The 144179-nt window shown below is 41.3% G+C and overlaps 8 protein-coding genes across 12 annotated transcripts; 5 read left to right on the top strand and 3 right to left on the bottom strand.

The window, feature by feature from the left end:
* Window positions 1-26409: 26409 nt before the first annotated feature.
* mapk6 (mitogen-activated protein kinase 6) lies at window positions 26410-44678 on the top strand. Of its 3 annotated transcripts, XM_088992336.1 has the most exons (9): window positions 26410-26578; window positions 30848-31202; window positions 34214-35088; window positions 35695-36012; window positions 40526-40670; window positions 40831-40995; window positions 41314-41509; window positions 41640-41757; window positions 42492-44678. In XM_088992336.1, the coding sequence occupies exons 3-9, from the start codon at window positions 34852-34854 to the stop codon at window positions 43524-43526; spliced, it is 2214 nt and encodes a 737-aa protein (XP_088848462.1). In that variant the 5' UTR covers window positions 26410-26578; window positions 30848-31202; window positions 34214-34851; the 3' UTR covers window positions 43527-44678. The 3 variants fall into 3 exon arrangements, with proteins under 3 accessions (XP_088848462.1, XP_088848461.1, XP_088848460.1); XM_088992335.1 differs by lacking the exon at window positions 30848-31202 and having other exon boundaries at window positions 26429-26578; XM_088992334.1 differs by lacking the exons at window positions 26410-26578; window positions 30848-31202 and adding an exon at window positions 32787-33182.
* A 133-nt stretch (window positions 44679-44811) lies between these two features.
* Window positions 44812-60260, top strand: LOC148900538 (ubiquitin carboxyl-terminal hydrolase 50-like). Of its 2 annotated transcripts, XM_088992340.1 has the most exons (8): window positions 44812-45047; window positions 45127-45164; window positions 55922-56107; window positions 56273-56468; window positions 56730-56951; window positions 57079-57221; window positions 58051-58186; window positions 60056-60260. In XM_088992340.1, exons 3-8 carry the CDS (start codon window positions 55950-55952, stop codon window positions 60242-60244), a joined length of 1044 nt encoding a protein of 347 aa, XP_088848466.1. In that variant the 5' UTR covers window positions 44812-45047; window positions 45127-45164; window positions 55922-55949; the 3' UTR covers window positions 60245-60260. The 2 variants fall into 2 exon arrangements, with proteins under 2 accessions (XP_088848466.1, XP_088848465.1); XM_088992339.1 differs by lacking the exons at window positions 44812-45047; window positions 45127-45164 and having other exon boundaries at window positions 54821-56107.
* On the top strand, window positions 53140-54754 carry LOC148900539 (uncharacterized). The gene has a single exon (XM_088992338.1). The coding sequence runs from the start codon at window positions 53418-53420 to the stop codon at window positions 54729-54731; it is 1314 nt and encodes a 437-aa protein (XP_088848464.1). The 5' UTR covers window positions 53140-53417; the 3' UTR covers window positions 54732-54754.
* Window positions 60261-60355: 95 nt separating the features above from the next.
* On the bottom strand, window positions 60356-81724 carry usp8 (ubiquitin specific peptidase 8). The gene is made up of 19 exons (XM_088992333.1): window positions 81593-81724; window positions 79895-80060; window positions 79671-79815; window positions 78552-78634; window positions 78326-78467; window positions 77873-77903; window positions 77568-77736; window positions 77107-77269; window positions 73644-73794; window positions 72870-73147; window positions 72277-72753; window positions 71819-71893; window positions 71405-71691; window positions 69808-70029; window positions 69440-69650; window positions 66060-66296; window positions 64439-64581; window positions 64219-64351; window positions 60356-63250 (listed from the first exon to the last, which is right to left on the bottom strand). Exons 2-19 carry the CDS (start codon window positions 79996-79998, stop codon window positions 63092-63094), a joined length of 3210 nt encoding a protein of 1069 aa, XP_088848459.1. The 5' UTR covers window positions 79999-80060; window positions 81593-81724; the 3' UTR covers window positions 60356-63091.
* A 6813-nt stretch (window positions 81725-88537) lies between these two features.
* On the top strand, window positions 88538-94791 carry hdc (histidine decarboxylase). 2 transcript variants are annotated; one of them, XM_088992330.1, is made up of 12 exons: window positions 88538-88591; window positions 88655-88827; window positions 88916-89029; window positions 90150-90272; window positions 90347-90484; window positions 90557-90700; window positions 90947-91013; window positions 91108-91270; window positions 91385-91475; window positions 91547-91645; window positions 91847-91948; window positions 92218-94791. In XM_088992330.1, exons 1-12 carry the CDS (start codon window positions 88564-88566, stop codon window positions 92971-92973), a joined length of 1998 nt encoding a protein of 665 aa, XP_088848456.1. In that variant the 5' UTR covers window positions 88538-88563; the 3' UTR covers window positions 92974-94791. The 2 variants fall into 2 exon arrangements, with proteins under 2 accessions (XP_088848456.1, XP_088848457.1); XM_088992331.1 differs by lacking the exon at window positions 88916-89029.
* Window positions 94792-94932: 141 nt separating this feature from the next.
* Window positions 94933-102062, bottom strand: LOC148900535 (long-chain fatty acid transport protein 2-like). Its single transcript, XM_088992332.1, has 10 exons — window positions 101562-102062; window positions 99267-99476; window positions 99015-99173; window positions 98106-98230; window positions 97834-98028; window positions 97666-97756; window positions 97394-97592; window positions 96815-96912; window positions 95632-95762; window positions 94933-95285 (listed from the first exon to the last, which is right to left on the bottom strand). Exons 1-10 carry the CDS (start codon window positions 102034-102036, stop codon window positions 95112-95114), a joined length of 1857 nt encoding a protein of 618 aa, XP_088848458.1. The 5' UTR covers window positions 102037-102062; the 3' UTR covers window positions 94933-95111.
* A 5078-nt stretch (window positions 102063-107140) lies between these two features.
* On the bottom strand, window positions 107141-122969 carry LOC148900534 (long-chain fatty acid transport protein 2). Its single transcript, XM_088992329.1, has 10 exons — window positions 122416-122969; window positions 118901-119110; window positions 118606-118764; window positions 116840-116964; window positions 112974-113168; window positions 110410-110500; window positions 110126-110324; window positions 109907-110004; window positions 109390-109520; window positions 107141-108584 (listed from the first exon to the last, which is right to left on the bottom strand). The coding sequence occupies exons 1-10, from the start codon at window positions 122891-122893 to the stop codon at window positions 108408-108410; spliced, it is 1863 nt and encodes a 620-aa protein (XP_088848455.1). The 5' UTR covers window positions 122894-122969; the 3' UTR covers window positions 107141-108407.
* Window positions 122970-129937: 6968 nt separating this feature from the next.
* On the top strand, window positions 129938-143959 carry gatm (glycine amidinotransferase (L-arginine:glycine amidinotransferase)). The gene is made up of 9 exons (XM_088992327.1): window positions 129938-130093; window positions 132133-132351; window positions 132487-132682; window positions 134090-134280; window positions 134349-134486; window positions 137803-137967; window positions 140918-140981; window positions 141298-141414; window positions 141501-143959. Exons 1-9 carry the CDS (start codon window positions 130025-130027, stop codon window positions 141611-141613), a joined length of 1272 nt encoding a protein of 423 aa, XP_088848453.1. The 5' UTR covers window positions 129938-130024; the 3' UTR covers window positions 141614-143959.
* Window positions 143960-144179: the final 220 nt, after the last annotated feature.

The raw sequence follows: 144179 nt of genomic DNA, 5'->3' as shown, positions 1-144179 counted from the left end.
GGAAACTATGGGCGGGACATAGTGCCACACTGTGCGCCGTTGCGTCACTTCCTTCATAATTTAATAATCTAAGCGCACAACTCCGTTACACATGCACATCAACTCCTGGGTGGCCTGCTTCTGCTTGTCCTCTTGAAGGTAAATCAAATCCTCTGTGTTGAGGACATCATTATGGTCAGCAACAAGCTCTTCGATGTCATCTGCATCCACTTTGAGTCCTGTAGGTGCTGGCAGAGATTTTATTACAACAAAAGGCGCGAGTCCGATGATTCCACGGACACGGAATAAAACGCGACAAAAGAAGGCGGGCGGGGCGATCCGTCCAGCACATTCGCGATCCCGGAAAGCACCAAACTTACGCCATCGCTGCTAACAATCACCTCGGCAAAGCAAACTCTTGAACTTGTCCAGTATCGGTGATGAGGGGATTAACACGCACACCACGCACATTCGCGATCCCCGAAAGCACCAAACTTACGCGATCGCGGCTAACAATCACCTCCGGCAAAGCAAACTCTTGAACTTGTCCAGTATCGGTGATGAGGGGATTAACACGCACACCACGCACATTCGCGATCCCCGAAAGCACCAAACTTACGCGATCGCGGCTAACAATCACCTCCGGCAAAGCAAACTGTTGGACTTGCCAGCACAAGCGTCGTAATCATGTCACTGGTGCGGTGACAGCGACTCGTTGAAATGAAATTAAATTGAAGTGTCTTCTTCGGCTGGCGGGGGTCGCGAGCGGCGGCCCCGCCCCAGCTGTCAACTCGCACGCGACAATTTCGGTGTCATTAGTCACGTGAAAGCATTGACTAAATAACGCCTTTGTGTAAAGCTTTTAGGCAAAGGATGGTAGCAATGGTGAATGGTACCGGGCTCTTTATTTGTAGAACGGTCGTAGAAATTTACTCTCAGGGAAGTGACACACAGCGTGAGAGATGTGTCAGGCTGAGATTCACATGACAGCCGCGGTGTGCACATGTGATGCTACAAATGCACACCTCGTTCGTGTTTCTCAATGTTCTCCTTCTTCTCCTCGATGGTGATTATTAGGGGATCATCTTGCATACATTTTCTAATAGTAAAATTATCTGCAAAAAGCTCCTCGGAGGCGATCGACGTGTGAATTCAGAGAGAGGGGGTGTGGAAAGGTGCGCCGGCTGGTGCGCTGTTCGGTCGTGTGCTTCCGCCAAAGATCCGAAGATCACTCCGCAAGATCCGAAGATCACTCCGCCAGCCGTGGTGCTTGTGTATCGCGAAAAGTAGTGCGTATTTCAAGGTTTAATTTTCATAAATTTGACGTTCGTAAACCAAAAAGTTCGTAAGGTAAGGTGTTCGTAAGCTGAGGTCTCACTGTATATATCTTCTTTTCCTTTCGACTTTTCCCTTTGAGGAGTCGCCACAGCGAATCAGTGTCCTCCATCTTCAGAGGTTTGATTTGCATGTTTGTTTTGGCCAAACTTTGATGAGGATCTGAACATATGATGAGGATCTGACTTTGTGTTAGACACATTTGCGCGATTGTCTGACAGTTTTACCCACCGGTAGGAGAATTTATGGGGAATCCACATCGTGTTAAACATGTTAGCAGAGAGGCAAAAATGTGGAATTGTTGAAATCTGCACACAACTCGTGCTAACGGTAATTAGTGCTCATTTTTATTTCATAATAGGTTCTAGTACCACACAGTTTTTTAGTACGTACTTCAGTCATGCCTCACTTGTCATTTGTAATTGTCCTTTTAGTAAGATGGAAGCACACTCCGTTGACAATATAATTGCGGCAAAGATCCAAACAACAACTGCCGGTTATAAATTTCAAGCTTAATCAAATGTAATATGTACAACATGTGCTGTCTCGGTGGCCTTTGTCACTTGCCTCAGCACGGCTCTTCTTCCTGCTGATGCTTATATAAGAGACTAATAAGTAAAAGAGAAACACAATGCTCTACTTCTCAAACCTCAAACATAGATCCACAGAAAGCAACCTGGCCCCAGTGTGAAAACCTTTTCTCTTCCGTATAAGCAGATGGTCATAAAAAAAACACCTTTTTCACAATTGCATCTCGTCTGTTTCCTCAACTGCTGACCCTTACCAAATTGGGTCAGCCTGTTCAGCTCAAAATGTGGAGATTAATCGGTAAACAATTGGTAACCACCGGTAAGGAGCTGTTCTAAGTGCCCTTTACACTACAAAAATAAACAAAAGGTACCGCTGTAGGGGGACGGGAATTAAGGCGCAAAGTGTTCTAAATCAATGAGTAACATGTACGTTGTGGCTAAGCATTGCAGTGGTGTCAAACTCAACGTTCGTGGGCGAGGTCTGGCCCTTGATATATTTTTATGTGGCCTGTATTGTTGTGGCTTTCTTGCCGACTTCTTCCACACAAATTATAATCCCCTCAAATATTTTATGAAATTCCACTAATGAGGAACTCTTTAGTATTTTCCCCCACCTAATACTGTGCTGTAGTGTATACATGTTCATGTGAATGCACTTTATTAATGACGCTACCCAACAACATTCATCGTCTGCACAGTAAAATCACAATGGAGACATGAAACAGAGCTTATGAAAATAAAATAAATAAGAACAATTGTATGATATTAAACAGAAGTGAAATATTAAGAGCACAGTTTTTAGGTAATACACTTTTAAAACAATGACCATTTGACCAATAGTGCATTGTGTTCAGCAGTAGGAATTGTTTAATTTATTCAAAGTATAAGCTGATGTTGAATGAAGTGTTCTATATTGCTCTTCTTCCTGCTGATGTATTGCACAGTGTCACCATTCAAGTGAGCAGGATTACAAAAACATTGCAAAGTGTGGTTCACAGATTGCACATTCATTTATCTCTGAGCCAGTACGTCGGGAAACGGTGGTGTGTTGTGGCGGAGAGAGAGAAAGGTATAAAGTCTGGTGTGGCCTGACAATCATCCCCTCTACCCAACCTGCAGTATTTCAGAGCTGCCTGAGATTGTACATATTGCTCCTGACGTCATTATTTTGTTACTTAACCAGCCTGTCAGCACCAAGCCAAATTATCTCCCACCTCTCTCTCTCTCTCTCTCTCTCTCTCTCTCTCTCTCTCTCTCTCTCTCTCTCTCTCTCTCTCTCTCTCTCTCTCTCTCTCTCTCTCTCTCTCTCTCTCTCTCTCTCTCTCTCTCTGCCATTATTTCATGTCCATTGCCAATGGGGCTGTGTCACGCATACATTGTTATTATTAATCTGCGCATGTGGACAATCGACACAACAGGATCACTCAAGCGCATAGGGAGTCATCTCTGCATTTGATACATGGTAAGCATGCCATGTTTTCACCTAATGTATATGCACCGTTGGTGATTTTGATCCAAACAAGGATCATATGGTCTGGTGAAGGCCTGTGAGAAAGTTTTGATGTAGATGTATCATGTAACAATAGAATATAACAATATTGCCCCTACGTCACTCCCTTGTCAAAAGTCTCTGTGCTGCCGATGTGTATATTCCAATTAGGTTATAACACATTCCGCTGTAGATTTTTTTGTGTCAACACTGTTGGGAACAGTGCATGCCGTTGGCTGACAGTTATGTAACAGCATATACTCAACCCATGGAATGAGCGCTTTCGTTGTCAGTCGTGAGTACGAGCTCATTACGAAGAAATGGCGGAAGAGTGTGTGGTATGAGGGGCTGTGGAGACCTCCTATGTGAAAGCCAGCATGTGTACGATGACGTGTTGGCATGGCTAATTTAGAACGCTTCACTGTTACGGCATGAAAAGCACCACAACAATCCAGTGGGTTGAGTGGACATAGCCAGATTTTTAAGCACAGAGAAAAAGTCACAGACATTAGACATTAGAAATAAAAAATGTTCATTTTCTGTGGACTTCCTATAAACGTTGGAATGCAACCGTTCAATTGTTCAGTCGGACCTGCGTTTCTTGAACAACAAAAAAAGATTTAATGCCCTTCTGTGTGACTCTTTCACTTTCTCTGTATCTGTTGCTGGTGACACGAGGTAACACCCTAAATGTCACCTCAAAATGACGTTTTGAACTACACTGTAAATTAGGATTGAGTACACGTTCAAATCTAATTTCAGAACCTTTCTTTCCTTTTTGACCAACCTATTTTCTGGATTTAACCAAATCCAAAAACCAAAATGTAGTCAGATTACCGGTGAACACCTGACCCCAGATTCAATTTCTCGGTGACAAATGCACATCTCCTCTAGACCGTTCCCCCTCAACTGAGGTCTTTCTATTTCGTTTTGTGTATTCACCCATTCCCTTCTTCTTCCAGTGCACAAATAAATAGACTGGCAGTCTAAGCACGGCTCACACTCATCTGTGCCAAACTGAGGCATCCACTTGTTTGTCTGTCTTTATTCCATGACTTCACATCATTATCACCATGGATACCTCCACAAATAGAGCATTACATGATGACCCTTTAGAGAGAAAGGACAGGAACACAGCACACAAATGCCATACCTGTGGCGAGGGGACAATAGTGTGATGTGGGCCTCTCCCATGCTCTATTTGACCTACCAGCAAACCTGTCTGTAACCATGGGAGAAAAAAAAAGATGGATAACTGCAAATTTAAACCCATTTAATTTTGAGGTCAAGTGAGTGACTGCAGCCATTCATTTTAGAAAATTATCACAGTCCATTTAATTAACTTGCATGTCCTCAAAAAATCTTTGCTGTGTTCAGTGATTAATGGAAGCATAATGAATCTAAATGTGGCAATTGTCAGAATATGGATTGGATTGGATTGGATTTGCCTTTATTAGTCTCGCAGTGGATAAATTTACATTTCACAGCAGCAAAGTTATGAAAGAAATGAAAGTAGAAAAGCAAAATACAGGAGCTGCTGTTAAGGCCATGGAATATGTTGAACTCGGTTTGTTGCATAACAGCAGGCAGCTGACTAGCATGATGCTGACCGATGTGATGGAGTGCAATCCGTGGTAAGGCTTTAATCAGTTTAAGAGATTGATATCTGAGGTTACATACCTTTCTACTTTTCCCTTGCAACATCCAATGAAAACTCAGTGTAAAACGCACAGTAGGTTGTGGTCGTACTTTGGTGCAGATAAGGAGAAGCAGACTGGGGGAGCAGTTGCGCTTAACAATCACTCGTGTTGTATTTTTCTAGAAATAATTTGACTGTTTGTTGTCTAGATGAGGATCGTAGACACAAATAAGAGACTTTGTTCAAAAAGATAGGTATTCACATAAACATGAACAGAGAATACAGAACAAAAATACTATGCAATAAGCGTGACGAGATGCTGTGAGACAAAATGTGAACAATGTTTCGAAATACATGTATTAAGAACTCTGAGACCAAGTCGTGAGCAAGGCTAATCAACTGACAGCAGTTGTCAGTGCGGCATGGCATTTTAAAGGCAGACGGTAATGATAGCAGATTCATGTTACTTCCGGCTGAGACTGAAACACAAAGCAAATATGCATGCTGTCCTTCTGGTTTACTGAACTGCCATACAGTAGTAGAAAAAATGCCATTAATAGGACACTGTCATTACTATGAGAATGTCCTCGTATTTTATCTGGTAAACAGAAGTGGCTTACTAGTGAGAACAAATGTTTTCCAAGTCCATGGCCCAGAACCGACATATCAAGGCTATCAAATAGGTTCATGTACGAGTACATGCTGTGTTCACACTTTTAGAGAACCCTGTTACTTGTGAGGAAAAATTGAACTCATTCACAAAAGGGTGCTATTAATGCTACTGGTGAAACGCTCAGTGTTAGATCGTAAGAGTTTATGTGAAAAGCTCAAGTTTACAATAACCATAACGAGCAATAGTGTCCCGATAGTCGAGTGGTTAGCACTTCACAGTGCAGAGGTTGCGAGTTCAAGACCCGGTCCGGCCTCCCTGTGTCAAGTTTTCATATTTTCTCCGGGTGCTCCGATTTCTTCCCACATTCCAAAAACATACATGGCAGGCTGATCGAACACTCCAAATTGTCCGTAGGTGTGAATGTGTGAGTGACTGTTCCTGTGTGCCTTGTGATTGACTGGCAACCAATTCAGGGCGTCCCCTGCCTAGTGCCCGAAGACGGCTGGGATAGGCTCCAGCACCCCCGCCACCCTAATGAGGATAAAGCCTCTGGAAAATGGATGGATCGATAACAAGCAATACTGTCGTGTGCGGATATCAACCAGCACACAGTTCTGCCACTAATAACAAGTATGAAAGTTACCCTCCACCATTGTTGTTCTACTAGTGCGGCCTTCCTCATGAGAATACAGATCATATTAATAGATGACCCTGTGAACGACATAAAATAAATCTGCAATGGGCTTTCTGCACTGCTTCAGCCCTACTTTCAGTGCCACTTGACTACCGACTTTCTGTCGTCAGCGCCAACCAGTCTGACCGCCTCGAGGTAATGGTGCTAAATTTATTTCTCCAAATAACTCTTTTGCTGTCCTCGTTCTCATGGTATGTGGACTGTTAAGGTACCGAGTGCTGCGCCTGCCAAGAGAGTAAAGCAATGCCGCAGTAGACAAGGCTATAGGAGGTTGGGGTGGGGGCGGGGGTGTCTAAAGTATACACATTGTAGCTGCAGGACAGGGAGAGTGCAGATTTTGCTGTGTCAACTCTTTTGGCAACATTTGCGGTCTTTTCTATTGGAGTGTAGGCAACAAATATTGTGGCGTTTGTGAATGACTGACATGATGCCAAGTGACATTTGGGTGTTCATACCTTCGTCCTTAGTACATGAACAGAACAGATAAAGAGGAGGATGCAGTTCAATATCAAATCTTAACTTTTTCACTTGAATAAAAACTGTATTGCCTAAACTCATCTCAGAGCTTTTAATTGGACCACAGTTATTGGAGTGGGGGGAATTGATTCCGTATGTTTTGTGGCCCCATCGTTCTTCCTATGTATTCACTTGTTCGGAATGAAACAATACCATTAATTATTTTCCAAACCTCCAAATTTTGTCTTGGCAATATGAGCATTGATGTGTCACTTGAACAAAATCTATTTAATCAGGAAGGAAATGTACTTTTTTTTCATTCTTTGAGAAATACACTGCTCAAGTTTTGGGTGCCGTTGCTAAAGCGCTGCATCCCATTTTCTATTTACACTGGATTCAGTGTATTTTTCATAGATGACAAGTTCTCAGAAAATGTGTGACTCGTGACAATAGTGGTGCAATGTTACAGATAAACTACAGTCTGTACCTTGTTTTTTGGGGTCACAGATTGGTACATTTGTTTCTACTATATGTTCTCTGCATCAAGGAATGTCACAATCTGGTTGGCGACCAACGGTTGGCGCTTTCGGCCCCGCCTGCAGCTGCACAGGTGTTGGTCGTTCCGATCAGTGGCAGACTGTCACGTTCTGGTTGATGACCAGCGGGTAGTGCTGTCAGCCCCGCCCTTAGTTGCACAGGTGTTGGTTGTCTTCATCAGTGGCAGTTAAAAGGACTCCCGACACGACCATTTGGTGTCGGGTCATTGTGTACTGTGTAGGTGTTTTCTGCACTCTGTCACGGTTTGCAAGGTGGTGTTGGTGGCGGATCCCAAAAAGCAGGCAGGAGGGAGCAGCAGGTTGTATTTGAAAAATGATATTAAAACAAAGTCAGAAGGAACAAAATCTAAAACATCAAAGTCATTCGAACAGAAAAATACAAAGTATCAAAGAAAACCATGAGTAAAAAATCTGCCAAGATGAAACAAACCTGACCAAGACCTGTGCAGGTGCCGACAGCGGCACCCTTTGGTCGCCAACCAGATCGTGACAAGGAAACTTTTATTCTCTCAATATGGTCTTAATTTACTCTGCAGCAAAATCTGTATTTTGGAATCTCCTGAGTTAATCTTATTCAAAGACCGGTCTTCTGAGTGGTAAACACTCCTTGACTAATTGTATATCAGTAACCAGAATACGCTGGAGACTTTGTTTATAAACAATCTGTTTCACGAATAGTGAAGATGATGAACATTTTTTCTAAAAGAAAAAAAGAAAAATCGCAGTTTACATTCTATTTTCTGCTCAGCAACAATCCTGAAACGGCAATGGAAGGCAGAAGAACATTGAGCTTTTTCATGTTACATAAACGTGCTTGGCTGTGCTTCAGCTAAATTTGGTTTGTTGTTTTATTCCTTTTGATGGTCAAACAAGTTCTATAGCAGATAATGGCTTGATAGATGAAGTCATGGAGTATAATATAACCGTAGATACTAGGGACAATGAAGTGCAGCGCTCAACAGCACAGTATTAATCAGGTCACCTCATGATGATTTTTTTTTCACGATTAAAATACAGTTTATATGTGGTTGTTTTCGCCCTTTTATTGCTCTTGGCAACAACAATGAGACAGTGTGCTCAGAGAGATGAGAAGAGAAAATGCTCATTTGGATTTGTTTGCATTACCTACATAACCACTCGGGGCTTTCGTGCAGCTTCACAGTGTCACTCCACTTTTGTCTACAATGCATAAAGAGGCACAATGTCTACTGACCAGTATATTGAACAAATGTAATGTTCTTTTGTAAACATAGCCTATGATATGGAAATGTGTTTGAGGTTCATTCAATATCCTTCATATCTATCTTTAGGTCCATGTACGATGACATCCTTTTTCATCCTCTCATATACAGTATGCCCATTGAGACACAATGTATGTACATAAATGTTGACAGTGCAGTACAATAATGACACAAATGAGTTTTATTTGTGTAATATCATTCCATCTACTGAGTCTTGGAACACATTATAATTCCAGCTGTCACCAGTTGCAAACTGAGATTCTAAAATCTATATTTACCATATTAACCGACAGTATTTATTTATTTATTTATTTTTTTATTTATTTTTTTATTTATTTTCATCTTAGTGCACTGGTCTTAAACAAGAACCCAAGGATTTCGGAAAATCGGTTTTCAGGGGTTCGACGGACCCTCTGCCATGGAAGTTAACACGCACTTGGCTTAAGATGTCAATGAGTTATCACACTCCCGCTTGGCATCACTGGCTGCTGATGATCACATTACAGTGGTGCCTCGGTTTACAAACACGCTGCCTTACGAATATTTCAGTTTACGAACGTTAAATTTATGACAATTAAACCTTGGCATACGCACTACTTTTCAGGATTTTTTCAGGAAGCAGAGCTGGAGATGTTGAGGTTTTCTTTGGGAGTGACCAGGTTGGATAGGTTCAGGAATGAGTACATTAGAGGGACAAGTCATATTAGAGGCTTTGGGGAGAAAGTCAGAGAGGCCAGACTGAGATGGTTTGGACATGTCCAGAGGAGAGAGAGTGACTATATCGGGAGAAGAATGCTGAGCCTTGAACTGCCAGGCAGGAGACAGAGAGGAAGACCGAAGAGGAGGTTTATGGATGTGGTCAAAGAGGACATGAAGGTAGCTGGTGTGAGAGAAGAAGACGCACAAAACCGGGATAGATGGAGGACATTGATTCGCTGTGGCGACCCCTGAAGGTGAAATCCAAAAGGAAAAGAAGAATCTCATGCATACCATCTGGAGCAGTTCATAATCCATATTTAACCATCGAAGTAAAGAAAATACATCATATTCACCAGAGGTGCCACCTGCTTTTTTTCAGTTTGCCACAGATGTATTTCGATAGTCCAATTTAGTTTGCTCTGACCAACCAACGATAAATTTGAGTACAACTTCATCAATGTTTGAAACATTTGCTAAATTGATGTTTTGTTGAGGGCGGCCCGGTAGTCGAGTGGTTAGCACACCGGCTTCACAGTGCCCGGTCCGGCCTCTCTGTGTGGAGTTTGCATGTTCTCCCCGGACCCGCGTGGGTTTTCTCCGGGTCCTCCGGTTTCCTCCCACACTCCAAAAACATGCATGGCAGGCAGATTGACCACACCAAATTGTCCCTAGGTGTGAGTGTGAGAGTGACTGTTGTATATCTTTGTGTGCCCTGCGATTGGCTGGCAACCAATTCAGGGTGTCCCCAGCCTCGTGCCCGAAGACAGCTGAGATAGGCTCCAGCAACCCCCGCGACCCTAATGAGGAATAAGCGGTACGGAAGATGAGATGAGATGAGATGAGATGAGATGTTTTGTTGATATTGAGTTCCAGTGGAGCCCTTTTTGTACAAAGAACAAATCCTGTTTCAAAAAACTTGCTGTGTAAGTTGTGCTATGTTTTGAAGCGGTGCGACGGCCACAAACTGGCACTGGACTGCAGTCGGCGACAGAAAAATGTCTTGCTGGCTTGTAAATTTACAACGCAGTTCCAATGTTTATTGGCATGTTGTATTTTAAGGATCATTATTTTACACCAAAACAAATGTGACTGAATACGGAATTAGTAAGTGAGTTCAAACTGGGACGATAGAGTCACACGCGTTCTCGAAAAAAAAAACATCTCTTCAAATCTAAAATACATAAAAACGGAAACAGGTCATGCCCAAGTGTTTCAAACAGCATTATGTCTCCTCGCGTCATATTAAACACTCTCATTGCTATTTTACATTCGTATCTCTATAGGTAATCAAGTAACAGTGGAATTCCTTGTACTTCCTGTCACAAGGTTGGGGGTGGATGAACTGTGCTGAAAAATATGGATGACGTTATTGACCATCCAACTTCAACTCAACTTGTGTCACGTTATCGTCGGCTTCCAAGAAAAATCATATCAACCCTGGAACTCGACGTGACTGCTCAGTTTCCTGACGCAACCTTGATAAGAGGGATTTTCCAGCCACCCGAGAAATTGGCCAGGAGTCAACTCTTGATTGTGCTTTGGAAAGCATCAATCATTAACATGTTTTACTATAATACGGCGCAACAGGAAAGGAAGTGAAAAAGCGCCCGACTGAGACAATGAACCCAGGTTTGTATTGCAAGAACATGTAATCCTCCACCAAGGAATGCTCCGTCCCTTGAACTGGGTACATGTTCATTGCTCCATCCCATCCTGGAGGCTCATTTGTATGTGATTTAGGACCAAGCCTTGTTTGTTTTTCCAGCTGTACACCCTATGTGGGCTGATAGGCCACAGCATGCTCTTTCGGTAGTGGGTCAACCTAGTTCGCCTGTGTCAGCATCATCTGTCCATTTGCAGTCCTGAGAAAGATATTGCATAATCACCAAAAGGCTCTCATTTAAAAAAAAATATATTACTCAATACTACTTTATATTCCTTTTATCTGAAATGAGTCATGCCAGAATTGGAGGTTGATTTGTACATTTGTGTGATGGTTTTTGTTCTCAAGAAAATCATGTTCAAAAAGAAAACAACTGAATCGTTTGAGTTATCCTGGTCAGCCATTAACATGACAGATATTTTTTGTCATGTCATATAAGTGGCAAAACTACTTTCTACATTGCAGTTTATCAGTGTGCATGGTTATGTTGTGTCTTTGTGTTGTCATATTATTTGTTAATTTGTTTTTTGTTGTTGTTTTGACTTCAAGATGGCGCCACGAGTGGCTGCCATGACACCAGCTCCTGTATTTTGTTTTTCTACTTCTTCTTTTCCTTCCCTCTTCATTTCATCACTTTGCTGCTGTGAAATGTAAATTTCTCCAGTGTGAGACTAATAAAGGCTAATCTAATCTAATCTAATGCAGACGCACAGTTGCAAGCGTGCCCATATTTGGAAGTGCCGTCGAACTGCCCACCCCAAAAAAAAATCAACATTGAGAGAGAATGATTTATGGCCACGGTTAGCACGTTTAATTGTATGTCATTTGCACCCACAGTTTGCTCCATCATCGCGTCATATTTACAAAGGGCCTTGTGCTAAAGAGATAATAATGTATACATGACGCCCGCCTGGTTGCACAGATGAAAATGTAATGCAGGATTTGTGCCAAGAACACTGTTGCGTAACAATGGCACTTAGCAAGAGAAGGATGACATTTTCAGAACGTAAACAAAGTCCTGACTGTGGAGGTGCGAACGAACCGTCATAAAGAGTACAATTCATCACCAAAATTCACATGCCGATATTAACTCATACGTAAATTTGTGGACATGTGTAAATGACTTTTGGTGACAAAAGGTTGTAGTTTTTTTTTACATGAACCGACATTGCGCTTTCCATGAAGAGTGTCCCAGTTTGAACTCGTTCCTCAACACTCCGGGCAAGAAATAAAATGGCTTTCCTTTCTAAATATTTGCTCATGAGCACGGCAAGCATGACAATGCCTTCATTGTGCTTCCGTCATTGTTACCATGATCAGGCTTACACTTGCATTCTAAATATGTTATGTGCTTCACTCAAACTACTTGGAGCTATTAACAATGGTGTTAGTCCAGGAGATGTTTATCAATGTGGCTCATTTGCATAGAGGTTTTTTTAACCCCATTTAGATATGTAAAAATAACATTGGACAACTTGGAAGACACGGTCAGCTTGCCTGCGCAGTTCGTGAAGCATTTAGCCTTCTCCACATGCTTTGTAAATGAGATGCTCTCTGTTTGATACATTTTACCGATGAGAGCCACACAAAAGCAATTCCATAATTTTGTGAGTTCGGCCCAGAGACTTCACTGATTTAGATGAGAAGTTACAAGACGTCAAAGAGATCCGTCATTATTCTTGAAAAATGAAGCCAGGGTGCATGCCCAAGTATTTTTTGCATCGATTTTTTTTAAATTTCACAGTGGGCAGTGGAAAATGTCTTCCAATATCGTAATGAACCAAATGAAGGCAAATGACAACATTTTCTGTCTTTTCATCTGGTAAACATTTCTGGTAATGGATGAGACAGCGTATTACACAGAGATTCTAATTGTTGCTCATCCATGCACAGACCTGTTCTATTTATGAATGACTGCATACAAATACTATAATCAAGGACGGTGTGATTTCATGGCCTTATTCTCTTTATTCTTCATTCAGACATTATGCAAAGTAAGACTTGATTGTACAGTTCCCATTTATTTTTGTATAATCACAGCTCTCTGTGTATAAGCTCTACATACGTAATTGGCTCTATTACCTAACTAAGAAATCCGGGTGACAGAAAATCAATGTTGTGACATATCCAGATCCACTTAGTGTGTATCAGCACACAACCAACAAATCAATGTTGTTATTGTTGAGTTTGTTTTCATTATTTTTTTCTTTAATTGCATAACTTGCCTTAGTTAGACACATCTAAAGAGTTTGATGTTTCTCTTTATTTGTAAGTAGGTTCGATGTCAGATCTTCCAGGCAGATGATGCGCAGAGCTTGATCGTGGCGTAGAGTCGAGCAAGTCGTGCTGTGAAACTCCGTGCGATGCTGAGCAGGTCTCTGCGAGCGGTGCGTCTGACTGGGTCTGAGTCCGAGATGAGTCTGAATCTCCCTGTCCCACGACAGCTGCTTTTATACCATTGTCAAGCCTGTGATATGCGTCAGGGTGAGACGCACATCAAGGAGATCAAGGAATTGAAAGACATTAAAGCTTAAAGCTGCGGTGCGCACCGGTGACGCCACACATCCACGCGTCTCGTCTTCATTAATACGGCAGCATCGTGGAGATGAAGACAGTCACTGTTGTGACACCCGTCACATATATATATATATATATATATATATATATATATATATATATATATATATATATATATATATATATATATATACAGTAAAGTCTCGTTATATCGATATTCAAGGGAGTCCGAAAAAATATCGATATAACCGGGACTATCGATATATCCGACCCTGTTTGCATGTAATTTTCTCCGTGCGTGCATAGAAATAGTATCAATATAACCGGGACTATCGATATATCCGATATCGATATAACGATACTTTACTGTATATATATATATATATATATATATATATATATATATATATATATATATATATATATATATATATATATATATATATATATATATATATATATATATATATATATATATATATATATATATATATATATATTGTGTGCCCTGCGAATTGGCTGGCAACCAATTCAGGGCGTCCCCCGCCTCGTGCCCGAAGACAGCTGAGATAGGCTCCAGCAACCCCCGCGACCCTAATGAGGAATAAGCGGTATGGAAAATGAGATGATGATATATATATATATATATATATATATATACAGTAAAGTCTCGTTATATCGATATTCAAGGGGGTCCAAAAAATATCGATATAACCGGGACTATCGATATATCCGACCCTGTTTGCATGTAATTTTCTCCGTGCGTGCATAGAAATAGTATCAATATAACCGGGACCATCGATATATCCGATATCGATATAACGAGACTTTACTGTATATATATACAGTAAAGTCTCGTTATATCGATATTCTCGGGAGTCCGAAAAAATATCGATATAACCGGACTATCGATGTATCCGACCCTGCGCGCATGTAATTTTCTCCTTGCGTTCATAGAAATAGTATCGTAATAAGCGGTACTATCGATATAACCGATATCGATATAACGAGACTTTACTGTATATATATCTGCTATCATAGCAGAGTCCGGCACCGCCATGTCTGGACAGTAGGGATATATAAATAGGGCCTAAACTACCAGTAAGACTTTAGTTTGCTGACAAAGTTTCTTGGATAAGAAGCGAAACGTCCGACAACTTCAAAGAAGTACAGATGACGGCCTTTTCATCGATTAAGTCGAGTGTGAGGACTTTTGCCATGTCTGAAAAAAACAGCAATATTTTGCCAGCGATGTCAATTTAAAGATAACAAAAATAAGAAGAGCCTTTGAAACCATTTCATCCAATCATTAAAATGCAATGATTCGCAGCACGTGGCTACTATTTGGCAGAGTGATCCCCCCCTCACTAGTCAAACAGGCACCCCAGGAATACTGCCATTCTGGGGACCAGCTGAAAAATGTGCGCTGATCGACTCATCGTGACTGAGTCAGAAAGAGCCAAAGGGAATGGTGCAACGAGCAGCCTGATTTAGGCTCATTAACTGCCTGCTGTCACAGAGGATCAACGGGCTCTCGCTGTCAGTGTGAGGGCTAGCTCGGGACATCAGTCACCAATTCCACTCGCATACATGACTAAAACACCCTCCGTCATGCTATGAAAACATTCTCATATTTAACGTTAATTTCAGTATACTATTTAAGCGCATTTCATCTTTGTGTGTGACAATATTTCACTCGTGAACATGAGGACATTTATGAGTGTGTATAAGAGTGTTTTTGTAGTGTGTGTGAGACATAATCCTGAATGTTTTGTTTTGATGTCTGTCAAATTTGCTTCTTTCGTGATGGAATCTGAGGATGGAGGTCAAAAGACTGTGGGGTTCACTTCAGCAGGAGGTTCCTAGCGAGTGAAGGGAGAAAGTTGATGTTTAACGCCTGTGGGCCAGAGGAGGCCTATCAATGTTATGCGCAAACAGTGTGACTTGATGTGGCGTAAGAGGTTTGATGCTAACCTAAGTGCAGAGAGCAGATAAAGATTGGTGATGGGAAACGTGTTTAGAGTGACAGTGGAAAATTTCTCAAGCAATTCAAAAGTCAACAGCTTCACAAATGTGAAGTCATCTTGAAAACCGGTTTTTTCCAAATTCACACAATGTCACAGTTTTGACAGTAATATGTCCAAGTTCATAGATATTTCTCCATTTCTTGACTGATGACTGCCGAGTTAGCAAAAGTAATATTCACAGAATGCCTTTCTCTGAATATTTTTATTAACAAAAACGGTCGGGAACTATTTATGACATTCACCAAATTCCTCGATGTTCCGAATAAAATTCCCATGTGACTGAATATTTTACAAATGGTATTTGCCTCTACCTTCTTGACAATTTCAAACCATCTTGGAGTGGACTGGAGGGCAGTGAGTCACAGGGCACATTTACAGACAAACCGCTATGCATATGACAGCTAACCTGCCTGCACCGAGGTAAATTGCTAATGTAGCGAATGCTAATGTAGCGAATTGCCAATTCTAACGAATAAAGGTTTTATGATTCTGATTCTGATATTCACCTCTGGGCCTAGAAGGCCACTGTTCTGCCTTTTTCCGGATCTCCCGGCTGCAACGCAGCCGATTCAGTTGATCAGTTTATAAGCCAACTCTGAAGCACTATTAGACCGCTCCTGATTATTTGAATGAGGTGTGTTGCTCCTCCTGGGAGAGCTGGAAAATAGGCAGGACAGAGGGTCTTGCGGACCTATAGTCTGGTCATCCCTGCTCTAAACTATCTAATTCTCAATTCAAAACCTACCAAGTTCACCGTTTATGTTCTATATTTTAATATTTCAATTTTAGCCCAGTATTAGCTACATTCTCCATCTCTACAGTTCAGACAGTACACCTATCACACACTCCATTAACTATAGAGTAAATTGATGATCTAATGTGATCTAATATACTGTAGTGTTAAAGGACTAGCTTGTTTTAGAGGTTTTCCCAGTCATAGAACACAAGAACTGCAGGTCCTCCTCTTTGGAATGACCTCCCATTGAAGATTCGGCAAGCTCCCTCGCTGCCCATCTTTAAAACTCACTTATACTCTTTAGTATTTGACTCAACATGACTCAGACTTGGTCTTAGTTTTACTCTGGTGCTTTCTACCATGTTTGTGACTGATCAATTGATTTATTGTTGTGCATATGATAGTTGCTCCATGGACTGTACACCACTTCTTGTGCTGCATTGGCTGTTTGAAAGTGCTCTATGAATATAGTTGAGTGAAGTTGAGTTGTAGCCTGTAGCAAAGCTATAACCATAGTTGTGAAACATATCTCATTTTTTGTAGTATGGCATTTTGAGTTTCCATTCATTTGTGCATATGTACCTAATGTTGAGACCAGTAAGGTTTGGAATATTAGGTGGTGACTGTGCCTCGATGTTAAGTCTCATGCATCACACAAAATACACCTGATGTATCAACTGCATACAAATGACACCTTACGAAATACGCTCAGACAGCGGAATGGCGATAATGATTACGCAAGATGTCCATGATCTTATTTTAATCCCAAATATTATGAGTAACACGGTCTTGCGGGGTGTAAACCAAAAAGAAAGGGAGATTACAAAAGGTGCTGTGTTGAGATGACCACACAATTAACCGGCATGGACTATGTCATTTATGACGGGCATATTTTATTTAATTGATACTATGAATTCATTGTTATACTACAGATGGTCTGTTCTTATCATAGCTATCAGTGTTCTCTGATCTTTTTTTAGGTCACTGATTTATTATTCTTGAACTAGTTGTAATGAGAAAAGATTCCACTGAGAAGTGCCCATTTGGATGCTGATATTTTGGTGGGATAAACACTCGTCATAGGAATGGTGGTGTATTCATTACAGTCTGTTTGAAATGATAGAAGCTGTTGATTCTTTCTTGGCACCTTTTACCACAGTGGATATGGATTGACTGTATTAAGGTTACCATTGCTTACTGTACTATGCATGGACAGCTACGTGGACAGAATGCCAACAACAATAATAGTGTGCTTCTCAGTGCTTGGTTTAGAAAGGACTGGATTAGAGTCTTCATCACCTTCATCTCTCATGCCGGTAGACACAAACTTTTCTCACTTTGACACACACATAAACAGTTTAAATGACATCAGGCTTCAGGAAGTTTGTCTGGAGGGACTTCACCAAAAACTTTGCAAACAATTTTGTGACAGGTTGAAACATGCCAAGAAATAAATAAAACGAAGAGATGAATGTACAGTTTAATAGGCACAAAGTAATCTGCACACACTTATCTTTGTAGCTGTTTCCGCGCAAAAGCATTATAGCGCACCTGTGAAAATCTTTGTATAAGTGTAACGGAGTTGTACACTTAGGTTATTAAATTATGAAGGAAGTGACGCAACGGCGCACAGTGTGGCACTATGTCCCGCCCATAGTTTCCAGAACAATCTCGAGGAGATTCAGGGTGAGTCGCAATTTTCTGTTGGTCTTGATTAACGCGCATTTTCATGACAATATCTTATTTTGTTTCCCCTTTTGTACTGTCTAGTGTTATCTAATTAGTTCCCTTATTCATTTCGAGTCCAGATTACTTTTTGTGTCATTATTTACTTCACGTTTTGTCGAGTGGAACTTAGGAGCATATGCGCTTTTCTATTGCGCAGTTAATCACAAGACGAAACCCATGCGACTTCACCCATCCCTTCTGCCATACTGTGTTGCAGGTAATAATTGTTTCATTTCGTTTTTATTGAACAATATTTAGTTTCTTGTGTCGTGTTTCATTTGCCCGTGAGTGTCCGTGGCGCGTTGAACTGTGCGCCAGCCGTTACAAGCGCACCGCGTGTTCTGCCGAGTCTCCGCCCATGATGCGTTCAGGGACATCTTGTAAATAACAGTGAACTTGTGTTGTATTCTCTTTTCCTGTAAATAACCACTATACGATCACACGTTGTTAATTCTGTTTTGTTATCTACAATGTTTTGCATTTGAGAACAATCTCGAGGAGATTCAGGTTAATCACAAGACGAAACCCATGCGACTTCACCCATCCCTTCTGCCATACTGTGTTGCAGAAATAAAAGAAATAAAAAGACACATCCACGCGTCTCGTCTTCATTAATACGGCAGCATCGTGGAGATGAAGACAGTCACTGTTGTGACACCCGTCACATTGGTGCCGTGACCCGGATCACAAGTGACTCTCCACTTCGGACCGGGACCGCGATGCTGCACAATGAAGACGCTGTGCAGTCCCATCACTCGGTGGACGGTGTGTCGACCCCCGTTTTGAAAATACATGTAGTGTGTTAATTGTCTGACCTGCTGTTTTGCAATTAGTGTGTTTTTTTTCATGTACGTGTTTTTGTGTCTTAAGTCTAAGAATGAGCTCCTTACATGTAACAAGTAGCACACCTTTGAATGAGTGTAGAGGTAGAGGCTTCCCAACCGTGTAACAGTTGTGTAGTGCAATCCAGAGTGGTGTAGGTTGTACAGAGGGGAATGGGCAGGTTCAAGCTGAGGCCACTTATGTTAGTGGGGACAGAGTTCCTTCCCAGACCCAGTGCAGTGCATCTACGACGAGCGCACAGACAACTGATACACCAGCAACAGATCCCTTTCTCCAGTCTGTCACAGTTATGTAGTGCTATGCAGGGTGATGTAGTTTGTACAGAGGAGAATGGGCAGGTGCGAGCTGAGGCCACTTATGTTAGTGGGGACAGAGTTCCTTCCCAGACCCTGTACAGTGCATCTCCGACGAGCGCACAGACCCTGTCTGTTTTGTTATCTACAATGTTTTGCATTTGAGAACAATCTCGAGGAGATTCAGGTTAATCACAAGACGAAACCCATGCGACTTCACCCATCCCTTCTGCCATACTGTGTTGCAGAAATAAAAGAAATAAAAAGACACATCCACGCGTCTCGTCTTCATTAATACGGCAGCATCGTGGAGATGAAGACAGTCACTGTTGTGACACCCGTCACATAAGTAACACCCAATGCCATTTAAAGAAAAAAATAATATTTTTCAAACCCAGAAAATTCTTCAGAGAATGCCAATGAACATTAAGTCAACTTGTGTTTCATGGTGTAATGGAGAAATAGCAGATACTGTATATATAAACAGTAAAAAATAAAAAATGAAAAATCCACCAAGATGCGAATTTGTGGGTGCCAAACGGTGACCATGAGTGGGTGGACTATATCAATTGGTGAAAAAAAAATGTGAACATGCAAGTTAAATATTTCACTTGGGCCTGAGGCTTTGCCCGCCTTCTTGTCTCAAGCATGTCATGAGAACTCCCCCATTACGGCAAAGCATGATTCATCAACATTTACTGGAAGACTGGATTATTGCAGCAAAGATCAGTGGTTAGTGTGGTATACCAACACAAACTTTTGAAAGTGGTTCTCAAAAGAGGAAATGTTGAGACGTTGTAGATGACGTAGCGGTGTGCTGACGCAGGATGTTGGAACAGGAGAGGAGTGGGATGAAACACCCACTTAATCCGGAGGAATCTTCCAATTCGGTGTGAAGAGCAAAATAGATTCCGACATTACAGAGAGGAGATGTGATCCAGCTTGGGTCACCATGCAAGTATAATGAGGACATTAAAAGATCAGCTCCTATGCAAAACCATAACAGGAATGTTGTTTGCTGCTTGCTCTGAAGAGTCACTCACGGTCAGTGGTTGAAAGTAGCTGAATACAAATACTTTGTGATTGTACTTCAATGGATTTTTTCCCGGTATCTGTATTTCAGTATTTACCAGGTTCTCAATATTACTGGCGTATCAAATTCATTTGTATTCTTATTTTTACTGAAATACATGATCCACCTTTTTCCACTACTGCATTACTCAGAGAACAAAAAAGTCTGAACCTCAACCTAAGTATATTAGGGAAGTAATTTGTCCATTTCTGCTCACTAAAGTGCATTTCTAAACTGCACCTTTTTACTTTTACTTCATGAAAGAAGTATTTTTGTGTATGTGTCTACTTTTATGGACGTCCAGAATCTAACTGCTATTACCATCTCTGCTCAATGTAATTTGTGCACTTTGGTACTGAAATACATTTCAGAGTCTGCTTTTTTTACTCTTATGTAAAGGAGTCAAATCAGTACATCTCCTTTTACCAGAGTCTTTTTTTAACACAGGTATCTGTGTAAGTACTTGTGCCACCTCTTCTCTGTGGATACAACATGTGCTATGAGTGAGCTTCTTTCACAACATTGTGAAATACCGGAGTTGTGTGGTTGGTATCTTCCATGACCAAAAAGTGTGTGCCGTGATATCAAGGGGAAAAGTTATGCTCTGCCCGCTTGGTCCATTCCGCACCTTGGCTCCTCGTCCACCCAGATGGGATATTACATAAGAGTGGATGGTAAAACACCATCGATCAGAGCTCATTGCGCCTCATTCTGACAGACACTTTTGTTACACAATGTTCTGTCATTGCTCCTGATTGCGTTTATCAGCATTAGGTCAATAATGATAATTAAAACCAGTTCATGGTAGCGGCTTTTTATGGCTTCCCATATGACCCATAAACCTGCTCGGTGTCAATCAAACTTGCGGCCCATTGGCCAAAACCGGACCATTTGTGGAAAATCTGGCCTGCGGAAAAAATGAAAGTAAAATAAAATAAATTAGTTACTACTTGAACAACCCGGCATTTGCATGTTGAATGTATTGATTTTGTATTTTGTCAAGAGAGAGGGTAATCAATTCCTTTTCTATACATGTAAAACAGTTGTAATTTTAGTTTGATTCACTGGAAAGTAAATTTTGGTTTGGAGAATTATATACATGTAGTAAATGGAGTTAAAATTACCATATTTTCCGCCCATAAGGCGCACCTAAAAGCCTTCATTTTTTTTCAAAAGCTGACCATGAGCATGATCTGCTTCTATATGCTTCTACATCAACGAAGAATGGTGCACCGATGTCACGATGCTCGACGCACACTGCAGCCCTGGTTTGGAATCGCTGTCTCTCAACTGCAAGCCATTCTACTCGCCACGTGAGTTCGCTTCCTTTATTCTCGTTGCCGTGTACATCGCGCCACAAGCTAATGCTAACGCGTGTATACAAACGCTAGCGGACCATGTAAACCATCTCGAACTAAAATATCCAGAATCACCCCTGATCATTTTGGGCGATTTTAATCAAACACGTTTGAACCGTGAACTTCCCAAATATAAGCAGCATATTGACTGCTTCACCAGAGGAGAAAACATTCTAGATCATTGTTACACAGCACTCAAAGGCGCATACCGGTCTGTTGCGCATGCAGCATTGGGTCTTTCTGACCACTATTTAATCCACTTAATTCCCACATACAAACAGAAACTCAAATGTGTAAAACCGGTAGTCAAGACAGTTAAAACATGGACAGATGAAGCAAAGTTATCGCTACAAGAATGCTTAGACTGCACTGATTGGAGCGTCTTTGAAACTTCAACGGGCACATTGGATGAATACACAGACACTGTAACATCATACATCAGTTTCTGTGAGGACATGTGTGTACCAACAAAGTCCTTCCGCTCATTCAACAACAACAAGCCATGGTTCACTCCCAAACTCAGGCAGCTTAGGAAAGAGAAAGAATCCGCATTTAAAAGCGGCGATCGAGCAGTTTACAAACTCGCCCGAAACAGGCTGACGAAGGAAATTAACATCGCAAAGAAAAGTTATGCGGAGAGGCTTAACAAACAGTTCTCCGCTAACGACTCTGCATCGGTGTGGAATGGCCTGAAAGCAATAACAAATTATCGTTTACCTTCCCCCCAAGCAGTGTACAACAATGGTATGGCTGATGAGTTAAATACATACTTTTGCCGATTTGAAAAGGACACCACCATTTCCCCGGTCTGCCCACCATTACCAGAAACTACCGTATCTCCGCCCTCTGCCCTACAGATCCACGAACTGGACGTTAGACGGCTCTTCAAGCAGCAAAAGATCAAGAAAGCTGCAGGACCTGACAGAGTGTCCCCCTCCTGCCTGAGAGTCTGCGCTGACCAGCTGGCTCCGGTCTTCACACAAATCTTCAACAGATCCCTGGAGCAGTGTGAAGTCCCATCCTGCTTCAAACAGTCTACTATCGTCCCAGTTCCAAAGAAACCAGCACCCTCGGGATTGAACGACTATAGACCTGTCGCTCTGACGTCTGTGGTCATGAAGTCCTTTGAACGCCTCGTGCTGAACCACCTAAAGAACATCACCGGACCTCTGCTAGATCTTCTTCAGTTTGCCTACCGGGCAAACAGGTCTGTGGAGGATGCAGTCAACATCGGACTGCACCACATCCTCGACCACCTTGGCAACACAGGAACCTACGCAAGGATCCTGTTTGTGGACTACAGCTCTGCGTTCAATACCATCATCCCAGAACTCCTCATCCCCAAACTTCTCCAGCTTGGTGTGTCCCGCACGATCTGCCAGTGGACCCTCAGCTTCCTGACAGGACGGACACAACAGGTCAGACTGGGAAATATATCATCCACAACACGAACCACGAGCACTGGAGCCCCGCAGGGATGCGTCCTCTCTCCATTGCTCTTCTCTCTCTACACGAACGACTGCACCTCAACGCACCCAGCTGTCAAATTCATAAAGTTCGCAGACGACACCACGGTCATCGGTCTCATCAAAGACGGCGACGAGTCTGCGTACCGACAACAAGTGGAGCAGCTGGAGCTCTGGTGCAGCCGTCACAACCTGGAGCTGAACACGCTCAAGACAGTTGAGATGATGGTGGACTTCAGGAAACATCCATCACCACAGCTCCCCCTCACACTATCCAACTGCCTGGTGTCAACCGTTGAGACCTTCAAGTTCCTGGGAATCACAGTCTCCCAGGACATGAAGTGGGAGGTAAACACCAACTCTATCCTGAAAAAGGCCCAACAGAGAATGTACTTCCTGAGGCTGCTAAAGAAGCATGGCCTGCCACAGGAGGTGCTGCAACATTTCTACACGGCTGTCATCGAATCCATCCTGTGTTCTTCCATCACCGTTTGGTTCGGGGCCACCACAAAAATGGACAAAATCCGACTTCAACGGACAGTTAGGACGGCGGAAAAAATCATTGGCACCGCCCTACCCACTCTCGAGGACTTGCACACTGCAAGAATCCAAACTAGGGCGCGGAAAATCCTACTGGACCCTCCGCACCCTGCCCACCACCTTTTCCAGCTACTTCCCTCATCAGAATCCTACATACTTGGCAATAAAGATGATTCTGATTCTGATTCTGATTCTGATTCTGATGATCAGAATCAGAATCAGAATCATCTTTATTGCCAAGTATGTAGAACACACAAGGAATTAGTTTCCGGTAGAACACGCTGCATGAGTATCGTCGTCAAAAAAACTGCTAAGTGGCACTATAAAGTTCCATTTTGGCTACTGTTGAAGAGTTCAAAGAGTTAATGGCTTGGGGGAAGAAGCTGTTTAAATGTCTGCTGGATTTGGTGCGCATGGATCGGTAGCGCCTGCCTGAGGGAAGTAGCTGGAAAAGGTGGTGGGCAGGGTGCCGAGGGTCCAGTCGGATTTTCCGCGCCCTTACCAGGAACAATACTAGGGAGCGTGTGACCGAGGCTGCCATCCGCGGCGCCATGATAACCCAGTGCGCCTAATATATGGAAAACATTTTAAAATATGTCATTCATTAAAGGTCTGCCTTATAGTCCAGAAAATATGATATTTCTAGGTCTTTATGAGTTCATATTTTGTTTCCATTCCGACCACCTGCAATTTAAATTTTTGTCCCCCTGCATACAGGCACTGTGATCACAATACAGAGATGTAGCCTATATAGTGGCGCAAATTTCATTTTTTTACCAAAAGTACAATTTATTAAATATCAAATTTATTGCTTTAAATTGAAATGTTAACATATACGTTATTTTTATTTCATGATAGCTGGACCTATAACAGTGCAAATACTATCAGTCAGTACTTTTGCTGCTATTATTCTGGTCGTTCGGCCCACTTCATATCATATTATACTGCATGGTACTCCTGAACAACACAGTCTGAAAACCCTGCCATGTCTTAGATGCAGCAACAAGCTAACTTAGGAAAGAGTCATTCATCCATCCATTGTTTGAACTGCTGATCCTCACGAGGGTTCGGGTGTGCTCGAGCCGATCCGAGCCATGTTTGGGCGCTAAGCAGAGGACACCCTAATTGTTTTCCAGAGAATAGCAGGGGACATGTAGACAAACAACCATTCACGCTCACAGTCACAAATACGAACAAGTCAGTGTTCCCTTATCCTGCTATGCATATTTTTAGAATATGGGAGGAAACCACAGTGCCCGGAGAAAACTCAAAGTCACAAGGAGAACATGCAAATTGCACACATGGAGCCCCAGAATCGAACACAGTACCTCTGCACAATGAGGCATACATGTTAAGCAGTCAACCGCCATGCCACCTGGAAACAACCAAAATAAAGGAAATTATGCATGCCGATTGAGATATTTTGAAAACAGCCAACTGGTGCCGTGGTGCCTGCACACAAACCGGGGGCTGAAGACAACGCTGCTGCCAAATGCAATGGGGAAGAATGAGAGGACAGATAATGTCGTGATTTCAAGAAAGGGGTGACCTGTACTGGTCAGAGGATAGGGAAACCACATGCATCGTTCTTCACACGCCTCTGCTCTGACTGTCTTCAAGTAGGAGTTACACAATAGAAATGTAAGAAATGTCACACCAAAACTGACACAAGCATCAAGAAAATTAATATCAAAGGGTGTGGCGCACAAACCTATGACGAATTGACTCAATTTACAAACAATTAATTAAAGGCAAAAGATTACATTCTATCATTACAGTATGATGGGAAACAATATAGAATGTATTTATTTTACATTATGTTTATTCTTGGAGTGTTGTAGAAGTGCATTGTATCATTTTGTGAACTGTTTTTATTCTTTTGAACCACTTGTGACAAAAATGTAACAGCATTTTCTGAAGAAGGCAAGCGTGAACGCTGAAAATTAGATTAGATTAAATTAGATTAGCCTTTATTCATGAAATTTACATTTCACAGCAGCAAAATGATGAAACGAAGAGGGAAAGAAAGAAAAAGTAGAAAAACAAAGTACAGGAGCTGCTGTCAAGGCAGCCACTCTCCCGGCGCCATCTTGAAGTCAAAAGAAAATAAACAAATTAACAAATAAATAAAAGAGCTGATTCTCCTTATCCAACGGCTTTTTCCCATTGTCGCTCCCTTCTAAATATGAACTATGACAGATCCAATAAGTTTAACATGTTTTTTGTGTATGTTTGTGTGTCTTCATTATAAAAATTTGACTTATCACTGACATATTTTGAATAATGGTAACGGTGACCGAAAGTTGTGTCTCTCAACATCCCCGCAACCTGTCACTAAAACCTTAGAGTAAAAAGTGACTGAGTATCATCAAGCTAGTTGAAGGCGTAATTCTATTCTATTTTTTATATTTTTTACTATGTATACAATACATAGTGATTTTTATAGCGCTTTAACAACAGCCGAAACTGTAACAAAATGCTTAACATGGAGGGCTAACATATACAGGAAATAAAGCAGTCACAAATACAGGAGGAAGCACCAGGGAATAAAACCAAGATCAAGTTGGAATCATGTTGAGTCAAACACCAAAGAGTACGAACGAGTTTCAACATTTAAGTCAACATTGAAAGACAAAATCAAAATAAAAGGACCATTTTCAAAAATGCCCGTGCCTAAATAATGTTTAATTCTATTAATGTTTTTGTCTATGTGCCATCGGATTGTTGACATGTACGATATGTGCCTTTCTCAATAAAGGCTGTGAAACACTGGTATAGTGGAAGTGCAGCATTCAACACAAATGGTAGTAGGTCTGACACAATGACAGGCCTGGCCATACACAGAGCAGTCTCCTCCCCTCTCTGGCCTGGCCTATATTAAGTCTCCATTGAGCTCCACCTCACAAATAGAAACACATGGAACAAGATAACACATCGCCAATAGTCTGATAGTACCTTCATCCATTTACTGGATGTATACTGAACTGTAATTTCTCTACCTGTCTAACTGCCTGCTTGCATAGTTGGATGCATTAATTTAGGTGGACCCTTCAGTGAAAGACCATGTTATTCTGCCGGTCACACCAGAAGAGCCTCAACCTCGGTAAGTGGACATATCTTGCGTGAATAAATGTGATGTAACATCCGTTGTTGCGAGTACTGAGTGTCACTATAAAACATGAGTACCAGGTGGTCCTTGAGTGTAAATATTTGTGTTTGAAAGACTGTCGACGAATGATGATGCGTTGGTCAACAGTGTCACATAAAAGGTCAATTTGCATCTCTGTCAAAGTAGAATATTGACTCTTTTGACACCTGTGTGAGTGTCAGTGCCCCTGCAAGAAGACACAATGCCGCAAAATAGAACTCACTAAAAATTAAAATACTACAAGTAAACTACGTAAACATTAAAACAAAATCTAAAATGTAATAGATTACATAATAAAAGTTGAACATTAGATAATTACTAGATGTAGAAAATATAGGATTTGTTTTACTTGAATGATTTATTTAAAGTATCAAACAGCTAAAAGTAAAATAAAAGTTTTACCCCCCCAAAAAAAATTAAGCAAGCTGTTTGAAAGATATTGAATGCAAATGTGTAACGTTTTAAAAAATGGACTGCACTGGACTAACACATCAGCTCCATCATATTTTTTTCAAAGCAAAAAGTTACAGCCACAGTCACATTGTGCACGATTTCAACTTTCAATTTAGTAGTTGCTTTGCAAACCATGACCACACTCTAAGGAACAAAGCTCTACAGCACTCCAGTGCCAAGACATATGTCCTATAAATCTGACTTTTAATTTAGAGTGTTGCTTTAATCCCCTGCATTCAATATGTAACAAATGCCAGCTATTTCACAGCTCTTACCGTTTTTCACTTAGTTATATTTCTCTGATCAGAATTCACATTTGTAAAAGATGAAGTGCATTTGCAAATGTCCCCATTGTGGGACTATGAAATGCTTTCTGATTCTGATTGTGACTATTAAAATAGGCCGTCCAAATTGGAAAACATAATTTTCTTTCTCAAAGTCCAAATTACAACTCCCAAAAGGTCATTGAACACCTCAGTGCCATCAGAATGACGGACGAGTCTTCGTGTAATTGTGTTTGGTTAAAAAAGTCGACTTCGGTTGTCGTAATATAAATGTAACACTTTACTCGGGAAAAATGGTCGGATGTAAATTGCTTCTGAGGTTTGGGTGACAAATTTAGTACTCTAAATTGAATGTTATACATTTTGTGTCTGTGGAAGATTGCTAGACACTGGGCAAGATCCACTTTCTTTTATATTTTACACTTTATTTGTTGACAAACCATCTGCTTATGACACAAAAAGGAAAAAATACACTGCAAAGCACAAAGAAAAGAATAATGAAATAATATAGAAATGTGACCTCAAGATAATATCCCCAGGTAAAATTGTACATACGACACTATATGAAGTACATTTTAGTCTCCTTTGCTTCCTATGGGCCTCAAATTCTCATCCACATTACCACAATTAGCTCCACTTGCTATAAGCTATTACAGAAAACAGGTTAATCATTGACTGATTCCCTTGAAAGAGGCTTGTTCCTCCTTTTTGCATTTAAAGACTTTTATGCATTGACTAATGCCAAAATGTTCGGGGCGGACAACTCTACAGAAATTTAACAGAATAAATACTGATCAAAGGGCACAAGCAACCGGTAATGTAACAAACAACAGTAAGCATCTTGCATTGGCGGTAACAAAGCAGTTAAAAGAAATAAAAAAAACATGTTAATGTGCATAAGTGAGACAATGATGTGAAGAACAAAGAATAATAGAAGTTTCATTATCATCTGAGAAATGTTCCAAAGCAATGGAGAACTTTAGAAAGAGAGATAGCTGATGATGAACTGTGAAGGAAATTGGTGAGAAGTTTTTGTTTTGGTTTGAGAGTGTGTTGACAATCAGGGGGTGGCAGGGTCTCTCTGGTTTGAACGTAAGATAAAGAAAAATATAGTTGCCGGGAAAAAAAAATCAAAAAGCATGGCTGTGTGAATCCATTTTATGTTTTGGTGGAAGGTGACACCAACATACAACATCAGTTGGATATCCATCCATCCATCCATTGTATCATACAGCTCATGCTGTTCACGGTTGTGCACAGCTAGACCCTATCCCACAGGTGCCAAAGTCAAGGCCCGGGGGCCAAATCTGACCCGCCACATTATTTTATTCGGCCCGCAGAAGCAAATCAAACTTGTGAAATTCCATGATGCTTGGTAAAGTTCATACCAACATTTCAAATTGTTTCATGTAAACCACAACAACAGTCATTATTATTAACAGATTTGAAAATGAGTTATTCATTAATTAATATGTTGTGCATTCCATATGTAATATGGATGTAATATGATAGTATGTGGAGGGGATGAAACAATCTAATGGCTTCCCCAAATTCAAAACGGCCCTTGAGAGGAAACCGTAAGTACAATCTGGCCCATGGCAAAAAAAAATGACACCCCTGCCCTATCCTATCCATAAGCGACATTTGACCCTGGACTGGTGGTCAAGCAATTACAGGTCACAGATAAAAACTAATGCCGTTCCAACTCACGTTCACATTTACACTAAATGTGAAATGACATTTTCAGCAACTTGAAAATTGGTTTGATAGATGGAGGTGGACATGTAGGTGGATAAAGAGTAAGCGACGTTTATTCTAGACAGAGTCCGGTGCAGCTCTGTCACGTTTCGGTTTGCGACCAACGGGTGGCACTGTCGGGCCCTGCCTGCAGCTGCACAAGTGTTGGTCATTTTAATCAGTGACAATTAAAATGACTCCCGGCATGACCATTCAGTGTCGGGTCATTGTTTCTTTCACCCTGTCAGGTTTATTTCGTCTTGTCAAGCTTTACTCATGGTTTTGTTTGCTACTTTGGACCTTGTTTGCTACTGACTTTGTTGTTTGAGATTTTGTTCCTGCTGACTTGATTTCATACAATTTGTCAAATACACCCTGATTCTCCCTCCTGCCTGATTTTTTTGGAGTCCACCAATACCACCACACCACCTTGCAAATCATGATAAGCTCTATCATTGTGATCTGCATTAAATTTCTTTCTTACATGTCACTTGAACGTAGGATGCCTGCATGCATGAATCTGTTACATAACCATGCAACCAAGTGAAAATAAGGCATGGTGATGTTAAAATGCCCTCTTAAAGTATGCTGTCACCATGACCTCGAAAAACCAAATTTTATATGCTGGATATGCCATTAACCCTTTCAGGGACAGTGGTTATTACAGTCAAAAGTTTACATATTATCAGGTTACAGGGGGCATGACAGGGTTAATTATGGAACACTGTATTTACATTCATTATGATCTGATATTCATCTCAAGGTCCAACCAATTTAGTGTGTTGTTTTTTTTCTCACTAACATCCCTCAGCGTACATGTTGACTGACGGTGTCATATTAGTAACCTTTTCTGACTGATAGTACCACTTGTGACCTACTAATACGACCTTTACATTGAAGATATATAAAATAAATCGTCCAACAGCTTTTTTGGAAAACTGTTTATGCGATTATTCAATATCTAGTATATTACTACAGCCGCTCGTCCCGCTCTCCATTATTAATTCGATGACTGCACAGACTTGTCGTACAAATGAGAACAAGGAGTGTATTATTCCATGTTGGTTAGGCTGAATGGCAAAGATATTGAAAAAAAATCAAATAGATTTCCCTAGAAGACAATTCAGCACATTAGGATGTGCTGTATCTATATATTTTTTTGTTTTGTTTTGTTGTTGGTGTTTTTTTTTTTTTTTTTGCACATATAATATATATAACAAATATATGTCCTACCGGGCAATTCAGCTGCAACACACTAGTACAATGACTGTTTCTTACTAATAATCTGTTCTCAACTGCTGCCTTTAACTAAATGACGTTTCTGAACACTAGTAGAACAATTTTCATTTATTAGTAGGACAACTGTGTGTTACCAGTGAGGCACAACTTTTGTACATTTTGGTGCAACTCGTCCAGGCCAGGAGTGTCACCAGTGGACTACTTTGATATTAGTTTATTAGCTTAAATTGCTTACCAGTAAACCAAATGTGAGCAAAACAATCCTACATGGATGAGTTTCAGGTAGTGTTACCATAGTTGTTCGTATAGAGCACCAACCTGTCTTACATTGTGAGGGAAAAGAGAGCACTCGTACATCGACATCCAGGACAATATCAAACATGGAATATGTGTTCAAATGGCTTTCCATCAAGAGTCAAAACTATAAGCTGCAACTGCTTTCAACAAATGTCCATGCAGTATTAAACATGGCTCTAAAATGGACCTATAATATTTGCCGCATCCCGTGCAGAATCCAGTGGGCATGATCAAGCTGAGCCCATCCCAGCCAGCGTGAAGCTGAGGCATCTGCATTGTGGAGCACATGCTCGCTCACATGGTGTGCCTTGCGGATGCTGCTGATCCTGCAGTTGTGATGCGTGCTCCGTTCCATCCCGCCCAGCTCATGTCCGTTCATCCATTCACAGCTTTCACACAGTGGCCAGTGCAGTGTCAATGAAATGAGAGATGATTAAAGCAAACCCAAGGCTGGCTTTCGTCATATTTGTTTTTGGTGGACCTAACCTTTGGATTGGATGGTGATTGAAGAGAAAGAGCCTGTGCATCGTGCATGCTGCCAGATGGATTTTGTAAATCCGCCAACTGCAGTGAGTGTTTATGCGTGTGTGTGTGTGCGTGTGTGTGTGTGTGTGTGTGTGTGTGTGTGTGTGTGTGTGTGTGTGTGTGTGTGTGTGTGTGTGTGTGTGTGTGTGTGTGTGTGTGTGTGTGTGTGTGTGTGTGTGTGTGTGTGTGTGTGTGTGTGTGTGTGTGTGTGTGTGTGCGCGCGCGTGTGTGTGTGTGTGTGTGTGTGTGTGTGTGTGTGTGTGTGTGTGTGTGCCCATGTTTGTGTGTGTGACATGCATGGGGATTTTCCTCATTGACACACCGCTAATACAATATTACTTCATTTTAATTTGACAACATTAAAAGACAGCGGGAAGCTAACAAACATATTTTTGTGACCTCAATCAATTGGAACAGCAGACAGGGCACATTGCATCATTATTTTGCAAGAATTCACTTGCTTCAAAACACATCCAACATGAGCCAATCATCGTTGCTAGTAGCAGAGTAGCACTGCTGACAGTCTCACCCAAGAAGGAGGCAGTAAAGATTGTTATCATGAACATCTGAATAATACATTTATCACTATGTATTTTAGCAGGTACAATGGTAAACTATATTAACTAATGATTGATCTTTGATCTTATTAATTACACTAAAAGTGTTGCATTGTTTATGTTTTTATTTAGGTAATGGGTGTTAAGGACTTCATTGAAGGCTTTGTGCTGAGATGAAAACATTTTCAGTTAATTTTGTGAAGGGTCCCATGAATGAGTTTGCCTTGGGTCCCCAAATCACGAAATACCCTGCTCTTGACACTGCTTACATTATTGTCCAGTTAAATATTTTTCCCATTCACGACTGTATTTGTCGTGTTTATCGTTTTGAAATAAGTAGGAATTTTGTGTTGCCAAATGACTCTTTGTAGTTTTTCAGAAACTCTTGCAATGTAAGGTACTGCCACTCCTCTCCTTTTTGTATCTTCAGAATCTGAAGATACAACCTAACTACCAGTAAGACTTTAGTTTTCTGACGAAGTTTCTTGGATACGAAGCAAAACGTCCGACACCTTCAAGGAAGTACAGATGACTGCTGATGAAACCTTTTAATCAATGGACCACTCCTGTACGACTGAGTGCTTACACAGACGTCTGAAATAACCACAAAATATTTTTAATATAAGAATTTGTTGTAAAAACAAGAATTCCCATTGGATTTTGAAAACGTACGATGTCACGTGGCCGTAAAACCCCCATCTGTGGTGTTGCATTCATAGTCACTCAAAAATGAGAATGTCCTCTACTATACGCACACGCGGACGCGAGCGTGAGCGGACGTGAGTGCGTGAGCCCATGAGAGAGACACTGTGTGTGTGTGTGTGTGTGTGTGTGTGTGTGTGTGTGTGTGTGTGTGTGTGTGTGTGTGTGTGTGTGTGTGTGTGTGTGTGTGTGTGTGTGTGTGTGTGTGTGTGTGTGTGTGTGTGTGCGTGCGTGTTTGTTGCGCGCGTGTGCTTGCGCGCGTAAGTCTACGCGTGTGTATTGGAGGTGAAAGATACGGCGTTATCGTGCTTCAGTTACATTCATCAAAGAGACATTAAAATGTTAAATGCTATAAATACAAACATGCGCGTGTGCACATGTTGGAATTTGTATGAATATTATTACAAAAATTAACATGACAACCTCAGCGATTATGCAATGAGACGTTTTATTCAAAGATGTGATTTGATCATTTCATGTTACATTTGTAAAATTGTTTTGTTTCCATTTTTTAACATTCACGTCCGTTTAGAGCCGTTTGAAAAATATTGCTCTGGTTCATGCTCGACGGCGAATCGGAGAGTTATCATACATCCTACAGTTAGTGAAGATATCAGTGTGACGTCACAGCGCCGTTTGTCGTCTGTGCGGTGCGAAATGGCGTTTGCATTCGGTCGGCCCAGCTCCGGCATAGGAGCTCACAAAAACCCGCATCGGGTCTGATTAATTTCACCCATCTCGATTCCAATGCGACGAATACGAACTGTGAGTATTCCATAAACATTCAGAATGTTGCTGTTATCTTCGATGGGTCGTCTTGAGAGTCTCAACTAACGTCGGCTTTGTGCTAGTGGGAAGGCTTGTACCACGTAGTCAGTTGCCTCGCCAACAACGGCCCCTTTGTCTATCTATGTATGCTATGGGCTTTTCCGTTAAAATGACACTCGGCCAATCGTCTTTAAACAACACTCGGCATTTCATAATATCCAGAATGTCTTTTAGGTCGGCGTGGGAGTCTTTAATCTACACAATTCGACGTTAATTTCCACACAGTCTGCGATCAAATGAGTTAATACCTTTCATTTTTTTCGACACTTGGTCTTTTTACTCTACCAATATAAACTTAGCGTGTCAAATCATGCAATATGTTTTTTGTAGATCAACGAGTTTATGATTATTATTTCACGAGAGATTGTCTAGCGTAAAGCGAACAGTTCAAATGAAACCCCGATAGGCGACTACTGTAAGCCCAAGCGGGCGGGTGCGGTTAGCTGCTAGTAACGAAGGACGAACACAAAACCATAAAATGTATTTTCTGAAATACACGCTGTTAAACCCCGCTCATTTCTTTTAAATGTGTGGGAAATTGTTGATAGTATTAACAATGTGGTAGTAAGTAGTTAATGGGTACTTCCAATTAATCGTACTATTTTGTATGAGTATAATTATTACGTTACTGTATTTAAGTATATATTTCGAATGTCAGGATATGAGCATGTATGTCCCTGAATGTGACTTTTACCCACATTTGAATACATGCCCGTGTTTTCCAGAGGTTTTTCTGCAACGTTTTTTGTAGTTGACTCGAGAAATTAAATTCAAATCCTGGGTCGGCCGGCTTCCGTCTCGCTCTTATATACAACTGTAGCACTCTACACCTTCCTCGCATTGCCCAGACTTTTAAGTATAGAGTACTCTTACCCCCATTGTCCCTGTCATGTTTTTAACATTGAGCATTTGCTTTTATATTATAATTTGTGGTTTACATTTGTCTTTTCTGTTTTCTCATTTTTCAGGTTATAGCCAAGTAAAATGGAGGATAGTTTCGATTGTGACTGTGGCGAACTTGAGCCACCTGATCACTGAGGCTCACAATTAACACACCAATCTACAGGCCAGGCTCTCTAAAATTTATTCTGATCAAGTCACGCCATAGGAAATTTATTCAGAAAGGATAAAAAAAAAAAAACACAAAAATATCTCAAGGAACAAAATTCGCACATTTGCCATGAAGCTGCTCAGGACCAGTTATACACTGAATGTATACCACTGTGAGGATACAATAACTATGTGCTTTTAGAGCCGAACAGTGCATTTTTAATTGGCTTCAACATTCATTCCATTTATTTCTTTACGCGGAAAAGCTGCTCTGTTAAATAGAGCCACCCACCAGGAGTGGTGTTAGTTTTATTTAAATTGTCCTTACTCAAGATGAAAAACCTAAATTATACCTTAGTCTGAGAGTGACGGCTGTACGGGGTGGAGGTGGGGGAGAGTGCGCTGTGAGGTAGTTGACTGCATTTGTGGGGCACCTTTAGCTCAGCATTTGAAGCAGTTTTTGGAGTGTTGGAGTGGGGTCTTCTGTTGGTGTTGAAGTTAGCAAAGCTACCAACGGTGGCAACATTAGCAGAGGACGACGTAAGAAGTAGCCATCATGGCCGAGAAGTTTGAGTCACTGATGAACATCCACGGCTTCGACTTGGGCTCTCGTTATATGGATTTGAAGCCTCTCGGCTACGGAGGGAACGGCCTGGTTTTCTCAGCGGTTGACACCGACTGTGACAAGCGTGTGGCGGTGAAGAAGATTATCCTGACTGATCCCCAGAGTGTCAAGCATGCCCTGCGAGAAATTAAGATTATAAGACGCCTGGACCACGACAACATAGTCAAGGTATTGTGTGTATTTGTGCTCTCAAAGTTTTGAGACCTACCTGTTGCTATATGTGTGTGTTTTTCATGAGTTCTGAGTAAGATTCAAGTACACTGCCACTGGAAAGGACATACATGTAAAGATGCTAACACTGAACTAACAGCAGTCACTAGAACACAATCCTGAAAGGTAAAGATGGACATGAGTGTGAGATCAACTCAATGTAAAAGGGGAGCTAGCATCATGGAATACTTAATAATGTATGGGCGCCATCCAAGAATTTGTGACAGATACTCTTTACTGGAAGTCAGCTGGAAACTGACTCAGTGGAAAGTAAACGCAACATTACAATGACTATCATACATATTTCTTTGTACAGCGCTATGACAACAGCCACAATTTCATCAAAGAGCTTTCCAGAACATTTAATATAAAATCTAAATATTACAGACTAAAAGTAGAGAGCTGCAATAATGATTGAATAGTGTAACAGTAGCAACTTTTCCTAGCATACAGCTATTAGTCAATGTTGGATATGGAGCAAATTAATCTTCTGTCTTGCAGAGATGACTATTTGCAGAGATGATGTCGTTGATGACACACTTCCTCTTTCGCCTCCTTTCCTAGGTTTTCGAAACGTTGGGCCCCAGTGGTCGCAGGCTAACAGAAGATGTGGTGTCCCTGACCGAGGTAAACTCGGTCTACATAGTGCAGGAGTACATAGAGACAGACCTCTGTCGACTGCTGGAGCGCGGTCTTCTGTCTGAGGGCCACGCCAGACTCTTCATGTACCAGCTCCTCAGGGGGCTCAAGTACATCCATTCTGCTAATGTTCTTCATCGTGACCTCAAGCCCGCCAACCTGTTTGTCAACACGGAGGACCTGGTGCTGAAGATCGGGGACTTCGGTCTGGCCCGCATCATGGACCCTCACTACTCTCACAAGGTAAGGAACAAGTATGGAGTCAGTGGAACTAAAAGACAAAGTACTTCCCATTGCCATGCAGTCTTTATCACACAGTAATGTGGTCATCCCAGGGGTGACGCAGTTTGATAACAGGAAGTCAACAAGACGGGGTGCGGTTCCGTGAATTAACGCTTCTGTTTCCCTTCTCAGGAGAAGTGAAGCTTTTAAAAACACGTGCAAGAAAAAAAAAACAACATGGTCGCTTCTGTCTCTGGAAATGTATCATTTCCCTATAGCAGGGATATGCACAAATAACTGAATTCTTGTCCAAAAAGTCAAAGTCAGCTTTATTGTCAAATATGCTAATATGCATGACATACAGCACAGATGAAATTACTGTCCTCTCGGACCCAGCATGCAAGGCACTTATAATTACTTTAACAAACCTAAACATCATTCATCATCATTGTCAGTTGAATATGTTATGTTTTGTCTTTGTTTTTCAAAAGGTTAAGTGATGTCTTAGGCTTTTGAGTTTTTGGAAACTGATACAAAGTTCAAGTTTGAGGAAAAAAATAACCACTGCACACTCAAACAGCAGAAAACGGAGACCATTCAAAGACTAATACTGCGTCTTGTGCTTGTCACTTTCATAGAAACCAGTGTGGCTCATGCATAGCACGTGTATGCACAATCACAGAATTACATGTTCAATGCATGATGTTCAATTAAAATTAATCCAGTATTTACCAAATACACTTGGAAAAGCTTGTCAATTAAATTTGTATTTACCGGTAACTCTTATTTCAGAACCATTCATTTTCTGTTTTCAAAAAAGTGTCCAATTTTATTCAACTCATGCTTAACACATTTTAATGTACATATTTAAGCATGGGATGGAGTGGTGGTTGACTGTGCTGCACGCCTGTCTCGCCATGTAGATGTTATGGGTTTGAATCTGGCCCTGGCCCTGCTTTGTGGAGTTTGCATGTTCTGCCCAGGCGTGGGTCGGTTTTCTCTTGGTACTCCGGTTTCCTCCCACATTCCAAAAACATGCATGGCAGGTTAATAGAACACTCTCAATTGTCCCTAGGTATGATTATGTGCCCTGTGATTGGGAGGCAACCGGTTGAGGGTGTACCCCGCCTAGCACCTGAATGCAGCTGGGAGAGACTGCTGTTCACCCGTGTCGCTTGTGAGGATAAACGGATTAAAAAATAGATGAGTAGATTTTAGTGTGATTTTTATTTTGCTGTATGTGAACAATCTCCAGAATAGCTAGACATTTGTGCATCCACTGCAGCGGTGCTTTTGAAGAAGGAAAAAAAATCAATAACAGTGCATTTTTAAGAACAGTTAAGTTGTGCTGAATGTTTTATTACATAGTTTTTGTAGTTTACAATAGTTTCTACTTTTTCGGAATAACCCCTCTGCCTTGTTTTGTAATAACCACTTGGTGCTACTCCGCTAGTGATCAAGATTTGAGTTCAGCTGTCACGGCATGTCACAAAATATCTTTACTGTGGTTGCGGTTGACAAAGGGGAATCAAACGTGGTTGGTGATTATGTTTACATACCTAAGCTACAATAAAATGGATGTCCAGTTGATTCTTACCAGTTCCTTTCCTTATGTGGATGTCTCTCTTCTGAGATGCAGGTTACGTTCCTGTATTAAAACTGGAGCAGCACGTTTTTTCTTGTCTGCAGATGTATATCTGGTTGCTATATGAAAGGGAATGGAAAGCCAATTCTCCATGAAAGGCTTTTTTATTGGCCTTGCCTGGATTGTCACCTTTTTAAAGAGAAGTGAGGGTGGGGAGCGTTCTATTTGAAAACCATATGGTGGTATGATGTTGAAATGTAGGTTGAAGAGGTTCCTTGCTCTCACCGTTGAATGCAGTGAGAAAATCGCACGTGACACAGTTTAATCATTGGTGTGTCTGAAGAGCCCACGTGACTCTCGTCTCTTTTGGCTGGAGCGCTTTCATTCATCGCACAATGAGAAAGAATTCTGACTGCCAACAGCTTTTTTTTTTTTAATATATATCCGTCTGACTCACACAAAGGTGTTTGTTATAACTACTCATTGTTTTCATGCCTACTACCACTTCTGTGAGAAATGTTCATCTCTGACTAATGTCTTCTCACGAGCTGTGGGGACAGACCATATTTGTCTTTCCGCTGTAGTAAGAGCTACGACAGCTTACGTTGGCTGGAAAGAAATGTTTCTCCCACAATTGTTGTGATACCCCACCTGCATTTTATTTATGTATTTGCAATGTTCCACATGGGCTATTGGCCTCGATGGACACTTTTCCTGATGCCAAGCATGTGCGCCGCAAAGAAATTGAAAAGCTGCCTGGCCGAGGTCAGTCGTTTCGTGCTGGGCTTTTGTCTGTTGACTTTTTGCCAACGTCACAAATGCTCTTGTCTGTGTTGTCAGACTGACTTGTTAACTGGCTGCTCTCTTTTCCAAACACAATCTGTGTTTGGTCTGTCTCTTCAGTGATAACAATAATGGTCTACTGCTAAATTCGTATATCGCAGCTAACCACTCACATTGCTTAACATGGCACCGTTAGCCATTTAATAGTACGTGTCATGTTTCAGACTGAACGAGGCTTGCTTGAAAATGAACCCATCAGCCCTGCTCAATGTCGTCCTGCGGGGGCAGAGTGTGTGCTAGTGTCAGCTGGCAAATTGAACTTGATCACTTGGCAAATTTGCTTTCACAGCCATGTACCCTTTTTCTTTTCGGAGTGAAGCGAAACATGATTTCACAAAATGTATCAACATAAAGGGTCATTATAACATTGCCACCCTTGGCTCTCCACTGCCGTGAAAAATAATTCAAAACTTTTACCGGCATTTTGGGTGACTAGATCTGACAAAGTAATAATCTCTGATTCCCTTTAGAATGACTTTGAATTAATCCTGCTTGAGTTTGCTGGGAAGTGTTCGAGCCCTCCCCTTGCCCTGGGATAGGAAGCTAGCTAGCTGTGTGCATGTGTGTAAACCTTCTGTTCAGCCCTCTTGGTGACTCGACATCAAGAATGACTCAAATTCATGTGCAGCTGGTCTGACCTGAACTGCTCAGATCCTCCTCCAAATCGAATTGCTTTGGTCTTTAGTTTCGCCCAAAACTGAACTAAGCCGCATATTCCACTCAATTGGATTCTTGATTTAGTATTTGCTTATCATTTCTATCTTTCGTGTTCAGACGTTTAACTTGTGCTTTGTGACAAAAGTTTTAAGTATGTTTAAAATATTTGGCGGAGCTGGGGAGATTTTAGCATGCAAGATTTATAGTGTAAGCGTCTTATGAAGAGCCCGAAGGTTTGGGATTCAAGGGATCATAGGAATTGCCCCAAGAATCCAGTTCAATCTACAACCCAAAAGCACACACACTTGACCCACTTTGCACATTGAATTGCCTTTACAGTCTCAGTCCATGTCGGGTGGTACTATGAGCCTTAATTCAAAATCATTTGACCCAATTAGCTATTTATAGAAAGTCCGTTTTATTCCTGACTTAACCGACATGGCAAGGCATGATAGCTTGGGTGGTTTAAAAAAGTAATTGCAAATATAGGCCAAATATTTCTTCTTGATTGGCGGGCAACCAGTTGCAAATGTACCCTGCCTGTTGTCCAATGACAATGGGAGTAGGCTCCAGCATGCCTGATACTCGCATGCGGATACGTGGTTCAGATAATGGGTGAATGATTTTTTTCCCCCCATAAAAAACTATATACGGTATATACAGTAAAGTCTCGTTATATCGATATTCAAGGGAGTCCGAAAAAATATCGATATAACCGGGACTATCGATATATCCGACCCTGTTTGCATGTAATTTTCTCAGTGCGTGCATAGAAATAGTATCGATATAACCGGGACTATCGATATACCCGATATCGATATAACGAGACTTTACTGTATTTACATATTTTTTTCATTTGACAGAAGATGCATGTGTGTTAATACAAGCATGCTAAAACAAAACCCATAATTGTTGCTTGCATCCTAGTTTCAGGTCAACTGGTTTGTCAATTGGTTGCCAGCTTTAGAAGAATTGGAGAGGTGTCATTGAGGTAGGGCGGAGGGGGACCTCATGATAGTGTGGCAATGAGCATTTGGCACTAAATTCGAGTAGAAACGGCAGCCTCGTTCAGTGGTGAACTGACCATTTTGGCCTCGCCACAAACTACCGAGGCATGAGGCCAGCGAGAGTGTCGTTTTCCCCTCATGAGTAAACTTCCTTTTGTGTTCACTGTCCTCGATGTAGATTGCTGCGAGTGTGGTGGTCAGAGATGATCCTGTTCTGAGAGTGCTGACAGGACCCCAGTGTGTCTTTTCTCCAGCCTTTCAACTGTCTCTTCTCTGTGCTCTCTTTGTCCTGGTGGCGTGCGTGCCTTTTGCAATGAACTGCACACGAGAGGGACGTTGCACGTGCTGCAGGCCGATCTTTTGTCGTTTTGAAACTCTGGATTTCTTGACTCTTTGTGCCACTTCATCAACAGTACTCACGTGTCCATTCTCTTTACTGCAGGGTCACCTCTCTGAAGGTTTAGTCACCAAGTGGTACAGGTCTCCCCATCTGCTCCTCTCGCCAAACAACTACACCAAAGCCATCGACATGTGGGCCGCCGGGTGCATCTTTGCTGAGATGCTCACCGGGAAAACTCTCTTTGCAGGTAAATGTTGACGGAGTTTGTCATGTTGCATTTGCTGAGCAACTGTCACTTGTTTAAAGAGCTCTGGGCTGCACAGAAAGCAAACACCTCTTGGGCCGTGCTTGGAACAAATGCAGCCATGTGTTGAATATTCCATCATAACATCCGCCTGATCGCTCAGGGGCCCACGAACTGGAGCAGATGCAGCTGATCCTGGAGTCCATCCCAGTACTGCGAGAGGAAGATCGCCAGGAGCTCCACAGCGTCATACCCGTCTTCATCCGCAGTGACATGTCCAAACCTCAGAAGCCACTGACAAAGCTGCTACCTGACATCAGCCCTCCAGGTAGTAACCTACTGAAAATGACTCACCTGGGAAATGTGCCAATCATTTTGTAATGGTTTGAACCCCATCACGTGCTCTCAAATGACTCTTTCATAGAATTGTATATCTGACCAAGCCATGTAATAGTCGAACCAAAAAAAGCCTGGAAGCTTAATTGAAACAATGTGGCACACCATAGACTGGAAAATTGAAATGAGCGTGTCGATATTGCTGGAATGATGAGCCTTCGATGAACTGCTTCTTTTGCACATACGGAGCAGCAATACGGCAACATAGAGTTTGCATCATTCATCTTTCTGCCATTGTCTCCATGTGCAGCCCTGGATTTCCTCGAAAAGATCTTGACCTTTAACCCCATGGATCGTTTAACTGCGGAAGAAGCCCTGGCGCACCCCTACATGGCTGACTACTCCTTCCCCCTGGACGAGCCCATCTCGCTGCACCCTTTCCACATTGAAGATGAAGTCGACGATATCCTGCTCATGGACCAGAGTCACAGCCACACATGGGACAGGTACAGGCCGCGTTGTAGATGACCACGTCTCTCTCCAACTAGCTGTGTACCAGTTGGCTGGAACGTTGGAAGTACCTGGCCTGTGAGATGGTGCTGGTTCTTACGACTGCCCTGGCCTTGTTTTTTTCAGGTATCACGAGAGCCAGATGTCAGAAGCCGACTGGCACTTGCACAGCATTCATGACCCAGAAGAAGTCCAAGTGGACCCGAGGGCCCTCTCTGATGTCACGGATGAGGAAGTGGTCCAGGTGCGGGAGCTTTAATATTAACTCATTCACTCCCAGACAATGTGCAAAAAGGTGTCCGCTCCTGTGCCAGGGTTTCTGTCATTTTCACTCAAATTGCAGGACTCACAGAATATTGAGTTTTAGGACTACACAAACATTCAATAGAGCGTTGGAAACCTTAGACTATCTTTTTTCATCAGAAAAAAAACAGTTAATTCATAAGTAATATGGGTATGGAGTTATCTGGGCTTGAAATGGGGGCAGCTGTACAAAATACAATACTTGCATATTGATTTATATAGCGCTTTAAGAACAGCTGAAACTGTAACAAATCGCTAACCTAGACAAAAGGCCAATACCTGTAGAAGGTAAAAACATTTTCAGAGGTCTGACCAGCGCTATATCGGCACCCCCAAAAGAAAAACCAATACCTGAACAAATTCGGGAATGGTGCTCCACATCATGCTTTTCAATTCCCAAATTAATCCGGGAATGGCAGTGAATGATTTAACAGACGATCAAACATTCTCATCTTGTTGCTATCATGACCGTTCAAAAGCCAGCGTGGCAATTCAGTGCAGTTGCACTTTGACTTTCTCAAGCCTCAATTCACGAGGTTTGCAAGTCGCTGCCAAAATGTGTTATGGTTGACCTTTGTCATTTGAATTTAAAAAGCTTGTGTGGCAGCGGGGGGTGATTTGCAAAAGTGCAAGCTTTACTTTGCTTCGCTCACTTGTGCCCGTTGCATGTTGCAGGTAGATCCTAGGAAGTACGCCGACAGAGATCGAGAGAAACACCTGGATGAGCCTTCCTTTGACTACTCCACTCCATTCTCTTCAGACCGGTCGTGGCCAGACGATCATCACGAGAACAAATATTGCGACCAACAGTGTGGCAACACGTGCAACTACAAGGCAGTGTCCCCCTCCTACCTGGACAACCTCATCTGGCGGGACAGCGAAGTCAACCACTACTACGAGCCCAAACTCATCATCGACCTCTCCAACTGGAAGGAGCAACAGAGCAAGGAGAAGGCTGACCGCAAGGCCAAGAGCAAGTGTGAGAAGAATGGGCTAGTGAAGGCCCAGATCGCCATGCGGGAGGCGGAAAAGACCCAGAGCGTCGCCGAGAAGGACCGCGAGCAGGAGAAACACCAGGCGCAGCCGCCCGGCCAGCAAGGCTTCGACTTTGACTCCTTTATCGCCAGTACCATCAAACTGAGCCTGCAGCCAGACGCCTCTCAGGAGGTGGGCCTCCTCAACGAGCTCAACACTTCAGTCTCCCAGCTGGAGGCCCCTCGCTCCGGATCCATGTCCAAGTCCATTAGTCAGGAGAAGGAGGAAAAGTGCCTGGTCAACCTGGCCCAGTTGGGCAGCGGCTTAGCGGTGGTCGGTAGCGACGGCCCCTGGCCCGCCCACCCGTGGGAGGGCTTCGGCTCGGGAGAACGGGTGGCTGAAAACGGCTGCCTGATTGACGAGGCGTGCTGGGACGCTCACTTCCAGAAGGAGAGCACCTACACCAGTTACCTGGACCACCTGTTCGGCCGGACGGAGGAGTGCGTGGCCGGGTTTGGCCCGGCCCCCGAGACGGAGACCCCAGAGGCCGGGCGGGCGGGCGAGGCCTTCCTCACCCGGAGCGCCGAGATCGTGCTCAACGTGCAGCTGGACTCGCTGGGCCCGGACGAGCTGCCTCTGAAATCCATCCAGGCGTCGCTCACCCCCTGCGCCATCAAATGCTCCCCTCAGATCGCCCACAAAACCTACAGCAGCATCTTCAAACATCTTAACTAGAGGAAGCAACGCATGCGTCCTCTTTTTGACGGCCGGTTCACTTTGTCCTGTTTTGGTTCTTCTACTTGAATCATTTCATACCTTTTTTTTAAATGTTGTTTTAAAAGTCAATTTTAAGAGTGGAAAATGGGTGATTTCTTGCGTTCAAGGAGTCTCTGTCACTCTGAGCCTTGACGCCCAGGCCTTCATGGGTTTATGTCTACGCCCTCATTGCTGAAACTGCGCTTGCGTACTGTAGACGAACGGAAAATAGGCTGTGGGACAGCGGTCGGTCAGGGGTTTGGTGTTCTTTTTTTGTTGTTGTTTTTTTTTTTTTTTTTTTTTTTTTGGGGGGGGGGGGGATGCCATGATGGATTTTTGTTTCATTTTGACGATGACATAAACGAAAGCTTCCTTTACAGCCCTTTCATACTGTAAATGTGACACATGATGCCAGCAGCAACCATTATCGTAGGCGTTAATGAAATGTGTTATCTACCTCAAGGTAACAGCCGCGAGAGACACTCGAAGCCGCACTAGTGCTTTACACACCACGACCATCCTCATACCAAGAAATGAAACGGTGGCATTCTGTCTCAACTTAGCGTTTAACATAGTGAGGTGTTTTTCAGTGATCATTATTTATTTCCTAGCAGATGTGCGATATTTATTTTATCGAAAATTTGTGTCATTTCAATGTGATTATTGAAGGTGAGGCGTTAGGCAGACCTTTTTCATTTCAGCACTATTTGGGCGTCCCAAGTGTTCCTTTTTCTTTTTATGGTAGGATGCAAAATTCATCTGTGTTGAGGCTTTCCATTTTTCCATCAATATTGTCCAAATGGATACTTTTTTATTTATAGGTGCATTTTGTTCCTAGTGGAAGAAAGTTATGGTTTCAAGCAGCACCTCAAAGTCTTAAGTTTGTTTTTTTCTTTTTTATCTAAATGTGGTTTATTCAACATTGCGTGCATGGAGGCAAAAGAATGGTACATTTAAAGTTAAATGGTGGCATATCGTATGTCAGTTTTAATTGTCTTTTTTCTATCCTTTTTTTTCAGGCAAGCATGCTGAATTAGGTTAAGGTGTAGCATGTAGAACACATGGACTTTTTTGTAATCATTGGTTCTCTTGTTCTACAAAAATATCAAAATAAACTTAAAGGCAAAAGTTCGGCTAGCCTCTTCATTGCTCTCTGTTGTTTTTTATTTTTTTTTAAGGCAGAAAGTTCTGCGGGATCAACACACTTGATTGAAACTAATCTGCAGGGATTACATAAGCAACATAATAGTTTTTCAATTTGGGCTTGCAACATGAAGCCTCTTGAGTGCCGCATGTTTTGTCACTCGACCAAGTGTAGAAACATGATATGCACACGCGCACTATAAATTGCCTGCGATGTTGCAATTGAGATGACGTAGATTAAAATGTGGGAACACCTGCTTGCTGACCCAGGACCAAGTTTGAAGTTTTAGCATTTTTAGTCATGAAAAGTTTGTTTCTTCATTCTCTTAATGAGTCTTGTCCTTTATTTCTTGGAGGGTGAATATCAGATTTGCTGCTTTGATGTTGTTTACCGTCATCTCATTTCTCTTCTTTTCGTTTCGGCTTTTCTCTTCAGGGGTCGCCACAGCGAATCAGTGTCCTCCATTGTCAGAGGTTTGATGCATGTTTATTTTGGCCATACTTTCCTGATACAACCCTCTATTTATCCGTGCTTGGGACCGGCACAATAAGACCCCTTTTGGCTACTGAACAAGCAACTCCATGAATTTGATGAAGATGCTCGATAAAAAGGCAATAACAGCAAGGATAATATCATACCTGTCAACCTTGGCTAATCGCTGCCCTTATAAATGACTACAATTCCCATATAAAAGTTGTAGTACGGCGTACATTATTTGATATGCTAAAAAAAACACTAACACAAGCGGAAATGCAGTTTACCGCGCATGCGCACATTATGCTTTCATAATCGCAGCGATAAAAAATATATACATACGATTATTACTTTTGCTCCCCTTAATGATTGAACATGAGACTTGCTCTTGGCTACATTCTCCACGTGTCCGGCAGTTTTAAATTGGTTCTTCCATGCTTACTCCTACGTTATAACTAGTTGATTCCTCGATTGCAACACAAATGCCGGACTTCAAATACGGAAACGGAAATACAAAATCAAACGAAAAAATGTGACGCGCATATCATGCTTCATCGACAAAGACTCGATAACCGCATAAATGTTTTTTTATCGTATAAAAGTTGTTATACGGCGCACACAATTCAAAATGATGAAAAAAACGTATATAAGACGGGGAAAACGTATAAGTTGACAGGTATTTAATAGTCATCCGCAACATAAAGTACAACTGCTCACCATTTGCTGACAATGCTTTGCTCTTACCACGAAACGGGCAAAAGTACTTTTAAAAAATACGGACTTTTCTTCTTTCACTCCATAATAACAATCATTAAAAAAAGCTTTATCAACAAACCACAACAGTGTTGAGGTATGCAACACTGTTCACAGGCTAAGTAACACAAGTAAATGTTACTGTTAAATGTGGCTAATAAGATTGAAGGTCAGCCAGGGTTTCATCTTTCAATCCTCTGTGACCCTGCTCATGAAACTGCTTCGTTTGTCATGCCCAACATGAAACCTAGAATTGTGCATTCTAACCCTTTATACCCAAAGGCACGACTGCTTTGAACCAGAAATATTCCACAAGTGAAGTGCGACCATATTCAAGTGTGGCTTCCAGTTTCAGCATTCCAAATACCCCTTTGACCCCCTTTGACTTAATAAGGAAATCAGCTGGGGGAGGGGGGGGGGGGGTTATAGCTTTTAAAAGCTGACGTTTTGACATATTTTTTGCAGGAAATATAAAGTTGAAACTTCTTTCATCAGCCACTTGAAAACATTTTGCATCACAAGGCCAACCAGTTAAAAATGTGGGTTAATACAGTCCACATTTATGCGATGTAATATTTTATACAACGATCTGATCCACAGGAAAAACAAATTCAGTCCAAAGTTTGACATTCCTTCTGAGCTTTCGGTTAATCAGCTTCAGCTGGGCTTTTGTCCTGACTTTAGTGTTGCTACTGACTATCAAGAGAAATGAGGGCAGTTCAGTGGTTTTTTTCAGCTGTCTTAGTAACAACACAGTCTTCTGTGAATCAAAACAGCAGGAATCCCCTCGTAAAAAGAAAGGTGCCCCGAATAGGAGCGCAGCGCAAAACTGGCCATCTACTTTTATCCATTCTTAAATTAAAAACACAAAAACATCTGTAATTTTGCCTCTTAACGAACGACAAAAAGGTCAGCCACTTTTGGCATTCAGCCACCTCACAAAAGGCCAGAATGTTGACACAAACGTGTAAAATCAACAACCAGCCAAGGTAGGACTGTTCATAAAAATGGAACATTAAGCTGTTAAGAGGCTACACGTTGCAGCCCAAATTGAAAGTCTGTGCTTCGCAGTCATGTTTTTCCTCACCGACCAAATTAAGTAAATGGGGTTCTGCCAGCTTGACAGCCACTTAGCATAGCCACCATTTTGTTGTTTTGCAACACCCTACACGAAGATTTATTGGATGGGACAATTCCACTTGCCCTTGTGAAATACATGAAATGTAGCACCAGAGCTAGCCAAACTTTGTCTTCCACGCTTTGGCCTCAAACAGCAAAACGGGAGGACTTCACCTTTGTACAGTAAAGTCTCGTTATATCGATATTCAAGGGAGTCCGAAAAAATATCGATATAACCGGGACTATCGATATATCCGATCCTGCGCCGAACTGCATTAAACAAAAGCCGCCAAAAGGGGGCAGCCAAGCGCCATATAAGAAACGGAGCTGGCCATTAGCTCCCCTTTTTTTGGTCGGAGATGTTCCCCCAATGTTGCCTCAAAATGGCACATATAATTCTTTAATGATTGTAAACATGTATGCTTTAATCTTCAGAACTACAGTGTATTTGAAACATATTCATAACTGGATGTGTAACAAGAAAGCATATTATCCGAATCTGAAGCCATTGTTTGGATTCACAAGCAATGCAAGACGTCTTGGCGTGAAGTCATTTTTATTTGCATTTGAATAAAAAGTGACATCGGCTGTCCTTTAATACACAGTATGGAATGTTAATAATTTTCAAAATCATCGCGCTTCAGCAGACAAAACAAGAAACATTGTTGCAAAAAACGATTGCATTCATATACAGTACAGTGGGCATGTACATAACACAACAGGGAAACTGCAACGCTTACATCTTACTGTATTATGTATACAATTTAAAAAAGTCATCAATCTTCTTCTGCTTCCCATTTTTACCTTTTAACACAAACACTTCAATCTCGTCTGCTACACACAAGCTAGCGTCTGAAAATGAAAATGGCTCTGCTACACGGGTGCTGGGCACGTAACCAAGTCACCTGACCAAGTCGACCAATGGCGCGACTGATGGCGTGACACGTAACCAAGACACGTGACCAAGTTGACCAATGGCGCGACCGATGGCGTGTCACGTGACAAAGTCACACGGCCAAGTCGACCAATAGCGCGACCGATGGCGGCTCATGTGACCAAGTCGACCAATGGCGCGACGGATATATCGATGTAAACAACAAAAATGGCCGGCGGGGGATGAAAAGGAGCACCGTAATAACCGGATTATCGTAACAACCGGGTATCGTACTAAACGGTACTAATTATACATGAAAAGACTAGAAATGTGCAAGGGAAATGAAAATAGTATCGTAATAAGCGGTACTATCGATATAACCGATATTGATATAACGAGACTTTACTGTATTTTGGAAACACACCCATATATATGTAAACAAACATAAATTAAAAAAAATAGACATCAAGAAACTAATGCAACACGTAAGGGATGAACACACTCAAAGCAGTTGACATATTTAAAGAAAAAAAAAGGAGTGATCTCAACGTACTAGTGATTTGCGTCATGCTAAAATAATGTTTAAAGGACAACCGACACCATTTTATTTGTTTCCTAACTGACATCATAAAAAGGTTTTATAGCATCTAAAATACCCAAATCACGCAGGCTGATATTTTTAGTCAAATGCAAAACACCAATAAAAATGTGTCTCAAAACTTCTTCAAAATGACCTCAGGATGGCGAGTTTCAGAAGGTCCCGCCCCCTTGTTCGTGACGTCACGCCAAGACGTCTTGCCTTGCTCGAGAATCAAAACAATGGCTTCAGATTTGGAGAAGATGCTTTCATCCAGTTATGAATATGACTCCAATAGTTCTGAAGAGGAAAGCATACATGTTTGCAATCGATTAAAGAAGTCCTTCCAGATCATTTTGACTCGTCAGGACTCCAATGTAGAGTCCCGGAAAATGCACAAGATTGCGCCCAAGCTCTATTGGAAATGGGCTGATTTGTTAGTTTTGGTGCAACACACAACGATTCACCATCGCGTTATGTGTTTTCCTTATAATTTCGTCATCAACAGGGATCAACACAAAGTTTTCAGACCAAACAAAGTACCCAAAATGCATTGTGTGTCGCTTTTTTGGTTAGGGGCTTTCCAAACGTGACATCAAGTCAGGCATCATCATCAAATCGGAAACAAGACTTCCTGAATATTCAGCACGAGTCTTAAAACGCAAGTATCCGTGGCATCTGTGTTCTGATTTCTAATGCAGAATTGTGAGATGAAAACCAAATGCACCATAGTTATTATGCCGTGGAATCTCGGGTGGCCAACTTGAAATCTGATTGGTTAAAGCAACAGTTTCATTGTGTCGTGGAATCTTTGTAAAATACGCTCAGAAGTGATTTTACAAATTATGGACACAACTTGTCCGGAGGCGTCGGTTGTCCTTTAAGTTTCTCTTGTGGTAGGGACAGTGTGCGGACATTAAATACTGCACAGTTTTCCCTCACTAGGACCAGGTAGTTGTCCTACTCGCACGTCAAAGCTATCCAGCTCTTGGTGCAAAAATGTTATACAATACGAGTATGGCCCAAATTGGTAGACAAGTGCACTGTAGTCAAGTCCCTCGTGAGACCAATGTGAGTACTGGTAGAACGATGTTCATCTCCAGCGATGCATGTGGCAAATAAAAAACGTGCAGCCTGGATTTCGGACTTCCTCACATAAACATTTAATACCCTTTTGCCTTGACCCAAATTGTGCTGGCTGGCAAGATGGCTCCACGCACTCTTGAACCTTTTTGCAGCCTTGTCACGTTTGAAATGGAATCCAGCAACACCCGCCTTGCAGGTCACCTGCACAAGTATCAGCTGACAATTGTTTCATGCACACGCTAACACTTAAATGAATGTAACTCTCTTATCTGCAAGGCCAATTAAACAATGTTCCAACGCTGGACTGGTTGCTCAAGTATGGAAGTACACAATATATATTTTTGCAGTGTCAATTTAAATTTCTAACACAAATATTAATGTTTTCATCCTCAAATATTGGCCACTGAAATTTTTAACAATGAAAGTATTTAACTTGAAAAAAGGTCAGTGTAAAAATGTCATTGTCTTAAATTCAAACTTGGATGGCACAAGATATAACATTGCCTCCAAAATGTAAAATTTATGAAATATTTTTGTGTCATTTGAATTGAGGATTTGTACTCAATTTTATTGAATAGTAAAAAAAATATTCCATTAGAAAAGGATGATGAAAATGTTTAGTCTGAGAAAATGTGATGGTTAAAAAAAAAAAAATAATAAAAAAACATGTCTGATTCAAACTTATTTGACACTAAATAACTATGGTGCATTTGGTTTTCATCTCACAATTCTGCATTAGAAATCAGAACACAGATGCCACGGATACTTGCGCACCATGCATACTTCCATAAGCACAAATTGCAGGCAAAGGCTGTATGAAGGAGGAGACGACAAAACGTCACCCTGAAATTACGGCCACGCGTAGCTATTGGTCAAGAGCGTGTGTCCATATTGAGAGGATGGCAGCAGTCTTGGACACTAAAGTTAGAACACAAAGTGCTTTTATAAATAGACATCGGTTCCTACATTTAAAGACTTCACCCAGCGCTAAGGTCACAAAGTGACCTTAAAAAAAAGTTCTGACTGCTGCATCAATCTGCTTCAAAGTCAAACAAAAGCACCAAGGGGTTAATCGGTCAGGGCAGAGAGTTGCCAAGTTGTCAAAACAGGTTTTGTACATAATCGATAGTTAAAAGTTTTTTTCCCCTTCATTATACTATTATAGTATTTTAGAGTCTGTACTTTTTAACTTTCACTTCAGAAAAAGAGTTGAATCAATGACCAGATGTCTGACTCCAATTCAAGACTTCCATCTGTCTTTTCAGCAGTGATGGGCCGTTCATGTCACTCCTAGGCCTTCAGTACTGCTATGTCTGAATCAATCAGCTGTGAGCGTGGTCTGATAGTACTATACGGCTATGAGAGTGTGCCGTTGGCCAGGAACTAACTTCTGACTTGAAGAAACTCAAGAAAAACTGTCATTAAACTGTGAATTATTACTATGAATGTGGGGATTCATGGTAACCTCATAAAATTGCAATATTATATTTTATATTTTGCTATCTTAGGAGCTCTCTCACCTTAATGATGTCCATCTTTTCTTTTAAAGTCAGTCTTGAAAATGGCTTTAACCGTATATCTACAACCACATCCATTTCTTCTTCTCCTTCATCCATTGTGGGTTGACAAAGCCGCTATTAAATCAGCACAACAATATATTGGCTTATGCAGCTTGCGACAGATACAGTGAGCTAGCTCTGTCCAGTATACTCTTCATTAGCGGCTAGTGATACTATATATTGGCTAGTGACTATCGCCATTTATGGAAATAGGCAATCATAGTTTTCAAAAACTCTGACGTTTTTCGTGCCTGCAAGCAGGCCTCGGGTGGCCAACTTGAAATCTGATTGGTTAAAGCAACAGTTTCATTGACGCTTATTTTATGCTGCAGGGCCTGCAGAACTGATTGTGACCGGGTACAGGTAGATTTCTGACCCTGGTCATACATAAGGGCTGACATGTGATTGGTTAAATGGTTCAATATGAAAATATACACCGGGAAGCAGCACAACGGGGGGAAAGCAATGAAAGGAAGTGGAAAGTCAATTTGGAATTATTTCATAAGAATTCATCGACAAAATATAATTCACATCAGTCTGTGATTCATATATTTTTAAGCCAGCAGAGAAGGCCTTGCAGGCCCTGATGACCCACCGCTGCTTTTAAGACACAATAGTAAACCGTACTTTTATCCAAGTACAGAGTGCGTGTAGTACTTTTGCCACCAGTGTTGACAGTTTACCCAGGACAGGAAAGTAAAAGATCCTTGCAATTATTAATCTCTTTTGTACAACATTGACAGGAGGCAATACAGAGCAAACCATGTTTCATATAAACAGTCATAGGGAAACTATAACAATCAAATCTGGTGGTTGGCTCAATGCTTTTGTGATGATAACAGTGTTGTCAACATCTGACCCAGCCACCATCCGTTTCTGAATCAGCACTCACGATGTTTGTGAACTTGAAGTGAAATATGATGTCCTTTTCCTTAGAAAATTGTGCTTTGACAGTATTTTGGATATGTGTGTAGATATGAGGTAGCGAGCAAGAGCAAATGCTTGTGTCTGTAGTGTTTCCAACTTTGCAATGTTTTCACCCTATAATTGTGACTTTTACAGACCCCTCTCGAACAACTACACCAATTCAAACCAAACTCTACTTGGACATCACATACGCTATCAAAAAACACAATGAATTGTCTGTCTTTTGTGGAGAGATGCGTTCCCCTATACAGAACCATAGTAAAAGCCCTTAAAGCACTGGTGTCAAACTCAAGGCCCGGGTCCAGATCCGGCCCACCACACAATTCAATGTGGCCTACAAAAGCTGATCAACCTCCATGATTCCTACTAAAATGTCAACCAACGTTTTAATTGAAATCCAGGACTCACAGAATAAAGAGTTTTAGGACTACATAAACACCCAATACAGCGTTAGCAACCTTAGACTCTCTTCTTTCATCAGAAAAGAATAGTTAATTCCTAAATTATATGGGTATGAAATTATATGAGTTTGAAATGAGGGCAACTGTCCAAAATACAATGCAATACATACATATTGGTTTATATAGCACTTGGCTGAAGCTGGAACAAAGCGCTAAGATGGACAAAAGGGGAAATGCCGCCCCTTTGTGGAAAAGAAAAAACATTGCCAGAGGCCTTGGCCAGTCCTTTATCGGCACCCAAGGATGATCAAACAAATCCTGAATACATTCGGAAATGGCGCTCAACGTCATATTTTCAATTCCCGAATAAATTTGTGAATGGCAGTGAATGAGTTAACTTTATTTGGAATGAAATCAGAAGTATACAACCAAATGTGTGACTTCCGACTGCCATACACATCAACTGGTTGAGATGTTGAATGATGCGGACTGCAAATATCACATTGATCAGGGGGACAAGTGGGAATCGTCATCTCACTGTAGGGTATGAAAGTTAAAAGGAGCGTGACTTTGAAATGTCTTTCTAACAGTGAACGCAAACCCAGGAGGCAGCCGCAAAAGGACAAATGGCATCATGGGAGCGACCCCGCGTACAGATTGTTATGTTCACAGGTTGCCGGGACACGAGAGTCCTTGGAGATCTCCTGGCCCAGCACATTCTCCACTGCCTCGGTAGGCATGTATTACCCGTGAGCACACGCAAAGAGATATTTGTACAGTAGACACTTTGGCAGACATATTTACGGGGGAGAAGGAAAACGCCGCCCCCCCTTCTGGGCATTACCTTGGACGGTACAAGTGGCCAAACAAGCTCCTCTCACACCTGCACGGCTTTGATCCTGAAAAAACACATCGCATCACTTTCACGAGACGCTTTTTCTGAAGAGGCTGAGACAATGAAGGCGAAAGCTTTATCAGTGAAGGAGTGCGACTGGGTGTCAGAGGATTGCCATCTAGTGGGGGATGCGCCCGCCGGAGCCTCACCCAGAGAAACTCTCTGCTTGCCTAACATCTTCAGGTCCAAGAAAGTCAAGCCATTTAGTAGGACTCAGCCAACAGGGCCGGCTTATCAGGCGTACTACACGGCCAGAGAGCTCCTTCTAGAGGTGCTGGATCGAGGAGCCATGCAAGAGCTAATCAGGAGAGGGTCCGCGCTGAGGTGCGGACCTCCTCGACCTTCACATCCTCAAAAAAGGGAGCGAGGCCATCTTTTTTCTGAGGAAGATTATACCGAGATGCTAAGTTGCTTCTCCACGGTTCTGCAGGACGGTCTCTCTGTTGGGGAGAGTAAGTTCAGCCTTGCCGTAGAAGGATGGAAAGGGGTCCTGAAGAGGAATTGCTTCCAGAGCTGCCTCTTGCATCTGAGCCGACTGCAGGACCAAGACAAGCTTGAAGCTTTGTCCGCCTTCTGCGGCCACGTGACCAAGCGCTATCAAGGATTATACACGCCCGGCGAGAACCTGGCTGTGAAGAAATACAAATTATGGTACCAGCAGACACCCTGCTCACTTCACCTGGCCCTCCTCTACGATATCAGCTCCGGCTTCATTTGCAACCTGTACTTGTACGTCCCGGAGGAGCTTCGGAGACACAGAAGGAAGCCGGTGATGGTCCAGGTGGTCGAGCAGCTTATCAGACCTCTCTGTAGCCACCGCCACATGGTGTGGTTGGACATCTGCGTCAGGATAGAGGGCAAGCTCCTCGACATCTTTTCCGATTCAGGTGTCCAGATACGGACGGAGCCTCCTGCACCCGTGGAAACCGCGTCAAAGTTTTACTCGCTATCCCTCCACGCAGCTCATCTCAAAGGCTGGACCGGACCGGCTCTTCTTTTTCCGACGTCTGATACAAGACGGTTCCGGGCGGATGTGCTGCTCCCCGGTCTTTGGGTTGCACTGCACATCATCTACATCAACACGTTTGTACTTCACACCCTGCAGAGCTCAGGAAGGCAAGTCCAGCTGACCCAGTTCACCAGAACGTTGGCTTCTCAGCTGGGTTTGGACAACAGTGCCGCAGTGCCGGTCCTACCGCAGCTAAACAGCACATCTTATCAAGAAATGCAATGTCTCACAAATGTCCTGAAGCAAAGGTTGGTCCGCACGACGCAGTGTTTCTTTTTTTTTTCTCCCCTAAATGGGATCGATACATTTTTCCTTGATCTCTTGTGGGTTTCAGATCAGGGCATGTCGTTAGCTGGTGGCTTGTGAAACCCTTTGAGACTCTTTTGTGATTAATGTGTACATACATAAATTTGCGTTGATGAAAGCATGCTGTTATAAGACGTGGCTTTTGGCATTGTCTTGCTGACATAAGCAAGGGACGTCTCTTTTAGAGACGTCCAGGTGTACCTTCTGTTCCTTATGTTTCGATGTGTACCAGGGGTGTCCAACCATTTTGCAAAGGGGGCCAGATCTGGTGTGTGAAAAATCAACATTGGTGGATGTTCTGAACATATAACAGCAATTAATTGAAATACAATTCAGCGAGACATTCTGTGTTTCACATTTGCTTTTAATTTCAGCTGACTTAAGCCTTTTGGTTCATTTGAAACATCCATCCATCCATTATCCCCGTACCGCTTCTTCCTCATTAGGGTACTGGAGCTTATCCCAGCCATCTTCAGGCAGAGGGTGGAGGACACCCTGAATTGGTTGCCAGCCAATTGCAGGGCACACAAAGACAAACAACAGTCACTGTCACACTCACACCTAGAGACAATTTGGAGTGTTCAATCGGCCTGCCAAGCATGTTTTTGGAATGTGGAAGGAAACCGGAGGGCATATCAAAATTGAAAATGGACATTGAATATTCACTTAACCTCACTTTTTTAACACAGACTTTTTTTGTAACTGTTGAACAGAACTAAGTGTTCTTTTGTTGATTGTCGCCATTTTAGAAAATGTTTGACACATTCAAAAGATTGCCATTTTAGAAAATTGGCGGTCTCATTCAGTCAATTACTCATATACTAATTTGCTGTTCTTAATTGGGCCTCTACATGGTACACGTAGGTAACTAGGTAACACAGTGATACCGCCCAATGTGTTAATTCTACATGCGGGCCAGACCATATTGATTTTAAGACGGAGGCAGCGGGCCGGATGAAAATAGACCACGGCCGTATTTGGCCCCCGGGCGGCACTTTGCAAATGTCTGATCTGTGATCATTTTTAGCCTCTTTTCGTCTACGGCGGTGTTTCTGTGAGCAAATTTGGTGGGACTGTTTCAAATTCCCCGGCCGACATCACATCAGAAAAATGAGGGAGGCTGTTTTAAAAATTCTCCATAATGTTCAAATGTATGGTGACACAGACATCGCAACTTTTTTTCCCCAACATCTCAATTGTTTTTCTCCGGAATCTGTGTTTCTAAAATCTTTTTCCGTCCGCTCTCGCAGAAAAAACACAAGCAGCAGCAGCCATGTGATGGAAAAGCGACTCCACGGGTGGGACCGACCCGGTGTGTGTGGTCTGGACAACTCTGGAAACTTCTGCTACTTAAACGCTGTGTTGCAGTGTGTTTGTTCCACGGTTCCCCTGGTGGAATATCTCCTTCATCAGGACACGCGCAAAGAGTTAGCACGGTGAGAAAACCGCATCTGTAAACAGTGAATGTTTTTATATGCTGCACTTTTCAGTATTCTCCCTTTCAGTCGGGTGTGCTTTTTGAAAGAGAAGGTTTCCTTGCATGCCAAACAGCAAACAGGCATTGCCTAAACTGTACTGTACACGACGTTCTGTTCTTTCAGCGCAAAGTGTCAGGTGGCCCAAGTGTTTGTTCGCCTCCTGGAGCAGATGTGGCTGGGCAGGAGTTCCAGCTGTGCACCGGTGGAGGCCAGGTCTTTGTTATGTTCCATCCTGCCCCAGTTCAACAACCATTCTCAGCAGGATGCGCAGGAACTACTTCTCCACCTCTTCAACGCACTCCATGATGACTTAAAGAAGGTATGATGGAGAACCGTCCTTGTTTTTCCACCATATTTAAACAGGTTCATGTGGGAATCTATTCAAGAGTAAAACAGTATAGTGCACAAAACGAACAGAGATCGTCAAGGGCCTTGATACTGGCCTAAGCTGAACCCGTAAGAAATACAAAATTCAAAATCGACTCACGCACTGTCAAGGCGCAAAACCATTCGGGTGTACTGTACCATATGCTAATAAAGTCCAATTAATTATATTACAATGGTGGTTTGTTTTTCAAAGGTTGGCAGGCGCAAGACGCATTCCTCCAAGCATCAGACCCAATACCAGGATGGAAAGTGCGCCACCGGACTGGGAGAGTCAACAATTGTTTCCAGGTTGTTTGAAGGCTTGCTCAGTTATGTGACGGTCTGCGTACAGTGTGACTACCAGAGCCACAACACACAGACCTTCACTGTGCTCTCCTTACCCATTCCAACACATATCAGCAAGTGCTCCATTCAGGTACACTTTTCCTGGATTTAGGTCACAACTGGAGGTGCAGTGCAGAAAAGATAAACTGCAACATGGGTAGTGATATCCGGACATTTCTTTTGACTTTTTATGTCTTCAAAATGTTCATCTTGCGCAGGATTGCTTGTCTCTGTTCTTTGAGCAAACTCTGCTTACGGGGGCAGAGAAGATGCTGTGTTCAGCCTGTGAACTGAGGAAAGAAATGGCTCTCATCACTTGTCTGGACGGACCCCCCGAAGTTCTCGTGCTGCACCTTAAACGGTCAGTAGCATAGTGGCTAACAATCAATGGAATTAGTGCCAACAAATCACCGATTAGGTCTCGCTGCAGTTATATTGGAAATGCAGAACACAAAAGCTTGCTTCAATTCATGGATGCAGGTGGCACCAGAGACAAGTCCCATGATGACTACAATCCAACCCCCTCTATTTTCAGCTATGGCTCTCAAGTAAATAGAACCATGCGCTTACATTTTTTTCCTTGCCCTTCAAGTCTCAATATTTATTTAAAAAAATAGTTTTTAGATTCAAGGAGACTCTAGTTTGTTTTATGGTAATGTTCCTGGTGCGACTTTCAATAATGGCCCAATTTGCAGTATTGGACCAAAATCAACATATTACAATGAAAGGGAACCAAACATTCTTACACACACACACGTACACGCGCGCGCACACACGCGCACACACACACACACACACACACACACACACACACACACACACACACACACACACACACACACACACACACACGCACACACGCACACACACACACATACACACACACTTAAAATCTGCGCCTCCGCGCTGGGTCCGCTAAGATTTTGTGTCGAATATACTTAACAGCAGTGGCAGTGCATGTTACTCCGAGGCCTTCAGTGGTGCTACATCTGAATCAGCTGGGAGTGTTGTGTGATATTAATACACATCCACTAGACAATGCCAGTTGGCCAGGAAATAACTTGTGACTTGAAGAAACGTAAGAAATAATGCCATTAAACTGTTCCAATTTTTACTATGAATGTGTGGATTCATGGCCCACCACTGTGTAACAGTATTACAGCTTTTGTCAACTGAATGTTTTTATGCAGGTTTGGTTGTAAAGGCAAAAACCAGGTGAAATTGAGGACTAATGTTACCTTCACCACCAAGCTTGATCTCAGCTTGTTTCTGTCCAGCTCAGCACGGAAGACTTCCTGCACATCTTATCGTCTCTATGCAGTCGTGGTGGGTATAATTTATTTCATTGGCTCAGTTGATTCTTTGGTGTAGGATTTGCAAATGTATTCTCCAGCTAGCTGTTTGAGTAACAACTAAAATGGGACTGTCGACTACCCATTTCGAGGTATTGCTGAGTAGAGGGAGCAATAGTGTAAAGTTTGAAAAAGATCAGGAATTCTTAGCTTTGTGTCTAGTCTTGTATTGCATCATTCATTAAAACTGTGTGTCTGCAATCTCAATGGTTCATTTTAATGGACTTTGCACCTGAGTTGCTATTGGGTGATACGCCAGATGTTTGTAGCCATATTTTGACATAGATTGCTTATGACCTGGATTCTTATCCTGACTCCAAGATCACTGTTCCTTAAAGGACAACCGACACCATTTTTTTTGTTTCCTAACTGACATCAGAAAAACGTTGTATAGCATCTAAAATACCCAAAACACACAGGCTGATATTTTTAGTCAAATGCAAAACACCAATAAAAATGACTTAAAAAGTGTCCCAAAACTACTTCAAAATGACCTCGGAAATGGCGAGTTTCAGGAGATCCTGCCCCCTTGCTCGTGATGTCACACCAAGACGCCTTGCGTTGCTCTAGAATCACAACAATGGCTTCAGATTCGGAGAAGATGCTTTCTTGTTGCTCATCCAGTTATGAATATGATTCAAATAGTTCTGAAGAGGAAAGCATAAATGTTTGCAATCGATTAAAGAAGTCGTTCCATATCATTTTTAGGCGTCTATTCTCCAATGTAGCTCGCAGAAAATGCACAAGATGGCGCACAGGCTCCGTTGGAAATGGGCTGATTTGTCTGTTGGGAATTTGTGTCAACTAGTATCAAATACTAGTCTTGGTGCTACACACAACGATTTACCATCGCGTTATTTATGTGCTTTCCTTCTAATTTCACCATCAACACGGATCAACATGATGTTTTCAGACCAAACAAAGTACCCAAAATGCATTGTGTGTTGCTTTCTCGGTCAGGGGCGTTCCCTCCGTGACGTGACGTCAGGAATCGTCACCAAGTCAAAAACGAGACTTCCTGAATATTCAGCGCGTCTTAAAACGTAAAATATTGGTATATGCCATTGAATCTTTGTAAAATACGCTCAGTAGAAGTCATTTGAAGTGATTTTACAAATTATGGACGCAACTTGTCCGAAGGCGTCGGTTGTCCTTTAAAGGAACTGTGTGTGAGAAATGTTTTTGATTTCAGTGTTTTTTCCCCAAGAAAACTCCCACAATTAATTTCATCAATATAAAATAAACATTCCATCATATCAATGTAAAGATGTGTATGTAATTTTGAGTTAATTAATCGTGGGAGTAAGTATATTTCAAAGAACATGCCTCACCAACAGGAAGCTGCCATGTTATGCCGCCACCTTTCTACTTCGGGTGCCTGAGGGAGGCAAACTTGACAACATTATGCAATGCATTTACTCCATTGCTGGCGGGAATACTGAAAGTCATTTGGGATGACATTTTTTGGGGGAACTGCTGGTAGACTTGCAAAGTATGGTTTGTCTGAGACATCAGAATCTTCTCTTTTTGCATTCTATTACCACTAGATAGCAGTAAAGTTAACCACCGATGAATAATTCAAATGGATTATCACTTGTATTTTTGGCAAACAAATTGTGCCCGATTTGTACATTTTCTCTGACGGACATTGATGGCTGTGTGAGTTATTTTGAAGTGGTAGATTTACAGAGTTGTATGTTGCACAGAATATGGTAATTCTCATCGTAGGTCAATATCATGTAAAATATTTCCCCCAAAGAATTGATTTTGTAAAATACTGTTCCATCTACAAACAGCAATGTCAAGAAGCAGTCATCTAAATGATTTTTTTTTCAATCTTTAGAATCATATAGGTCACCTGAACATGGGTCACTATACTGCTCTGTGCCACAACACCCTGACACAGACATGGCACTGCTTCGATGACTCTGTGGTCAGGGAGCTACACGACGGTGACGTGCAATCTCCAGACGCCTACGTCCTGCTTTACAGTCGCAAGCCATTCCGAAAACCAAAGATTGTTGGCGTGTAACTCTAAAATGAAATAAAAGACTACTGTTTTGTTTCAATTTTCCCGGATCCCTCAAGCATTACATCTCTACAGGCAAGCACACATCCAAAAATTCAAAGCCATTTTAAGAAATAGTCTTGAGTTGTGTGTAGGTTATTACATTGGTTATACTCAAACATTTAAATCAATGAGACATACAGTCAAGTCTGACACATCCAAGAAAATACAAGTTTAAATCTCATGCTAGGTGACATGACTGTCAGCCTTCACATCTCCGCTCCCTGTTCCATTTTATTCTACTTTATGGCTTGTGTTTGTCACCAAATTTAGAAAGCTAGTGTTCACCAAAGGAATAATGCAAATTCTCATCTTTGGAGTCAAATCAGGTCTGGACGATAGGTATGAATGAAAAAGGTGCATGTTAAATTTCACTCTACAAATTTGACCTTTAAAAAAAATAAAAGAGGAAAAGAAATGCATACAAAATCAGACACTCATCCCAGTACTGCATAATATAAATGGATGTTGTAATGCAGACATTAATATTTAATGACAAATAGCTTTCATACTAATGTTAGCAGGTTGGAAAAGGCCGCATCAATCAGAAGAGATCTCTGAATGTGTACCAATTTAAAGCATTCAACGTTGAATAGTCATGGGTAAGCTATAAGGATGGATAAGCATTCTTTTGATTGCATACAGTGTAAGTGCATTAACAAGCAACCATCAGTTCTCATCCACTGATGTCAGTCTTTCCATCATATTAAAGAGGATCGCCAGCTATCCTGGGAGGCCACGAGTGTATATTTGTATGATTCACAGTTGAGAAATGATCGCAACCTATCTTGTACTGACTGCCACATTGAGTAAACCCATTAGTTTATTGCTGGCAAAGAATGTTAAAAGTTCTGAAGCTACAGGTGTGTCAGAAAAATTCAAAAACTGGTGTCACACAATATTGGAGAATTTTGAGTGTAAACTACATTTTCCCCCACTCATCCACATTTTCACAATGGATCCCTCTATCAGAGTATTGAGCTTGGAGAGGAGGAGGTGGGAGACTCAAAATAAAAAAAAGAAAGAAAAATAAAAATCACATTAAACCAGTTTAAGAAATTCGGGAGGTTACCCGAGTTTGGTTGTTTTCTTGGCAAGGAATTGTCAGATGCTTCAGGCATTGTGGGCAGTCCACAGTTATCACACCCTCGCTATCATTTAAAAGGTCTCTGATGAACCTTAAATACAATTCTGATGCTCTAGGCGGGCTTTGCTGACAAATTTCTTGGTTTCTAGCAGAAGTCACCTTTTTGTGCTTACAAGGACCAGGAATGTTGATAATTCCCATCACCTCATCAAGCAACACATTTAGCAGAAATGTTATTTGAATCATCTTGGAATCATACAAACACTCAAGTTAGGAAAAGGCGTTGGTACACTATTGCGGAAAGTGCAATCGACCAGAAGATAAAGAACTGGCTGTCACACAGAAAAACTTTGCCCCTGAACGAGTTAAAGTTCTAATTGACAATATTTTACTTGTCATTTTAACATATTGACCAAATATTGGATTGATGTTGATTTGATTCTTATTCAATGTGTTATATTAATTTTCAATGTTGAGAAAATACTTTTAATTGTTAAAATAAGCTTGTTCTCCCTGGGCCCGCGTGGGTGTTCTCCGGGTCCTCCGGTTTCCGCCCACATTCCAGGAACATGCATGGCAGGCTGATTGAATACTCTGAATCCCCCCTAGGTGTGAGTGTGAGAGTGAGAGTGACTGTTTGTTTGTCTCGGTGTGTCTTGCTGGCAATCAATTCAGGGTGTCCCCCGCCTGGTGCCCGAAAATGGCTGGGATAGGCTCCAGCACCCCCCGTGACCCTAATGACGATTAAACGGTCTGGAAAATGGATGGATGAAGCTTTTTTTTCTTCAAATTTTCAGCTTTGAATCAGGAAAATGGATGGATGAAGCTTTTTTTTCTTCAAATTTTCAGCTAGTGGTGTGCAGCGGGGTTTTTTTTCACTGAAAGAAATGTGCCTGGGCTTGAAAAAGATTGAAAAACACAGCCCTCCTGTAATGGTGAGACAAGATCTGAAATGTTCAAATTCAATTCAATCATTTTTTTCTTTCCACTACAAAAACTGTCAGGTGTATGTAGACTTTAAATTTATAGTTTGGTTTTGAATCTTGCGTGTCACCAGTCCTGGATCTTTCCTAACAGACCTCTAATTTCCTCTTCCGGTAACCTAAAATGACATTCGGCATCAGTATAATTATAAAGGGTTCACATACTTCTTCTTGTAACTCTATGATAAGGAAGTTGGGGAAGAAAAAAATGCATGGCAGGTCCCCTTTGGCGGTCATGTGAAACATCAGAAAGTCACACCTACTGCAATGCAACGACCTCCTAATGCAACGACCGTGGTGCAATATCCAACAAAAATTGGTCACGCAACATAACTTGAACGTGTTGTAGAATATTTACATTTGGACAAGTGCAACATATGCTTTGTTAAATACGTACAAGCGGTGTAAGTGCCAAACTGATGTTTATACACTCGATTAATGAGTAAGGAGTATCAAAGCAGCTGCCTGCCCTACGACGAAAAAAAAACGCTTGGGTGGTCGCAAGCTGGCATCTCTCATGTCTCTTGAATAGATGATCAGAAATATGGGCAGCCGGCATGTTTTCACAGCTATCTGGGCTTCAAGGGGCTGAAGCATTGCACGGCGTGCCTGTGCTGCACAGTTCTTGAAAGGCATCCTTCAGCGATGAGCTCTAGGGTGGACACATGCTCTCCCCCATCAGGTGGCCACAACTGCCTAGACAACAACCTTCTTCAGTGTTCTTCAGGTCCAGCAGCTCCATCACAGGGTGGAGTAAAACAAAATGTAGGCGGCAGAGGATTTGACAGAGGTGGTGGAGATATCAGAAACCTCATGATCGTCAAACTTGTACCAACGCTGTTTGAAGGCATTCTTACAATAGGCAGTGTAATGGCCGCCGTCCAAACCTCCATAGTGGTTCTAGAAAACAAAAGTAAAGACGCGCGCACACACACACACTTGGATGAGTACAAGCCAGACATTGGGTTTCAACACGATTAATTAACTCAAGATTCTCATATTATTTACTCTGTGGTGAAGCTCCAGAATCTTGGAAAAGCATTGTCCACTTTTCCAGACCAGAAAAAAAAATCTGCCCTGCAAATTTCTTCTTTTGTTTCTTAAGATTTTGTAGCCCACTAATCTTTGTCTGACCAATTCTATTCAAGTGATTTCTTGATTCAACAAATGCGGGGCGATGGTGCAGCCTGTGATATTGAACTCAGCTTTCCCAAAGATGCCGTTTTTAATTTTGTGATTTAACACAGGGAGTCAATTACTTTTTGACATAGGGACAGGAGGTTTGGAATTTTTTGGCGGGGACTTCATAAATTAGATTGGCATGTAGATGCTGCATTTCTTCTCCTTTGAGTAGTCCATGTGATATTATCATCACACAAATAAATTGTTTAAAAATCAGGCATTGTGATTTGTGAATTTTTCTTTTTAGTTGATCTCTCTCGCGGTGGACATGCACCTACGATGAAAATTTCAGACCCCTCCATGACTTCTAAGTGGGAGAAATAGCAAAATAGCAGGGTGTTCAAATACTTGTTTTCTTCACTGTATGTTTTTTTTCAATAAAGTTTCTTACAGTAGAACAGTGGCACTGTTTTTCATATTATAAAACATTTTTGAAAGGTTTTGCTGGTGCTTTTTGTGCGGTTGGGCAATTGAATTGTACTTAAATTTGAAGTGTAATACATTCGGGATGGTTTGTTTTCAATCACTTATTGTGGAACCATTTCTTGATTCCCCCATCGTGGTACTGGGAGAGGTATTTTGGGCATAGTACAAAAATAATCATGCATTGGTATAATCAATTGAACAATTGTATTGATTGATTGTTTGCTTGACATGTTGGAGCTATTAATCCGAGCTCTACTCACAGATACTCCAAAAAGGTTGTATCTCTTCAGGTTCTGCTTGGGTCCAATGACATACTGGGTCAGGTCCAGAGCGTCTAAAGGGAAATCAACAGATGTCTGCAACTTCTGTTTCCATCTACCCTCATAGGAGAAGCTGCAGCAATGAGGAGGAATGCAAAGAAAAACTAAGTCAATGTGGTCTAATCAATGTGGTCAAACCGACAGACGTGTCATGACAGACCGCTTCAGGTGCACCAAGAGAATTGGAGGGACCTTCCAGATCTCCAGTTTCTTGGTGGAATCTCTGTGAGCTTTGCAGTGTCTGCAGAACACCTTGTTGTTATCCGTCAGCCTCTCCTCCTTGGAGAACAGCCTCAGACAATCCTGGGATGCAGAGCAGATTTTTCACGTTTGAGTATGTCAAGCTACACAGGAAGGCTTTAACCTGACATGTGAAAAGCGCATTGGCGCCAAGTTACTTGGAGGTGGCAGAATGTTTCCATTATGATCCGATCTGTTTCAATCACTAAAGTTGAGTGCATGGTCAATCGTTTGACAACAATTAAATGTATTCATTTTAAACCAGTGATTATTTGATAACTGGAGACTCTCCGGGCCATACACATATTTGGCACCCAACAGATAATTCCTAATGCATCACTGAGAATATATATGCGTGCATTCTCCGCTACCAAAATGCAGCATAGGTTGATGCAAGTGAGCAGAATGGAAAGTCCTCCATCATAGAGCAGACAAGCCTAGTTAAGTAAGATCAATGTGGCAAAGTACACATATGGACTTGAATAATTATTTAATTTAGACAAGAATGCTTTTAACCTGACATGTGTTCCGCCTTCGCTCTAGGTACCCAAAAAGAGGGTTACCTATATGTATTTTATATTCGATTAAAAAAACATATATATTTTTTTTAATTATTATTATTATTTTTTTTTTTAAACGAATGCCTTCTCTGTTGCAGGACGTGAAAGGTGAACCTATGGATGATCGCTTGCAGCTATAGTTGCCCCAAAAATGTATTGGAAAAATCAGCAGAAGATATTCTCCCTGGAAACCTATTTTGCGACAAAATCATACCAGAGTGTACAGATTCAGTTTAGAAAGGGTTTCCATTGTTGCAACTTTCCATCAAAATCAACGATTGTTAGTTGGGTTAAGAAGTTCAGAGAGCATGGGACTCTAGTGGACCTATGTTCTAAAGCCACAGGGCGAACTTATTAAGGCAGGAAAAAGAGTGCAAGGACAGAAGAAAACATTGCGGTAGTGAGGGACTCAGTAGGACGCAGCCCTTGAAAAATCAGTGCGTAGATTAGCCAAGAACTCGGAATGACAAGGGAGTCACTGCGGCGTGTTCTTACGTGTGATCTGCACCTATACCCATACAAGATCCAAATAAAGCAAAAACTAACTAACAAACAATTGAAGAACTGAAAACTGCAATCACAGCAAAAATAAGAGCCATCCCGAAAGAGGAGTGTGTAAAAGTGATTGACAACTTTGTCAGACAAGTACAGGTTTGCTTGCAACGAAATGGTGGACATTTGGAACACATCTTGGGGAAGCCATAAATTGACTAAAACATTTACAGAAAGAGCTGAAACTCTGGGCAATGGTCTTTCATAAATTGAATAATGTGTGGTTGTAATTTGAAACAAATAGCTTTTTAATCTAAGCCACAATTCGTCTTTTCATGGATACACATCTTTTTGGGTCACCCTGTACCTGAACCAGCATTAAAACACGCACTCGTTCTGTGCGACGGGATCGAATGTTTACCAGCATGCAATGAGAACAATGAGAGCACATTGGCTGCACCACCGCGGCTTGCCATACATGTTACTGACCTGTAGTGAGCACTTGCTGGTGGATGCCAGAGGTAGCGACAAGTACATGAAGGTCTCAAATGTTCGAGACTTACGGTGGCATGTCTGACACTGGACAGTGGACTTGAACTGGCCCTGGAAAAGTGCCACAATGATGGACTCATTCAGCAGCTTGTGTTTGCCCCAAGCCTGGTCTGCCGCCATCTGATCATCCAGGTGGTCGTTTTCTTCTTCTTTGTAACGTTTTCTGTTATCCGCCTGACAACATAGACGAAAACACAACTGATGTTAAGCCAAGCATTATCCATACGCTGCTCTAACTGAAATTTATATATGCAAAGATCAAAAGCGAAATAGGGATCAATGATAAAACTAACATCGTTGAGGGGCACGCTTGTATTTTACTTCTGTCTATTTAAAGTCAGAGATTCATTCCCATGCAGTCATAACAAATAAGGGAAAACATTAAACGTGGTTCAAAAAGCAATTTACTCCAAGCAGTAGTTTAGTTCTTGTTGATATAAAGTACAGTAGTACACTTTTTTTCCACAGTAAAGGGTCATAAAAAACATAGTTATCTATTGATATCTTACTGTCCCACTTGACAGCAGCCTTACAGGATTGGGTCAGCTGACTGGCTGGACAGAAACAACATGTTTTAAGTGCTTCAGTGGGATGCATAAATGGCTAGAATTGAAGCAGATTTATGTGGGACAGTAGATGTGAGACAATCTCTTTTCGTCAATGGATGCTACAGCTTCGTGTTTGCTTTTAACATCTAGCTTGTAGTAGACGTGCACATTCCACCACGACGTCCCTGATCCACTGCTGAAAAGGATGTTTTGATATCCTCCTCTTTCATCTAGAACTGCTTCATGTCACAAAGCGGGTACAGCAAGTGCCGTCATATTATTTGTTATTTAGTTGTTTTTTTTTGTTTTTTGAATTCAAGATGGCGCCGCGAGAGTGGCTGCCTTTCCAGCAGCTCCTGTATTTTGTTTTTTACTTCTTTCTTTCCTTTACTCTTCCTTTCATAACTTTGCTACCGTGTAACTTCCGGGTATAGTGAACGTTGGCGCGAATGGCTGCCGCTGCTCACCCGCACAAACATAAAAAACAGTTATTATCCTCTGATTCATCGATGGTATTGTTTCATTGCAAATTAGAATCGCGAATCCTCTGTAAAGTGTCCTTGAGAGTTTTGAAAGGCGCTTAAAAATTAAGATGTATTATTATTATAAAAGAAAAATAACATGCATTTGAAAAAGAGGACATGCTAAACTTTGTTTGCTTACAATCATGTCGGCATGATACTGACTTTTAATGCATGTATTGCCTCCGTTCTGCTATGCTGTTGTGCTAACTAAGGCGCAACGTTTTCAATCCTGCCTACTTAAGCTGATGAGTAAAACAAAAGTCTAATCCGGATACACCAATCAGAGATAAAGACAACTGTACCACTTAGTCACACTTTCTGGAGCGGAACTGGCCACCGTGAATGGCAGACATGTCTGAACATCATACAGAAGGATTTGATGAGATGGACAACATATCATGAGGAATGCACATCAACTATTATGTAATTCATCTATCCGACGCAGTCTTTTCAAAGAGACAAGAGGTGTAAAATTTGGTCACGGAAGACTTCATTTCACTTTATGTGAGATATATTTATTTCAATCATTCAGCAGTTATTTCATGTTCATGTGTTGTTAATGGTTAAACCGCACATGTTAAAGTGAATTATAAAATTGAAAAAAAATGAATATGCAAAACCTCTGTCTCATTTTGATTGAACACTTCTCTAGTATGCTAATGTATTTTATTTTTGGTTATGACCAGTGACGTGCAGTCAGGGGAGGCAGGTGAGGCACATGAAAATATCAAATGACAAAATAAATTAAACAGTTATATTTATTTCGGGATTTGTACTTCAACGTTCTTTTCCATTTAACTTCACCATTTTTAGATTTTTTTTCCAAAATCGCTGAATTTTCACATTTACCGTTCAAATACTAAGTAGAGACGAGCGGTGACGCACCAGCCGGCTGAGCCTCACCATGGATTGCGCAATCACTACGCTAACTGCTGGCTTGCTCTGCAGTGAGACCACATTGCTGCCCCTCTGCATATCGCTATTAAAGTGTTCAAAAGCTTTTAGTATATGAACTAAATTTCTATACTGTACTACAGTGTTTATTTTATTTTAATCAAAACTGTGCATAAGTGAGGCACACAGTTCTCCTGCCTCATGACAGGGGGCGCTGGTGATTAGAGATCCTTCTTGCGACTCCTCGGCTGCAGAATAATAGAATTAGTGACAGCAAGCTACAGTAAAAAGTTAGCAAGTTATGTGCAACTATCCAGTCATTTTTTCGTGTTGCTTGGCCTTATTTTTAGAATGGTCGATTACATATCTAAATTGAAAGAATTTTCTGAACTGGACTTTCAATCGAAGCAGGAGATAATAAAGGAAGACCAACACCGGACTGTATAGCTCACAAACGGTGAGGGATGAATGTAAATCTCCTCGACAGCTTCTCAGCGTTTTCGCCAAGAAGGATCTCATTGAAACTATTCTTGAAGCGACAAAGTTGCTTCAGCTCGTGCTCACTGTTCCAGCTACTACAGCATCAGTGGAGCAGTCATTCTCAGCACAAAAGACTGAAAACATACAGTCGGAACAGGACTGATCAAGGATGACTTTCTTCACTAGCAGTGATCTCCGTTGAGACAGAGAGACTTGGAGTTCATTTATAAGTAAAGGTAACACGATAATAACATTTTTTAAATTCTTTTTTCTATGCTACAGTTTGTATACATTATATAAAGAATGCTGCCATTACATTTTAAACAAAACACGTTAACTGTTGCCAATCAAATGGTCAATAAGCTCCTCTGTGGAGCTTATTCACCGTATGTATGTTATTGTTCATATGTTTGTAAATCTGACTGTGATGACGTCAGTGCCTCACCAGCCATGAACCTCACCGCACGTCACTGGTTATGACAGTGATACATGGAGAGCCAAGTATTATGTTAAGTAGCACTTGATATAAAGTTGAATAACCACAATATGTACAGTACATCTGTTGCCCCCACATTTATATACGCATGAAACCGACAAAGCAGATCAGCTGATGCAAGCAATGAAGTCTTGGTCCGACATGCACAGACTTTTTGATGAGCATCAGACTAGACAGATGCTGCGAGAGCGCACACCCACTCACACACAAACACACACAGACAATTTACTTACTCTCTAATTTGCCATCAAAACGAAAACCAGTGAAAAAAAAGAAAGATACATGTATTGTTTTCATAAATGTCAATGAGCATGACAGTATTTTTGCTGAACGGTGTGATCCCTGTGCTTCATCTGTATCACGTGTGCACATTACCTTATTGAGGTCCTCATGAAGGCCGTCCATGAGAAAGAGCAGCAACTCTTGGGAGTCCTGCTGGTCATAGCCAGCAAATTGATCATTGATCTTTCCTATGGTGATCTTGAAGTCTCGTGGACTGATACACCTGTACAGGCCGCCCCACAGCGCCTTCATGATCACACCAAATTCCTCCGCCACTTCTCCTTTATGACCGAGAATGTTGCTCCTGCCCAGAGCACAAGAAGAGGCATTCAGTTTGTCAATCCATAGACCAAAGATGGAGAATGTATTTTTCTCTCTCTCTGGATCTCAAACTCTTCGTTTTAACAAATATATTTCGATGAAGGTCTAAAATGCTGAACAGTAAAAACTGCACCTCATACCGGTTGATATCTTCCAGGTAGTAATTATTGTTGAAGTACTCTGCCATGGCAGGTGTGTTGCACAGACACTGCAGGATAGAATTCATGTAGCACGTGTTGCCAAGGTTACGGAGGCCAGTCAAACTCGCACCCTGGCCTCCAAACGTTGGATTCAAATTGCGGAGTTTGGCTGCTGAAGGTCGTGCAAGCTCCACTTTAGGATACACTTTAACACTGGGAGGTCTGATGAAAGAACAAAAAGGAGGGGGTGGGGAGGTTATCATAAATTCTGAAATTAGAACATTTTATAAAGCATCACAAAAAGTCATGTCATTTTCTTCATTTTGTTTTTAGCTTTCTCTCTGACAGACATGAGTCCATATGCATTTGATAGCTCTCTGTGGTGTTTTCAATCCAGCAAGATGCGAGCACATTGCATGGGGGTATGTGGAAAGAGCCAATAATTTAATTGCCAAGATGACGGGTAAACATTGGGTCATTTCGTAGAGGTGTCAATAAAATGTATGGTATGTATGTGAGCGATACAAATTGTTTCCCTGGGTAGTGTTTCGTCCAAACTTTAAATGGCTAATTCAAGGGGACTCACATAGTGAGTTCCAGCTTTTTATAGTAAATGTTACTGAAACAACAAAGGCCTGTTTGTTATTTAGTTATTTGGTATGTTTCAATTCATTTCAATTTACTTTTATTTGTAAGTATTTTTGTTTAACTTTAGTTGCAAAGAAGTTAATTGCTGACAGTTAAATGTTACAATTGAGAATAAATAAAATCATTTGTGTTTCATTCTACTTTAATTTGAGAAGCGAAATAGCTATCATACTGTTCCAACAATCTACATTATAATGATCAGTTCTGAATAAAATATTAAGGCAACATTAAGGCTTGTTAACACCACCGCTGATGAACACAAACATGTCTAATGCAGGCTTTTGTGGAAAGTTACCTGAAATTCACAAATGCTCAAATCAGATGATGTTCATGAGTGTAGTGAATATGTCCTTCGATCAATTTTTTGCTATAGAGCATCATCATCTTCCCCTTGAATAGGCTTTGTGGACAAGGATGTGCTTTGGAATTTCATTGGTTTGTAGTTAGTGAAGCGCATATCCCGTTTCTAAAAACTTGCCGCGGGTATTTTAAAACATACCACAGATTGGAATGGTGTGATGGCCATAATTCAGACAGTCTTTGAATTGCAGTTGAGAACAGAAAAACCTGTTGTCAAGCAGCAATTTAGCAACACTACTCTAATGTCATAACACAGAGAGTTAGCCTTTAGGGACACCTTTCATTTGAAGCTGAATACCATTTCTGATCCATAATCCCATAATTTTCTTGAATCGTTTATTCAAATAATTTTCAACCCCCCAAAACCCTCCACCCCCAAAAATATAGCTGTATTCAACTGAGTAATGGGTGTTAAATAGCTTTCCACAAGTTATCACTGGGTAAGGTGGATCAACAGTTTTCAGAGCAAAAATCAGACACTCTCCTTTGTGTTTTTTTTTCCATGTAAAATACCAACCAAACATGCATGTAGCCAAATGCCTGGGATTATGTTTTGTTCTGGAGTACCCGTAAACATTGGGTGCCTTACTTAGTTTCTCTGTTGAAGGTGGGTATTGTAGCAGCCACTGAGGCAGAGCTCTTCTTCTGGGCCTCCTCTGTTAGGTCCTGGCTGATGTCTGGAGATGAGTAGGAGCGTTTTAATTTGGACTGTTCCCACTCCTGCTCTTTCTTAACGTTGGAAGGCGGCACTGCTGGTTGGGGCCGTTTCTGCTCCACTGCTGGTGGCTTCGGAACCGTCACCTCAGGCGGGTACAAGTGGACACGGTTGGTTGGGGAATGGTAGTATCGGAAGGTTCCAGTCACTGTGTCAAGGAACTAAGAGAAGGGTGACATTATAAAGGGTAAACCTTTGGACATGAAACAGGTATTGATAAATTTGATACATGTATACATATTTCAAGTTTTGGTCTGTAATAGTGTCATATATTCAAATATGAGATACCTTCATCCAACCAACTGGCAGACCAGGCACACTCCTTCCCATTTCCTCGCTTCGAGCTCTTGTCAGTGGCTCTCTCTGTGAAACATAAACAACAAACATAAAATGACTAAACTTTAAATAGGTGAGAGTAATTCTTGTGGAACATGGTGGATATTTGGGAAAGCGAATAGCCAGCATTAATTCAAAGTTTTATAAATGTAAGATGTGTTCTTTTTTTATGTTAGTCAAGTAATGTGTGTGACTAAGGTTAAAGAGATGACTTGTGAATACAGAAAATGCAAACATTTAATGAAATGTAATCAATTGATTATGGGGGTGGGCGACACAATGTAGTTATCTCTAAATTTAAATTCTACAAAACAACTCTCAACATACCAATTTCAAGGCAACAATTTCATAATCCATTTTCACTTCGAACAACACCAATGGCCTGAGGGGTACTGGTGTCGACGACCTACCTTTACCTCTGTGATGATAAGATTTGGAACGGGCGAGTCAAGAGACATACTCTTTGAAGGTGCTTCAGGGATCTGATCTCTTCCCTTACAGCCACGGTTCTCTTTGTCTTCCTCTACCTCTGCCTTCTGTCTCTCCAGTTTTTTTTTGTCTTGATATCCTTTGTCCTCTTCATCCTTCTTTTTCTTATCAGTCTGATCATTTACTTGCCTCTCTTTAAGCTCCTTCCTCTGCCTGTCCTCTTCTAGCAAACGCTCTTGAATGCGTTTCTCCTTTTCTTGTTTGGCTTTCTCCATGGACGCCACTGCCTCCGAGTGTATCTGACTTTGTTCTTCTTCGGACAAAGTAGTGGTGAAGGCTGGTTTGGCTGAGCGGTCAGGGACATATTGAGTGTTCTTGCTAGATTCTTGTTCTGGTCCATTTAGGCTTCCTTTAGGTTCGTCTGAGAGGCGGGAGGGTGGCTTCTTGGTGCGGTCAAACTGCGACAGGACAGTACAAAGGGAAAAATGATAGAATGAGTGTAGAAGGTAAGACAAGCAAGTTCTGTTGCACTTTCTCAATACTTCAAGCTGATGAGCCTAAAGTTGAGCGATACCTGTGGGAGGGCCTTGGATGAGGAAGAATGGTGGTTGGATGTGTCACTCGCTGGTCCTTTCTTACTCACTTGCAGCTTTGAGAAAAGAGCATCAACAGTGTCTGTCATTCTCTTTGTGCTTACAGGTGGTGTGGTTGGCCGGAGCTCAGTTGGAGTAACTCCATTCGTGACTGGGAGTGGGGGAGCAGAGGGTTCTATCGACTCGGGTCGAATCTCGGACTCTGGCTGAGGTGGTGCTGAAGGTTTTATTTCCTTGAGGGACGGGTAACTTAAGTTTACTGTTGAAAAATAAAAAATAATACAGTGTACACCTTTGAATCAAATTCCATGAACACACATTTACGACAAAATTTTAAACTTGACTCAGCCATTTTATTAGGTACAACCAAAACATATTCAACATTATTAGCTCAGTAAATGCATCATTTTTTAAATAGTTATAACAATCAATCTTAACAGAATGTTATGGTCAATAAGTATACATTCTCTATGTAATTTTCAAGTGTAGAATTAAAATACGAATTTCCATTCATAAGTAATATTTTCAATGGCATTCTGGAGTAGAAAAAATGTAGTATTTTTTTAGAAAAGATCAAGTTGTGCAAAAATAACTAAAGTGGTGAACAGTTTGACATGTGCAATAATCTTTAGAGAAGGTCAAATTTAATTCACCTGTATTGGTCATTTTAGGGTGATCCAGAAATTTCAAACAAAAGCCCCTCACCCCCAAAAAGCCCCTTTTGCACATAGTGTAATGTAAGTGATGATACTCACACTGAGACACAGAGGCCTTCCCACTGTAGATGTTCTGCCGAGGGGAGCGAACTTTAGCATTGGTTGTGTACATTGGGTAAAATAGCAACCAGCTCTCATAGCCCCCCTCCAGGACCAGTGGCTCACTTTGCAAGATGGTCATAGTGTCCCACTGTGGAGAATCCAAATTATGCATGGGTAAATTAGTATATACAGTGCCTTACAAAAGTATTCGGCCCCCCTTGAATCTTGAAACCTTTCACCACATTTCAGGCTTCAAACATAAAGATATGAAATGTAATTTTTTTCAAGAATCAACAAGTGGGACACAATCGTGAAGTGGAACAACATTTATTGGATAATTGAAACTTTTTTAACAAATAAAAAACTGAAAAGTGGGGCGTGCAATATAATTCGGCCTCTTTACTTTCTGTGCAACAAACTCATTCCAGAAGTTCAGTGAGGCTCTTTCAATGATCCAATGTTGTCCTAACTGACTGATGATGATAAATAGAACACACCTGTGTGTAACCAAGTCTCCATATAAATGTACCCGCTCTGTGACAGTCTCAGGGTGCTGTATGAAGTGCAGAGAGCATCATGAAAACCAAGGAACACACCAGGCAGGTCCTAGATACTGTTGTGGAGAAGTTTAAAGCCGGATTTGGATACTAAAAGATCTCAAGGAGCACTGTGTAAGCCATCATATTAAAATGGAAGGAGATTCAGACCACAGCAAATGCTTCCAAACTTTCTTCTCAAACAAGGAGAAAACTGATCAGAGATGCAGCCAAGAGGCCCTTGATCACTCTAGATCAGGGGTGCTCACACTTTTTCAGCATACGAGCTACTTATAAAAACTACCAAGTCAAAATGATCTACCCACGACAAAAATGCAAAACTATTATTTTCAAATGTTTTAAGGATTCTTTGTATGTACAATGTATGTTGATGAACCTTGCATAACTGAATAAGCCAATATTGCACAACACACATAATAACTACACATACATACCATAATAAATAACTATTAAATTTTTTTTGTAATTACCTGAGTTTACTTTGATGACTTGCACTGAATTGAATCAGCCAGGGATGCATAGTCCGTGCAGTAGCTGCTGACAGCCAGCCTCAAGCACATTTCCAAATGTTCATCATTCATGGTGGAACGGTATTTGGACTTAATGATCTTCATGTAGGAAAAGGCTGACTCACATAAATAAGTGGAGCCGAATAATGCAGTCAAGGAGGTAGCACATTTCCTCATGTTGGGGTACTTTTCCTGTGTAAGTTACAGAACTGTCCATGAGCCCTGGACTTCAGCAGTGAGAAACCTCACAATCTCCTATGTCTTTCCACATTTGCTGGGTTAAATCCTCAGCCATGGCTTCACAGCGCCGTGTAACTGTATGTCTTGACAGCTGCAGAGCTTTGATTGAAGATAATATCTCTGCCTTATTTTTAAAATCTCTGAACAAGGAGTCAGCTGCTTCAATGAATGCTTCTTTTACCATCTCTCCGTCTTGGAAGGACTTATTGTTTTTTAACGATGGCGTGACTCACCCGGAACGATGCTTCGGTGGCACTTTTGAAGTGTGTTGAGTGAAAAATGACTGCTGTCCGGACAGCTGGGATTTTAGTTCGTCCACCGTTCTCTTTCTCAGCTGCCTTTTCGGCGGGAAGTCAATGTCGTATTTTCCATGAATAGTCCGAAAATGCCGCTCCACATTTTCCCATTCCGTATGAAAGTAATATGTTTTGCCCCCTTACTTGATCCAGGTTTCTCACTCATTTTGATCACCATATGTTTTAGCAAAGGTTTAAAATCTGAGGTAATTTGCTGACTAGCTTGTACATTTTGCTGCGTTTAGCGCCGTTGTTTACGCATGCACGGCGACCTAAAGGTCAAAATTCAGTTGTGTGTCAAGTGACGGGACGTTTGATAGGCTGACAAATGTTTTTTTTTAATGTCACGCTGCGATCGACCAGTACTACCTCCGCAATCGACCGGTAGATCGCGATCGACGTAATGAGCACCCCTGCTCTAGATGAACTGCAGAGATCTACAGCTGAGGTGGGAGAGTCTGTCCACAGGACAACAATCAGTTGTACACTGCACAAATCCGGCCTTTATGGAAGAGTGGCAAGAAGAAAGCCATTTCTCAAAAATATCCTTAAAAAGTCTCATTAAAAGTTTGCCAAAAGTCATCTGGGAGACACACCAGACATGTGGAAGAAAGTGCACTGGTCAGATGAAAACAAAATTGAACTGTCAAAATTCAGTTGTGTGTCAAGTGACGGGACGTTTGATAGGCTGACAAATGTTTTTTTTTAATGTCACGCTGCGATCGACCAGTACTACCTCCGCGATCGACCGGTAGATCGCGATCGACGTAATGAGCACCCCTGCTCTAGATGAACTGCAGAGATCTACAGCTGAGGTGGGAGAGTCTGTCCACAGGACAACAATCAGTTGTACACTGCACAAATCCGGCCTTTATGGAAGAGTGGCAAGAAGAAAGCCATTTCTCAAAAATATCCTTAAAAAGTCTCATTAAAAGTTTGCCAAAAGTCATCTGGGAGACACACCAGACATTTTTGGCCACAATGCGATATGTTTAGCGTAAAAGCAACACAGCTCATCACCCTGAACACACCATCCCCACTGTCAAACATGGTGGTGGCAGGATCATGGTATGGGCCTGCTTTTCTTCAGCAGGGATGGGGAAGATGGTTAAAATTGACGGAAAGATGGATGGAGCCAAATACAGGAGCATTCTGGAAGAAAACCTGTTGGTATCTGCACAAGACCTAAGACTGGGACGGAGATTTATCTCCCAACAGGACAATGATCCAAAACATAAAGCCAAATCTACAATGGAATGGTTCAAAAATAAACGTATCCAGGCGTTAGAATGGCCAAGTCAAAGTCCAGACCTGAATCCAATTGAGAATCTGTGGAAAGAGCTGAAGACTGCTGTTCACAAACACTCTCCATCCAACCTCACAGAGCTCGAGCTGTTTTGCAAGGAAGAATGAGCAAGAAGGTCAGTCTCTCGATGTGCAAAACTGATAGAAAAACACCCCAAGCGACTTGCAGCTGTAATTGGAGCAAAAGGTGGCGCTACAAAGTATAAACGCAATAGCGCCGAATAATATTGCACGCCCCACTTTCCAGTTTTTTTTTTGTTAAAAAAAGTTTGAATTGTCCAATAAATGTTGTTCCATTTCACGATTGTGTCCCACTTGCTGCTTCTTGACAAAAAAATTAAGATTGTATATATTTATGTTTGAAGCCTGAAATGTTGTGGTGAAAGGTTGCAAGAGTCAAGGGGGCCGAATACTTTTGCAAGGCACTGTACAAGTACAAATCATCAGTTCAATATCTATTTTTTAAGTTTTTTTTCTTAAAATGATTTACGTTAACCAGAATCCCTGGTCACATTGTATATTACTTTACATTCAAAGTCTTGAACATAATTACCTTGTAGAGAGCATCTTTGAGGCTCTGCAACGTCATGCCCACGGTAAGATCAGTCACAGAGTTAAACCAGTCCAAAAGGACTAAATAGTCCACGGATCCCCTTCTTTTCCACTGCTCTTTTGACTCCTCAGGGAGATTTTCTTCAATTTGATTCACAGTGATTCTAAAATAAAGTTAAAACAGAAGAACACAAGAAAAATCGCTGTTGAAAACATAAGGCAGATTTTGAAGTGGAAAAAAAATGTCATGTCACATTGTTTCTGTTGGATATAGGAAACCCAACTGCAGAAGGGGCAGGGACCAACTCCTGCTATGAATAGTCAAATTCTAAAAATAATTGATGCCGCCCTTAAAAGATGAAATCAATTCAAAAGTTTTCTTGACAATATTAGATTCTATGTGGCGTCACTAGTTTAGACATGGCTTCCACTACAATTAGGTGTATTCCCCTAGTATCATACCCTGGACGGATGGCGTCTTCGGGTACGCTGATGCAGGTCTGAGATGGGATCTGAATGTGAGACTCAACAAAATCTCTCTGGCTTCGAGCATCCATGACAATTGTGGTAATCATTTGGTCCTTCATCATGTGGAAAAGTTTCTCAGCTGTAATTCCACCCACCACCGCAGCTGCAATCAGGTATTATCAAGTTATTTAAGTGACGCAGCATCAAGAATGCAGACAACCCAGAATTTCTCCATGCCATAGGATAGACCATGCCTACTGTATCTCAAATTTCATGAAGCATTTTTATCCCCAGCTTACTTTTTGAAGATGTATTCGTCTCTCCTTTTACCTGACAAAGTCAAAAATAAATACATGTTAGGTGTCTACTGCATTTTGAGTGAGACTGCTCATTCACTATTAGATGCAACCTTAAAACTCAAAATGAATTTGATAACAATGGTATATTGGATGAAATTGGATTTAGTAAAGCATCCAACCAATCATTCACAATTTAGAGAGCAGATTAAAATCAAAATTAGTAGTGACCATACCACTGAGCCACATAGTACTCAGTGATGTTGGGCTTTTTTACCCACTACTAACTACACAAACACAGTATTGTAGACAAGACTGGCATTGTGTTCGCACTTACAATGTACACTTGAAATCAGATGTCAACTGTTCTTACTGACATTATTCCAGACAAGAAGAGTTCTATCTACAAATCAAATTTAAACTTCTGTCTCATAAAACTGTCGAGAAGCGTTGTACCTTATGGCTGTCATTGGTTGCCGTTGAGGATTTGAGAGAGCTTTGACTGTCATCTTTTTCTGTCTCCATTTCCTGAGCCCTTTTCTTCTCTTCTTGTCTGTCCTTCTCTTCCAGATTTTTCCTTACTTCAACTTCCTCATACCTTTCAAGATGTTCAGTTTAAATAAGGTACTGGTTTCACTTTTTTTTATATATTACAACTTAACATTCCAACAAACTTTCTGACCTGAGTTTGAGGCTTTCAGCAAGCGTCTCAGCTTCATCAATGGCTTTCTTAACATTGTTTGGCCCGAACATAGTCAGGTACTCCTGCAGACATTGGAGTAAAGAACAACTCATAATAAATGTGTTTTACATTTCTTTCTCCAATTAATAGTTATTATACACTGCGACCAAAAAAAATCCGGATATTTGGCTCTTAGGTAAAATTATGGAAAATGGAAAAAAAATCATGCTTTAGTGATATCATACTATGAATGTAGGACATTTAAGCAGATGGGGTCACTGATGATTTTCTCATCTCAAACAATTCATCGAAACAAAAGCTTTTGTGTACACACAAAAAATAAAAATCAATGTCTGTAACTCATCATGTGCTTCAAATACAGCTTGACAACAATGTCTCATGGTGTTCACAAGTCAACCTATTATCTGCTGCGGCATGGTATCCTATCCCCAATACTGGCTGATGGATAGTGTGCTCCTTGTCATGTCTAACATTGTGGGCAGCCATCATTTCTGGTCAATGTGAATTGACTTTCATCGGAGAACGGCACTAATTTCCCTCGTAAATGCGCCCTGGCCGATCCAAGACCTGTTCCTGGTGATATCGTCAGGTACGCCTGCAGAAGCTCTGGCATGCACACCATGCTAACGTGAATAGTTTCAATTGGTCTGACATGACACTTGGATACCTCTCATATCGCTTAAACATGGTTGGAGTTGAGTGACATGCATCATTTGGTTTCTCTGAATATTGTAAACAACATTGCGGTCCTCAGCATGCGATGTGGCCAATGGACATCCACTCCTACAACTTTCTGTGACTCCTCCAGTCTCACGCTATCCCTGTAGGAACCTGCTGGTAACACTCTGTTACACTATGATCTCAGTTGCCACTTGAATCTGGAAACATCCTGTTTGACGCATCACAAGGTACTGTTGATTTATTGAATGAATGCAAGATGACACCTACATTAGGTTAACCTGTAAATGTTAGAATGCATTTTAGGAGTGACCTGAAATTTCACCGGAAAGCCAAATATCCCTAATCTTTTGTGTGTTTATTCATCACATTTCTTAAAAACAGAATAGCAGGGTGGAGGGGGCTGGGGGTCCACCATACCGACTGCTGCTTGAAGTCTGGTCTTGCCTTGACAATTTTATACACTGTTAGATACTTCATGTACAGCACATAGGCTCTCTCCTCATCTCTGTCCAGACGACACTCCTCTGCCGCCTGGAAGATTTTGCAGGCACTCTGGACAAAGCTGCATCAAAGTAAAATTGTGTTTTAATATTGTCAATTTGTTAAGCGATACCAGATGCACACAAGTCATTAACACATACTTTTTTGTGCTTATTTTGTCGGGCTTGACTTCAGTTTTTTTATTGAGGTCACCGAGAGATGTGCACAAGTAGAGGTCCTTGGCACCGGTGGACACCACAGGCATCTTGGCGGCTGAGTTCACTCAGACCTCACGGTTAATCAGTGCACTTCACACTCCAACCATACCTGAGGAAAACAAAACAGCTCATAAATATTCAATATATCACTAGTGGGGGAAGCACAGGCTGGTTTTAACTGTACTTAAATAGATTTTTTAAGGTCTTTGTACTTGCAATTAGATTTTTGACTATTTCTTGCTTTTGCAGTCCATATGACTGATCAAGTTTTGTTTATGTAGACTGTGAAATGAGAGGGACTAAAAAATTCTGGATTTCCTGAATGCCAATGTGAAGGTAGCATGACTCTTCTCTCCCTCCTTTGGGAATATGACCATCGGTTGACACACCAGTGGAGACTACCAACAGTCCACTGGTGGAACAACATGTGGTCAAGACAGATTGTGACATTCTGGTCTGTCAGAGGAGATACAACAAAGGTTTTTACAATGGGCTTTTTTATTTTAAAGGAATCCCTCTTTATTATTGTTTTTTTATCATTGTATTATGTATAATACACTGGATTCAGTCATGTTATTGTTGTGGGAGTACTGTACTCTAAAAAGCTCAAAATCAGTCAGTCGTTAATTGCATTTATTTTAAACATTAGCCGGGTCAATTCTATATATTTTTTTTAGTTTTCTGTCATGTAATCAATATTGGTTGTGTTTGCTGCGCTAGAAATTGAACTCTGTTAAAACACTCACGCACTGGACAAGAACATGGCAACCTCCAATTTGGTGGTGTGTGACATGAAGAGAAACGTATGGACAAGACCTTTCATATTTTCAATAAATAATAAACACAAAGTATATATCCATGATAGTGGTTTTGACATTCACACCAACGAGGATAAGGTCGAAGTACTGGAAGTTATCACATGTAGGTGCACACTGTACTGTATTACTATTAGGCTACCGACATGTTACTAATGAGAAAAAAAAACTATAGGAGTTCGCCTCTGGAGAAATCTAGTCAATATCTAACGTTTTAGTGGTACATGTAGTACTAATAGCGAACACCTTTGCCTCAGTAGTAACATGTAATTGTCCAACATGGATACAAAAGGTGTCCAACTATCTCATAGTCGGGGAAGTTGTTGTGGGGGAAGAAACTTGGTCCTCGAGTGCACTGAATTGTCCTCTTATCGTACGAGTACATGGACATTGGGTTGTAATATTTAATAGATGCCATATGAAACGTATTTTAACTATGTTTCGTTGTGGTCGGACTTGACGCAACAAATAAATGGGGGGTAACACAGGGTCGACTCTGTATCCTTATGTGAACGAAGCAAAAACGAAATTCGCGTTAAAGCCGTTGTTTCATAGTTACGCGAAAAAGAACAGGTTTGCGGCGTGAAACGACGACCGGGTTTTACTTTCAACCCTTCAAAGTTAGCCAACCAGCTAGCTATAGCTACGTTGTTTATCCAGCTAAACTGTCAGCTCGCGCAGTTAGAAGATAGCAGCTAATGTCAGCTACTTAAGACTCGACACCACATAAGTAACCGCACAGAAGCATGATTCGCGAGAACGTCTAATTCCGAGGAAACCACGTATAATCACAGTGACTATTCATTGTTTTAAGGAAACACTGTACCTCTTTTGGTGCTTTCTCTCGCAAGGTCTACTTTTTTGACAGCTGATTCCTGAGTCCTTGTTTGTCTTCTTCGTCAGTGACGATTGGTGGGCGGGGCCACTTTTCAAGCTTTACTGCCACCTAAAGGAGATATTGTTCCCTCCGCACACGTTTTGAAATATACGGAGCCCCTAAGGGGACATCGAAGAAAAAAAAAAACTTTGCGAGATCTCGCAAAACTTTGCGTTCCCTCGCAAAACTTTGCGTTCCCTCGCAATACTTTGCGTTCCCTCGCAATACTTTTGCAAGATCTCGCATTCTTTGCGAGATCTCGCAAAGAATGCGAGATCTCGCAATCTTTTTTTAAAAAAATACGCGTACATGTACTTCCGGTTCATCGTCAGTGTAACCGAAAACAACAAACACGGAGCCTTTTCACCCTTTCGTTCCTTTAATCCAGTTTTACTTTAAAATTGGCTTGAAATACAAAGATATAAAATCCGTTCTTGAGATTAAACACGGCTTACTAATAAGTGAAAGACATTTGAAGCGAGTGGTGAACAAAAGTGGACTATTTCGCCGAAAAACGTTCGATGACTTGGGCGTCTTGGTTGACTTTATTCACAACCAGTTGCAGAATTCCGGACAACTACACGGTTACAGGTGGATGTACAGTAAGTGCAGAGAACATGGGCTTCTTGTCAGGAAAGAGGATGTTCGTCTGGTCCTGAAAGAGTTGGATCCGAGAGGAGTGTCTTTAAGGCAAGCAAGACGTCTGAGACGACGAAACTACTTCTCGAAAGGGCCGAATTTTATTTGGCATATGGATTCATATGACAAACTGAAACCGTTTGGAATTTGCATCAATGGGGCTATTGATGGCTTTTCAAGGAAAATAATGTGGCTCAATGCCTACACAACAAGTAGTGACCCGAAGTTAATTGGAGGTTACTACATTGAAGTTGTGCACCGTTTGGGAGGTTGTCCTCGAATCGTTCGAGCTGATTTGGGGACTGAAAATGGTCATGTTAAAGGCTTCCAGCGTTTCCTGGTGCCCATACCGCCAGGCAGCACCCTTGACAGTTACTTGGATGGAGCCAGCACCGCCAATCAAAGAATTGAATATTGGTGGGGGTTTCTTCGCAGCCAATGCATGGAATTCTGGTTATCACTCTTCAAAGACCTCAGAGACAATGGCTTCTTTGATGGTGGATTTCTGGACAAAAGCATCCTGCAATTTTGTTGCATGGGACTTATTCAGGTGAGTTCATATATTCTGTAGCTCCATTTATGAAATATGTATTTTTGTATTTGAGAGGGTGTTGATGGGACACAAAAGAAGGTAAATAATCGGATAGTGGAAAGAAGATAGTGGTCTGTGTGTGTGGGGACATAGTGTGAAGGTGAAATGATCAAGGAAAAGATGAAGGAAAAGTGGGGATGGGCAGAGTAGTAAACATGAGTGACGAGTTTAAGGTTGAAAGGAGGGAGCAGGGAGAGAAAAGCAGTCTAATTCTATAATTTCTTGCTCATAAGAGCTGCTATGACTGTGCAACTCTTCCTAAATCTGTCTGTATATCACACCAAATCCAGCAGGCATTTAAACAACTTCTTCCCTCAAGCAATTAACTCTCTAAAAAGTAACCCCAATAGAACTGTATAGTGCCTCCATTTTTTGATGAGACTAGTGCAGCTACAGGAGACAATTTCCTTGTGTGTACTACATACTTGGCAAAAAAAGATGATTCTGATTCTGATATTATTGTCAACAGGATGAGTTGGATGATACTGCCCGTGTTTGGAACAGCCATCTCATCAGGCCCTCAAAGAACATAAATGTCCCCAGTGGTCGGCCCAACGTGATGTATTCTTTACCTGAACTTTATGGCACAAGGGACTTCCTCTCCACAGTTGACAATGAACAAGTTCAACTATGCAAAAGCCAGTGTGTCTTCCGTTTAACTATGCCTTGTGATCCGGATGTATTTGTATTGTGTGCTTCCTTAATGGCCCAGTCTGGTCTGATGCCACCAAAAGAGCCGTATCAGGCTGTGAACTTGTACTTGCACCTCAGAGAGGCCCTTACTGCAATTCTAAATTAGAAGCATGATGTTTTCAGGGGTCAGAGACATTAACCTTTGGTGAAAGCATTTTTGTTTCCGTATACCAGTCATACTGGAATTATATTACATTAAAATTTAAACATGAATTACTCAAAGCAATAACCATATATTTTTTTGGTGTGTGTTTGGGTGAAACCATTTTATGGCTCCTCAACTGGTTCGAAGTAACATTTAATGAAGGCTGAATCCGACGACCATTGCCATTTCTTCAACCCTTTGTTCATCATTTCTTTTATCACTTCACTTTAAATGGATTATTGGGATACATTTGAGGACGAATAATATATAGCAATCACAATTTAAATAATTTTTTGTCTGCTGTTTTTGTTACTGGATAAGGAAAGCATATTTGATCAATATGAAATGTTCATTTGTCAAATCATTCTGGGTGTCAATAAATATGCTGTCTTGGTTGCTGATTTTAACCACAAATCCTTAACCAATGTGGATCTGAATAGTATTCCTGCACCCCAGTACACAATCACTTGGCTGTAAATGATAACATAATTGTCACTCTTCAATTTCGTCAGCAGGTGGTGTCTTGTGTTTAAAAAAAACATGAATTATTTGGAACAAATTTTATTAACATTGACAAATTGGTATGAACAGCAATCACAAACATATAAATGGAATACAATATCAAGTACAAAAAGAATTGCTTTTGTTTGAACAGTGCAAATATTTGCAACATTACATGACATATCAACTTCAAACCTTTAGGTCAAACTGAAAGTGGCACCATATCCGAAACCATTAGGAGAATAAGTGATATGGAAAATGGAATGAATGAATAATAACCATGAAATCAATTGTAGACACAAATGGAAAATACAACTGTAGACTGCCCTACGCAAGGTTGACCATGACAGATGTTTTACATCTCAAAGTACAAATAATGAAATGCTCCTAAACTGATGTGTGTGTAGACATAAGAGAGTCAATCAATCAATTGCGCACTTTCTCCCACCATGTTGGTGACAGATGAATGAGCTTCACTGCATTCATCCAAATGAGATGTTGGAGTATTTTCTTTTGTGCCAATGTAAAATCTTAACAGTTTCAATTTGTTTTTTTCATAGAGTCTGCCAATTGTTTCATCTAAAGCAATGTGGTTTCTTTTGAAATCACAGACCTCAAAAGTAAAGTCTTCAACAGGTCCTTTGGTTTAGCTTCCATCTGGGAAAAATAGCCCTTTTCCCAGCTCCAAAATTTGAGCGACAGTTGCTGTTTTTTTCCAGGATGGCATACCTTGTTCCTCCACCTTTGCTTGTCCTCACTTGATGGTAATCGTTGCCATAAATCTTCCTTTGAGTCTTTTCTGCAGAAACATTGTTATGTCTTGCCATCCCATCAACATGGTTTTGGAGTACTCCCGAAGTCTCAGCCAGTACACCTTTTTTCCTTGATCTTATTTTGCCTCTTAATTTTTGGAGGAGCAGTTCATTATCACCACTGGACATTTTCTGATGACAAAAGCAAAGGACAGCTATTCGATCACCATAAGAAGTGATATATTTGCCCATTTGCTCTTCGGTCATCATAGCAATTACTGCCATGTCAACCTGCAAAGATAAATTGTGAGAATAAATACTTGACATGTTTATTTAATTATCAATAACTTTTAATACATTTAACATATTCACATGAGTGATGGGACACTACAGTCATCATTATTTGTATTCAGTATTACACGAGAATAGTACATTAGGTAGCGGCAGCCCAATTACTAACTGTAATATCGATTTTAAATTGTGTTAATAACCTCATTATTAAAATAGAATTAACAGTACAGGTAGAGTAGATAGAAATGTTAGCTTCACTTTCACTTTATTGACCTACTACCAATACTACTTCGAAAAAAAATGTCCATGTTTCTCTTGTTTTGCTTATTACATCAGACTTTGTAGCTGTATGCCCACCTTGTCGCTTTTCATACGTGCAATGTCCACGTGAGGGACGTTTCTTGACTGCAAGAAGTGTTCCAAGTCTTCCTCCATGATGCGCCGAGTTGTTGCCTTCTCTCAATAAGCAGCGCGCGCGACCGTCTACCTGAGCCAAGCTGACCCGGAAGTACAGGAACGCACATTTTTTTAAAAAAGATTGCGAGATCTCGCAATCTTTGCGAGAGAATGCAAAGTATTGCGAGGGAACGCAAAGTTTTGCGAGGGAACGCAAAGTTATTTTTTTTTCTTCGATGTCCCCTTAGGGGCTCCGTAGAAATACGTATTTCAACAGACTTGAACTTCTTTTCCTTTCGCCTTTCCCTTCACGGGTCGCCTCAGCGAATCAGTATCCGCCTCCTTCAGAGGTTTGATTCGCGTGTTTGTTTTGCTTTTACGTCGGATGCCCTTCCTGACACAACCATCTGTATTTATCCGGGCATGGGATCGGGACAATGAGACACTGGCTTGTGTCACCTTGTGGCTGCAGAACAGCTATAAACTTAAACAGACTTGAATATACTGTATGAAAATGCAATTCTGTCAATATTTCTGTCGTCACACTTGTGCCGTTGAGAAATTGCAGTCTATTGAGGTAACGAATATGGTTCAAATTGTGTTCTCAATTTACGATTTTTTTTTCAGCTGAGTGCCTCAAAATCAGCACATTTTTGCTGCAATGGGAAAAAAGACAAAAAGACTTGAAACCTTAAGTGTCTTGGGTCTCATTTTGAAAATATATATTTTTTTGTATCTCTAGATCTATTTGGAAATATTTTTCCTGCAGCAAATTGGGAATTTCGGGTGGCCTGGAAGTAGAGTGATTAGCACACCGATTTCACAGTGCAGAGGTCATGAGTTCAAATCCCGCTCCGGCCTCCATGTGTGAAATTTGCATGTTCTCCCGCATGGGTTTCCTCCGGTTTCCTCCCACATTCCAAAAACAAGCACGGCAGGCTGATTGTCTCTGTGTGCCCTGATATTTATTGGCTGGCAACCAATTCAGGGTGTCCCCCACCTCATGCCCAAAGATGGCTGGGATAGGCTCCAGTTTCCCCTGCGACCTTCGTGAGGATTAAGCGGTCCGGAAGATGAATGAAATAAGGAAAACAAAAATTGAGAAGAATCGTTGTCACTTTTGTTGTCTAGAATGCACCTCTTGTGATTCAATTTTCTGGCTCAAAATAAGATCAGATGACCTTGATTCGTCTCACTCAGTTATGAAAGGAAGAGATATATGGATATAAGGAAAAGAAGACCATATTTTGTTGACACATTATGAAAGCAGTTTCTCCCTGTCCTTGCACTTTAATAATAATAATAATAATAATAATAATAATAATAATCCCTGTTATTTACATTAAAACATTCAAAATCCAAGAATACCCGGGGCTCTTGCTTAGCAGTACAAAGATAACCAACCCGTGATTTACCACAATGACATTACAGGGATACCTCATTAGGATACATTTCATTCAAATTCTCTTGACTTCAGCGTCTAACAGTCTTTCTGATGTTTTCTTTGTATGACAGCCAGTCGAATAAAAACAGAAATTTGAGTTTTTTCATAATGTAAAAAAAAATCCGCTTTTAGAAAGCATTTTCACTTTGAAGTCACAAGGGGGCACATGGAGTCCAGATTGGACAATTGCGTAAATGAGAGCTTTCATCAGGCTTTCAGACATGAGGGCTCAAGTGGAGGACAATGGTTGCATTGTACTCAGTTCCAACATATTGTAGGCCGAAAACTTAATATAATTTGTGTCACTCACAAGAGACATTCACAGAAATCCAACCATCGAGGAGATTAAAAATCGGCAACATATGTATCGATAAGATTTACTGTAATATACTCCAGCCATCCGTTTTCTGGTTCGCCTATCCTCACAGTGGGGTATGCTGGGGCCTATCCCACCTATTTTTTCGGCAATGGCAGGTTACACCCTGATTTGACTGCCAGCCAATCGCCGGACACACATAGACAAACAACCAATTGTCACTCACACTCACACCTTGGGACATTTTCAAGTGTACCATTAAACCCCTGTGCATGTTTTTGGAATGTGGGAGGAAAGTGGAGTATCCAGAAAAACCCACGCAGGCATGAGGAGAACATGCAAACGTCACACAGAAAGGGAGATGGCATGGAACCATGCACCTATTATGGCCATGTGTCTTATTTCTGTGTATTGAATGCAATTCAGTCTCAAGTGTGAAGTTTTTGTACATTTTCGAGTGGCTCCAGTGGTTTTAATCCTCTTCCATGTACCAATCGTTATAATTTGTGTTGTTGAATTTGGCTTGAAGACTATTGACTGATATTTGCTTGAATGGCAAGATGCTGTGTAGCACCAGGATTCAACTGCATGCCTATTTGTGCTCTATTGCTGAAAACCCTGATGCATCATTGGATATTCATGATATCCAGTTTAAGACACATGGACGAGTACACTCTTTGTCCTCATCAAGTTAATCAATTATTAGAATGACTAGGGACAGTAACATATTTTTGCATATTTAAATTTTGAGGCTTAATATGTTTTTTTAATGTACAGTATTGCAGATTTTTACCAATCACTGTTTGGTGTGCAATACGACTCTAGGCTATCACTATTAGTTATTTTCACCTGCTCCACACAATCCATTGTGTTTTGTTCAATACTATACTTAACAACAAAATGTAGACCAAGACAGCAATACCGCTTGATAAAGATAGACTACTGAAGAGAGGTTTCAATTCACATTCGGAACAAAATCATTGACTGACATCATGAAAGAACATTTGTTCTGTGTGAAATGCGTCATTGGTTTGGGGCGTGCTCCTGCCAATACTGGCTATATAGATGGGAGGTGATCTCAACGACTCCACACAAGCAGCTTCATTGCAGCATCATAACAAATCACTCAAGAGCCACCGGCACAAATAAATATGCAGGCTGAGGAATACAACCGCCGAGGTAATGCCAAGTCACACATTGTCAATACTGTTTATCCAATTGCTAAATCTTTTCCCGAACTAGGTAAAGAGTTGGTGGACTACATCACAAAATATTTGGACTCCATCCGGGAGAGAAGGGTGATTCCAGATGTAAAGCCAGGCTACATGAGGGAACTTCTGCCAGACACGGCACCCACAGAGCCCGAAGATTGGGAGAAAATCTTTGGTGACATTGAGAAAGTTATCATGCCTGGAGTAAGTTTTAATGCCCTTATAATGTCATATAATTCAGTTGCAATTCATAAATGTTGTCAAGCCAGGATTGTTTTGACACGTTGGGCAGGTGGTTCACTGGCAGAGTCCTCACATGCACGCCTACTACCCGAGTCTGACATCATGGCCCTCAATGCTGGGGGACATGCTGGCTGATGCCATCAACTGCGTTGGCTTCACATGGGTGAGGCAAGGAAAAGAAAAAGGGGGGCGGGGGGATCATTCTAGAATTAGAGGTCTATTTAGAGTGCCAATGCTATAAGAAAAACTGAAAAACAGTCCACCTATCTGCCATCCATCCATCCATCTATTTTCTATTCAATTTATTCTCACGTGTTGCGGGCATGCTGGAGACTTTCACCACTGTCTACAGGCAGTACACGGGGACATGCGACACATAGAAAAACCACCATTCACACTCACATCCACACCTTGGGAGAATTTGGAGTGCCGAATAAATGTATGCTTTTGATAAACTGACCAGATATAGAAAATAAATAAAGACAATGAATAATGACATGAAAAGGGAAAATAAAACAAGATGTGACCATCAATATCAAATTGAAAAAGAGGCTACATTTTTTCCTGTTCCTGTAAAATGTATTTCTCAGCTCACTAATGCATCAACCCTTTGTGCTGATAAGGCGACATGAACTCACTCGGAAAACGAGCCGCGGTTTAAGATTCTCAACGTCCTTTCACACTACAGGCACAGGCATGACATTAAAATGGACGAATGGGCGTGAATTAGGTGTAATTGGGGTCAGAGCAATTAGCTTGAAGATGTAATTGCAATACAATACAATACAATACAATACAATACAATACAATACATATTGATTTATATTGCACCTTAACAACAGCTGGGAGCCTTTTACTGAGCGAGTTGCTTGTTCTGTAGCCACAAAGGGACATAAGTCTTCTTGTGCCCGTCCCAAGCCCGGATAAATACAGAGGGTTGCGTCAGGAAGGGCATCCGACGTAAAAGGTTGGCCAAAACAAACATGCGGATCAAACCTCTAAAGATGGAGGACACTGATTTGCTGTGGCGACCCCTTGAAGGGAAAAGCCGAAAGGAGAAGAAGTAGAACAACAGCTGTAGCTGTAACAAAGCGCGTAACATGGACAACTATCAATAGTCACAAAGCTGAGTTTTTTTTAAATCTTGCTTCCTTGGTTCCGTATCACGGTTGCGTGCATGTGTAAAAACTCAACTTCAGAGCATAAATACAGAGGATGGGACAGAAATTGTCTGGTTAAAGAGCATGAAATCAGTGGTGTTGCTTTTTATTTATTTTGCATAGGCCTCAAGTCCCGCATGCACAGAGCTGGAAATGAATGTGATGGACTGGCTTTGTAAAGCTTTGGGGCTTCCCCAATTCTTCCTCCATTATCACAGTGAAAGCCGGGGAGGAGGTATCATCCAGGTCGGTACACCTCCACATCCTTTCAAATTGTGAGGTGTCCCCAAGTGACAGGTTGTTGTTTGGACTCTGACTAGAGCACTGTCAGCGAAAGCACACTGGTGGCTCTTTTGGCAGCCAGGAAAGACAAAATTCTCCAACTGCGGTCTGAACTGGACCATGACATGGATGACTCTGTCTTGAATTCAACGCTGGTGGCTTATGCTTCAGATCAGGTCAGTACTTAGATGGTAAACTCACTGATTTCCATACAAATCTGAGAGAGTGATGTTTTCTTGTGTTCATAGGCACACTCCTCCGTGGAGAAAGCGGGTCAGATCTCTCTGGTAAAGATCCGTTTCCTTCCCACAGATGAGCATCTGTCTCTGAGAGGGGAGATGTTGAGACAGGCGATAAAAGAGGACAGGAGCAGGGGACTGGTCCCTTTTCTGGTAATGAAGGATGGCTTTGGTCGTACAATAGTTTGATCACATTGAATACAGACACATGTATCAGATTGTAGATTTTGAGTTGCTCTGCTCTTCATCTGCTAAGGCTTTCAAGATTAAAATGTGCATTCATGTCGTCAATGCTGTAGGATTGTAGCACATGACATTTGCTACTTCATTATGATTCATGTATTTGACTTGCACCGTCAGCATACATTTATGTTCAAATTGAGTCTGTATTTTTCTCAGCTCTGCGCCACTTTGGGAACCACAGGGGTGTGTGCCTTTGACACTCTCTCGGAATTGGGACCAGTGTGTACGTCAACCTCGGGAATTCTTTGATCAGGATTTTTGTCTCATCAAACACTACATGTATTTCATATGTTTGTTTGATGTGAAACATTTTTCAGGTGCAGAAGAGGGACTATGGCTCCATGTGGATGCTGCATATGCTGGGTCAGCCTACTTCTGTCCAGAGCTACGCTGGTCCCTTGAAGGCATTGAATTTGCACATTCGTTTGTCTTCAACCCATCAAAATGGATGATGGTCCATTTTGACTGCACAGCTTTTTGGTGACTATATTTCATTGGAACTGCATTTATTAATTGTTTAAGGATTCTTATGAGACAAAATCGCCTGGAAAGTGTGTGCCCTAATACGAAGTTTATTGCATGTTTGGATTCAAGGGTCAAGGACAAACTCAAACTCCAACAGACATTCAGTGTCGACCCCGTTTACCTCAGACACGAAAACTCACAAGCCGCCACAGACTTCATGGTATGACTATTTCATGGCCATATCCTTTAATGTCTCAGGGTGCTTAATTTGGTCTGTTTTTATTTGCACAGCACTGGCAGATTCCACTCAGTCGTCGTTTCCGCTCTCTCAAACTGTGGTTCGTCTTGCGTTCATTTGGACTGAAAAATCTCCAGGGACATATCAGACACGTATGCTGAAGTTAATGTTTTCCACATGATTTAGGAGCAATAACATGGGCGAGCTAAAAGTTTTTTTTTCTTAGTGAACTCTCACACACAAGTGCTTTTTTCAATGAAAAGTCCGACAGACACACCAGTCTTGATCAAGCATTTCATTGTATATCCACTTGTTTGGAATGACAACTGTCATACTTTTTCTTTTCTTATTAGGGTATTGAGATGGCAAAGCTCTTGGAGTCTCTGATAAGAAGTAACCCGAACTTTGAAGTTCCTGCAAAGAGAGACCTCGGACTGGTTGTTTTCTGTCTCAAGGTTAGTTGTTCCAGTGTGGGATTGAAGCAGTAATCTATCAACCAAACTGGTTAAATTAAGACCTTTCTAGGGAGCAACATGTTCTAGAAATGATAATGATTGTTTAGCTGTACTAATTTCCAAGGCGCACCTTGTTCAAAGGTAGGTCAATGTGTTCTTTTTATCACCAACAGGTGAAGGACAGCGTGATTATGGTCCAAAACCTTGAACAAAACGAATCTATTTTTTTCAATTATTTGTAACCCTGCTGTTTTGTATTTGTCTTGTAGAAAGGTAATGCTTCAACCCAGGAGCTGCTGAGGAGGCTTACACAGTCCGGTGCCATGTACCTCATTCCTGCAGACATTCACACCAAACGCATCATTCGATTCACGGTGACGTCACAGCACACCACAAGCGATGACATCCGCAGAGACTGGAGCATGATCTCCAAAATTGCTTCCAATCTTCTCACTGACACAAGGACTCGTGATAGTTTCAAGAAGTTAGGAGACAATGGGAAAGGAGAGGAAGGCAACAGGGTTGGCAGGCCACAGGAGACTGAAGAGACTGCCCCAAGGATGGACAAGGCCCAAGTGGAGCTTTGGATCGACAAGGCTTGGATTCAGTCTAGGAGACCCATGCGCTCTTTGAGCTGCAACAGTGAGCCTTTGCCGTACAGCTATCTTGGTCCTAGAACTGGCTACGCCTTTGAAATAAAGCTGAGCCCTCAAGATGAAGTCGTCTCGCCAACATTAGCAACAAGTGGAGGCGGCCCCACACCGAAAATGGCGGAGTTGCCTTCTAAGATTGTCGGAAAACAAATCATGAAAAAGCTGACAAAGGTCAACAGTGTTCCAAGTTTTTGCAATCAGTGGGCACAGGGTGGTCACCACCAGCTAACCTGTTCTCTGAAAGTGTCTCAGGCTCCCAAACATTTGATCTCCACCTGTAGGAGAATTAACTGTATGCCGTCATCACCCATTACCCACACAGCTGTCTCTCCGACGTCCATGGAAACGACTCTGGCTTCAAAACTCCTGTAAATGTGTTTGAGTGAGTTAGAGAACAAATTCGTAAAGTGGGGTGCGTAGGCTCCCTCAGTTGGTGTGAGAACGGATACTTATTTAAATGTTCAAATTGTGTGTCACATAATACAGTGGCTTCAATTTTTTTTATTCTATTTTTTGGTGGTCAAATCAGTTGTATTTAACTTAATAAAGTTTGCATTCAACATTTTATGTGTAATACATCTTAGTTGATCATAATTAAAACAACTATGAATTTCCTACATTTAAGTACAATACTTGGGTTTACTAACCCCTTGGCTTATGAACCTTTCAGTTTACGAACGTTACATTTATGAAAATTTTACTTTTTCTTTTTTCGTACATGGAGCTGCCTCAATGACTGATTTGTTGTTCTTCTAACAACAAAATGGCAGCCGACTGTGTTTGTCCTCTATTCCCCTCCCCCAGTCTTCGGTTAAAGCCACGTCATTGGACAAGAACGCAGCAGTGAGGGCGATTGGTTTAAACATTAAAGAGACGGAGAGACGACAGTGAGAGAGTTTCAACTTTGATAGTTCAAAGGCAGAGTGTAGACTGCAAGGTTAAAATACCCCATCAATTAGGCTCCACAAACAACTCGCACAAGCTATCTGTACACTTGATGCAAAAAGCTATTGTAGGGGGTTAGAAACGACCTCTGTTATTGTATGTTAGTCGATTAGACTACCAAGTCAGGAGAGGGCGCTACGCGCCTGTGAATGGAACAGAGGAAGGCGATGTAGGCTCAGCTCACGCATGCGCAGTTGTCATAAATGCCGTTGTGTGAAGCTGATTAACACGGTTGTCTCGTGTCGTCTTTCCTCGTCGTTCACAGGTATTCAAAATAATAAGTGTTCGACATTCTCAAGATGTTAAAGTAATTGGGGACTTATTGGGCGATGCTAGATATGAAACCTTGTTTGTGGCTTTGATGAATATTTTGTGGCTTTGATGAATTTGGATTTTTGGATGTCAATTGTAGTTCCCAGTACAACACACACGAGCGGGCAGACATGCATAAGCATGTGCGAATGTGGAGGATATATACAATGTATAGATGTTGAATGTATAGATCTACACATGAATGTATTCTGATATTGAAATTGCTGAATTGATGTTTTGATGAGTTGTCATAAATGCCGTTGTGTGAAGCTGATTAACACGGTTGTCTCGTGTCGTCTTTCCTCGTCGTTCACAGTGCTATCTGCCTGTGACGCGTTTGAACCGACTCATCCCCTAGGCCTGAGGCCGGTTACACTATCAACCCAGATAAACAGATCACAATTGATGAAGAACTAGATATAATTATCACAGAGAAAGCACCTACAAGGGATCATTCCTCAAGATGGTGAAAGAAGAAGGTTGCGTTCCTCATAAAGTGTTTAATGCTGATGCCGGCCACTCCACTCCATCAAGCCATCAACGACCATCACAAAGGTAAATAAAATGACTTTATTATACAGTACAGCTTATTTCCTTAATTATAATACCATAGCACATTTATTATACATAAAATAAGGTCTATTTTGTGTAGTTTTAGTAGGCTTAGAAAATTAGAAAGTAGAAAATTATGTTTTATGAGGACCTGGGAACGGATTATTGTCATTTTAATGGATTCCAATGGGAAATTAATTTTTGGGATCCACACTTCACCTTACACACTCTGTCTGGGAACCAATTAAGTTCGTAAGCCAAGGTATCACTGTACAGTGTTAAATTTCTGTAAAATAAAATAAACTACCTCTTGTAAATTTGTCACAACTCAAGAGTGTTGATAAAAAATGGATGTGACTTCATAAGCTAGGTTTCTCAGTGTCTCATAGCATGTCATTTTTGAAGGAAAATCTCCCTGGGCCAAGATGGTGGCACTTAAATAGCAACGTAGTGTAAAAAGCTGAGGGTGCGCAAGTGAGGGAATATCATACTGGGTATCCATTTAGTTTGAGAGTTTTATTAAAAAAAACATTTGAAAAGCCGAAAGGAAAAGAAGAAGATTTGATTTTAAAATGTTCATAAAGAAAAAAACTACCATAAATTATTGCTCTTGAATGTTCTGCAGCATCAAAGATTCCTAATCACTATGTAGCTTATCGTAAAAATTTCACAGCTGTTTGAGTAGTGGAGATCAAAATGATTCACACTTTGATTTTTCCTTCTGCAATGGAGTTGAACATCTCCTGTGTCATGGGGACGTATCCTTGGTTGTCCTCCAGAAAAAGCAAACGATCCTGGATGACGTTGGGGTCGAAGCCCTCCTCAGCCAACTTTACTTTCATCTGTTTAAACGTTCCAGTTACCTGCAGTGCATCCTGCAGAGAAATACACGAAAATAAATTGTGATACTGTGGTTGCAAACAATTTTTGAGTATTATTTTTTTATGTCTTTGAAAATACAAATTAGCAAAGTACAAAGTATGTCTCTGATCCATTGGTGAAAGGACACCTTGATTCTGCTTGAAACAACCATCACATAATTGCCAACTTATCAAAAAAGGTATTGCATACAAGGGGAAATATGTACTTAAGTAAATGTCAGAATGCATATGTTTTAAAACTGATTCAGAAGATGAATCCATACTACTTTTACGACTGTTTTTACTTATGTAGAACGTACGTAATTCTGCCACCTCTGTATGTAATTGTATTGTCTTTTACCTGAATGCGAATAAAGCGCGGTCTTGCATAGCTCGGAAGGTAGTTTTTGACATGCTGATACACGGCTTTCCCATCAAAGTCCATATGTTCTTTCAGGGTCAGAGCAGCCATTCCAATTCTTCCCTCGTGTCCTAATAGTCAAGATATAAGCTCATATTCATACCATACATGTGTTTCTATTTGAATTTGAGGTTATCTATGTCTTAGTCATGATTCCCAGTATGGCATGGTTCATGGCTACTGTCATAAATGATTGATAAAAGGCAAGAGTTAAAGGACAACCGACGTCACTTTTTTGTTTTTTAACTGACATCAGAATAACGTTTTATAGCATCTAAAATACCCAAAACACGCAGTATGATATTTTTAGTCAAATGCAAAACACCAATAAAAATGACTTAAAGTGTCCAAAATCTGCAAAAAATTGAGCTGCGAATTGGGTATTTTCAGAAAGTCCCGCCTCCAGTTCATGACGTCACGTCAAGACGTCTTGCATTGCTAGTGAATCAAAACAATGGCTTCAGATTCGGAGAATATGCCTTCTTGTTACACATCCAGTTATGAATATGATTCAAATATTTCTGAAGAGGAAAGCATACATGTTTGCAATCGATTAAAGAATTTATTTGTGCCATTTTGAGGCAACATTGGGGGACAATCTCTCACCCAAAAAAGAGGCACAAAATGGCGACCTCCTGTGGCCACCTCCATTTCCACAGGCTGATACATTCCGTATATGGCGCTTGGACGCCCTCTTCTGGCCTTCTGGCGGCTTTTGGGTGCAACACGAGGTCCCCAGACCAAACAAATACAGCAAAATACATTGACGTGATGGAAGGACCGCTACAATGCCTCTTTTTTACGGTTTAGTGACGTCACGTACGGACTCGTCACCAACTCAAAAACAAGACTTCCTGAATATTCAGCGCGAGTCTTAAACCGTAAAATATAGCTATATGCGGTGGAATCTTTGTAAAATACGCTCAGTAGAAGTCATTTGAAGCCATTTTACAAATTATGGATACAACTTGTCCAGAGACGTAGGTTGTCCTTTAAGGTTAAAAAGGCCATGCAGCAAAATAGAGACGCTTTGAGAATACAATATTAGCATAAAAATGAATAAAACAAACGGATATGTTTTTGCGAGTGGCCTCTCTACAAGATAATAATGATGTAATATTACCTGCCACCTTCACACCATAGACATTAACCTCTTCGATGCAGTCCACCATGAGTAAATGATCCGCTACCTCTGTGGTTGCCACATTTTCTCCTTTCCATCTGTGATTAATTATAAAACAGGCACTGAACAACACTGTCGGGAGCACAGGTAGTAAGTAACTGTTGATTTTGCTTGAGGGATTGCCCTTCAAGAGCAAAATGTACCAAGCCAATTCAAGGTGAATCTAATGAGAACAAAGATACAAATGCTGCCTTGTGATGCAAGAGCTCCAACATACTAGCTTTTCCAGATGCTTTCCAGATTTTTGCTATGACTTGCTAATTCAGGAAAAAAGAGGGAAGTTGTTTGTTGGCACACTCAGTTTGTTTACTGTCAAACTAGATATAAAACAAAAACAACAACATGCTCTGACTTCAAAACCCAATAAACAACTTTGAAAAGGCACTCATGGAGTAAGTATTATAGATTGATTTTACGATTGACATGGTTAAAAGTATAAAAAACATTTTATCCAAAGCAAAACAAAGCCACAGTATGGGTTATTTACTTCGGATTTTTTAATTGATTTCATTCACCAACCTGAAAGTGTCTCCGATGCGGTCTTGAAAGAAGACAAACCCCTTCTGGTCTATTCTGAGAAGATCGCCGCTGTTGAAGTAGACGTCTCCTTTCACAAACACATCCTTCAGCCTCTTCTTCTCAGTCTGTTGCTTGTTCTTAGCGTAGCCTGAGAAAGGGGTTCTCGCGCCAATCTTTGACACCAACAGACCAGTCTCTCCTTTGGTTAAAAGTGAAATGTTTTTTTTAATATGAAACTGTGCAAAGGACTTTCTAGTTTCAGAATTATGGACCTCTGGGCACTTCAATGCAAAATCCTCTGGAATTTCTGACCGGTTCCTCTTTCTCTGTGTCATATCGTATGAGTGCATAGGGGCACCCCATCTGGAAAAAAACAGCTCAACAAACTAAGCATGTTTTAAATCATATTTCAGACTCAATACAAGTGATTTGCATCTTACTTTATGGAGGAAATGCTCTTTGCCAATAGCTCCAATTTTCCCAATATAGTTGACAAAGCCAACATTTCCTTCGGTGGCTCCGTAGCACTCGCAGATGCAAACATTCCCAAACCGTTGCAGAAAATCGGCCCATACGTCCGCTCGCATGCCGTTTCCTATAGCTCGTCTGACTTTATGATCTCTGTCATTGTCTCTCTGGAGGGGGAGAGAACAACAGAGGCCTGTTAAGACAAGGAACATTCTCAACAATAACAACTACTTAGGAGTGTTACCTTTGGTGTGTTGCAGAGGTAGCGCATAATCTCGCCTATGTACTGAATAACCGTAATGTTGTACTTTCTGCAGTCGTTCCAGAAGTTTGATGCAGAGAATTTACGTTTTAATACAACAGTGATGCCTGGAGATGAAGAAGTGCATGTTGTATTAACATAGTGACAAATCAAGTATAGATGTAGACTATGGACTTTGAAATACAAACAGAAGCTAACTGCTTGTTGTTTGAGGTGATAGACCTGTTGGGTTAGCCGAGAATAAACTCAGTGTCAATGTCAAAATGTAGCGGCTGTTTTGTCACAACAATATGCATTTGATGTATAATGGAAGCTCAGAGTTTTAACATCTGGAAGGCTGTTTAATTTGGGACTTGACAAAAAGCCAGAGGAAAAATATACCCAAATCGTTGGAAGTCACACTCTCTTCATGCATGGCAAAGAAGACAGCGGCGTTTTGCACAAAGATTTCGATAATTGCCCATTAAAAGTTTTGAAATGTATTTCAAATAACCTAAATTGATGAACGGTCTCTTAAAAAGAAATTTACTGTAAAGATAGTAAAATATTTTATTTTAGCAGAATCTTGATAAAAAATAACCACGTGTTACGAAAGTACAATCATAAGGTAAGTGGCAAATATAAATAATCATCGCTTTGAGCCGACAATCCTTCTCAGAGAACTTTACTGGTAAGCGTCTTCCCCGAGTAACCATAGTTATCAATGACTATTAACATGATCAAAATGCTGTTCATAACATTGCCTGGAGAGTGACAGAATATTTTATGTTCATGATATCAAATTCAGAACAGATGATTTGAAACTCAATTGTTCCCTATGTGAAAAAAGTGAAAAATAAATGTTCATCTTGTTACACCTTGAGATCAAACCTTTGCGGGTCGACTGGTTACCTCTTTCTATGGCTCCACACAAACCCATAAGAAAGCCAGAACTGTGGTAGAGAGGCAGGTTGATGTAGATGATATCATCTGAGCGTACGCCAGCAACTGACTGAAGCAAACTTGCCATCCATAACCTCTCGTGATTAATGATCGCTGCCTTTGGAAGCCCTACGTTACGAGAAAGCAAATTAAGGAACATTTTCTACAAACTGCACAGTCACAGAGTTTAGTTGAGAAGCTTGGACAGAATAAGCAGTTGACCTGTGGTTCCTGAGGTGTAAATAAAGAGGGCAGTGCTCTTGATATTAATGTCAGCCCTCAACTGTGGTGACAGAGGTTCGTCCGAGGCCTGGCGAATCTTCTCCGAGAGACATTCGATGCCCTCAGATTCATCACCCTCGCTGAGGATGAACACACGGACCCCCAGCTGCTTCAGGCTCGGAAGCACCTCTTCGACGGGCTCTCGCAGTTCTGAGATGATACAAGTAAGTACGAGGCCAATGTGACAAGACAAGTACTGTATATGTGACCTTTGAATCTTGGCACTGGATTGAACTTGCATCCTTATATGAATTTTGGCCCAACAATAGGTATCTATTGGATTAAAATGATACACAACTTCTTGAACTTCAATAAAAAGAAGACAGAAGTGATACTGTTTGGTCCCATTCGCCCATGTGAATCTCATCCTGAAGACTTGGGACACCTTGCTCCTTATCTGAAGTCAACAGTCTCAAATTTGGGTCTTAAACTGGACAGTGACTTTAAACTTGACCGACAAATTGGTGCTGTTGTGAAATCTAGCTTCTTTCATCTTAGGCAGCTGGCTAAGATAAAACATCTCCTTCCTCATGAGCACCTTGAGCAGTAATTAATGTCTAAACATGCGGATCAAACCTGTAAAGATGGAGAACACTGATTTGCTGTGGCGACCCCTTCAAGGGAAAAGCCGAAAGGAAAAGAAGATGACATCTTGGCTCGATTACTGTAATGCACTTTACTTTGGAGTCAGCCAATCCTCCATGAAGTATCTCCGGTTAGTCCAGAATGCTGCTGCTCGCGTCTTGACTGGTACTCGTAAGAGGGATTGCATAACTCAGACTTGGGCATCGCTTCACTGGATCCCTATCCATTTTAGAATTCTTTTCAAGATCTTGTTGTATTCAAATCTTGAAATGGCCTCGCTCCTCCTTACCTCTTCGAGCTCATCCACCCCTACACACCTTCCCAACACTTCAGGTCTGCTGACCAGACATTATCAGATGTGCCAAAAACTAAACGGAGGCTCAGAGGGAATCAAGCCTTTTCCGTTGCTAGTCCCACTCTCTGGAATGACCTGCCACTGAACATTCGGCAAGCACCCTCGCTGCCCATCTTTAAAACCTGCCTCAAAACTCACTTGTACTCTTTGGCATTTCACTCAGCATGATTCAGACTTGATCTTGGTTTCACTGCCTGGTGCTTTCTTCTATCTTTGTGACTTCTTTATTGCCGGTATATAATAGCTGCCCATGTTAAGCGCTTTGTAACAGCTTCAGCTGCAGTTAAAGCGCTACATAAATCAATATGTATTGTATTGTATTGTATTGTATTGTATTGTATAAAAAAGAAGCCCCTCGCCACTATAACTTGAATGTGAATGTGATGTCTGTTCCCCTACATACATTTTCAACAATTTATGCACGTAATTTTGTCCAGGTTCTGCTACTCGTATGATCAGACAAAATACACATTTATACATTTTCTACTTTTATTCTACAACTATTGACACATAGTAACAGATATAAATAAACGTTATTATTAGTAAGTAGTATTACACATAGTAGCAAGGTAATGCAGCTTGCATGCACTCTTGAGCAAAAACTGTTAACACCATCTTAAGTAATGTCATTAATAATTAAAATAAACAAATAAAAACTCATTCACTGCCAGACAATGTGCAAAAATGTGTCCAATCCAGTGCCAGGGTTTTTGTCATTTTCACTCAAATTGCAGGGCCCACAGAATATTAAATTTCGAGACTACATACACATTCACTTCTGCATAAGAAACCTTAGACTATCTTATTTCATCAGAAAAAAAAGAGTTTTCCTAAGTTTTATGGGTCTGGAGTTATCTGAGCTTGAAATGGGAGCGGCTGTACAAAATACAATACAATACTGTACATACATATTTATTTATATAGTGCTTTAACAACAGCTGAAGCTGGAACAAAGTGCTAACATGGACAAAAGCCAAATGCTGCCCCCCGTGGATGGGAAAAAAAAACATTGCCAGAGGTCTGACCTGCGCTTTATCGGCACCGCCTGCAAGAAAAACCAAAACCCGAACAAATTCGGGAATGGCGCTCACGTTACATTTTCCCATTCCCGAATAAATTCGGGAATGGCAGCTAATGAGTTAAAATAGAAATACTTTGATTCTTATAAAGAATTCTTTTAACATAAAAATTCATCTATATATAGATCTGTTTATTTAATTCTGTATATTTATACCTGTATAAATGTGTGTGTTTGTGTGTGCCCATTTGTTTCATATCCCATTATTCCTGCTTACCTGCAGCTGCGATCAGAACCTTGGCGTCACAACATGAGAAGCAGTGCAACAGAGATTTGGAGCGAATGTTGTAGTTAAGCAGAGCACAGGTACATCCCAGCTTGGCGAGGCCGAGCCACAGCCACACGAAGAGCGGCTCGTTGCCCACAAACAGGGCCACTGTGTCACGTGGCTTGAGTGTATTCGAGAGGGCTGCGGCCACGCGGTTGCTCTCCTGGTCAGCTTCTCTGTACGTGTAACTGCTCTCCTCGAACACGAGGAACTTCTTGTTCGGCTGTTTGGATACCTTGTCCAGGAAACAATCGAGGATGCTGTAAAAGGGGTTCTTCGTGGAAATTCTGACCAGCTGTCTGGCGATTTGAATGGCAGTGATTGCATACCGCAGATCGTACAAAAAGTACGGATTTCGCCAGTAAACGAGCAACGGGAGGATGGCTAAGCCTGCCAAAGCGGTGTACGAAATATAAGCAAGCATGGTGACCAAATGGAAGGTGCTTATTTGAGCAGCAATAGATGAGCTGTTTTATCATATAAAACGGCACTGTTTACGCCCATTGAACTTTCACACGACTCCCCGCTCCACCCCACCCCCCACCTCTTTCCTGACTGACCTGAGTTAAAGGACAACCGACGCCTCCGGACAAGTTGTGTCCATAATTTGTAAAATCCCTTAAAATGGCTTCTACTGACCGTATTTTACAAAGATTCCACCGCATATAGCTATATTTGTCACGTTTTGCAAGGTGGTGATGGCGGGTGCGGATCCCGAAAAGCAGGCAGGAGGGAGCAGGAGGTTGTGTTTGACAAATTGTATTAAAATACAGTCAGCAGGAACACAATGTAAAACATCAAAATCAACTGAACAGAAAAAATACAAAGTATCAAAAGAAAACCAAGTGTAAAAGTCCGCCAAGGTTAAACAAACACATGCACAGCATACAATGCATACAATTGCATACAATTGCATACAACAAACTATGACCCGACACCGGATGGTCAATGCATGGAGTCCTTTTAAGTGTCACTAATTGTAACGACCAGCGCTACCGGTGGTCGCCAATCCGAACGGGGCAGTCCACCAAGGCTACCTTACGTGACGTCACATTTGGAACGCCCCCTGACCGAGAAAGAGGGACACACAATGCATTTTGCAATACTGGCAAAATTAGAAGGAATTAGAAAATCATGGCAAAATTAGAAGGAAAACACGTGATGGTGAATCGTTAGGTGTTGCACCGAGACTACTTCAGTGGGGCCTCGGTTTACGAATGCCTTGCCTTACGAATTTTTCGGTTTACGAACGTTAAATTTATAGAAATTAAACGGGGGCGGCCCGGTAGTCGAGTGGTTAGCACACCGGCTTCACAGTGCAAAGGTCGCCGGTTCGCGTCCCGGTCCGGCCTCCCTGTGTGGAGTTTGCATGTTCTCCCCGGACCCGCGTGGGTTTTCTCCGGGTCCTTCGGTTTCCTCCCACACTCCAAAAACATGCATGGCAGGCAGATTGACCACTCCAAATTGTCCCTAGGTGTGAGTGTGAGAGTGACTGTTGTATGTCTTTGTGTGCCCTGCGATTGGCTGGCAACCAATTCAGGGTGTCCCCCGCCTCGTGCCCGAAGACAGCTGAGATAGGCTTCAGCAACCCCCGCGACCCTAATGAGGAATAAGCGGTACGGAAAATGAGATGAGATGAGATGAGATAAACCTTGGCATGCGCACTACTTTTCGGGTTACACATGGAGCGCCGCCACACCACGGCTGGCGGAGTAATCTTCGGTGGGAGAACAGCAAAGCACACAATTGAACATCACCCCAGCCGGCCTACCTTTCCACACCCCCTTTCTCTGAGTTCACATGTGGATCGTCTTCACAGATTTTTTACAGATACTTTTGCTGTTATGGGACCGAAAAAGACCCCACCACAGGCTCGTGTTCAGCCGAAGAAGACACAAAACAAAATTATAGTCGAGGAGAATAAGGAGATGATTGAAAAACACGAACAAGGTGTGCATTTGTCTGATTTAACAGCCCAGTACAGAGATGCTAAGTCCACCATTGCTACCATCCTTCGCAACAAAGAAGCCATGAAGGGTGCTAGTGTTGCTGAAGGTGTTTCCGTGCTGTCAAAGCAATGGTCTCGGGCAATAGAAGAATGCAGACAGCGTGAATAAAGCAATTATATGCGATAAAGCACGGCAAATTCACTCTGATATCGCCATGCAGCAACCTGGAAGTTCGGCGCTTATTGATGATTTTATAGCCAGCAACGGATGGTTCGAGAACTTTAAGCGCCGTACTGGGATTCACTGCATTACAACGGATGGTTCGAGGACTTTAAGCACCGTACTGGGATTCACTGCGTTACTTGTCATGGTGAAGCAGCCAGTTCTGACAGTAAAGCGAACTGGTGAAAGAAGAAGGGTACGTTCCTCAGCAAGTATTTAATGCAGATGAGACCGGCCTTTTTTAGGAAAAAGAAGCCCAACCGGACTTTCATAACACAGGAAGAGAAGTCTGAAACCCATTCCATCAAGCCATCAACGACCATCACAAAGGTAAATAAAACGACTTTATTTTTCAGTGCAGTGTATTTCTTTCATTACAATACAATAGCACATTTATTATACATAGAATAAGGTATGTTGTGTGTAGTTTTAAGGTTTATTTAGTTGAAAATTATACTTTATGGAGACCTGAGAACGGATTATTTTTGGGATACACACTTTTCACCTTACACACTCTGTCTGGGAACCAATTAAGTGTGTAAGCCAAGGTCCCACTGTATTTGATATTCGCTGACACAAATTCCAAGCAGACAAATCAGCCCATTTCCAACAGAGCTTTGTCGCAATCTTTTGCATTTTCTGGGACACTACATGCTGTCCTTGACGGCTCGAATTGATATGGGAGGACTCCTTTAATCGATTGCAAACATTTGTTTTCCTCTTCAGAACTATGTATTTGAATCATATTCATAACTGGATGAGTAACAAAAAAGCATCTTCTCCGAATCTTGCTTGATTCTCAAGCAAGGCAAGACGTTGTGGCGTGACATCACAATCAAGGGGGCGGGACCTTTAGAAAATGGCCATTTTAGTAAAAATATACCACACACAAAAAGTAACGGATATTGGGCTTTGGGTTGAAATTTTTATCTGAACCAAATGCAATATTTTGTAATTTAACTGATTTTTTTTGCGCTGTCCAACAAGGAGCTGGGGGAAATTTTTCATTATTTAGTTTTTATTTCCAAATTTCACTTCTGTGACTTTTCTACTTTCTGTCCCAACCGACTGATGACACTATATTGATCGGTTGTTTGGCATCAACTTTGTCTCATGATGTCAAAGTGTGAACGGCAAGGCAACATGGACTTGAAATAGCAATTCCAATTCAACCAAGAAATGCTTTTCTACATTAATAGATCAAACACTACACTGTCGTTTACTGACTGTTTATATACATTTGAAGGCAATGTTATATGACATTTCAAACCATGTTCATTGACACACATATATTAGATGTAGGACTTTAGGGATAAGTATAATATCAGTTCAGAAAGGCACAGGAGTAGTCACGATAATACAGTAAAGTCTCGTTATATCGATATCGGTTATATCGATAGTACCGCTTATTACGATACTATTTTCATTTCCCTTGCACATTTCTAGTCTTTTTATGTATAATTAGTACCGTTTAGTACGATACCGGTTATTACGATAATCCGGTTATTACGGTGCTCCTTTTCATCCCCCGCCGGCCATTTTTGTTGTTTATATCGATATATCCGTCGCGCCATTGGTCAACTTGGTCACGTGTCTTGTTACGTGAGCCGCCATCGGTCGCGCCATTGGTCGACTTGGTCACATGAGCCGCCATCGGTCGCGCTATTGGTCGACTTGGCCGTGTGACTTTGTCACGTGACACGCCATCGGTCGCGCCATTGGTCAACTTGGTCACGTGTCTTGGTTACGTGTCACGCCATCAGTCGCGCCATTGGTCGACTTGGTCAGGTGACTTGGTTACGTGCCCAGCACCCGTGTAGCAGAGCCATTTTCATTTTCAGACGCTAGCTCGTGTGTAGCAGACGAGATTGAAGTGTTTGTGTTAAAAGGTAAAAATGGGAAGCAGAAGAAGATTGATGACTTTTTTAAATTGTATACATAATACAGTAAGATGTAAGCGTTGCAGTTTCCCTGTTGTGTTATGTACATGCCCACTGTACTGTATATGAATGCAATCGTTTTTTGCAACAATGTTTCTTGTTTTGTCTGCTGAAGCGCGATGATTTTGAAAATTATTAACATTCCATACTGTGTATTAAAGGACAGCCGATGTCACTTTTTATTCAAATGCAAATAAAAATGACTTCACGCCAAGACAAGACGCATTGCTTGTGAATCCAAACAATGGCTTCAGATTCGGATAATATGCTTTCTTGTTACACATCCAGTTATGAATATGTTTCAAATACACTGTAGTTCTGAAGATTAAAGCATACATGTTTACAATCATTAAAGAATTATATGTGCCATTTTGAGGCAACATTGGGGGAACATATCTCACCCAAAAAAAAGGGAGCTAATGGCCAGCTCCGTTTCTTATATGGCGCTTGGCTGCCCTCTTTTGGCGGCTTTTGTTTAATGCAGTTCGACGCAGGATCGGATATATCGATAGTCCCGGTTATATCGATATTTTTCGGACTCCTTTGAATATCGATATAACGAGACTTTACTGTAATACAATTAGCCATCATGTAAAATAAGTAAGTAAAAATCAAACACGACGTAATTTTGTAATCCAAAACCACTTCATTCCAATTACTAAGTATTAACCAATGTTGTCATTTATTTAGGATTCGTTAGTAGATTAAGAAAACTTTAAACCACAATGAAGCAATCTTGCACTCCAGGGAATGATGTATTCAGGTACCATCTTAAAACCGATTCAATTACTGGTTCAGTCATTGTTATCCTAGGCACATGCAGATATTTACAAGTGTCTTATTTTCATTTGGCACAAAAGATCAGTCTGTTTTCATGGACGACAGAATTCAAAGAATAATTACTGGTAACCGGCTGAATGAAGAGGATTCTGGAAAATTTATTCCAAAAAGTAGCTCTAAAACTTTATTTGAAGAGTAAAATATTTGTCGATAAATCTGAGAATCATTCAGTTGCCGATTAATCAACAAGTTTGTACAACTCACGTGCATTTGCTCGCTTAAAGCCAAGAATACTTTTTAGATCATGTGTAGTGATTCTGTTTCAATCTTTTTAAAATCTGTATTCCAAGCATTTGTCTCTTGTTTTAATGTGTTGAGAATGAGACCGTAAAATAAAGGGGTGGACTATAAACAATTAGAAATGTCCTCCCGACCCTTAATTTGTATCCTTTGTTTTTTAACTTGTGGAGTGATCAATGAACATTTATGGATTTATTCAAAGTTCTTCTTGATAGCAAAGTCCAAGCAATTATTCTGAACGAACGCTAGCTCGAAGAAGGCTAGTTAATGCCGTTTACTGTCTATTGGTCAAAATGTAGAAAAACTTCAACGTTTCAAAAGTGCACACTGAATCAGGTCAAGAAAAGTACATGCAGTGTATTTAATTGGTTACTTGGTTCCATTTTCATACACAATAAAAATACACACTCAGTAATGAATGAATTTTTCAGAATATAAATATACTGTGTAAACACACATTCAAAATTGCTGGTAGCCCTCTGACAATGAAATAACATAAAACTCAAAAATCAGACATTACTTTTGAATTACACTGGAAAACAATTATAGTCAAATCAAATTAATAAAAAAAAACATGGATAAAAATGGTACAAGTGTCTCAATATATTGTTGCACAAACTTGAGACAATTACTGTCATTGACTGTCATTGCATGTTTTGGCTCAGTTGCAGTTTTTGAAGGATTTGTATCAACAAAATTCAAATTATAGATGACCACCTCTGAACAGTCCAATGGCTTGCTCAAAGCAGTTTAGTCTTGCTTTTTAATATTTGTATTAGGTCATTGTCCTATAAGAAGTCCGATGTCCTGCCTTGCCAAGCTTTCAGAAACTAGCCGGCACATGTTTGGGAAGCCAGTGCCAGTTGTAGCAAGGTTTTTTTTCTGGCCTTGCTTCATTTTTGCATCTTGCCAGAAAGCTCCATTGTAGACTCATCTGTCCAAAAGGACATCCTCCCTGAAGCTTTTTGACTCGTCCATAACAATACGGTAACCTGCCAAACTGACTTTTTACTTTTGTCGATTTCAGGTTAATATCCACTCACAGGTGTCTTTTTCTTTCACTAACAAAGGGACACCAACGATTATTTTAGATTGTTTTCTTTTCTCTGCAACTGTTTAGTCAAAAGTACAGAGGTGCCTTGACATACGCCTTAGTTTCGGCCTTATTTCGTTCCTGACCAGGCTCATAATTCGAAACATTCTGATTAAGTCGGCTCACTTGTATCTCAAGGCACCACTTGACAGTCATGTCTTGCAGACATCCTAATTCATCTGATTACACTTCACTGATCCATGTTGTTAGGTACAGACACAGTCAACACAATTTTCAGATTTATCAAAACTGAATCTGGGCATCATTTTTCAAGTAAACCTTTGACTATTCATGAGGAATTGCTGGTACATATATGTTATGCACAAATTATAGTGTGATCATTTTACTTGCCAGAGTGGGTCACTTCTTATTCCCATCTTATGCTCTGAATAAGTGGGACTCTATATGGTCCTTGATCGTTAAAAGGCAAGCAGGGATCCCTGAGCTGAATGTTCAATATAAGGACCTCTGCGGCCACACTGCAAAGCCAGCGGTGCGAGTCAGAATTGGTCTAGAGTTTAGTATTTCCTGATATGATGGAGCTGTGCACCTGAGCTGTCAGAGGTACGTAACTCTTCTCCTTGTCATCGAGGATGTACAAAGGGTCCTGGATTCGTCCTGGATCAAAATTCTCCTCAACTAACTTCACTTTCATTTGCTTGAACGTCCCCGTCAACTCCACCGCATCCTACAAGGAGTTCAAAACGAAATTGCAATAAATAAAAACGGTAATTGATGGATTTTAAAACATTGTAATAGATTCATACAGCACTACTAACACTTGTGCCAATTCAGACCTGCATCTAAAACATTTGATTTAATCCGCGTGTGTGCATGTCTGTGTGTGTCTGTGTCTGTGTGTGTGTGTCTGTGGCTCTCACTGAAAAAAAATCTAAATATTTTACTTTTATGGCTCTCTTAGTCAAAAAGATTCCCGACCCCTGGTGTAGGGCATGATGCTCAATTTATTTTTTTTTCTGGTACAACATAAAACAAATGCATCCTCTAACCGAACGCATCTGTGATGTGACATGCCTGTGGGATTTCAAAGAACTATCAGAAGAAACAAAAACACACAACAATAACACTATCTTGTAATAATAGGTATAGATATATATAGATAAAAATACTCACTTTTTCTGCTTTGTGTGTCATGTTGTCTGAAGTGCAATTTGGTGCCAGGCATATATGAAGTACATGCTTAAACATGTGTAATTGAGCTCTAATAATGTAACTTATTTATCACAGCTAAGGAAGAATGGTTACCTTTGAGAATTGCTGTATTACCTGTGTATGTTTGTTCCTACAGCATTTGAGTGTGAATATTCTTTAATTGAAAGAATACCTCTCTCGGAAGTTGATGTCAATGTCTTTTAGCATGTCAATGGGATTTTACAGTCACTTAAACATGAGCACCTGTAAGGTTTTCATAATAAAGCATGTTTTTGCCCATTCCAGGTCGAGAACTGCCAGTGACAGTGACTGACCCTTACCTTTATCCTTATAAAGCGTGGTCTGGCATACGCAGGTAGGTAACTAACCACATGTTTATAGATTTTACTTCCATCAAACTGGGCACCTTCCTTTACAGTGACAGCAGCCATTCCTATGCGTCCCTCGTGCCCTGACCAATGCATACAAACAACACTTAAATTCATACAAAAATTAGAAAGTATATCTCAACAGTCTGAAAACGGTAGGCCCCAGACTACTTCTGGTTGATAGAAAAAGTATCTGACTACCATGAATTAGAAATTAAATTAAGCTTTAAAATAGGTGGATGCACATCGCAGAGTGCGAGTCAAATTTGTTTGTCAAAACTGAATGGGCATTAACGTGACAAAACACATGCCAAATGTTACGGTAATCAGTAAAGGCTAACTTGTCACCACTGTAATTTTTCCAAATAGGAAACAATGTCCACACTACAGAAATCTAAGTGTGACCACACTGCATCAGAAAAGCAGCCTGATCAGTAGGACATTTTTATTACTGATATTTTTGACGTACCTGGAACTTGGACCCCGTACACATTGGCTTCTTTGAGACAATCCGACAGTGTCAAGATGTCAGAAACTTCTGTTGTAGCCACATTCTCACCTTTCCACCTAAAAACTCAGAAAAAGTTCAAACAAAGGAGAACAGTGTGAATGAAAAGTTTCTTTCTGCTGCTTTTACATTCCACTTTTCATGGCAAAGTGGAACATGGAAATGACGAAATTGCTGTACCTGAATGTGTCACCTACACGATCCTGAAAGTAAATGAAGTTGTCTTTGTCAATCCTCATCAGGTCTCCGCTGTTGAAGTACAGATCTCCCTTTTTCAAAACGTCACGGAGTCTCTTGCGCTCCGTTTGGTCTTCGTTCTGGGCATAGCCGACAAAGGGAGCTATGTTGGTAATCTTGGATACCAATAGTCCAGTCTCACCTTTAACAAAAACGTTATGGAAAACAGTAGTTTTAAATACTAACGTCTTTGAGGTACAAGTTACATATTTTTCAGTTTTGCTCACCTTTGGGTGCCTCGATGCAGAGACCATTAGCATCTCGAATCACTTCATCACATTCTGTATCATATTTGATGAGACTGTAAGGAAACAATTTCTAGAAAAAAAGGAACGATAAACTGTGTGTCTTTCAGAGTGTACATCAGAAACCTTTTCTACCAAGTAACACCAACAAAAAGTTCTCTTAAAGTACAACCGACACCTGCGGACAAGTTGCGTCCATAGTTTGTAAAATCACTTCAAATGACTTCTACTGTGTGCATTTTACAAAGATTACACCGCATATACAGTAAAGTCTCGTTATATCGATATCGGTTATATCGATAGTACCGCTTATTACGATACTATTTTCATTTCCCTTGCACATTTCTAGTCTTTTTATGTATAATTAGTACCGTTTAGTACGATACCCGGTTATTACGATAATCCGGTTATTACGGTGCTCCTTTTCATCCCCCGCCGGCCATTTTTGTTGTTTATATCGATATATCCGTCGCGCCATTGGTCAACTTGGTCACGTGTCTTGTTACGTGAGCCGCCATCGGTCGCGCCATTGGTCGACTTGGTCACATGAGCCGCCATCGGTCGCGCTATTGGTCGACTTGGCCGTGTGACTTTGTCACGTGACACGCCATCGGTCGCGCCATTGGTCAACTTGGTCACGTGTCTTGGTTACGTGTCACGCCATCAGTCGCGCCATTGGTCGACTTGGTCAGGTGACTTGGTTACGTGCCCAGCACCCGTGTAGCAGAGCCATTTTCATTTTCAGACGCTAGCTCGTGTGTGTAGCAGACGAGATTGAAGTGTTTGTGTTAAAAGGTAAAAATGGGAAGCAGAAGAAGATTGATGACTTTTTTAAATTGTATACATAATACAGTAAGATGTAAGCGTTGCAGTTTCCCTGTTGTGTTATGTACATGCCCACTGTACTGTATATGAATGCAATCATTTTTTGCAACAATGTTTCTTGTTTTGTCTGCTGAAGCGCGATGATTTTGAAAATTATTAACATTCCATGCTGTGTATTAAAGGACAGCCGATGTCACTTTTTATTCAAATGCAAATAAAAATGACTTCACGCCAAGACGTCTTGCATTGCTTGTGAATCCAAACAATGGCTTCAGATTCGGATAATATGCTTTCTTGTTACACATCCAGTTATGAATATGTTTCAAATACACTGTAGTTCTGAAGATTAAAGCATACATGTTTACAATCATTAAAGAATTATATGTGCCATTTTGAGGCAACATTGGGGGAACATATCTCACCCAAAAAAAAGGGAGCTAATGGCCAGCTCCGTTTCTTATATGGCGCTTGGCTGCCCTCTTTTGGCGGCTTTTGTTTAATGCAGTTCGGCGCAGGATCGGATATATCGATAGTCCCGGTTATATCGATATTTTTTCGGAGTCCCTTGAATATCGATATAACGAGACTTTACTGTAGCTATATTTTACGTTTTAAGACTCGCGCCGAATATTCAGGAAGTCTTGTTTTCGAGTTGATGACGATGCCCTAAGTGACGTTACGGAAGGAACGCCCGTGACCGAGAAAGCGACACACAATGCATTTTGAGTACTTTTTTCATCTGAAAACACAGTGTTGATCGCGAAATTAGAAGGAAAACTATATAAATAATGCGATGGTGAATCGTTGTGTGTTGCAGCCAATTGTGGTAACAAGCATAAAGAAGGTGTCAGTTTACACAAATTCCCAGCGGACAAATCAGCCCATTTCCAATGGAGCTTGTGCGCCATCTTGTGCATTTTCTGGGCGCTACATTGGAGTCCAGACGGCTCATATTGATATGGAAGGACTTCTTTAATTGATTGCAAACATTTATGCTTTCCTCTTCAGAACTATTTGAATCATATTCATGACTGAATGAGTAACAAGAAAGCATCTTCTCCGAATCTAAACTCTCTGAAGCCACTGTTTTGATTCTGGATCAAGGCAGTGTGTGACGGATAGTGACGTCACGAACAAGGGGGCGGGACTTTCTGAATCTGCCCAGTTCCGAGCTCATTTTGTGGCAGTTTTGGGACACTTTAAGTCATTTTATTGGTGTTTTGCATTTGACTAAAAATATCAGCCTGCGTGTTTTGGGTATTTAAAATGCTATCAAACGGTTTTCTGATGTCAGTTCGGAAAACAAAAAAATGGTGCCGGTTGTCCTTTAAGTGTTCATCAAAAATGAGACTGATGGGGGGGGGGGGGGGTTCTCAAAAAGTATATTCAATATTATTGTATTTGTAACATTATGCAGTTTGAATTTTAACTCTTTTCTGAAAGGAAAAAACACAGTCAATCAGCGATTTAATTAAAATACATCACGAATATAAGTTAAATAGAAATTAAACTTCGATAGAGATTGAATACAAAAACTAAAGCGAAAGAGCAGAACTGGATAAGGCAGTAATTGTTTTACATACCACAAGAGGGAGCAAGCGTACCGTACCGCTATTGATACATATACCACTTGGAGACTCCCTATTAAATACTATACTCACTGCACACTAGTTTGTACTCCACTACGCATTTGCAGACAAAGAACGCATTTGTTTCCTTACCCTGTGTACAAAGTTGACCCTTCCGAGAGCTCCAATTTTCCCCGCATAGTTGACAAATCCTACATTCCCCTCGGTGGAGGCATAAAATTCTTTGACCTGAATGTTCCCGAACCGGTCCAGAAACTTCCGCCATATCTCCCCTCGGATACCATTTCCTATCGCCAGTCGTACTTTGTGGTCCTTGTCATTTTCTTTCTGTATTTGAAGCATAGACAACATCGGCATTCAGAAGGGTTTCTACAGCATTTTACATACTGTTACAAATTGAGAGAGGCTGTTTATATCATTTTCATGTATACAATAGAGCTATTAAAACAAATGTGTGTTGTAATTGTTATTGTAGAATAGATAAAAACGTACTGAACCTAAAAGTCAAAAACAAATGAACTGTGCATGAACAGTGATTTATTTCACAAACCACTGTATACAAAGAGGACTTTTCCACACTTTGAGAATCACCGATATAGCCTTATCGCAAAAAGTTTGAAGAACACCATTTTAAAGTATTCCTTGACAGGTCCTGACCTTTGACTTTCGCCACTCTGTGTCATGATTTTCAAATTTAATGTAGGATATTGCTAAAAAAAAAGGCTTCTTTTTTGTACACACAGGCCATTAATGGTAATTCTCGAAAGAAGTAGACGAGGACTACAAGCTTGCACATCCTGCCTCAGGACCAAATATAGTCGTGTGGCCCAATCAGCTTGGTCCACAAGAAAGCATGTTGCTTGGCCAGTAAAGACCTATCTTAAGGGGGCCAAATTCAAGCCAGCAAATATGCTCCAACTTCACTGAATCGATTGAAAGTACTCGCAAAAAAATGTCAGCATGTGACCACTCACATTACTTCGAGACCCAATCAACAAGTTTACTTAATATGGTCCTCCAGGGTAAAGGCCAGCATCTATTCCTAGTGGTGACCGGATACAACTGATGTAGGGTCATGTGCTAAATTGAAGCGCCATTGCATCTGATGCAATTAGATACTCTGAATGGCCGTGCAGGACCAATTTACAATGTAAGAATATGGTACATTCTTTTTAGGAAGATAAAATATTATTTCATGATCGGGAAGACGGGCATTATCAAACGGACAACTAATAGTTACAGGTTATGTATCCATAAGGACTCACAGAGTTCATACCCCTGCTGATTGTGACGCAAAAGGCCGAAACCTGATAGGCGAGATTTAACGATTTCTATTTTGGTAAACCAGCTGTGAGAAGCTGTGGGAGTGGGAATGTGCAGATTTGAAAATTTATCTCCAACAGGATTTGTAATAAAAGACAGCTTGGTGCAGGTTAGTTTTCAGTATTCTGGACGTGATACTGTATTTGATTTGTCATAAATGAAAATGTGATATACAGTAGTATTTCAAGCAGAGTGGAGGCATGGTGCCCACAAAGCTCTGCCAATGAAATACCCCATGTCACCTTACTTCCACCAAGTGGGGATCATGTGAGGTGAGAGTTTGTATTTTGATCACGTTTGCTAGTTAATAAGGCTGGCTATATATATATGGGTTTGGGAGCCTTTTACTGAGCGAGTTGCTTGTTCTGTAGCCACAAAGGGACATAAGTCTTCTTGTGCGGGTCCCAAGCCCGGATAAATACAGAGGGTTGTGTCAGGAAGGGTATCCGACGTAAAAGCTGGGCCAAAACAAACATGCGTATCATACCTCTGAAGATGGAGGTTACTGATTCGCTGTGGCGGCCCCTTGAAGGGAAAAGCCGAAAGGAAAAGAAAAAATATTTTTGGGCCACAATAGCCAGCCGATATCTATCTATCTATCTATCTATCTATCTATCTATCTATCTATCTATCTATCTATCTATCTATCTATCTATCTATCTATCTATCTATCTATCTATCTATCTATCTATCTATCTATCTATCGATATATATATAGAGATACATATATTGCAGGTGGTATATATATATATATATATATATATATATATATATATATATATATATATATATATATATATATATATATATATATATATATATATATATACACATATACACACACACACACACACACGCACACACAGTAAAGTCTCGTTATATCGATATCGGTTATATTGATAGTACTGCTTATTATGATACTATTACACACACACACACACACACACACACACACACACACACACACACACACACACACACACACACACACACATATATATATATATATATATATATATATATATATATATATATATATATATATATATATATATATATATATATATATATATATATATATATATATATATATATATACACACAGTAAAGTCTCGTTATATCGATATTGGATATATCGATAGTCCAGGTTATATCGATACTTTTCTATGCACGCACGGAGAAAATTCATGCAAACAGGGTCGGATATATCGTAGTCCGCGATGTTTTTTCGGACTCCCTTGAATATCGATATAACGAGACTTTACTTATATATATATATTTATATATATATATATATATATATATATATATATATATATATATATATAATGGTTCTTTTAACTTCAAGACGGCGCCGTGAGAGTGGCCGCCTTGCCAGCAGCTCCTGTATTTTGTTTTTCTACTTTCATTCCTTTCATAACTTTGCTGCTGTGAAATGTAAATTTCTCAACTGCGAGACTAATAAAGGCAAATCCAATCCAAACCAAGTAATACGTCTCCATTCGAGATACAGTGGTACCTCGGTTCTTGACCATAATTCGTTCCAGGACCCTGTTCGAAAAGCGACTTTTTTCTTCATCTCTTTGCTCCTGTCACTTGCGAGTTGACGGGGAGTGGGGGCTGCCTCTCCCGGCCACTCTCCACCTGCTGTCAATTCTCTAATCACGGACACGGGGCATTTATACGGTTCGCGATCACCTCGCCAATGCCGGATGATTGAATCAACTCGCCACCGTACCTAGACTCTTCCTTCGATGCGCGAGTGTATCCAGTCTGAGGTATTTTCCCTTCGTACACCTATATTAAACGCTAGAGCAAAACGCAGCATGTCCGCAAGCGACAACAGTTGGTCACGGAGAGAGCGATACACCCGTACGCCGCTCAGCACCCCACCCTCGCGTACGCACTCACGCGTCGTATTGGCGTTCGAATACCGATTGGTGTTCGAACGCCGAAGCAAGAATATCTCGAATATTTTGTTCGAACTCCGATTTGTTCGAACAATGAGGCCTTCGAGAACCGAGGTACCACTGTACTACATTTATGTGCTTCGTTGTTGGGCTCGGACTCCTGTTAAAAGTGTACTTTACAGCTTAAGGACCTATTTTGGTGTTTTGCTGTTCTACATTTCACATTAGTTCTGCGGTTAGCATGCTTTCTCTGTCTTCTCGTGTTATCTATTCTTGCGCTGTATGTTTTAGCAGCTACTCCTCATCCCCCTTGAGAGATAACAAAATGAGACTAGTGAGGGTCAGCGACTTAGAGTTGCTGTGGTCGGACAGTGTCAGGCAGCGAGAGCAAACAAGCTGCAGTTCATACGGAGAAACTTAGTTTAGCATTACAGAGCAGCGATGAAACCAGTTTCAGATTTTCATATGGATGTGTGGGATTTTTATTTATTTATATACTGTTAACGAGAGCTTGGGCCATCCTCATTTCTGCATTGAGGCAGATACGACGACGCCATCAACAAGAGATATTGTAACTAGCTGTTAAACCCAAATCTACAAAGAAAGAGAGAGAAACAGAGCGAGTGAGAGAGAGAGAAAAAGAGAGGGTGAAAGGGAGTGGGAGAAAGAAAAGACACCATTGTTTTTGTTGTCACTTCCTCTAACCGAGTCAACCACTCCCAATTGAACTTTTCTGAGAAAGTGCAAAAACACTTTAAACTTTACCTTGGGTGTGCTGCAGAGGTAGCGCATCACTTCTCCTATGTACTGGATGACTGTAACATTGTATTTCCTACAGTCATCCCAGAACTGAGAGGCCGAAAACTTCCTCTTCAGAATGATAGTGGACCCTACAAACAAAATATTTGTCATCAAATCCAACTATGACGGTGGTATTGGTCCAACGAAGTGTTAAAATAATATAATCCATTGTCTTCTGTCTTCCTAAGTCTGACTAAATAGTGGTTGATTCCCTATACAGCGTATGGGGCAAGTCGAGTGTTCCCGAAAATGTAATTAAAAATGCGCACCAAATCCACCAGACATTTAAACAGCTTCTTCCCCTGAGCCATTAACTCTTTATTTGCAGAGAACAGATACCAGGTCGGGTAGCAAACAGTGAAAATGCATGAATAATTGCCGGTCATTATAAATGAAATAAAAACGTTTTTAAAAAGTTTGAATAAGCAACAACATTCCTTGTCGAGGATATTTTTTTAAAGTTCACAGTTAGCTTGATAACAGATATATTTAACATATACTTATTGTAACCACCCATTTTATACCACAAGAACATGCAATTAACAATCCAGCTGCGGCTACAACCTGAAAAAGTACATCTTCACTGAGGTGTTTGGTGTTATTTCATTTACATTATCTCTGCCGTATGCCCTCATAGGCAGAACAGGTCACAAGAGAGTAGCAAAACATTAATGTAATGTTGTGGCTAACTACACACATATACAGCTATGAGATGTTGATTCTGTTTCGCATTCCACATTAGTTAACAAGTATCATGACCCAGCGTCAACTTTGACCAGTGTTCTGCTATGGACTGTAATTGCAATGTAAATAACTTTACTGTATGTTAGAGCACACATGTACCTCTGACATAACAATGTGATCTTTAGCCTTTTAAGAGGAAAACAATTCTGAAGGTCGAGGTAATCCATCGTTGACTAAATCAGGTCTGTTCAGATTATTTCAGATTCTCTGTGTCAAAAGACTCATTGATTTGGATTTCAATATCAGAAAATGCTTTGTGGGGGGATTATCAGGAAGTACATTGTTTCACTAATTTAACAGAAACACATTATGGGGTTGTCAATGTGCTCTGAATTTTGTAAATATACTACTGCAAACACTTGGAAAAACTTGCAATCATAGTGGGGAAACAGATTAACAATGATGTTCTTTTTTCAAAGGCATTTTTGTCTGTACAACAACAAAAAATAATAATAACAAGCAGCATTTGCACAATAGTTGTGAAAAGAGTAATATAAGCGTTGACGTCTCAGTTTTGGGTTAGAAACAAATCTCAATTTCCCTTCGGTGTATTTAAACTAGGACAAATTAAACTGAAGTAATCCCATAAACTCATAAATCCAAGAAGGAACAAGACGACAATGGAGGCTATCTTCTTTTGACATCAGGCGATTCTTTACAATTACAAGACCAGCTTTGTTTGAGGAAATAGGGCCCCTTTTGTCTTTTGTCCGCGTTGTCAAGCACACATTCATTGATTTATCTGCCTCTATGTTTAGTTATTTTATATCTATTTACTATCTACTAACTATCGAGCTGGCTAGCTAGCTATCTCGTGCTCGTGTGGCAGGGAGAGAGCATTCACCGTAAATTTTATGTAGGGTTGAATTTGAGTTTTTGAGAAGGCCAGCAAAAAGGCTTGATTTTAACCTGCTTCGTTTGGTGGGAATGACTCAGATACAGGCATCAAATCAGAATTTGACATGAATACCTTGAGGAACACTCACCTGTTTCAATGGAGCCAACGAAGCCTATAATGAATCCTGCAGTGTGGTAGAGAGGCAAGTTGAGATAAATGACGTCACTGGACGAAACACCATTTGCAGATAAAACAGCAAGCGCTATGAGGAGGCGGTTCTGGTTGACCACTGCTGCTTTGGGAAGGCCTGCAACCCACAACATAAATTTACCTTAAGAGGTTGTCTTCAAGGGTATGGTAATGCAGTTATTTTCAATGAGGGAATTAGTCTTCTATCACCCTGTTGTCTAGATTACAGGGGATGAGAACTACCATTGCAGTACCTGTGGTCCCAGATGTGTAAATATAAACGGCAGGACTCTTGCATGTGATGTGTGCTCTGAGTGAGCGCGGAATGGCGGCGTCTGATGCTTGATCCGCTTTATCTGAGAAACTTTGGATCCCAGGTGTGTCACAGCTTTGGGCCATCAGGAGCACGACAACTCCTTGCTCTCTAAGAGATTGCAGAACATCCTCTACTGCTTCCTTCAGATCTGTGGGACACATATGCTATTAAATTTCACACATTTACGATTTTGGAGCCAATCAGCATTTGGCAAGGAAAAATATTATCCAATCTATTTAAATCATTTGTTTATTTACAGTACAGTTGAACGCTAGCTGAATGCATCACCGTGACATTAGAAAGTTGGACGTCCATGTCGTCAACTATACATTAAGTTTCCGGTCGACGGTTTGAACTACTAAAAATAAAAACGCGCCACTCTGAGCAATAAAATCTAACACATATGTAATGTAGGGAAAGAGATGCCCATGGTGAGTATAGTTTTGCTTTTTGAATGTTGCTGTGCCGATGACCATTTTGTATTTGGGAGACTTTTACTGAGCATCTTCATCTTTATTAAGTTCATAGAGTTGCTTGTTCTGTAGCCACGAGGGGACATAAACCAGTGTCTTCTTGTGCTGGTCCCATGCACGGATAAATACACAGGGTTGTGTCAGGAAGGGCATCCGACGTAAAAGCTTGGCCAAAACAAACATACGAATCAAACCTCTGAAGATGGAGGACACTGATTCGCTGTGGCGACTCCTTGGCGACTCCTTTATATATATATATATATATATATATATATATATATATACACACACACACACACACACACACACACACACTGGAACCTCGGTTTTCGAACGTCTCACAGTTCGAACAAATCGGAGTCCGAACAAAATATTCGAGAAATGCTTGCTTCGTAGTTCAAACAACAATCGGTGTTCCAACGCCAATACGACGCGTGAGTGCGTACGCGAGGGTGGGGTGCTGAGCGGCATACGGGTGTATCGCTCTCTCCGTGACCAACTGTTGTCGCTTGCGGACGTGCTGGGTTTTGCTCTAGCATTTAATATAGGTGTACAAAGAGTTTTAGCCCCTAATCCTGCCTCCAAAGAAAGTAAGTGCTGCTAAAAGTGAAAAAAGAAAAGTAGTCCGTACAACTATTGCATTTAAGAAAGAAATAATCGCAAAAGTGCGAGTGTCTGATCTGGCTAGGGATCTGGCTAGGGAATACAGCATGGCGAAATCTACGATCAGTACGATATTAAAGAATAAGGAGGCTGTGAAATCTAGTGATGTGGCTGTGGGAGTGAGAGCAAGTGTCATTGGATAGATATTTTAAGAGAAAAGAACATCCTGTAGCCGAGTCATCCGTAGCTGTCACGTTCCGAGCGAGAGTGACGGCAGCTGACTCGTCGGAGCGTCGTGGAATGTTTGAGATCCCAAAGCAGGCGGCAGAGACGTACTAACCAAGCAGGATGTTTATTCACAAATAAAAGAAAACACAGCGAGCAAGAAGGCAGGGGGTGATCCGACCCGCTTACTACGCCAAAAAGCAAATGGCACACGAGGGTGCAAAATTACGCAATCCCGGAAGATGACATAAATTTACAGGACGCAGGGAAAATACCTCGGACCGGATACACTCGCGCATCGAAGGAAGAGTCCAGGTACGGTGGCGAGGTGAGTCAATCATCCGGCATTGGCGAGGTGATCGCGAACCGTATAAATGCCCCGTGTTCGTGATTAGAGAATTGACAGCAGGTGGAAGGCGGCCGGAAGAGGCAGCCCGGCCCCCCGCTGTCAACTCGCACGTGACAGGAGCAAAGAGATGGTTTCGGTGTTCGAACAAATTGCTTTTCGAACAGGGTTCTTGAACGGATTATGGTCACTTTATATATAATGTGTATATATATATGATACATAAACAAACACATAAAATGATGTGACGGGCCAAATCTGAATTTGACACAGAATTTGACCTGACATGCATGTATTAGTTTTTGCAATCTGGGAGGAAAACAGCCACGAGGAAAATATGATGCAAACTCTCCTTCGCACAGCAGTCGACTACTGTACCTTCAAATCTTGGAATGTTGAGACGAGGGGTTGCAGGTATTTAGCATGTTTAGAAAATCTTATTCTGTTAATTGACACACAATTGAATAGTGAAACCTCGGTTTACGAACACCTTGGCTTACGAACTTTTCAGTTTACGAACGTTACATTTATGAGAATTTTACCTTGGCATACGAACTATTTTTTGGGATATACACAGAGCTGCCACAATGAGTGACGTGTCGTTCGCGAACGAGCCCATTCTCCTCACAAGAAAATGGTGGCCACTGTTTTTGTCCTCTATTCCCCGCCCCCAGTTTTCGGTTAAAGCCACGTGATTGGTCAAGAACGCAGCAGTGGGGGATGGGGTTACAGACAGAGAGAGAGGCCGTTCTCCAAAAAAAACAAAATGGCATCTTCGGTTAAAGCCACGTGATTGGTCAGGGGGGGGGAGTTAAACATTAAAGAGAAAGGCAGACAGAGAGTGAGAAAACACACACACACGAAAGGGAGAGGACACAGTTTGAAACAAAAAAAAGTGAAAAGAAACAAGTGAAATGGTGAGAAAATGGATAGAAAACAGTGAAATTTGGACCCATTTCAACTTTGATAGTTCAAAAGCAGAGTGTAGACTGGAAGGTTAAAATACCCCATTAATCAGGCTCCACAAATAACCCGCACAAGTCATCTGTACACTTGATGCAAAAAGCTATCAACCCAGCTAAACAGATCAAAATTGATGAAGAACTAGATACAATTATCACAGACAAATCACCTACAATGGATCATTCCTCAAGATGGTGAAAGAAGAAGGTTGCGTTCCTCATCAAGTGTTTAATGCTTATGAAACCGGACACTCCACTCCATCAAGCCATCAACGACCATCACAAAGGTCAATAAAATGACTTTATTGTACAGCACAGTTTATTTCTTTAATCATAATACTATAGCGCATTTATTATACATAAAATAAGGTATATTTTGTGTAGTTTTAAGGCTTAGAAAATTATAAAGTAGAAAATTATGTTTTATGGGGACCTGGGAACGGATTACTCTCATTTTAATGGTTTCCTCTGGGAAATTAATTTTTGGGATACATACTTTTTGCATTCCATACTCTGTCTGGGAACCAATTAAGTTCGTAAGCCAAGGTCCCACTGTACATGTATTCAAAGTTTTGTGGGAGGAGTCATTTCAGACCCACCAACAACCCAAAGCGCCTGAGCACATGACTGACATGGCAGCACGTGGGGAATAGAATATGAGTTAATATTGGAAGCCAAAGAGGACTACGAAGAAATGAAAGTTATTATGTTATGTAACCATGTAAATATGAGAACTCGGGTTGTAAACGTACATTATATGTCACCAGAAAGGCCTTAATGGCCCGAGAATTCCGTCAAAGGAAAGGGAATGTGAATGACCACACACTCATGACTTCAAGTTTACCTGCAGCTGCAATGAGCACCCTGGCCTTGCTGCAGTTGAAGCAGTGCAGCAGAGACTTGGTGCGGATGTTGTAGTTGAGCAGTGCCACCGGAGAGCCCAACTTTGCCAAGGCCAGCCAGGTAAAAATGAAGGTGGGCTCGTTGGGCATAAACAGGGCCACGGCGTCTCCGGCTGTGTAGCCCGGGTGTGCGAGGAGCGCGTTCGCCACCCTGTTGCTATTCAGATCCGTCGACGCGAACGTGTAGACGTCATTCTCGAACACCACGAACGGTTTGTCCGGTCGTGTCACGGTCTGCTCCAAAAAGCGGTCCAAAGCCAAGAAGACGGATCGCCTGCGCCTCCACGCGAACTTGAGCAGAATCCTCACAATATCTCCAATATATAAGATATCTGCCCAAAGATACGGAGAAACTCGTCTTACTGTCAAAACTACGAGTGGGAGAGCCGCAACAAGAGCTGAACACAAATATATCCACATGGTGGCTTGATAAGGGCGATCGACGGCTCTAGGCAGAAAAAAAGTGCCTCGCCCCTCAGCGAAGCAGGGAATGTGGTAAATATTTTTTGTGTGTGGAAGAGGGGGGTGGAGCATTTAGTACTCCAAAATCATCAGAGGTGGGAAAAAGTAATCGAAAACTGTACCAAACAGTAAATTCAAACGGCTGCCGTGTAAAAGTGGAAGTCGAGATTCAACTCGTCTACATAAGACTTTGGAACATATTGACAAAAACAGAGTGGGCAATTGTACTCACATTCTGAACTTGGGTAGTAGTAAATGTAGTTATATTACAACAACAATAATAATAATAATAATAATAATAATAATAATAATAATAATAATAATAATAATAGGTCGTCAAAGTACTCACATTCTCCACTTACGTAGAAGTACAGATATTTGAAAAACAGCGCTGAACTGTCCAAGAGGAAATCATTCATTTTCATTAAACGGTTTGAATTTTTACTATAAATGTGTGAATTCATTATTTGCTATTTTTGCTATTTTTGCTCGCTTCGGAGCTGACCAACCTTTCTTAATAATGTCTATCTATTCTTGAAAAGTCCGTCTTGAAAATGGCTTGTGAAGGCGTCCAGGTAGATTTCTGACCCTGGTAAGAAATGATGGCTGAAATGTGATAGGTTAAATCAGGGGTCGGGAACCTATGGCTCGCGAGCCATATATGGCTCTTTTGATGATTGCATATGGCTCGCCGATAAAACTAAATACATATTGTCGTTTTTTTCGCCGTTCATTTCCCGTTGGGGCTGCAGTTGGCGGAAAGCGCAATTTTGATTGGATGACACTGACCTAGAATGGCCGAAAGTGCCATTTTGATTGGATGGATAGTGGCCGTCATGTTGAAACAGGTAAACGGCCCTTTAAATGAGCCCAACTAGTGCACTTCAGCGTGAATGCACCGGAGCATTAGAGGAGAGAAAATGTTCTGATTGTAATTTGCAATGAAACAATACCATCGATGAAACAGTCGAATGTCAGTGACATTTTAACAGGCCCGATGTTAACGTTAGCATCAACATACTTCTGCGAGAAGTAGATTGCAGATAGCAAGTGTGGAAGCTTATGAGCCGTGTGCAGGCTAGCTAGCAGTAACTTTGCCTCTGGATCGGCAAATTGAATTTCATTCCGATCGTTTTCCTGGACTTTTACCAATCACGAGGAACGGAAAACCATTCATGTTAACGGTGCGTACTATCACAAAGTTATTTTAAATAATACATTCTGATATTTTCATCGATGAGAAGGTTTCTTCAGCCGTCATCTGTACAAAAGTGAAGGTTTCGGATGTTTCGCCTCCTATCCAAGAGGCTTCGTCAGCGAACTAAAGTCTGACTGGTCGTATCGGCCCCATTTATATATCCCTAATGTCCAGACATGGTGGCGCCGGACACAGCTATGATAGGTCCCTACTCTCAGGTGGGGGGGGGGGGCCCCTCCCTGTGGCCCCACTGATTGTTCCTACATTCCTGACTAGCGACTGGCCTATTACCCCCACTCCCCCCGGTATCACCTCATCAGCATAACGACCCTCATCAGCATTGCGAAAGTTGCCTAACCTGTTTTGCCTAAGCAGGCTATTGTATGAAGGATCCAAATTGAACCTCACCCCACCAGACCGGTTTAATGAAGGATTTTGTTGTTTTATAAGAATCGCTTCTTTTACCAAAATACTTTTGTCTGTGTGCGCGCGCACGCGAGCGTTTGTATGTGCGCGCGTGCGTGTGGCTCTCACTGAAAAAACATTTCTAAATATTTTACTTTTATGGCTCTCTTAGTCAAAAAGGTTCCCGACCCATGGGTTAAATGCTTAAATACGAAACACACATCTGGAAGCAGCACACCAAGGGAAATGCAATGAAAGGAAGCTGAAAGACAATTTTGATTTATTTAATAAGAGTTCATGGGCAAAATATAATTCACACTAGTCTGTGATTCAGATATTTTTAGGCCAGCAGAGAAGGCCTTGGAGGCCCTGACGGCCGACCACGAAAAGGATCCTTCTGCATCTTGAGAATACACAAACACACTGCTGAATAATTAGTCAGCATTGTATTCAATGGCTCTACACATGCACATATTGGCACACACACACACACACACACACACACACACACACACACACACACACACACACACACACACACACACACACACACACACACACACACACACACACACACACACACACACTAACCCCTTCATGTTTGCAAATTCCTTATAATGAAATAAAATGGAATGATCACCAATTGGGAAGATGGTGAGGTAAAACTACCAGTGCACATTTTGCGGCTGTTGGTGAAGTCCATGTAATAGGTTACTTTTGGATGACATATGCCTACTTGCTGGGGCTAGTACCGTTGGCGTAAAAGTCATTACTTATTTACGAAGACGGCAGCATTGCATAATAATAGGTAAAAAGAGGCAATAGGAAACATGAGGGTCTTACCAGTGAGGACAAAGAGCATACTACATGTAGGACATGCATCTTAAGAAGTCTGATCATTTATTCAATATCCTTGATATCCATCTTAAAGGACAACCGACGTCACTTTTTTGTTTCTTAACTGACATCAGAAAAACGTTTTATAGCATCTAAAATATCCAAAACACGCAGTATGATATTTTTATTCAAATGCAAAACACCAATAAAAAATGACTTAGTGTCCAAAATCTGCAAAAAAATTGATCTGCGAATTGGGCATTTTCAGAAAGTCCCGCCATGTTCGTGACGTCACGCCAAGACGTCTTGCATTGCTCCAGAATCAAAACAATGGCTTCAGAGAATATGCTTTCTTGTTACACATCCAGTTATGAACATGATTCAAATAGTTCTGAAGAGGAACGCATACATGTTTGCAATCGATTAAAGAATTTATTCCGTGCCATTATGAGGCAACATTGAGGGGAGAAAAAGAGGCACAAAATGGCGACCTCCTGTGACCACCTCCGTTTCCACAGGCTGATAAATGCCTTATATGAAGCTTGGACACCCTCTTCTGGCGGCTTTTGGGTGGAACACAAGGTCCCCAGACCAAACAGGTACAGCAAAATACATTGACGTGATGGAAGGGTCGCTACAATGCGTCTTTTTTTCGTTCCGTTCGTGACGTCACGTACGGACGCGTCACCAACTCAAAAACAAGACTTCCTGAATATTCAGCGCGAGTCTTACGTAAAATATAGCTATATGCGGTGGAATCTGTAGAAATCATTTCATGCCATTTTACAAATTTTACAAATTATGGACACAACTTGTCCAGAGACGTCGGTTGTCCTTTAAGGTTGTACTAATGTGAAACGAGTAGCTATAGTGGTGGAAAAAACATTACTGGGCCACCATAGTTGTTATTCACGTGCAGTGAAAGTTCTAAGGAGGGATGGCAAAGAGTGTACTGATACAAGGAGCAAATACAATACACCTGTACTGTAAACATCCCCTTCAGTGATTATTGTTACTGTTTTTTTTTAATAAACATTTTGACCATGCTGTGTTCTCCTGAGAGCCATACAAGTCAATCCAAGTGACCATTGGGCCAAATGATGCTATTGGGATCTGACTGCCTCTGTTGACCTTTGGACATTAGCAAAAGATGTTCCCTATTTTAGTGGACAACATAACAACAGCAGTGCCGAGGTTGTGAAACTCTCGTGAGCACAGTCCAGTCAAGCATGTGGTGACAGCGTCTGCACTGCAGGTTATCTACCCCTCTTTGATTGTCTACTCCCCATTCCCACCATTTGTTGCGCTCTTTTCATGTAAATGTTGAAGCTGGTAATTATCTTTAATTGCTAAAGGAAGCTTTTTATTTATTTATTTGTTTATTTATTTATGATGGCGGCTGTGGGGTAAAGTGAGATAGTCATCCAGACAAACCAACAAGAGTTTCAGTACAAATTCAAGTGACTCAGTAAGATCCGGTGAAATTGGACCCTTATAAAGCACATATGCGATTGCTGTTTTGTACTTGCATGGGATATTGTTTGGAAATAAAATGTTGTGAGAATCCGAGTGATTGCTGGTATCGGTGAAGTTTGAAAAGGAAGAAAATGTCTCCAGAATAGGCTTTGTGCTCTGTATTTTTTTCTCTCCATGTTTTCTGCTCAATGTTGGCACAGGTTTGTCCATGGACAGCACTTTGTATGCGCTGATGGCTGTTTGAAAGGGCTCTATAAATACAGATGAGTTAAGAGTTGAGCTTAGCGTTCATGCTAAAGTTGACGTCATATCCCTTTGGGTGTGATATTTTTTCACACAACCAATATTGTCACATGAAAGCTGTACAAAGACAAGCATACAACTGCTGTAAGATAAAACAAGTTAAAAGTACAAATTCTTCCCAGTCTGTGAAAAACTGGTAATACTAATCGAGCTAATTCGAAAATTCCAAGTGTGTACTCCCTGCACCACAGTGCCCCAAAGGGCCCAAAAAACACACAGAAACACAGGAACAGCTGGTACTCTTTTTTTGGATTGATTTTACTATTGTGATTATATTTTGCTAGCTAATATTTACTTTCTTGATAATTCGTGTTGTTATTGTCTTTTTTGTTATGTTGACAGTTGACTTTTCAGTCGAGTGGTTAGCGCACCGGCTTCACAGTGCAGAGGTCGCCGGTTCGCGTCCCGGTCCGGCCTCCCTGTGTGAAGTTTGCATGTTCTCCCCGGAGCCGCGTGGGTTTTCTCCGGGTCCTCCGGTTTCCTCCCACACTCCAAAAGCATGCATGGCAGGCAGATTGACCATTCCAAATTGTCCCTAGGTGTGAGTGTGAGAGTGACTGTTGTACGTCTTTGTGTGCCCTGCGATTGGCTGGCAACCAATTCAGGGTTTCCCCCACCTCGTGCCCGAAGAATGCTGAGATATGCTCCAGCACCCCCCGCGACTTTAATGAGGAATAAGCGGTACAGAAAATGGATGGATGGATGTGTTGTTGTTATTATGATACCAGCACAAGTTTCTCCATAAAATGCTGCAAAATATCATCTATGGGCTTGCAAGTCAACCCAGAAAGTCCCAAGACCTGTGAAACTAAAGATCAAATTAGAGCATAAAACTCAATAAATATGCTAAAGAGAAAGTATGATGCTTAATTGTGGTTTGAAGGTGTACAAAGGGGCAAGGCATCAAAGGTGTGGATGTATCAGAATAAAAATGCACTTGAATTTCACATGATATTGACAAGGTTATTTTTATACTTGACAAAAAGGATAGCGTGTTCTAAAATCAAGTGTTAAATGTGCAAGGATGAATTGGCATGAGACTGTGATGCCAGTTTTGAGCACTTGACTTTTTATAGTCAAGTAAATGCCAAGTTTGTAAATAGAAAAATTATTTTATGAAGAATGATTTCAGTTTCAGTCAATTTGCATGTAAGAGTAACACATACCGGTAATAAACAGACAAGAGTAGTCTTGACCGCATTTGTGACTACTGGAAGGAAACGCCATTCACTCCAACTGGAGCTGAAACAAAACAAATACACACTGAACATGACACCCAGGTGGCATTGCAATGTAATATTGATTTTTTCCCCATCATGTGATGTAAATAATTATAACTTGTGACTTTTTCTAGTATTTAATTGGTGTCATTAACTTTTGCGCTAAATTTCCAGGAAGTTTTTAACATGAATTCATTGACATTGAATTCTTGCGGAAACATGAAAATCCCCTGTTGGTACCATCCATCCATCCATCCATCCATCCATCCATCCATCCATCCATCCATCCATCCATCCATCCATCCATCCATCCATCCATCTATTTTCTAATTAGTTTATTCTTACGGAACTGGCGGGCATGCTGCAGTCTATCCCAACTGGGCTATAGGCCTCGAACCCCTATTAGTTTTAGTGATGGTAGATCCAGTGTTCATGATCATGCTTCACTTACATGCATGCAATTGTACACATCTTGGTATACACAGGATTAGTAATAGTTTCGCCTCCTTGCGAAATATTGGCAGGTTTGACAGCTTGCTTTTCCTTTCACATGGAAATAAACAGGTGCAGCTACTAGTTGGTATCCATGATGAAATTGGAATTTAAATCTGATTTTGAAGGGGGGGAATATGTATGTACAGTAAAGTCTTGTTATATCGATATCGGATATATCGATAGTCCCGGTTATATCAATACTATTTCTATGCACGCACGGAGAAAATTACATGCAAACACGGTCGGATATATCGATAGTCCCGGTTATATCGATATTTTTTCGGACTCCCTTGAATATCGATATAACGAGACTTTACTGTAATTTGAACAATCCCTAGTCTACTCATTAACCTTACAACACAGTATGTACCTTTAGTTACAATTTCGCTTAGAAAGGGGACCCTTGGGTACATATAGAACTAGGTGGACCCCATTGCACACATTTACCTACAAATAGCATCAATCTGTACTTTAATTGAAAACAGATTCTTTACGTACACACAGTGTATTGTAGGTGTTCAAATACCTGACATGTTTCGGCGTATACTTGCGCCTCGTCCTTCGTTTGAACACCTACAATACACTGTCTGTAAGTAAAGAATCTGTTTTCAATTAGATATCAAGTAGACAGGTTGAACTTAATACAATGAATCTGTAATTTGTTCAAAGGCTACAATGTATCCTACTGCCCAAGGAAAAGCCATTTGATCTTGAAAAAAAGTCAGCACCACCCAGCAGTGTAAAGGTGTGAGCATAATATGTAAAAATATACTTAAAAATCTTGTTGAAATTACAAAGCTCCCATTCATGGCGCTGGTGAATAGATATCCTTTATAAAAACATTCAGTTTCAAAGGGGCTGTTTATCCTTCTCCAAGTAATGATTCTTGCAACATTTTCAGACGCACTCCTTGGAAACCTTTAGCGCCAGTCCGCCAGTTGATAAGAATTTGCTGGTGTCAGGGATTGTGTTTCAGAAATGCTTCTTTCCCCTCGTCACGTTGCCGCACAACCTGCAACCGACCAATGGTTTTGCAGGCACGTATATGCGATGCTATAAAACCTGCGCAGAGGCAAGACGTCTTCATTCTCAAAAAAGGAGCCTCGAGGCCTGCTAGCCACTTTTGAAATCACACTCAATCACCATTGGGCTATAATGCTGCGAGTGAGGTGTTTGAGAGGAGGGAGCCGAGGGGCCGAGGCTGCCCATCTGATCGGAGCCATGGTTTGTATTTTGTTTCTTTCAACAACAACAACGACCAAAATATTATTTAATTTGCACGTAGGTAAGCGCACTACTTTATATTTTCAATTCGATGGATGTGTGTGTTTGGGAGAGTGTCCCTGAGTGACATGTCAGCTGTGATGCACAGATGCGCTCTAAAACTCATTGACACCGCAGCTACTTTTTGAGCCTGCATTGCGTTTATCTGAACGGAGATAAGGAAACTCACCCGCACGTGTACTTTGGGATCAATGTTTCTTTGCATCGATAGGCAATCCGAAGGGTCAACCCATTAGTCTATGAAAAGCCACGAATAACACCAAGCGTGCCTATATATTCAATTTAATTTGCCTCGGATATGGTGATTCTCAAAGTGGGGCTCCCTTTAGTGATACGCAAAAGAAACGTTCAAACTGTGTATAATGGAGTGCATTCTTTAAGTACTGTTCAATTGTATTTAAATTTGAAGTCCAATATATTTTCATTTCATGTTTTTGGAAGTGTTTGAATAATGCTTTGTTTAATATTGTTTGTGATGTGTACTAGTGGACGCTTTGCCCTGACGTAGTTAAGAAAACGAGGGTATAGTAGTGTAATGACGACTTTATGGTATCTCTGCACAATAGTTGGATTACTTCGGCGCAATAGTAAGACAAAACATTAGAGAAATAAAACGTACCATAGTAAGCGACCCCTGTGCATTACAAGCACGAGATGTTAACTCGTCGAATTTTAAAATGACACCACTGGTGTTACACGTAGTTCTCAACTGCACTAAAAATGTATTTTGTTAAATTGACTCTGGTTACAAATGTGTAGTTAGTAATGTAATCTAATAAAATGTTAATTGTGTAACTTACATTGCTTATGTTTAATTACTTTTTGATTATCCTAAAGCCAAATATGTTTTAAAAAGACAGAAGAAATACATATACATTACATATTCATATATATTTGAGTGCCGTGTTCTGTTTTACAGCTGTTCAAACTGCGTGGTTTTGGAACATTCCCCCTTTTCTAACATATTTGTAAATATAAATGAATACATAGTTGGAAATATAAATGTGTATCAGAGTACTTTCATTGAAATTGACATTGATTTATGTTGTATGTGTGTGCTCTGTGCAAGTAATTTTGTATTTTGATAGTCAATGTATTCATATTACAAACAAAAGAGACTTTTTTGTTTGTTCTTTAAGGGTGTATATATTCATTTCATTTCTTTGGTGGGATGTGCATTGTACACGAGTGTGTGTTATACATGGCATATTACCTACCATTAGACATACAGTGAATACGTTCCAAAACAGTCACCATCCATTCCCTTTCAGTCATTTTTGAAACTGTATCCAGTGACTCGTATCATTCCCTTGTGGGCCAACAAAATGTAACGCAGAAGGGGCAATATCAGTCCATTGAGTTATATTGTGAGCAGCTGTACTGGGAAAGCTAATACATGTTGAGTCTCACGATTTGGTCGTGAGGCTCCCAAATAGACCACAACACTCACTATTGACACACGACAGAAAGTTCATTTGTAAGGTGTAACAAAAGAAAATGTAAAAAACAAAATACATGTTTCTACTAATTGAATGTATAAATACACAATGAAAGCATTTTTGTGTTTTATTTACTTCTAATTTACAGTTTTGTAACGCTCACGTTATTTTAATACGCACCACAGAGTTGCGAGTACGAAAATATCCCGATTTGTGATTTCTGAAATTTAACATGTACGGAAGCTTGTTTGGCCAAGAGTGGGCAAAGGCAGGACGTTCGGGTTTCTCTCTTGGCATGACATAATGTATTTCATATTTTAATAAGATATTTTAACATTGGACGTGGTGTAACTTGTATGAAAACTCGTCGTCAGGTGACATGTAGCTCTTCAAATACAGCATGCCACATGAAAATTGTTTTTCAGATTCCAGTTTCCATATCAATATTGCTCATAATATACACAAAAATAAAAGCAAATAACTAGTCCAGTGTCACCTCATGACATGACATGATCCATAACATTCCCCCTCCGTCCCCAGGTGGGCCGTGCAGCGACTGGTTGGGTGCAGCGGGCCTTCCAGAGTACCTCCAGCGCCGCAGCTGCTCAAACACAGCTGACGGTTGAAGACGACCATGTTACTGAGCCCGCACAGCAGGAGTGTCCTGTTAGCAGCTACAATGAATGGGACCCTCTTGAGGAGGTCATTGTGGGCCGTGCTGAAAATGCCCGTGTTCCTCCCTTCACTGTGGAAGTGAAAGTAAGGGGGTTTCGTTGTTGGTACCATAACACCACATTATGCTCACAGAACACTGAACTTCACCTGCGTAACCTGAGTGTGCATGTGTGTGAAAATATGACTCAAGTGTTTTCTGTCCTTGAAATTTCCTGCCAGGCAAACACATATGAGAAATACTGGTCCTTCTATCAGAAGTTCGGGGGCCAACCTTTTCCTGCGGACCACTTAAAAAAAGCTGTTTCTGAGATTGAGGAAATGTGCAACATTCTCCATCACGAGGGTGTGAATGTGAGGAGACCAGAGCCGATTGACTGGTCCTTGGAATACAAAACTCCGGACTTCCAATCATCAGGTTTCAATTATATGATTTTGTTCTGTGGGTTTTATTTGTTGCTTTACGTTGAAGTAATGTTGTTTTCTTTTCATTTTTATATATAAAAAATGTCAGTTGTGTTTGATTTTTTTAAAGTACTGTATACTATTACGTATGTTGAATTGAAATGATGTCAAAAAGCAATCTCTGATCTCAAATGTATGCACAATACAATAAAATACTGTATTGATTTATTTAGTGCTTTAGCAACAGCTGAAGCTGGAACAAAGTGCTTAACTTGGACAACTTTCATATACACAAAATAAAGCAGCCACAAAGATAGTAGAAATTACCAGGGAGTAAAACTAAAATCAAGTCTGAATCATGCTGAGTCAAATGCCAAAGAGTACAAGTGAATTTTGAGGCGGGTTTTAAAGATGGGCAGGGAGGGGGAACGTTAATCATTTTTATTGTGAAATGTATGCATCCACCATTCTGACTTTTTTAGATAGTGTTTAGATAGTACTTAGTCATATGCAGTACCAGCACTTGATAATGCCATCACATCTTGCAATTGTGATGAAAATTGATCTTATTTAAATCAAAATGTATTAAAAAGCACAAAACTCAGATGTTTGTGTAACGTGGCATATATAGTATGTTCCGCACTGCACATTTTACTTACTTTCCTAAATGTAGCCTGAAAGGCATTTCAATTCTAAAATAAAACTGTGACACATTATCATGTCATACCTAAGATTAGATCAGATCTCAGATTTATCCATGCACATAAGGACAGAGCCCAATTGGAAAATTCGACCTTCCCCCATGCTCCTACAAAAAAACAATAGTAATAATAATACAGTAAAGTCTCGTTATATCGATATCAGATATATCGATAGTCCCGGTTATATCGATGCTATTTCTATGCACGCACGGAGACAATTACATGCAAACAGGGTCGGATATATCGATAGTCCCGGTTATATTGATATTTTTTCGGACTCCCTTGAATATCGATATAACGAGACTTTACTGTAGTTTAATATCTTCTTTTCCTTTGGGCTTTTCCCTTGACGGGGTCGCCACAGCAAATCAGTGTCCTCCATCTTTAGATAATTTCTAATTAAAACAATCCTCTCAAAACACATCCATCCATAATGTGATCCAAATGCTTAATCCTCACGTTCCCCTATTTTATTTTCATGGGTGCCAATGATATCCAGAATTTCAACGTTCGCCATAAATTGTGCCAAAACAATCTGCAAAATGACGGATGAAATTCACCATCAGGCTTTTCTATAAACCTTGACTTTGGCATGTCAGGTCCATTTTGAAACAGTTTATATTACAGTAAAATGAAATGGGAGAATCCGTAGACTGCCTTTAGGGGGAGGATTACCGGATGAGAAAAGGTGATTTGAAGGATGGTATGTTGTTTTGTAGGCATGTATGCAGCCATGCCCCGAGATATCCTCATGGTTGTGGGAAATGAGATAATCGAGGCTCCAATGGCGTGGAGGGCTCGCTTCTTTGAATACCGAGCATATCGTCCTTTGATCAAGGAGTACTTCAGAAAAGGCGCTAAATGGACCACTGCTCCTAAACCCACAATGGCTGATGAGCTGTACGATCAGGTGATGCCTTATTGCGGTGGCCCAAAGCATGTTTTCGTCTTTTTTAATTTAAATGTCACTCCTTTTAGGACTACCCCATCCGCACAGTTGAGGACAGGCACAAGCTGGCCGCTCAGGGAAAATTTGTGACCACAGAACATGAGCCCTGCTTTGATGCTGCTGATTTCATTCGAGCTGGCAAGGACCTTTTTGTCCAGAGAAGTCAGGTACAGTGAGGAGGAGGCGACTCCATCCATCCATCTTGTGCCGCTTATCCGGGGTTGGGTCGCGGGGGCAGCAGCTTCAGGAGGGAAGCCAAAACTTCCCTGTCCCCAGCCACTTCTTCTAGCTTGTCCTGGCGGATCCCGAGCCGTTCCCAGGCCAGCTGGGAGACATAGTCTCTCCAGCGTGTCCTGGTTCGTCCCCGGGGTCTCCTGCCATTGGGGCATGCTCGGGGGCATCCTAATCAGATGCCCGAGCGACCTCATCTGGCTCCTCTCCATGTGGAGGAGAAGCAGCTCCACTCTGAGCCCCTCCCGGATGACCGAGCTTCTCACCTGATCTCTAAAGGAGAGCCCGGACACCCTACGGAGAAAGCTCATTTCGGCCGCTTGTATCCGGGATCTCGTTCTTTCGGTCGCAACCCATAGCTCGTGACCATAGATAAGGGTTGGGATGTAGATCGACCGGTAAATTGAGTGCTTTGCTTTTTGGCTCAGCGCCTTCTTCACCACGACAGATCGGTACAAAGTCCGCATCACAGCAGACGCCGCTCGATCCGCCTGTCGACCTCTCGCTCCCTCACACCCTCATTCGTGAACAAGACTCCCAGATACTTAAACTCATCCACTTGAGGCAAGATCTCCTCCCCGACCTGGAGAGGGCACTCCACCCTTTTCCGACTGAGAACCATTGTCTCAGATTTAGAGGTGCTGATTCTCATCCCAACCGCTTCACATTCGGCTGCGAAACGCTCCAGAGAGAGTTGGAGAGCTCCGCTTGAAGGCCCCAACAGTATCACATCATCTGCAAAAAGCAGAGATGCTATACTGAGACCACCAAAACAGAACCCTTCGACGCGTCGGCTGCGCCTAGAAATTCTGTAAAGGTTATGAACAGAATCGGTGACAAAGGACAGCCTTGGCGGAGCCCAACCCTCACTGGAAACGATTCCGACTTACTGCCGGCAATGCGAACCAGACTCTGACATCGGTCGTATAGGGACCGAACGGCCCGTATCAGGCGCGCCTGTACCCCATATTCCCGAAGCACCCTCCACAGAACTCCACGAGGGACACGGTCAAACGCTTTCTCCAAGTCCACAAAGCACATGTAGACTGGTTGGGCGAATCCTCATGCACCCTCGTGGACCCTGCTAAGGGGTGTAGAGCTGTTCCACGGCCGGGACGAAAACCACACTGCTCCTCCTCAATCTGATTCTCGACTTCCCGACGGACCCGCCCCTCTAGAACCCCTGAATAGACCTTACCAGGGAGGCTGAGGAGTGTGATCCCTCTGTAGTTGGAACACACCCTTCGGCCCCCCTTTTTTAAAAAGGGGGACCACCACCCCGGTGCGCCAATCCAGAGGCACTCTCCCCGATGACCACGCGATGTTGCAGAGGCGTGTTAGCCAAGACAGCCCTACAACATCCAGAGCCTTTAGGAACTCCTGGGGCCTTACCACCGAGGATTTTTAGAACCACATCGGTGACTTCAACCACAGAGATCGGAGAGCCCACCCCGGAGTCCCCAGACACTGCTTCCTCCAAGGAAGCAGTTGGTGGAGTTGAGGAGGTCTTCGAAGTACTCTGCACACCGGTTCACGACGTCCCGAGTCAAGGTCAGCAGTGCCCCATCCTCACTGTACACAGTGTTAGTGGTGCACTGCTTTCCCCTCCTGACACGCCCGATGGGTGACCAGAATTTCCTCGAAGCGGTCCGGAAGTCGGCTTCCATGGCCTCACTGAACTCTTCCCATGCCCGGGTTTTTGCCTCGCCGAACACAGAGGCTGCATTCCGCTTGGCTGATCGATACATGTCAGCTGTCTCAGGGGTCCCACAGGCCACAATGGCCCGATAGGACTCCTTCTGCTTTACGGCATCCCTTACTACTGGTGTGCACCAGTGAGTACGGGGTTGCTGCCACGACAGGCACCAACCACCTTACGGCCAAAAACTCCTTCTGACAGGGGATTCCACCAGACGTTCCCAACGAACCCTCACAACACGTTTGGGTCTTCCAGGTCGGACTGGCACCCCACCAACGGAGCCTACTCACCACCAGGTGGTGATCAGTTGACAGCTCCACCCCTCTCTTCACTCAAGTGCCCAAAACATGCGGCCGCAAATCCGATGATACAACTACAAAGTCAATCATCGAACTGCGACCAAGGGTGTCTTGGTGCCACGTGCACATATGGACACCCTTATGTTTGAATAAAGTGTTTGTTATAGACAATCCATGTCGAGCACAGAAGCCCAATAACAAAAAAACACTCGGGTTCAGAACGGGTGGGCCGTTCCTCCCAATCACGCCCCTCCAGCTCTCACTGTCATTGCCCAAATGAGCATTGAAATCACCCAGCAGAACAAGTGAGTCCCCAGGGGGAGTGCTCTCCAGCACACCCTCTCAGGTCTCCAAAAAGGATGGGCACACTGAACTGCTGTTTGGTGCATATGCACAAAAAACAGTCAGACCCCCCCCCACCCCCCACCTGAAGGCGGAGGGAAGCAACCCTTTCGTCTACCGGGGTGAATCCCAGCGTACAGGCGGCGAGCCGGGGGGCAATAAGTATGCAGACACCTGCTCTACGCCTCTCACCGTGGGCAACTCCAGAGTGGAAGAGAGTCCAACCCCTCTCGGGAGGGCTGGTACAATAACCCAGGCTGTGTGTGGAGGCAAGTCTATGTCTAGTCGGAACTTTTCGACCTCGTACACCAGCTTGGGCTCCTTCCCTGCAAGAGAGGTGACGTTCCACGTCCCAAGAGCTAGCTAGCTTCTGCAGCCGAGGATCGGACCGCCAGGGTCCCTGCCTTTGGCTACCGCCCAGCTCACAATGCACGCGACCCCTCTGGCCCCTCCCATGGGTGTTGAGCCCTTGAGAAGCGGGACCCACGTTTCCTCTTCGGGCTGAGCCCGACCGGGCCCCATGTATGAAGGAGGACTTCACCAACAATGGGTACTGAGCAGAAACACGATGCACAATACATTTTATTCCGGACATTCTATTTAATTGTTATATTTGCACGTGTAGGTTAACAAAGTCCTTAGCAAAGTCATACTAACTTGCTTTGTCACAACATCTGTACTTGCACAAGCTAGTTGTTGGCATATTTTATGACCTTTGTTGGTTTATCAAACTAAATGAAATGGCATAAATACAGTAGGGCAAGATTTGTCAAGTTACTTGGTTCAGGTCAAACTCGAGTCAAATCTCATGTAAACCTTACAGTAAAAATGAAAAATGGAATTTAAACTTTCCTTATGTTCTACGAAGGCGCAACCAGAAAGCCTACTCATATGAGTCCCTATATCCTGCAGGTTACAAATTACATGGGAATTGAGTGGATGCGCCGTCACCTGGCCCCGGACTACAAGATCCACATCATCTCATTCAAAGACCCGAACCCCATGCACATCGATGCCACTTTCAACATCATTGGGCCAGGACTTGTGCTGTCAAATCCTGATCGGCCATGTCGCCAGGTAAGACTTTCATACGTAGAATGACTCACAAAGGCTTAAAATCGCCGAGTATTTATGAATGTAGCTGTTTTTTGAAGGTAAGGTTTTAGAGGAGAAAACTGTACTCGTCGTCCATGACTGAAAAAAGAACATTTTGTGAAAACGTGTGTACTCGTTTCTGATGGGGAAGGAGTTATTATATTTGAGAAAAAAAGACTACAGAAATGCACACGACTGATTAAATGTTTAATTAAAAAATGTTATACAGTCACGAATAACATTTTTCAGTATTACGTCTGTGTAAGCTCTCAGTCGTACAGGAATGGTCCATCGATGAAAAGATCTCTTCAGCTGTTATTTGTACTTCTTTGAAGGACGTTTCGCTTCCCATCCAAGAAGCTTCATCAGCAAACTAAAGTCTTACTAGTAGTTTCGGCCCTATATATATATCCCTACTGTCCCGACATGGCGATGCCGGACTCTGCTATGATAGGTCCCTGCTCTCAGGTTGGGGGGAGCAGAGAACTAATCCCTGCGGCTCCACTGATAGCTTCTATTGTCTTGACTGACGACTGGCCTGATTGCCCAATTGGCCCTGGGATCACCTCATCAGCATGACTAATCCTATGTTGCCTAAGCAATCTATTGTACGAACGATCCAAATTGAACCTCACCCCACCATTATGGTTAAGGGAAGGATTTTGCTGTTTCATGAAAATAGCTTCTTTTGCTCCCCTTTCAAACCATCTATTTTCTTTGCTAAGATTTTAACCTCATTGTCGTCAAATGAATGGTTGCTAACTTTTAGATGCATATGTACTGCCGATTGAGACCCACTAGTATTATCCCTGCGATGTTGATAAAGTCTTTTTTTGAGAATTTGTTTAGTCTCCCCTATGTATTGCTCTTTACATTTTTACAATGTAGTGCATAAACTACATTGTTTTTCATTTGCCGGCCTATCTTTTGGATGCACTAATTTTTGCCTTAAAGTGTTTATCGTGTGAAATAAGTCGGAATTTTGTGTTGCCAAAGGGGACCCTTCTTTATGTTTATATAACACAGAATATCACGTAGAGAACACCACAGGGTTTGTAGAGAGTATCAAAGACCTCATATTGGAACCTAAGGCAACATTGGCATCTTACGATGTGACTTCTCTCTTTACATCTGTCCCAACCCCAGCAGCAGTCTCAGTGGTGAGGGCGAGACTGCTGGAGGACGCTTCTCTGCACGAAAAAAAACAAACTTAAACCGGACCACATCTGCCAATTATTGGAAATTTGCCTTAACACTACGTATTTTCAATTTAGGGAAAAATGTTACAAACAAATTCATGGTTGTGCTATGGGCTCACCAGTTTCACCCATAGTGGCTACATGGAAGAGATGGAGAAACAGGCCCTCACATCCTTCCCGGGGACAAAACCTAGACACTGGTTTAGATATGTGGACGACACTTTCATCATAATTAAAGACCAATAAATTCAATCTTTCACAGATCACCTCAACTCGGTAGACACCAACATTAAATTTACTCGCAAGGACATTAAAGAGAACCAACTAGCCTTTTGATTGTAAAGCAATTATAAAAGAGGACAGAGAGCTAAAAACAAGTCTTTCGGATGGCCACTCACACTGACCAATATTTACTTTTCGATTCCAACCACCCTCTACAACACAAACTAGGAGTTATCAGAACCCTCCTGCATAGGGCTAAACTAATACCAACAAGCCAGCAGACAAGAGTAGGTGTACAGTGCTCCTCAACACATCGGATTATGAAGACAAAATAAATAGGTTAATCAGTGATTCTTACACTTATGAGCAACTAAAAAGGGACCCTTCCAATAGATACAAGAAAGAAATGACAGACTGTCTCCAAAAGTTAGAGAAAGGAAAACATATAGACAAACAGATGTATTTTAGATTATACCCAGGGGAGGCCACGCCATGCATCTGTGGCCTGCCAAAAATACATAAAGAAGGGTTCCCCCTCAGACCCATTGTTTGTAGCATTGACTCCTCTACATACAATGTAGCCAAATATTTAAAAAACTATCTTAGCTCCGTTGGTTGGTAACACAGAATATCACGTAGAGAACACCACAGGGTTTGTAGAGAGGATCAAAGACCTCATATTGGAACCTGAGGAAACTTTGGCATCATACGACGTGACTTCTCTCTTTACATCTGTCCCAACCCCAGCAGCAGTCTCAGTGGTGAGGACGAGACTGCTGGCGGACGTTTCTCTGCATGAAAGAACCAAACTTAAACCGGACCACATCTGCCAATTATTGGAAATCTGCCTTAATACTACGTATTTTCAATTCAGGGAGAAATTTTACAAACAAATTCATGGTTGTGCTAGTAGAAGTTTCACCCATAGTGGCTAATCTGTACATGGAAGAGATGGAGAAACAGGCCCTCACATCCTTCCCGGGGACAAAACCAAGACACTGGTTTAGATATGTGGACGACACTTTCGTCATAATTAAAGAACAATAAATTCAATCTTTCACAGATCACCACCGCGACCTGCTAAACAGCTGCATTGCTCTTCCGATAGCCAACGTATAAATGTTGAGACATTTAAGGAGTCTCTCTCTCTCTCTCTCTCTCTCTCTCTCTCTCTCTCTCTCTCTCTCTCTCTCTCGTGAATTTAATGCATGGTTTCGCTTTCGATGTACTGTACATGTATTACATGCTTCTTGTCCTACTACAGACCGCACGCAAGCTTTGATGGAAAAACGACCAGGTTTAGTCAGATCGAGGACATTTTAATATGCCTGACTCAATTTCTCATCTGCACTGTGACTACTAGGACAAAATATTTTGAAATTCACGTTGACATCCCATCCATGTTTATACATTTCTTGTGCATATTGGATAGCACCGTTTTTCATTTATTTTTTTTATGTTAGAGGTTATGCCAGTGGGTATCTAAGTCATATTTGGTATTATTTTCCCAGATTAACATGTTCAAGAAAGCAGGCTGGACCGTTGTCAAACCTCCAACACCTCTGATTCCTGATGGTGGGTACTGACTGTAGTTGAATGCATCTTAAACAACTGAATATGACCATAAGGTGTTCTTCTGACAATTTCATCACTGAAACCAGATATTATTATTTTTGTGATTGAAAATGAACATATTTATTGTTTTTCACTGATTAAACGCAAACAACAAAGTACATGACCTTGCTGCCGGGGCGGACATTAAAGACTGCATTTCAAATTGATGACATTTTTATTTTTAATTGATATTTCATTGTGACACGCTGACCAGAGTGAACTTTTAAAATTCTTAAACACATTATCCCATGACTACATTGGTTGCATCTTTGTGTAGATCACCCTCTTTGGATGTCCTCCAAATGGCTGTCCATGAATGTTCTGATGCTGGATGAGAAACGTGTCATGGTTGATGCCAATGAATCCACCATTCATAAAATGTTTGAGAACCTCGGTGAGTTTAATGGCTACATTGCGGATCCCAATTACCGATGACAAGTGTTATATGTCAATGTTGGTTATTTTTTTTGTGTGATGAAGGTATAAAGACCATAAAGGTGAACATTCGCCATGCCAACTCACTGGGTGGCGGGTTCCACTGCTGGACTACTGACGTCCGCCGCCGTGGTACACTGCAGTCCTACTTCTACTAGCCTTGCCAGAAATAGGCAGTTCCTATTGAGCTTTCAAAAAATTGAGCCTCCGTATGGTATTTTAATTTAATTGCAGATTTTGGATTTATTACATAGTGTCTCTAATGAAGATTAACACTACGATTAATAAGGAGGCTATAAAGCTTTTATTTGCAAGTTAATTGTTTCACCTTAAGCGTGAGTTTCAAACTGGTGAACATTATGAATTTTTTTAAAGTGTACTAAGTTACACAACTATATTAATTTGTCCTAACGGTCTGCACCAGTCTTGTTACGGACTGGGTCTTCATATCGTGAATGAATAGGAATGTTTTGTTTTGATGTCGCTGTGCATTACAGTGTGTGCAAACAGCTTTCTTTTAATCTACAGTGAACCCTCACTTACAGTATTCACCATTCGGAATGCAGCGTTTAGACAAGTAAGGTTGAAAGGTAATTATTCACTCAGTTTATCCTGTAATTCATCCAACATAAAATAAATGTACACTTGTAAGGGTCGTGAATTAGACCTTGGTGATAGCTGCCATCTGAATAGTGGTATTACAACTGCAAACCATAGTGAAGGACAATTGGGTCTAATTTACCGGACTCCCTATTATTTTATTTTTTTTTTTTTAATTGAACTGAGGGGCAATTCAAAGAGCGCGTCCATTTGCCCACCCTTGAGTCACACCACCACCTTGTGTAATGGAAAGAACATTTTACCACCTTCTACTGTAATCCAAAACTCATGAATAGTGAGGGTTCATTGCACTCACCAGTCACTTTAGTTACTTAGGCAATAGCTCTACCATAAGTTTTGCTGAAAACAAATATCACCCGGGTCTCAAAAACTATTTTATGAAGCGACTGTAGTCAATTTTTTTGAGATTTTTATAGCACATCAGGTTTTCAGATTGTCAGCCAACTGCGGGGCACAGATTGATGAACCACCATTCACGCTCACAGTCACATCTGAGTGTTTGGTCACCTTACCATACTCTAAATTGTCCCAAGGTGCAAGTGTGAGCGCAATTGGTTGTCTGTTTCTGTTTGCCCTGCGATTTGCTGGCAACTGGTTCAGTCTTTTCCCCGCCTATTGCCCGAAGACAGCTGGGGTAGGCAATGAATGAATTAATGAATGAACGAACAAACAAACAAACGAACAAACGAACAAACGAACGAACGAACGAACGAACGAACGAACGAACGAACGAACGAACGAACGAATGAATGGTTGACTGAACGAACGAATGAATGAAAGAATGAATGAAAGAAAGAAAGAATGAATGAATGAATGAATGAATGAATGAACACTATCGGAATATATCGCATTATTTTACAATTTAGGGTTACATTCAGCAAAGAAAATGTTCTGAAATGTCATAAATTACACCACGTGTTGAAATTGAAGTTCTTATACGTCAAACTTTAATCCAGAAAGTGAAACTATTTCAAACACCTGATGTGCTCTCAAAAAGTTGAGACATTTTTTTTTAAATCAGCATCAAAAATACATTTTGAGACACAAATGCATTCCTGATGAAAATTTTCTCGTCCTTTGTTTTTTTATGGTTTTCATTCAAAGACATTGTGTCATTAGAAACCGTTGGTAGGGTGTATAAATTTACCTAATAAATTAGCCACTCGGTGTATTTGCTCAAGCGCACCATCATGTTCCTTCACCATACTGTATATCTCAATATTAACTGCATTTCTGGCCTGGCTATTCTTTCTGGCTTCGATATCTTCAAGTAATAAATGTGAGGACAAGGTACAGTTTGGTATGAGAATGTCATCAAACTAGGGCACAGAAGGCAGGGAACTACCTCCTTTTGAACACTCAACACTTCTGTTGTTTTCCAAAGTATTTTTTATATTTAACGAATGTGTTCAAGTTGTTATGTAAGTCATTCAACATGATGAATTTGTTGTCACTAGAATCATCAATTGATTGGAAAAAGTTCTATTTATTTTTTTTCATTTTTCTCTTTATTTGGATTTCCCGCCAATTGGTGTTTTTATATACTGCATTTACAATCCATATCAGATATTGTATACCTTTTTCCTCTGCTGTCCTCTTTTGTCACAAAACTGGGCCAGTTACATGCTGCAAGTCATTTTCATTGAACCGCTTATTTTTGTTTGCACAGCAGAAATGCCAACAGAATAAGGAAAGAAAGGCACTTGTTTAGTCATGCTTGTGTTGCATTTAGAGAAGGAAATAGTAAATGTGTGTGTGCATCAAATTTGTGTGTGTGTGTGTGTGTGTGTGTGTTACCTCCTGATGCCTGTTGTGACTGGAGGGCAGTAATGTGGAAAGCAAGTTTTGTATTGAGCAATATTAATAAATGGAATTTAATAACGTCTGCGTGTCAATTTGTGAGTGTTTTATGTGCCAAATGTGGTTAGTTTTCCATCTATTCTCTATCGTGCATGTCCTTGTAAGGTTTGCATGCAGGTGAGCTGAATTGTTTGCCAGTTTGAGTTTCATCATTGGCTGCCACAGCTGTGGAGGTACACTCATCACAAATCACTCATTTGTGAGTCTGCAGCGCACGGCGCTGCCAGAATATTTGAACCTGAA

This window comes from Hippocampus bargibanti, linkage group LG03 (assembly GCF_051943395.1).
Source record: "Hippocampus bargibanti isolate YZ-2025 linkage group LG03, ASM5194339v1, whole genome shotgun sequence".
In the NCBI taxonomy this organism is placed as follows: domain Eukaryota; kingdom Metazoa; phylum Chordata; class Actinopteri; order Syngnathiformes; family Syngnathidae; genus Hippocampus; species Hippocampus bargibanti.
The sequence above is the reverse complement of the archived record's forward strand: the minus strand, read 5'-3'. Positions and strand labels throughout refer to the sequence as shown.

What these genes read in the sequence shown, in the direction of transcription:
- LOC148900534 (XM_088992329.1), bottom strand. Translation starts at nt 122,893, where the DNA reads ATGTGGATATATTTGTGTTCAGCTCTTGTTGCGGCTCTCCCACTCGTA. An exon ending in CGTTGGCTCCATTGAAACAG is followed by an intron (nt 116,965 to 118,605) that starts GTGAGTGTTCCT and finishes TTTTGTTTGTAG; the next exon opens with GGTCCACTATCATTCTGAAG. An exon ending in CACGCTTTATAAGGATAAAG is followed by an intron (nt 108,585 to 109,389) that starts GTAAGGGTCAGT and finishes AACTCCTTGTAG; the next exon opens with GATGCGGTGGAGTTGACGGG.
- LOC148900538 (XM_088992339.1), top strand. Translation starts at nt 55,782, where the DNA reads ATGAGGGAGGCTGTTTTAAAAATTCTCCATAATGTTCAAATGTATGGT. An exon ending in ACGCGCAAAGAGTTAGCACG is followed by an intron (nt 56,108 to 56,272) that starts GTGAGAAAACCG and finishes CTGTTCTTTCAG; the next exon opens with CGCAAAGTGTCAGGTGGCCC. An exon ending in TCAGCAAGTGCTCCATTCAG is followed by an intron (nt 56,952 to 57,078) that starts GTACACTTTTCC and finishes CATCTTGCGCAG; the next exon opens with GATTGCTTGTCTCTGTTCTT.
- gatm (XM_088992327.1), top strand. Translation starts at nt 130,025, where the DNA reads ATGCTGCGAGTGAGGTGTTTGAGAGGAGGGAGCCGAGGGGCCGAGGCT. An exon ending in CCTTCACTGTGGAAGTGAAA is followed by an intron (nt 132,352 to 132,486) that starts GTAAGGGGGTTT and finishes ATTTCCTGCCAG; the next exon opens with GCAAACACATATGAGAAATA. An exon ending in AACACCTCTGATTCCTGATG is followed by an intron (nt 140,982 to 141,297) that starts GTGGGTACTGAC and finishes ATCTTTGTGTAG; the next exon opens with ATCACCCTCTTTGGATGTCC.
- LOC148900539 (XM_088992338.1), top strand. Translation starts at nt 53,418, where the DNA reads ATGAAGGCGAAAGCTTTATCAGTGAAGGAGTGCGACTGGGTGTCAGAG.
- usp8 (XM_088992333.1), bottom strand. Translation starts at nt 79,998, where the DNA reads ATGCCTGTGGTGTCCACCGGTGCCAAGGACCTCTACTTGTGCACATCT. An exon ending in GAAGACGCCATCCGTCCAGG is followed by an intron (nt 77,270 to 77,567) that starts GTATGATACTAG and finishes ACTTTATTTTAG; the next exon opens with AATCACTGTGAATCAAATTG. An exon ending in TTATCATCACAGAGGTAAAG is followed by an intron (nt 71,894 to 72,276) that starts GTAGGTCGTCGA and finishes TATGTTTCACAG; the next exon opens with AGAGAGCCACTGACAAGAGC.
- hdc (XM_088992330.1), top strand. Translation starts at nt 88,564, where the DNA reads ATGCAGGCTGAGGAATACAACCGCCGAG. An exon ending in AGAAAGTTATCATGCCTGGA is followed by an intron (nt 88,828 to 88,915) that starts GTAAGTTTTAAT and finishes CACGTTGGGCAG; the next exon opens with GTGGTTCACTGGCAGAGTCC. An exon ending in TGGCTTATGCTTCAGATCAG is followed by an intron (nt 90,485 to 90,556) that starts GTCAGTACTTAG and finishes TTGTGTTCATAG; the next exon opens with GCACACTCCTCCGTGGAGAA.
- LOC148900535 (XM_088992332.1), bottom strand. Translation starts at nt 102,036, where the DNA reads ATGCTTGCTTATATTTCGTACACCGCTTTGGCAGGCTTAGCCATCCTC. An exon ending in TTACACCTCAGGAACCACAG is followed by an intron (nt 99,174 to 99,266) that starts GTCAACTGCTTA and finishes CTCGTAACGTAG; the next exon opens with GGCTTCCAAAGGCAGCGATC. An exon ending in AAGAGCATTTCCTCCATAAA is followed by an intron (nt 97,757 to 97,833) that starts GTAAGATGCAAA and finishes GTTTTTTTCCAG; the next exon opens with ATGGGGTGCCCCTATGCACT.
- mapk6 (XM_088992336.1), top strand. Translation starts at nt 34,852, where the DNA reads ATGGCCGAGAAGTTTGAGTCACTGATGAACATCCACGGCTTCGACTTG. An exon ending in ACCACGACAACATAGTCAAG is followed by an intron (nt 35,089 to 35,694) that starts GTATTGTGTGTA and finishes CTCCTTTCCTAG; the next exon opens with GTTTTCGAAACGTTGGGCCC. An exon ending in CGGATGAGGAAGTGGTCCAG is followed by an intron (nt 41,758 to 42,491) that starts GTGCGGGAGCTT and finishes TGCATGTTGCAG; the next exon opens with GTAGATCCTAGGAAGTACGC.